This window comes from Adiantum capillus-veneris, chromosome 17, assembly GCF_014529385.1.
Source record: "Adiantum capillus-veneris isolate H3 chromosome 17, ASM1452938v2, whole genome shotgun sequence".
NCBI lineage: Eukaryota > Viridiplantae > Streptophyta > Polypodiopsida > Polypodiales > Pteridaceae > Adiantum > Adiantum capillus-veneris.
The window spans coordinates 73,882,715-74,026,893 of record NC_140947.1 but is presented as its reverse complement, the minus strand read 5'-3'; the positions used below and the strand labels follow the sequence as shown (position 1 = coordinate 74,026,893).

At 43.8% G+C, this 144,179-nt stretch overlaps 2 protein-coding genes, 1 long non-coding RNA gene and 4 pseudogenes across 4 annotated transcripts; 4 read left to right on the top strand and 3 right to left on the bottom strand.

Moving 5' to 3' along the window:
* Positions 1-38,498: 38,498 nt before the first annotated feature.
* LOC147437486 (phosphoglycerate mutase-like protein) lies at positions 38,499-90,864 on the bottom strand. 2 transcript variants are annotated; one of them, XM_086487014.1, is made up of 11 exons: positions 90,658-90,864; positions 90,399-90,463; positions 90,180-90,287; positions 90,036-90,115; positions 89,789-89,951; positions 48,463-48,537; positions 48,288-48,376; positions 48,074-48,193; positions 47,909-47,953; positions 41,005-41,106; positions 38,499-39,096 (listed from the first exon to the last, which is right to left on the bottom strand). In XM_086487014.1, coding segments are annotated over exons 1-11 (870 nt in total). In that variant the 5' UTR covers positions 90,680-90,864; the 3' UTR covers positions 38,499-39,095. The 2 variants fall into 2 exon arrangements, with proteins under 2 accessions (XP_086343140.1, XP_086343139.1); XM_086487013.1 differs by lacking the exon at positions 41,005-41,106.
* LOC147437485 (uncharacterized) lies at positions 90,859-91,616 on the top strand. Its single transcript, XR_015184880.1, has 3 exons — positions 90,859-90,960; positions 91,115-91,199; positions 91,327-91,616. It is a non-coding gene; the product is annotated as an uncharacterized LOC147437485 (long non-coding RNA).
* A 650-nt stretch (positions 91,617-92,266) lies between these two features.
* Positions 92,267-93,740, bottom strand: LOC147437484 (uncharacterized; annotated as a pseudogene).
* Positions 93,741-93,776: 36 nt separating this feature from the next.
* LOC147437483 (uncharacterized) lies at positions 93,777-94,595 on the bottom strand (annotated as a pseudogene).
* A 6,312-nt stretch (positions 94,596-100,907) lies between these two features.
* Positions 100,908-103,297, top strand: LOC147437482 (uncharacterized). Its single transcript, XM_086486568.1, has 2 exons — positions 100,908-102,589; positions 103,288-103,297. The coding sequence occupies exons 1-2, from the start codon at positions 100,908-100,910 to the stop codon at positions 103,295-103,297; spliced, it is 1,692 nt and encodes a 563-aa protein (XP_086342694.1).
* Positions 103,298-107,333: 4,036 nt separating this feature from the next.
* On the top strand, positions 107,334-108,568 carry LOC147437481 (uncharacterized; annotated as a pseudogene).
* Positions 108,569-109,616: 1,048 nt separating this feature from the next.
* LOC147437480 (uncharacterized) lies at positions 109,617-110,822 on the top strand (annotated as a pseudogene).
* Positions 110,823-144,179: the final 33,357 nt, after the last annotated feature.

The following is a 144,179-nucleotide window of genomic DNA, read 5'->3' as shown; positions in this document are numbered from 1 at the left end:
TAATCAAAGTATCTATCTCTTTATATGCTCTAAAACAGTCGGAAGAGGCATACATTATAAGAAAAAGCATTCCTAGACAAGTGTGTAGAGAAATTTTTTACGGTCTATTGCTTTTTTTCTTCGTAAATTCAGAGGACATAAGCTTAAGCTTTTCTCTTTTCCAAGAAAAACGAGTATAAAAGTTTCCCAAAATTGGGGAAATTAAAGTAAACTCAATATTTAGAAAGTGTGTTCTAGAAACGATCCATTTATCCTGCCATAGTACTCTCTCAGAGAATGTAGGTTCAATACTTAAGCAAGGTGGATAAATATCTTTAAGTGTAGTCTCAAATATGGGGTTGTTGATGCTACATAGGTCATCCATAAATCTGAATGAATGTGCAAAGTGTGTGAGTAATGAATTACTTGCTGGTTTAGTTAATATTTTTAGGAGCCATTGATATTCGAACTAACAGAGATAAAGATTACACATAATCGGAGAGCATGCAAAACCCATTGGGATCCCTAGAGTTTGTTTGTAGCAAGTATTACCTAATTGGATACAGCTGTTACTTAGTAGCCAAAAGATATACTTATATAGATCTTCCTCTTTAAAGATGAAAGGTGCAGATTTATTCGATTTTTTTACCCATCCTTTATTCCCTTTTTGTGAGATGCATGTATACCCAAGTTCCTTTTTGTGGGAAAAGGCAATCTTTATAAGACACGATAAGGTATAAAAAAGCCCAAATGGCCCATCTAAAGGGATATTTTCATAGCATTGAGTTATGTCTGCCGTGAAGATAGAGTAAATGCTTTCTGGGAGGTTGATAAATACCTCAGCTGCATTTTTTATGACCCAAAAAGGGCAATAATCTACATTTCTGAATCTCTTTATATCTCTGTGTTTGATGGCACAAATATTTTCGATTTCTAGTAGGACAAAGTTTAAGCAGTGGGTGATATCATTCGTAACACAAGAGAACAAGCTTTTTGAAGCGTCAGAAATCCATCTGAATTTATGCTTATGAATCTTGTATGTTGGGAAGAGTACGGGAATTTTCAGAGATTTAGGACTATAACCGAGTCCTGATAATTCATTGTTTAATGTTGTAGCTACGCAAAGTGGAGAGTAATCAAGTTTAAGAAAGTCATTACTATTAAGTCTTGAACTGGCAGCCTCAAATGCCAATTTTTTACATATAAAGGATGCAGTGTTTGATGCTTTATCTAGGCCAATAATGAGCCATTTATTTTTAATATCATAGATAGAGGTCTTTACTTTTGGCGTAAGCCAAGTAGTATCAGTGCTTAGCCATATTTGTGGCAAAAGACTGATCTTTTTCCAAAAAATTCTTTTGAGTGTTGATGTAAGTTGGAAGTGAACTTCCTCCTCCCGTTGGAGTTTTAAGGCCAAGTCGGCCAGGCATTCAAGTAGTGCAGATAAGGCACATTGAGGATTTAGAGGAAAAGGAGAAATATGATTCAAGCCATTACTCAAGAGACTCCTTACATGAGGATCCGAGATGATTTCTAAGTTAGATGTACAAACGTGTAAACCAAAGTGAAGTTTTTACAGAATTTTTGAAATAGATGACAAGAGCAGATAGGTATCTCATTATTATGGAGAAAGTCATTGGAATAAAATAGATTCTTAATAGGTGGTGAGTATTTCCAACCAATCATCACATCCTTTAGTAATAAATTCGACCCAAAAATATGTCCAAAACATTCTCAAAAGACCGCTTGGGAAGTAAAGAAATCCAAAATTTTGCTTGTAAACAAGCAATGTGAGAAAATCCTATTACACACTTCATCCTTTGGAGGTAGGTAACGTCTTCCGCAAGCAATCCTTCGATCCTGCATTTTACATATCCAAAAGGTTTCTGACAGGTAGGTTTCTTCCCCTACCTCTCACATAACTTCTACCTCTCCCTCTCCCAAACACTGATTCACTCGAGGAGGGAGTTAAGAAAGAGTTGTAAGACGCCGCCGGAGAGACAAGAGTATTAGGACGTTTGGAAACTTGAGATTCATCCTCTTCAATATTTGGTTTAATTTGGCCAACTATACTTTTGATACCTTTAAAGCCACCATAAGTGGTTAGTAGAGTCCCACATCCATCAGATCCAAGCTCTTCAAGTGTGTCACGCATAATTGATCTATACTGAATAAAGGCAATTTAGGCTAAGACCAGATCCTTCGCTTGTCCACCGAGCCACGAGCAAAAGAGGGAAAGGTGAAATTCTTCTGCTTTATCAGGAAAGATACTCGGCAGATTTTTGAGGGCATACCAAATAGCATGGTCAAACCAAATTATGCTTGACTCGCAAGAAGCTTTTGGGTCTAAGAATCTGCAAGCACACTTAAGGTAAGGCCTAAACACATTCCACACTGTCTCGGTGTAGTAATCAGCATTGCTTTTACTAAAGGTCATAACTCCTTTAGTTCTTGCATATAACCCAGTATTCGAACTAAATTTTTTATCATCAAGGAAACACATATTGAAAGGAGCTTTAATTAGATCCCCTTTGTCCAAGAGCTGGATTCCTTTCAACACTTTAAGTTTGCATTCCTCAATAGTAGCAGGGGCCAAGTTGGCAAGGAAGACCCAGGTTTCCATGGATATGGGTGAGGGAAATCCTTTATTTGGAAACATCCACAGCCTTTGCTCAACTCCCAAGGATTCTACCCTATAGAATTTTGGTACCATGTCCAAAAGCGAAGCTTCACTGAGTGAACAAAGGTCTTTCTAAAATTCCTTAACTGCTTCTAAGGCGGCTGCATCTCTACAGAAGAGGCTATTCGGTGGAGGGACAATAGGCGTAGAGGGAGCAGTAACAAAGATCGGACTAAGGCCACAAAATTTTCTAAGAAGATTGGACAGTTCAGAACCTTTGGAAGAAAAAGACGCTAAGTCTTGAATATGTGCTTTGGAAAGTCCGGCTAGATTCGAAGAAAATTCCATCAAAAGGTTGATACCATCAGATTTGTTTTTTACAAGAAGAGCTAGTACTTTAACCCATAGGTCAAATGAAATCAGCTGGACAAGAGATAGACTAGACTCCTTCAAAGCATCATAAATTAGGGCAGAAGCTTCTCTATCTTGTATACATTTTAGCACAAGAAGAGAGGCAAGGGAAAGAGGTTCCACAAGAAGAGCAAGTCCTTGGGAAAGGGAAACAATCTGCAAAAATATCATTAGTTAGAATTCCATAGTCTAGGAAGAGGAGTATAGACCTAAGGATCTAAAACAAAGAGTTACATCTTTTTGAATTTTACAGCCCTATGTAGATAGGGCCTAGCCCTATAAGAGATACAAGGGAAGGTCTTTTCTATTTCTTTAACTAGACGAAGTTTCTCTGAAATCGTAGCTCTTTTTTCTATGTCAGAGCAGACTTTCATTCTTGCAGTGAGCTTTCCCACGACCTGGTAAACAGAAGTAATAGATAATGTAAATGATAGTATCTAAAGTGTGTGAAAAATGAATATAAAGTGGTATGGTAGTGCTAGCAACCTTATCACCAGTCATGTTAAAAAAAACCACAGAGACTGTGTGTTAGCACCCCAGCCTATAAGAGTATAACCATTATACTATCATAGGCGAAAGTTTCTAGAGTCATAGTCTGAGAGAGACCAACAGTCAAGTCAATCTCCCTTTTGCGTTTATTGTGTGTGTAGAAATTTTAAATCTATAATATATATATATATATATATATATATATATAGATACGCAAACGAACACTAACTATTCACAGCCTAACAATTCTAGAAAAGTACAGTGGCTTTGCACAATAATTTATTTGCAGTTGAAAATAAATTTTGTACAAGGTAATGAAGATAACAAAATACAGCTCAAGAATCCATAAACCCAAAGTCCGGGAAAATTTGCTTCACACTAAGAGATCCACCATTTGTTAAGAACTGGACATTTTAATCAAGAAAGGTAGCCCTCACCTGCACCCATAGCCACAGGAAAACAATTCGTTAGCACGTGACTGTACGCAGGTGATGCTGGGCATCCCAGTTGTTATCCATGTCACCATTAAAAAAACATAGTTATTAACTCATAATTTGTTCTTTTTTATAAAGAAGGTTTTTTTTTTTTTTGAATATATAGATCTTTGGCTTTTCTGCCAATCTGATACAGACGGTACATACCCCCATAGAGCAGCCATAAATTCTGATATATATTTTTTCTCAAAAAGCATTTTTTTAAAAAAACAATCTTAAGGTTTTTAACGGAGTTTTTAAAAAAAAACCATTTCAGAACTTCATCCTTAACTAGATAAGAGTGACTTATATCCCATTAGAAGTAGTCTCAAGCTAGATCAAAACTACCCACTTCCTATATATCTACAACCTTTGTAATAGAACCTTTTATTCGGAACTATCTTTTTTAATCGGGCTGGGATATCCCCAAAAAAAACAATTGTATCTACCACTTATTACCTAGCCGAGATACCACTTTCTTAGAGAAAATTCATAATCATTATTCCCAAAAATCCTTACTATTATGTTATGTCATTCCTACTGCTGCCATATGCCAGCAAACAAAAGTATACTACAAAATATTGGACTACTTAGTCTCAGTGAGTCAATTTAGACTCAGTTCGAAACAAATTTCCGATCATGCCTAGATATAGGGAACCATATACCATATAATGCATTCATTCCTATCAAATATCAGAAATTAGGGCAATAACTCCGAAGTAATCTGTAAATTCAGAGTATCATTTTAGTTATATCAGTAAGATAAAAACATCTGTAATTTAACAACCTCAGATTAACCAGTCAGGATCCACTAAAGGTCACTATATGATTTACCCTATAGTATCGAGATCACACCTACTAGCAAGATGGTAGGTAAGGGCAAGTGCCTATAAATTCTAAATAAGAAAGAGAAGCCAGCAGAAGAAGGTGAGCATACAGAATTAAGTCGCCAAGGTTTGACCTAACCTCAGCCATCAGAAATATGTCACCATATTGAACTAGTGATAAGTTAGTCAGAACATATTGCTAATCTTCCTAGCATATGATGATGATGAGAAAAAACCGTAAATTAGAAACTTGTTATTATTCAACCCCAGTCCGGTATGTGCAATCAGCATATAGGGCACCATACCAGAAGCATGTACTTAGTATATATACAAAATAACCTTTTTTGCCGATTCACCCCAATAGGCAACTGCTAAAAAAGATCAGTCTATATAAAAAAATGGTCGAGTTAAGTTGAAAAAACATTATTTTAATCCTACAATCAGGTATGCGAAACTCGTAATCAGTAAATTCAGAGTAACCTTTTGTCGATTCAGTAAGATCAACCAAATCAATCCAGGATTCGTAACCGTACCAAGAGCACTACATCACATCGGTATTCCAACTTACCAAGGTAACAGAACTTTCAGCACACTGTTTTGTGTTTTAATTTATAAGTATACTTTTATGCTCATTTAAAGAAAAAAAACATAAGGTCAAACAGTCTCAGCCAGCAAAAATCTGTAAATAGGCTGAAACTATGACTATCAAAGGGAACATACACTTATCTTCCATCTTGTGCTGTAATAGGGAAAAGACGAGCGAGTAAAAAATACTTAAAATACCTCCACAGTATCATCCAATATGGTCTGCAAACCTGAAACCAGTTTTCCGTTTATTCAAAGTCTCTTTAGACCATTCCAAAAATTCGGTACCAGTACTATGAGTTGAATTAGTCTGAGGTCAGCTCATGTACATAGTGTACTCTGACCCCCTCAGTATTATTGCAGACATAGGTCTCCAACCTTACATGCTCACTGTTTTGTAGATTTATTTTAAATATTTGTGCATTTCTGGATCTATGCAAAGACCAGCTATACATGCATCAAACCATTGAATAATCCCAGCTAACTTTACTAGTTCAAAACAAACGTAATGCAATTTGATCCTCCGTCAGTATCCAACATGGTCAGCAAATCTGAAAACAGTATTTCATTTATTCAAAGTCTCTTTAGACCATGCCAAAAATTTGGTACCAGTACTATGAGTTTAATCAGTCTGAGGTCAGCACATGTACAAAATGTACTCCGACTACTTAGTATTACAGCAGACATAGGTCTCCGACATTACATGCACATTGTTTTTAGCTTATTTTTTTAGATATTTGTGAATTTCTGGCTCTATGAAAAGACCAGCTATACATACATCAAACAATTGAATAATCCCAGCAAACTTTACCATTTCCAAATAAACATAATGCAGTCCGATCCTCAATCACGCCATTAGACATGATCAAGTCATATTATTCCTTAGCCGATAGGGTCAGACTAATCCCCTCCAAAAAAAAATTATTGAACCAGTTTTTAATTTCCCATTCCACTTATTTCACGGACCCTTACAACATAAGTCAGAGAGAACCGTAACTTGCATCAATCCCTAAGCAAACCAATCTTACAGCTCATCTTACACCCTATACACAAGAAAGGTCAGTATCCAATATGGTCAGCAAATCTGAAAACAGTCTTTCATTTATTCAAAGTCTCTTTAGACCATTCCAAAAATTCGGTACCAGTACTATGAGTTTAATCAGTCTGAGGTCAACACATGTACAAAATGTACTCCGACTCCTTAGTATTACAGCAGACATAGGTCTCCGACATTACATGCACACTATGTTTAGCTTATTTTTGTAGATAATTGTGAATTTCTGGCTCTATGCAAAGACCAGCTAGACATACATCAAACAATAGAATAGTCCCAGCTAACTTTACCATTTCCAAATAAACATATTGCAGTCCGATCCTCAATCATGCCATTAGACATGCTCAAGTCATATTATTCCTTAGCCGATAGGGTCAGACTAATCCCCTCCAAAAAGGATATAGCATACAAAACCAGTTATTTATTTCCCCTTCCACTGATTTCACGGACCCATACCACATACGTCAAAGAGAACCATAACTTGCATCAATCCCTAAGCAAGCCAATCTTACATCTCCTCTTACACCCCTTACACAAGAAAGGTCAGTATCCGGAAACGAATTAACTGGTTTTTTTAAACTTTCTCAAAACAGTCTCAGCAAAGCTACACAGTATTTATAGAAATTCTCTAGAGCAAGACAGAAAATTTGTTTAACCTGTAGATTAGGGGACGACAAAGCTTCCACAATCTCCTTCCCATTATTTTTCGGCATGATTGAGCACACAGTAGAAAATATCTTCTAACCCACACAGTATAGAATGCACACAGGTGAATACAGCACGATGCTAAGTTAGGAAGAGTACTCACTTTTTTAAAGGGCATTTATACTTGCTGAAGAAAATCAGAAGCAGATCCGCCACTGACTCGGACCAGCTACAGCATTAGAGGGCGCCCATACGGGCCAGATACTACGGGATTATCCCAACTGAAGATCCGGTTTGATCTTGATCAACTCACCCCAACAATCGTTGCTACACTCACCTGCCAACTCAACCCTAGCGCAGGTAGTGGCGTGTTGCAGGCAGCCCGACACAACAGAGAAGCTTTTAAAAAAAGCTACTGAGTGTATAGAGAGAGAGAGAGAGAGAGATTTTATTTTCCGTAAAGCAAGGTCAAGTCCAATAGTACCAAGTCACACTATGCATACCAACTAAAAAAACCAATGCGGTTGAATCAACTTACGATCTTTTTGAACCTGGCTCAGGTTGATCCCACACATCCCGTTACCAATTCAACTGAACCTTATACTCAGCTCAAGCCATGCAGCCATCCACTAGGGTACAGTATACCACCAATGATCTTACCAGTGTACGATACACTACATAGCAACAACACTTTTTTGTGATTAGTTATTACTTCCAATTCCGACTCAAAGTCAAAATGTGGGTCCATAAAAGCCAGATGACACTTATACATAAACATGTCCAAGGTAACAGTAAGGAGTAACTGTACTCAAGTAATTTACATATCCGTATATTAGCTCCTCAGGTGTGTTAATCAAAAAATGGCCTACAATCGAGAATTGGTTTTTTCCACAGCAACAGCACACCTTTATCAATCAGGTGACTCTACTCGGAGAGCTACTTTACTCCGTTATGAACTACATCTATTCCCGCAATTAGGAACCTCTGTTTCCCAGACTAAATGGTGGTCATATCAGAATCGAGTGACTCGTGTAACCCTTTGGGGTCGCGAGCATTTTAGGAACAATATCAAATTGACGATGGTAATTGAGGCTCTGGGCCTAGGGCCACAGTATTATTACATAGAACATTCATTGAAGCCAGGTTTTTCTGAGCGGTTATACCTGCTAGGCCAATTCCTTCCACCTCATAAGATCTTTTTGTATCGTAGTTATGGTCATCAATTAAGAGGGTATTTTAACAGTACTCCACGCACCCGGGAGTATGGGTTAGTCTTGGCGACTCGTATCTGGCCTTCAGCAGAGCGTCCAAACATCTTCTTTTACTGCGATAGCTATTTGTGTGATCATGTAATGGGCGGTTTAATAGAGATGTAGATGAGGGGCTCCAAAAATACGTATCGGCCCTGCTTCTTTTTGTCCCATGTAATAGAAGAGTCAGATGAAAGAACTCATGCTATTTTGTGTGTGTGTGTGTGTGTGTGTGTGTGTGTGTGTGTGTGTGTGTGTGTGTGTGTGTGTGTGTGTGTGTGTGTGTGTGTGTGTGTGTGTGTGTGTGAGAGAGAGAGAGAGAGAGAGAGAGAGAGAAACAACGTCATTGTAAGGATCTTTTAATTACACTTGACATGCTCTACACATGGATCTACAAGACTACGAAAAAAATTCAACGTCATACTGTGTTGATAGTACTTATTATAATATCTGATGTACTATGAAGACTACTTTACCATTTTTACATAGATATTTCTCAATGTAGCTATTTTCAAAGTTTTTTTGAAGGTCGGATGTGGGCTACCACCATAGAAGACATGGCACAGTGGTCGTGGCTTAGGATTCAAGCCATGAATGTTGTGCTTGGTAGTCGATGTATCTTCTACTTGGGTTATGCACAACATTCAAGCCATGATGTTGTACTTGGTAGTTGATGTATCTTCCTCTTGGATTATGCCCATTTGACGATAGTATTTGTGAAAAAGTAACTTATGTGTCGTGTCCGCCCTATGTGACAAGTAGTGCACCCAAATAGGTATATTTTTGCCTTGTTTTTGGAAATTACTGCCAATGCTTACATTTCCATCTATGGCTCTCACAAGTACTCTAAGATCCGACTCAATACGGTGCAAGCATTCCAAGTCATGGGAACGGTGGTGGCACCCCTCTTGGCCACTAAGGTGTTTCTTTAAGAATGTTGGGAGTGAAAATCCCCAAAGTGTGCAATTTGTTCATATTGCAATTACTATCTTTGTCTTCACCAACATGTCCAACATGGGACATGTACCGCCGAAATACAATTTTCATCATGGTCAACAAAGCACTTCTGAAGATGAAGCAAACGGACTAGTTGGCACTTCATCCTTACTCGTGGAGACGAGGAAAACATCTAAAGCAAAGCGGTGAACATAAATGTCTGTGAAATTCTCCCTCTAAAAATAATGAAGCAATTCATCTCCAAAGCCCACTTAACCAGCTCAAATTTTAGTTTTAATATCTTTAATTGATAGACAGTGAGTCTTCTAATGAAAAGCTACGATTTTTTTTCATCTTTGGAGATATTTAATCTGACAATCAGGGGTATTTTGAGAAATTTTGATTCGGTGGGGATGGGTGGCCATGGCATGAGATCGAGGTTGTATCTCATGCGCCATCTTGCTGAAGAATGACGGGGTACACAAGCTGTTTGGGTCAATCAGAGGGGTCGCCATCTTGCTGAAGAAATGACGGTGCGCACAAGCTAAGACTAGAAGCACTAGCTAGTTGTTTTGATCAGGTGACACATTTTTATCAAAGCAAGGGTGTCTCTCATGTGCAAACACCTATGGTACTATAGAGCGGAATAAGCGGGACATAGGTTCACTTCTTTGACGAATGGGAGGAATGGCGGCTGCAGAGTGAGCACGTATTTATAAGAAATATAAATGATTGGGAGAGTGACAGTGTGTGGGTTTGCATGCGTGTGTGTGTGTGTGTGTGTGTGTGTGTGTGTGTGTGTGTGTGTGTGTGTGTGTGTGTGTGTGTGTGTGTGTGTGTGTGTGTGTGTGTGTGTGTGTGTGTGTTTAAGTATGAAAACTCCCTCCATATTTGAACCATACTTAGACAATTGTTTTAAATAATATATTAAATAACAATATTTTAAAACAAAATGTAATAAAATTCAATTAACATTTCATATATAGCAATACAACATTCTGTATCTAATGGATAATACAGTTAATTAGATCAAAAATTTGATCTCTGATCATTACAAATCGATATCTTAATGTTGTATCTCTGTGTGTCCACCCTTTGGGATGAGCTTCCACTACATCTACATGGAGAAGGATCCAGTTGTTACCTGCATCCATACAAAAACACTCAGTTAGAACTGGCTATGTTTGTGCGTTTTGCAGGTGTCGACACTGGATCCAGTTGTCATCCATGTCACACTTGTAGACCTAGTTTACCGCTTACCCTTAGGATTGACTGTTAAGTTGAGAATATAAGTGATGTAACCTCTGAGTGTAGAGTCATGTGTATCCCAATATTCTCTGAGTAGACTCAAAGTAGTGCTAGTATCTACGACCATGCATGATACAAAAATTGACCTAATTCTTCGTAGGTACCTGTCTATGTGTTTGTATGCCAAAATCATTTAAGAGTGTGTTTATAGCCTACTAGATGTTATGCATCCCATAGCAACAAGTGATATTTTATAATCATGATTATGAAAACAATTCAAAATTTTATGAATTACATAAACCCCGAATCTATCTCCAATCCCTGTCAGTCTCAAAGTTTCAAGAAGCTTACTTGCGGCATTTGTCTTACAAACAATATAAGCAATTCTATTAAAAATCGGATAGCATTTCATTTGTATTCTTAATGATTTTTCAAAAATTTCAGCAATCGCCATCTCCAAGGAGACCCTCACGGGAGGTTTAAGGCATTCAACAACATAGATTTTATTCCTTTGTCTCATACCATGGCAAAAAAAACCTCATGTTTTACCAGTTTCGAGTTGCAACTTCCACTTTAAACGTCAAACATTTTTTTTGTACGATTACAGACCAAAAATCTTCTTTAAAGAGTGCAAATTCAATGAGATCCAAATGTTCAACCAATTTCAGCAAACTATTTATGTTCACTATGCTAATGCTTAATGAGAAATAGAACCATTAGCTGCACAACCCAATGAAAGCAAGGCTACTAGAACAATTTAACCAATGTTTGGACAGAATCTTGATCGTATATCATGCCATTTTTCAAAAAAAACAATATATGCCATCTCACAAAGAGCCCCTCCATAAGAGTTCTGAAGCTTCGACTTAACTCATTCCAACTTTTTAGGAGCAAAAGTACCATTTAGTTCTATACAAAGAACAAAGTATCGAGATTTGCAACAGTACACCAATTTTCGTTGAGTTATCTCTCCCAGCTTTAAAAAATACCAGCATAACATCCTCTATTCCAAATGCATGAGCACATGCTTACCAATTACCACAAGGTTTGAGACATGGTTTATGAAGTCTTATCATCACCCGTACGCTACCAATCTCAAAGTCCATAAGGTGTTTACTGATAGCTAGCAAAAACCTTAATTATTATATAGAATGCATTATATGTATGTTGGCTTCTTATTAGTATGCCGCCTAAACCATTGTTTTTTGTTACAAAATGATCAAAGTACCGAATTATCACAGAAATTCTAAGTAGGTGAAAACACCTACCTGATGTATCTTCCCCTGAGAGCATCTCCCATGGCATCTAGTGTGAGTGTTATGCCGAAGACCGTGATGATACTCCAATACGATCAATGATTCCTTGGTTGAACGAGCTTCAACAAGGATGGAATTCCTTGATGATCATGCCTGCAAGTGTGTTTGTGTGTGTGTGTGTGTGTGTGTGTGTGTGTGTGTGTGTGTGTGTGTGTGTGTGTGTGTGTGTGTGTGTGTGTGTGTGTGTGTGTGTGTGTGTGTGTGTGTGTGTGTGTGTGTGTGTGTGTGTGGTCAGTAACCTTATGTGCAAGGAGCCAGGGTGGGCCTGACATGTACAGCATGTGAAAAAATTCCAGGTTCTGCACTATTCCCAGCCAAATACGCATAGTGTATGCATACGCATAGAGCCAAATATAGAGATAAAGACGGCAATCAAGGAAGCTTGGTAGCAAAAATTGATGAGCATGGGATTACCTCACACCGCTAATCCTCGACAAGGATATACGAGCAAAAAGAGAAGAGAGAGGATCATATCCCGTCCATCAGATGGCCCACCGAGTATGGTCATCCTTCAGCATAGCCAAAGAGCCAGCTTGTCATCCATTGATTCAAAGAGCCAGAAGAGTTGCCGAAGCCCAATATTGCTGATAAAGCTGGTAATGCAGAGAGCTCCAAACTCGCAAGGCAGAGAGCGATTCCCTTGTGTGTGTGTGTGTGTGTGTGTGTGTGTGTGTGTGTGTGTGTGTGTGTGTGTGTGTGTGTGTGTGTGTGTGTGTGTGTGTGTGTGTGTGTGTGTGTGTGTGTGTGTGTGTGTGTGTGTGTGTGTGTGTGTGTGTGTGTGTGTGTGTGTGTGTGTGTGCGCACGCGTGTGCGTGTGTGTGTGTGTGTGTGTGAGAGAGAGAGAGAGAGAGAAAGAACCTAAGAACTTCAATGTTGCATGCTACTGAGCCCTCTCACAAGCTGTACCTATGTGTTCTATGTGCATTCAATAGTGTGTGTGTGTGTGTGTGTGTGTGTGTGTGTGTGTGTGTGTGTGTGTGTGTGTGTGTGTGTGTGTGTGTGTGTGTGTGTGTGTGTGTGTGCACGCGTGTGTGTGTTGAGTGGTTCCTCTTACACAATCTCAACTTTTGTGCACTCTCAGAGCCAGGCTTGGTGAGTGAAACCAAATGCCCGCTTAAAAATCAAAGATACCCTTTCCATGTGTAGTTATGAGGTCAACGAAGTAGCTGAGAGGGAGAGTTATGAGGGCTCATGTGTGAGTTGATTTATATATGCACAACCTCATAAATTTTCCCAAGGATATACCATTATGTAAACTAGCCAGTTGCCAGCACGATCCTTCATGCGGTGGGTCGGTGGACAGAGTGACCCGATCTGTAGAGGAATTTGACGAGAGTGTTGGTTGCCTAAGGGAGGCATTTAAAGCTAGAAATACCAATATGTTACATAAGTATCATTAAAAACCCAATACCGCCACTCCTATGAGAATATTACATCTCAAGGTTTATGCAAATAATACAAAAATGAACTGATCATGTGCCATGATACTGTACGAGGGATAGTGTTAGAGAGAGAGAGAGAGAGAGAGAGAGAGAGATAATTTTAACATTGTCGGAAGCTATCCCAAGAGACCTCAATTATCCATCCAAGAGAGCTAAGTAGTGACTCATTACCAATTGCCTCATTGTTTTAAACCATTATGTAAGCGTGTGTGAGGCATAGGAGATAGCGAGAGTGAGATTACCAAAGAGGGAACCAGTCGGCCAAGGTTTAGTCCAAGAATTGTCAACTAGATAACTGTGTGTGTGTGTGTGTGTGTGTGTGTGTGTGTGTGTGTGTGTGTGTGTGTGTGTGTGTGTGTGTGTGTGTGTGTGTGTGTGTGTGTGAGAGAGAGAGAGAGAGAGGAAGAAGAAGAAGAAGGTAATGGTTATTCAGCTAATGAGCCTGTATCGGACCCAATAGCTACAGCAGCTCCTCTTGAAGAAAATAGCTGAAGATTCAAATAATATGGTGGATGGTCCATTGATGGTACCTCTATTGCTACTAATGATCAGTAGAATATCTTGATGTGCAAGATGTTAGTTACATGCTTGTTTTATTTGAAAAAATGTGCACGCTCCCTTGTAATTGGAGCTGATGAATTGTATTCTTATCAGTATGTTTTTGCGTACATTGCATCAGGTGGAAACTGCATTTTATCTTTAAGATTCTCATGGCTTGGGTCCTGCGAGATGAGAGGTCGGCAGCATTCAGGCCACAACGAAACTTGGGTGGAGAACGACAGGGACAAAACACAAACCCATATCTGTAAGGCAATGAGAAAAATCATAGGGCGGGAGATTTCTAGCCAGGCAAACTCAAGTACAAGTTTAGGTTTGAAAAACGAGGGCAAAAGCCTCTCGATCTTCTGCGTGCGCGCAGACAAGCAGGAGGCTCATACGCCGTGTTTTTGGCCACCCTTTCTGTTGCTCACCTTAAGGGCCGCATCCCACCTATGATAAGCGAAGTGAACATTTCTCGCAGCAAGAGCTCCCTGCACGCGGATGACCAAAGAACTTTTGTGCCCCTTTTTTCTTACTAGAGAGAAGATGTTGTTGACGTTGCCAAGCAACTTGCACGCGGATGATGAGCGGGCTCTTGGCCCCCTCAATCTTTCCAATCATGACCTCTAGCATGGGGAGAATTTCCTTTTAAAGCTCTCAAACATGTGCATGCGGACGATGGACGGTCTCTTCCCTCTTTTCCTTCCAAAAATGAGCTCCAAAATAAGGAAAATTTCCATTCAAGGTTCTCACACATAAATAATATGCTATTGAGACTAGTGGAGCATGCGTAAAAGGCCTTTTTTTTTTCAAATTGATTGCTCCTACTTACATTTATGTTGTAGTTTGAGAAGAAGCACTTAAGTGCTCCATAAAATTCACATACTCCCTTATAGTGCTCCTAAGACTCCTAATCTGGCTCAAAACAGGAGTACTCTGGAGAGACACCTTGTGCTCACTTGGTGTTCACATTGCTAGGGCTCTTGCCCTTGGACACTCAAGTGCATCCTCCTCCTGGGGTGGTTCACTCGAGGAGGACGTTCCTAGCTCCCTACTACAATTTCTCTCCATCATTCCTAGCACATGGTGCATCAATTAGGTGGCCATGGTGATGCCTACATGTGGCTCTGGCCTGATGGTATGCGGCCTTTAACCGATCGTGTTTCGTGGCTAAATTTTGGAAGTGATAAGCACCTCATCTATGAGCCCTCTAGTGAATTAAAAAAAATAGCACCTTCAACCAAATCAATTTTTATTCATCATTGAAGATATACCAAGGCTTGATATATAGTTTCCACACAAAGGGTTGATCTTTATATCAAAGATGGTGTGCCATGCCGAGAGAAAATACGCTTGATATTTGAAATTTTTTCTAAGAGCTTGCACTAGGTCCAATTCCATCAGGTAAGCTAAAATTTGTTTGTGGAAGTTTAGATTGCCCTAAATGTTTCTTTTTTGAGTTATTTTTTTGATGGCATGGTTGTTCCCAAGTGGAACTTATTCTCTAAAAATCTAGTTATTGGTAAGATGGTCTTACCACATGAGTACTTAGTAGATGAGGGGTTTTTTGTCACTATGTGCTTGGAAGAGTACATAGAGGAGCTTATCATGGATGCAACCAGAGTGAGCCTTTTGCTACATCATACTTGGATGTGGTTTTGTGAGTCCAAGATGTACTATGATCCTATGAATAAAAAGGTGGTACAATGACCGTGCAACTATTTCATTCAAGACTTGTCCAACCACACCATATTCTTGTGACATCATGCTAGCCATGTTGTATGCACCTAGAATAAGGAGCTTATTGACCCATTTTTTCCCATCCTATTGTATCTAGGTACTAGATAAATCGGTCTTTTTAATAGATGTTGACAGTGTCATTGTTAGAGGTGTACGAAGAGGTCTTTGCTATAAAAAAAATTGTCATTGCATTTCAATTTGATGGTATTTGAAAGTAATTACATGTTGATACACATTTGGGGCTTTGTTGTGTTATGGCTAGTTGGTTTGTGGCCACGGCCCACATTTACCAAATTTACTAATTGCCATCAATATGTTCAAGATGTGTTTGTTGGGTCTAGTGGTTTGGAACAAGGTAGTGCACAACAAGAGAAATTGCATGTGTTTAGATTATGTGCTTCATAGAGGGTGTTTCTGCACCATCGTATATATACCTATGTAATATAGAGAGAGAGAGCTTATGAATTCACAAACCTATCCAAACATATGCTTTTAGTTCAAGTTTTATGTTTGATGCATTTTTCAACATCATACCTTTGGTACTTACCATGTGACTCTAGCAAGTGACCTTTTTCTTCTCCAATAGTGGTTTCCCATGCTGGCATGGCTTTTGTATACATGGTGGATTCTTGTTTAACTCATTGGAATGAGATTTTTAATTGAATTAATTGCCTTCACACGATGAATCTTGCATTGCTAACAATTGTTTTTAAATTCTATTGTGGAATCCCATGCTAGATTGGTGGGTTTATGGATTGAAAAATAGACCATCAAACAAAGGGATCTAGCAAGAAGAATCTGAGTGTTCTTCACATGGTTGTGGTAAAGTTTTCTAACCAAAGTAGTAATTTGTGGTATAGCTTGTACAATCCCTTTAAATTTTATGTTCTGAGTTATAACTTTATATACATATGGGTTCTTGCTCTGGTCATTACTAAGAAGCTATGTATGTTTTTCTTTACATATATGGTGGATTCTTACTTTTATGCATGCTTTGTTTGATCATTTTGAATGTATCCACTCATGTTCCAATCACTTTGCACTAGCATATATGCACTTTTCACTAGTCTATATGTGTGTATGCATGTATGCTACAATCCCGTTTCACCACCCTTAGATTTGAGTCTCTTAATCCACTCCAATTCTAAAGTATGGTATAATCACTTTTTGATACAATAACTTATGTGCAAAGCTTAACATATGGGATTATGGGCAAAGAAGCTACATCAAAAAGCTCGATAAAAACAAAACGATTGGAAAAGCACGAAAACAAAATCTTGCAAAAATATAATCCCCCATAGAGAGTAGCAGCTCTGGCACCACCTCAGCAGCTTCTGACTGAGCATCTTCTCCAATCTCCTCCATTGATGCCGTTGTGATTGGCACATGGTAGCCCTCATACATCCGTGCACTACAAGTGGATATCTCTATGACGTACCACCAATTTGATGCAGACTTTGTAGGATGAAATATCACCTGCCAGAGCCACATAACTTACATGAGAGCTTCCAAGCACATAACTTACTTGTTCACAATGCTCGGGTAATACGAAAGTGTCTCTTAGGTCAGTCCATTTTTTAGTTGAATCCACCTCAAGGAAACTAGACTCTCCTCTACACACAGTAGCGTTGCGACCCTCCATGTTTATCTTGAACCATTGCACGTCGAAGAAGTTGACAAAAAATCCTCTATAATCGATCCTCAAAATCTCTTGAAGCGTGCTGAAGTAAGTGAGTTCCGCCACCACAGGATCTGCATCAGAGGACCGTCATCGACTATACTGTTCAAATTTTTCCATGATTCCAGAATCTTGAGTAAAATGCTTTTTGTCGATCCGTTCCACCCTAAAATGTCGACCTTTACACCATGCTACTGTGTATGACTTATACTACAATCAACAAAGATTATGAGTGGTCGTTCAAACATCTAGAAAGTCACTAGTCGTAGATTGCAAACTTACCTTGGTCGCGCAAGCCCTCTCGCCCAAGGTAAGTTTGCAATGAGGTAACTTATCTACGAAGGTTATAATCTCGTCTTTATTGTCAATGCCTATATTTGTGGGTACGAGAAATCTACACACCCACGTCTACATGATAGTGCGTGTAGTGGAAAAAACCCCTTTGCCTCTTCTCTAGCTGTAGCAATCACAACATCTTAACATCTCTTCATAGCAGATCTTTGTTCGATGGATTACTTAGCACATTACATATTGGCCTCCAATCTAAGTATCATGCCGTTGAAAGCTTTCCAACTTAAGGTCGCATCCGTCGTAGAGAGGAAGAGAGGGATCATCGTTCGCCTAACTCTAATTTTTTTACCGTAATCCCGAAGGTAGACTCTTATATAAAAACTTAATCCAAAATCTAATCTTAAATCTAACCTAATTGAACATGTGGTGATTCGTGGCTAATTGAATATGGTCAGTGTGTGAGTTAATAGGTGACAAATTCTAATGGGAATATACATATTGTTGTGTAACTAGTGTTTTCTCTTTGGGCAAAGCGCGCCTTCATTGACATGCACTAAAATCTAACATAAATCTAATCTAATCTTAAATCAAACATAAATCTAGATCTAATCTAACCTTAAACTCAAAATAAACCTAAATTTAATTTAATCTTAAATCTAACCTAAATCTAAACGTAATGTAACTTAAATCTAATTTTAATCTAGTAAATCTTAAATCTTGTTTTAATTTTAAATCTAAATTTAATCTAATCTTAAACTCAACATAAACCTAAATCTAATCCAATCTTAAATCCTAAACCTAAATGTAATATAACTTAAATGTAGCATAGCTAACTAATCTTAAATCTTGCCCTAATTTTAAATATAACTTAATCTTAATCTAAAGTAAATATAAATCTAACATAATCTTAAACTCAACATAAACATAAATCTAAATGTAATCTAACCTAATCTTAAATCTAATTTCAATCTTAACCTAATCTCTCTCTCTCTCTTTGTTTTCTCCCCTTACCTCTCTCTTTCGTCCTCTCCCCCTCTCTCTCTCGTTGGTTTTTTATTCTCTCTCTTTCTCCCTCTTTCTCTTTCTCTTTGTTTTCTCCTCTCTCTCTCTCTCTCTCTCTCTCTCTCTCTCTCTCTCTCTCAAAGACACAATGTGTGTGTGTGTATGTGTGTGTGTGTGTGTGTGAGAGAGAGAGGGAGAGAGAGAGAAAGTGGGGAAGGGAACATGAGAGAGAGGAGAGGGAAGGAGCATACCTGGCTCTCCTTCTTCTCCTCGTGTGTGTGTGTGTGTGTGTGTGTGTGTGTGTGTGTGTGTGTGTGTGTGTGTGTGTGTACGCACGGGGGGGGGGGGGGGGGGGGGGGGGGGGAAGAGAGAGAGAGAGAGGGAGAGTGCGGGTTACCTCTTTCGTTTGAGCGTCGAAAAACTCAGATCTGAGATCTGAGTTTCTGGCACTCTCGGTTTATTCTTTATCCCTGCCGGCGTCGCTATGGGTGTCGCTATAGGCTTCGCTATGCAACAAATAAAATAGCGACGCTTATAGCGACGTCGTGGATTTTCACTTTTGAGCGTTGGACTGCGAGCTCACTAATGTGAAGTACCTCTTGTAGTGAATTCCCGATTTATTTCAAGCCATTGTAATATTTCTAATGTGTTACGAGCTCAATGGGAGTTCCAAGCTGTAAAGGATAGGTCAGTTACTGTGCCTAAGTTGCAGATTCAGTAAGTGGTGGAAACCTAAAGGTTTGCTAACTTATGAATTTGCTAAGAAGGATTGGAGCATTCGACCATTCAATTGGTCTTCAATGGAAAGGTAATCAAGGTGGTATTCTCAACCTCCTTAGAATTTAAAGATGTGTAGAATTGTGTAGAGATCCCACCATGATGATGCAATGTAATGTTGATGCAATGTAATGCTATGCTACGTTGATGCAATGCAATGTTGATGTTATGGATTGAAAATTTTGCGATTATTCGTTTTCATGCCATCGTAATGCCGAAATTTTTAAGATTTGGTGGTGTATGAATTTGACAAGTTTCAACTGCTAATTGGTAAATGTGTGCTACTAATTTGGTGCTTAATTAAGTTAATTGCATGTTTGAATGGTCAATTTCAAGTGTGTGTGCATTCTAATTGAGTGTGTGTATGCCTAATTTTAGGTGTGTGCACTATTTTGCCCATGTTTGTGCACCTAAAAATCAATGTGTGCGTTATGATTTTTCAATTGTGATGATTGATTTGTGTTGTGCTCATGTCCAACTAATGATTTGTGAAGTCACATTGCAAATCCGACAAGTTTAACCCTTTTGTGTGCGCACCTAAAGATTGGTAAAAACTGCCAATTTTTTAGTGTGTGTGCGCCTAAAAAAGTGTTTAATTTGCATGATTAATTCAATGTTTTGATTGCATGATTGATGTGTGTAATGATTAATTTTTGCATTTTTGTGCTCAAAACAATGATTAACACACTCTAATTGCGTCAATTTTTTGCCTAATTTCATAGGTAATTTTGCGGTTTAATTGCCTAGTTTTGATTTTATTGATAAAATTGTTTGGCAATTGAATTGATGTGATTTGTGTGATTTTATTTGGCTGCACTATTCCCAATGTGTGGAAAATTTGAAAAAAAAATTGGGTATTTTTCAGATTATTTTTGTAATTTTTGCTAATTTTTGTATTAATTTTTTATTATATTCCATAAAAATTTGATATTTTGCGATCTTTACGAGCTATTTTGTGTGTGCGTATTTCCGGCATCATTTTGTTCGCATTCGTGTCCTCTGTGGTCGAGTTTTGAGCGTTTCGCTATTTTCGGGGACCAGGTTGATATTTGTGTCGTAAATTGCATTTTTGAAAAAAAATCTGCTATTTTGGGTGTGCTTTTGCGTATCAAAAATATTCGATTGTGAATGTCGGTGATTTTCTAAGATTCCTAGAATTTTTCGAGCATTTTTTGGACTTTTCCAACAATTTTTGGGATTTTTTTGAGTTTCAGCTAATTTTCGACCTATTTTTGGCATTTTTTGGAAATTTCACAATAAAAAATAAATAAAAAATAAAAGAAAGCCGGTTCGAGCTCAAGGCTCGTGCCTTGCAGCACATAAAATTTGTTCGTCGGCTAGATCTTGACGGTCCCTTGCAATAGCTTTTGTCGACATCAAAATACTCTTCTTCTTTTTTCTCGGTTTGTGTGAACGCTGCCCACCCCACACCTTCTTCTCTCTCTCTAACTTCCCATCTCTCTCTTTTCCTCTCTGTCCCCTGCTTGAACCCGCTCTCTTCTCCCACTCTCTCTCTTTGTCTTACTCTCTCTCTTCTCCCACTCTCTCTCTTTGTCTTACTCTCTCACTCTCTCTCTTCTCCCACTCTCTCTCTTTGTCTTACTCTCTCACTCTCACTCTTCTCCCACTCTCTCTCCTTCTCTTCTCTTCTCTCTCTCTCTCTCTCTCTCTCTCTCTCTCTCTCTCTCTCTCTCTCTCTCTCTCTCTCTCTCTACCTCTCTCTACTCCCGTTGTCAACACACACACACACTCTACATCGTATTGACCCGGCTTGACTTTTCCGTTGACTATATCCATGCCCTGTTGCCCACGCGCGTGCCATTAAATCTCCTCTTGCACGCGCTCCGTGGCGCTACCCCATTAACGGCCTGCTTCGCGCTGCCTTCGCACGTGCAATGTCAGCACCAGCAGCTGTCTACGCAGTGGAGCCAAGCCCAGGTGCCTTTTAATTAAATCAAAAAAGGTTTTTTTTTACACATAAAAAAAAAAGAAAAAAATCAAAGGCTCACAAAATTCCAATTAAAAAATAAAAAAGGCCTTTTAAAAATCACCAAAAACATTATAAAAACCATAAAAAGAAATTAAAAATCAAAAAAAGCAAAAAAAGGGACAAAAACATCTTTTTTTTTAATCATTAAAAGGGATTAAAAAATTACCAAAAAAATAGAAAAACATAAAATCCTCACAAAATTTTAAAAAAGAATTAAAAAAATCACCAAAAAAATAACTCACAAAAAAATAGAAAACATAGAAAATTAAAAGAAGAAATTAAAAAACCCTTACAAAAAATTCATTAAAAAATAGAAAATTGATCTGATAATTCACAAAAAAACACAATAAATCCTTTAAAAAATCAAAAATTCACAAACAATTCATTACAAATAATAATTAAAATTCCACAAAAATCCATAAAAAAACAAAAAGTGATTGAAAAAATTCGAAATAAATCATTAAAAAATCTTAAAATCTTAAAAAAATTCACAAAATATTTTGAAAAATTCACAGATTCACAAAAAATTATAAATAAATCAAAAATTTTCCAAAAAATCACAGAAATAACAAAAACATTAGAAATTTTAAAATTTCACAAAAAATTAGAAAAAATAAATAGAAAATCGTTGGAAGTGTCTGAAAAAGACAGAAAAAGCCAGAATGAGCCAAAAAAAAGCAAGAAATAGCGAAAGCAAAGCCGGGAAGAGTACCGTACACCGAGCAAACACCACAAACCGAGCACACCGTGCAAAGCAAATCAAATCAGCCAAAAAAAGAGAGCAAAACGACCAATTCGAAGCAGTAGAAGGGCAATTAAAATTCAAAAATTTTGCATGCGAGAAACGAGCAGGTGCAAGTGTAGCAGTGCAAATTAGAGTCCAATCGGACGAACAGGGACACAACTCACATGTGATTGCAATTTAATCAAAACCAAGTACCATGAATTCTGTTAATCAACCACAAAATCTGCTAATTGACAGGTTTTATAGATTGATCCAACATGGACTCAAATCGAGCCGAGAATTCAAGTACAGCAGAGCAAGCTAGTAGCAGTGGCAACACATGGACAACTGCAACGGAGCAGATTTTACAACTATATGGCTATAATGGAGATAAATTTTTGTACACAAATTCAGAAGGTCATAGGTATCTCATGAGCAGCGAAAGCAACACAGGAGCCAAGGATCCTATTGATCAGAGTAAAGCCAGATTCAGAGAACTCCCAGATGTTCACAGATTTCTATGGAGCCAGGTATTGCAAGCTCAAAGATGAAGTGCAGATAGAGGTGTAAAAAATCAACCCAAGTATTTATCTAGAAATTTGCACAAGCCAACATAACATACAGTTGGTGCATATGCAATCAGGGTCATTGTACATGGATTATAGTGGTCAGATCTAATAGAGAGCCAGAATTGCAAGATCCAACAGATCAACCAATAGACGCAAATCTAATTGGAGAACCAAGTCAAAGATGGTACAAAGGTCTAGATGGAGCAATCTACAGCTTGATGCTCAATGTTTTAAAACAAGATGCTGACAAGTTGGCAAGCATAGAAACAGAAACTCCTCAGCTAGAGCTTGACATGACAGAGCCAATTGAAATACCACCATCCATGGTGTATTGCTCAGATTGTGGACGAAAAGGTGGACATTTTGCTGAAGATTGTCCAAGAAATCCAAACAACAAGGACACATCAACCGCCAAGCAAGGTACAGAGCAAATTGGAAATGAGAATCTCGATGTAAGTGCATTTAACTCGTCACTTTTATTGCAATCAGATGATTCTGCATTACCATTAGAAGTACCAGTAAAAGCACTGCAAGTTCAAAATCAGCTTATAGATGTGCCTTCAACTGAAAAGCTTAAAATTGATTCTTTGAACAACAAATTCTTGCATGAATTTAGTAAAGGTGTCGAGATATCACCAAAGGGTGAAAAGACTATTAGGTTTGCAAATGATTCTGCATCCACTGCCACAAGTGTGCAATCATTCACGAGTCTAAGGGACACATCAAACAGAATGATGTTAGCTTTGTATGGTACACATAATTCATATGCACACTATGTAGACCAAAAAGGAAAACTGTACAAAAAGAAAAACTGTACAAAAAAGATCAACCAGTGTTTGAACGGCCCACATACCAACTCATAGAAGTGCGTCCAGTAATAGATCAAAATGTATAGTTCATTTCAGAGGAAAGAATCTATTATAGCCCATCCTCTCTAGAGCTAAGGATATTACACGATTAAACCCAGAAATCTGTTCAGAGCCAAACTCTTTTCCATCGAAAATTAAGGTTCGATGTTGTGACCAAACCAGCATATACTTTGACCAAAACACTCGTAGATATAGACGAGAGTCTAACATCTATGGTGCATTGGGTCCTGAAACCACAAAAGCTCAAATCATAGGAGACCCATGGGCTAAACAATATCAGGGCAAAGATCATGCTATCTACAACTTGACTTGGGGAATAATTTGTCATATCTCACGAAGATACATAGGAAACTATATAGAAGGTTTACAGATGCCAACCATCAACAATGCTACCCAAAGTGTACCTTCACAATCTCAAAAGGTGAAACTAAATTAGAGCCAAACAATTTTGAACTCTTACAATGAAGCAGGCTATAGTGATCACCCTGAAGTCGCGGAGCAGAGCTTAGATCGACTCACACACACACACACACACACACACACACACACACACACACACACACACACACACACACACACACATACACACAGATACACACACACACATACACACACACAGACACACAGATACATAGACAGAGAGTTTACACAGTACGCAGAGAAATCATTGAAGGGTTATCTCCCAAATCTTATTATTCACACAAGTATAAGTGAGTATATACAAAGAGTTAGTGATAAGCGAGTTAGGCGGCCGGCCGGCCATATCCGTATAAGAGGCCACTTGGGCTTCAATCCCAACAACCTCCCACTTAAAGTCCAATGTGGAACTTTAAGTAACTGTAAATCTATGAACATAAATGTGCAAAGATTTACATGGCTGACATCTATCCAATGCCCAATAACTCACGACAATGCACAAAGCCCTCTCCTAGAAGTCCCTTTGTGAGTAGATCAGCAGGATTGTCCTTGGTGTGGATCTTCAGCAGTTGTATCTGCTTGTCTTCAAGTACTTCCCTAATGAAGTGATATTTCACATCAATATGCTTAGTCTTTGAATGGATTCTTTGCCAATTGTATAGCACTTTGACTATCACAATATAACTCTGGCATATCTACTTTGATTCCCAAGTCTGCTACCAATCTACCAAGCCAAATAGCTTCTTTGCATGCTTCATTTGCTGCAACATACTCAGCTTCTGTAGTAGACTGCGTAATACAATCTTGTAATCAAGATCGCCATGATATGGCACCTCCAGCCAATGTAAAGACATAGCCTGATGTAGATCTCCTCTTATCCAAGTCTCCTGCATAATCTGAGTCAGTGTATCCTCTGACACTCAAATCCTGACTACCATAGCATATGCGCATCCTCTTTGTATGTTTTAAGTATCTCGTGATACCTTTCACTGCCTCCCAATGTTTCTTGCCGGGATTTGACATATATCTGCTAACCACTCCCACTGCAAATGCAATATCCGAACGTGTAGCAATCATTGCATACATCAAACTCCCACATGTAGACGCATACGGCACCGTATCCATTTCAACTTTTTCCACCTCAGACTGTTGGCAATCTTGGTTGCTTAGTTTCACATATGACGGCAATGGTGTCATCAATGCCTTTCCCCTGTCCATATGGAAACGTTGCAACACCTTGTCAATATACTCTTCCTGAGATAAGTAAAGCATCTTCTTTGACCTATCTCGCTGGATACGCATACTTAGTATATGACTTGCCTCACCCATGTCTTTCATGTCAAAAACCTTTGCCATTTTTGACTTAAGAGCTGAAATTTCTACCATTTGTCTACCAGCAAGTAACATGTCATCCACATACAAGATGAGGATTATCAAGCTACCATCCTTAGCTTGTCGAGTATACAGGCAATGATCTGGCTCACTTCTCTTGTATCCTTGAGAAAGCATAAATTGGTGAAACTTCTTGTACCATTCTGTTGGGTCCTGTTTCAAGTCATAGAGACTCTTTCTCAAACGACATACCAATTTCTCTTTTCCTTTCTCAACATACCCTTCTGGATGCTGCATATAAACCTCCTCATGCAAATCTCCATGAAGAAATGTTGTTTTCACATCCATCTGATGTAAATGTAGATCATGCTTGGCAACAAAAGCAAGTACACTTCTCAATGTTGTCCTCTTGACAAGTGGTGAAAAGACTTCATCAAAATCTATTCCGTGTTCTTGCTTAAAACCCTTAGCAACCAACCGTGCTTTGTATTTTGGTTGTCCATCATGAGGAGTAAGCTTATACCTGTAAACCCACTTACAAGGTAGATCTTTCTTGCCCTCTGGCAATTGAACCAAATTCCACATTTGATTCTTATGCAAAGCCGTCATCTCTGATTCCATGGCCAACTGCCATTTTTTTGAGTCAACCACTTGTAATGCCTCCTTGTAACAAGATGGTTCTCCGCAATCCATGAGCATGACATAATTTAGAGGTGGCACATAAAGATCAGGTGGTTTGGAGACACGCTCAGAACGTCTCACCACAACTAATTCTGCCTCTCTAGCCATTATAGGCTATTCCTGAGCCTGACCATGCTGTCTTGATGTGCTAGCACTAGGTCCATCTTCCCTGAAGACAACTCTTATGATCTCCTCTGTCTTTACTGGCTTAGCGTGAAACTTGGCTTCATTGAAAAGCACATCATTGCTATGAATAACTTTTCTGGACTCAGGATCCCAAAGCCGGTAACCCATCTCGCCCGATTCTCCGTAGCCAAGAAATACACTTCCTGCTCTTTGGTTCTAACTTATTCCTCAAATCCTTAGAAATATGGCTATAAGCTTCACAACCAAAGACTCTGAGATGCTTATACGAAGGTGCCTTGCCTGTCCATAGCATCTCGTCCACTTCACTCTTATCCAGAACCCTACTAGGAGACCTGTTGATCAAAATGGACTGTTGTAGCCACTGCTTCCACCCAAAATCCATCAGGCAACTCAGCATTTGATAACATGCTTTTGACCTTCTCTTGTATGGTCCTATTCATACGTTCTGCAACTCCATTATGTGAAGGATTGTATGGTGCAGTAAGTTCCCGCTTTATCCCTTTTGCTTCACAAAAGTCTTGAAAAGCCTTGGAAATGTACTCTCCACCATTGTCTGTCCTTAAGCATCTCAGCTTCTAACCACTCTGATTCTTCACAAGTTGCAAGAATGTCTTAAAGACCTTGAGCACCTGATCCTTGTGCTTCAAGAAGTAAACCCATACTTTGCGAGAATAGTCGTCTATAAAGGTACAAAAGTACGTTGTTCCCCCTAGCGACAAACTAGGCATTGGTCCGCATAAGTCACTGTGTACAAGAGCTAACCGTTCATCCTTACGATTTCCCTTTGATCTATGCGGTTCCTGTGTTTGCTTACCATAAACACAATGCTCACAAAACTCAAAATTATGAAATGAGAAACCATGCAAATAACCAGAATGAGACAATATGTCCATTCCCTTCTTTGACATATGTCCCAGCCTACGATGCCAGAGTGATACACTTGGCTGCTCAATCACATTAATTACATGGTTTTTGACCTTTGAAACATGTAAAGTGTACAGAGTTCCTGACTTGCTGCCATCTGCTACAATCATTGAACCTTTGGAGATCTTCCAAGCGCTCTTTCCAAAGACTGTCACATAGCCCGCATCATCCAACTTCCCTGTACTGATCAAGCTCTTTTGAATTGTTGGAACATGTTTGACATTCTTGAGCAATAAAGAAGAACCATTCTGAAATTTTAACTGCACATCTCCCACTCCAAGTATGTCGGGCAAACCTACTCATTGCCAAGTCTAACATAATCTTTAGTAGCCACATATGATGTAAACCACTCTTTGTGCGGAGAAACATGTAAAGATGCCCCTAAGTCGATAATCCAATCACTCACAGCATGTCCATCCTCTACAGTCAAGAAAACAGAATCAAAATTGCTTGTGAGGAAGATGTCACCAGCTGCTATACCAGAATCATTGTCTGAACTGGATCCTATGACATTCACCTCTTCAATCTTCACTGAACTCTTCTTTTCATCTTGCTCAGAACTCTTTGTTTTGCCTTTTTCTTGTTTCCACTTCGTACAGTCTCTCTTTATGTGACTCTTCTTGCGACAATGGTAGCATTCTATGTCATCCTTTGACTTTGAGTCACGAGACTTACTTCAATTTTGCGCCTTCTTACCCTTCTTCTCTTTAGACTGTTGTCTCCCTCGAACGACCAAAGCACTATTGCCTTTGCCTTTGCCTTTGTCAATGTTCTTCCTGTTCACTTCCTCTATAAGCAAGCTGCCTTCTACAAATTGGCACTTGTAAGACCCTCTGGCGCGACAGAATTACTTAATGCCGTGCGAAAAGTATCCCAACTGTCTGGCAAAGTGATTAAGAGAAACATGGCCTTCACTGAATCTAGAAAGACTATCTCATGTGTTGTTAATTGGTTGTGAAATTCAAATGATTTGACATGGCTGTCCCTTCCTTCATCTTCAAATCCACCAATTTCTTGAGCCAGTAAATCTGAGAAGCAGCACTTTTTTTCTGTACATACCACATAGCTTTTGCCATACGCCATACGCTATAGTCTCTTCTGCTACGTTGAAGTAAACATTTTCTGCCATTGTCAACATGATTGTGGAACAAGATAACTCGTCAAGCTCTTCCCACTCACCTTCAGCCATACCTTCTGGTCTCCCCCCTTTGAGCTTCAGTGGCTTCACTTGTTTATTCTGCACCAAAACTTGCCAAATCTGCTTCTTCCAGAATGGAAAGTTTGTGCCATCCACCTTCTTTATGTTGTAAAGAGTCTCACTTTGAGAAGATGCCATGCCTGCCAAACTGTTTACTCCTGGGAAAAATCTGGCAAAGTTTCCCCTGTAAACTGTTTACTCCTGGGAAAAATCTGGCAGAGTTTCCCCTGTAAACTGGCCTCTGTACACAATAAACAAGCTGTAAACAACAAGCTGAACACCTCTCCTCAAGAACTGTCAGTCTTTTGAAAATTTTTGACAGAGTCTCCCCTGTAAACTAAGCTCTGGAAACCAAAAAATAGCTCAAAAACAACCATAAATAGCTAACCATTGACAAATCTAAAAATCTATGTAATATGCTATCATGTAAGCATACACTGTCTCCTGTCTGGGCGATCACAGAACCTGTATCTGTCTCAAGACTGAACCCTGAACAATGCCTCAACGGCCTGACGCATAAGATGCAATCCAGTGTCTACAAAAAGTCATACATCCTATGGGATAAAGTCGCCAAAGAGGATGCGTCTAGAGGGGAGCTCCAGCAACCTAATCCACCTCACATTGGGTAACCCAGCCCCTAGTGCTTGGCTTCAAAAAACCTCACACACGACCCTCTCAGATGGCTCAGCAAACTGCCCAGAACTAGCATACATCCTACAATAGACCAATCACTGTCCTATGACCGCTGCGGCGGTCTATCTGCTAGCGTGACTCACAACTAGCAGACCCACAATCACAGTACATCAATCTGCAATACATGCCAGTGGTGTCAAGCCGTCGTATGGCCACACCTCCCCTGGAACCTGGCAAGCACAAGAAGTAGCAATGCAGACTGCAATATATATATCTGATGATATATATGTGTACCTGGTCTATAGATGATGCTTTAAAGACTAATGAGTGATGTATGTCGATGCTGATATTGATGCCGACCACCTCCTGCTTTCCAATCTACACAAGACGGGTTTCTTTGCGGCTGAAACCTATCTTTTGATGTAGTGCTTAGAACAAAATTCTGAGGGCATAAACAGCTTGGGGGGTAAAACCACAGGTCAACGCCGAGTGTGAATTTCCAAGCTCCGGATCCAAAATCTGCCTGAAAAGTGCACGTGCGCGCGATTATGCAAAAATGCAATGAACCTTGCTCTGATACTAATTGAAGTCGCGGAGCGGAGCTTAGATCGATTCACACACACACACACACACACACACACAGATACATAGACAGAGAGCTTACACAGTACGCAGAGAAATCGTTGAAGGGTTATCTCCCAAATCTTATTAATCACACAAGTATAAGTGAGTATATACAAAGAGTTAGTGTAAGCGAGTTAGGCAGGCGGCCGGCCATATCCGTATAAGAGGCCACTTGGGCTTTAATCCCAACACACCCTAGGAAGGGGGAATCTATATATCCATCAAGCTCAGCTTATGTGCCAGGAAATGCTACACCAGTTAGAAGCCCTAGAGCTTCTAGCCAAGAGACCTCTTCAAAGCAAAAACCATTGAAAGATCATATGGTTGTTGGAGTTTCCAATTGACCCAGATTCCATCAGAATCAGCAGAAAAATGCCTCTATGAAGATCATCAAGGACAGAAGTCCAGAAAGCTACACAAAGGTCACTACCAAAATCTCCTCCAAAGAGACAGATTCTGCCAAGAAAGTACAATGGATCTTTTAAGGTCAAAGGTTACTCAAATGCAGGAGGACAATGCTCAACAATTGCAAAAAGGTGCAATATTACATCCAATGGAGCCGACATCAATGGAAGCAGGTGATCAAAGCAAATAAAATGCAGATAAAGCTCAACCAAAGGACACTATCACAGCAAAAGCAATCGATTCAAACACAAATCCTGAGAAGATCAAGTGCAACATTGTTGGTGAAAACGAAGAGAATCTGTCAAGTGAAGTAAAGCTAGATTTTCAGTTAGACAAGAACCTCATGTCTTTTCGCACTTGGAAAAGATGTGGCCAACCACAGCTGGAAGATGCTCCTGAATTTGTGAGCATATGTGGAGACAAACAAGCGGAATGCTGGGGAATCATCTCCACCACCATTGAAGTAAGTTCACAGATCACCACAGCTCAATTCCATGTGATCACAGTAAAGGATATGACAGATGACATCATAATGGGAATGCCAATGGCCCAGAAGATGCTAGAGATACAGAATGCAAACAAGATGCAGTCTTCAGAGACAACCAAGAATAAAGACCAAGATTGGTCACCCACGAACGACAGCACGAAGTCAGTGCAATTAGAATGGAGACTGATATCAAAGCAAATCTTATTGAAGATGATTTATCTCCATCGGATAGAACTTCAGAAGAGCTTAAAGCAGATCAGGCAATAGCAAGTGCAAATCAAATAAAACAAAGAGCAATCATGAAAGCTATTGAGCAAAGAATGCAATCGAGACCAGAGGTAAAGAAGACAAATCTTGCAGACAAAGGTAAAGCTAAAGTAGAACTTCCACCGACTAGAAAAGAAGATGTGACAGAATATGCCTCTACATCAAAGAACCCTCATGGATCAGCTTCTTCAAGCAAGTCGGGCTTTCAAAATCTCAAGTCAATTGCTGACCCAACGGAAATCTCTAAGGAGACACCCAGAAAAGCAAAGATATATCAGCCAAAGTACTCAAGAAAGAAAAGAAAAGTTAAGCGAATGTTTGTTCCGAGTAGTTTAATCAAAGTCAATGATCCGATTTGGATTAAAGACAAGAAATCAACACAGAAAGACAAACACATGGGATGGATAACATCACAATGCAGCTTAAAGGAACAGGAGTATTATAGAGGTAACAGACAGATATGGGTACCAAAACCACAAGTTAGGGCATATGAAGTAACTTCAAGACCCTCCCAAGAAAGAAGGCCCACAAGGTATCAACCTCGACACTATCTTAGGATACCTAAGAAGCAAGTATACAACAGAACAACATTGAATGATGTTGAAGTCTACCACAACTGTCAAGAGGATACAGAAAAGAGACGGATCTCAAAGGATCTTCCTCTTAGACAAGGATTCTACACACGTTATACAAAGATTTGGCTACCAGTCAACCACAAGCCAACTGCAACCACACTAGACTTGCAGGAAGATCTCAATTGCTCAACAAGACCTAGAGCTCAACAAAGTTAACAAAGGAGATACAAAGGTCATCAAGAGATTTGGATTCCTAAATCTTCCAATGCTCTTAGTCAAAAACCAAAAGTCGACAGTCAACAAAGGCCTACAACAACATCAAAGACTCCTTCCTATCAACATGCCCAATTGGAGAATCAAACAGATAATGGAGTCTTCCCAGTCAAAGAAGGATAACCCAACCAACGCGAATGCAGATTCAAAGATGATAAAACACGTATGGCAAAAGAAACCTTCAATGCCAACTTGGTCCTTCACTAATCCTCTTTTTGAGGATTCAAGCTTACTTTTACCTGAAAAAATGTTTGTAGTAAGCACAAGAATGTAAAAAGTCAAGTCGCCAGGGTGCAAAAAACACTTTGGCATAGTCAAAGTCGGGCTGCTAAGCCAATAAATAAGCAAAGCATTAGACCCAAAGCTTCAAGTCATATTAAACTCTGTGCTAAGAGTCGTAGTTATTAGGCTTACGCTCAAGCTGGAAGAGTTGAGCATATCTAAAGTCATGTTGCTCATGCTGGATGAGATGAGCATAAGAGTTGAAGTCTATTAACTTACAATTGGTGGAGTGTCGTAGAGTTCAACACTCACGCACAGTGCACTGTAAGATGAGAGCACATATCCTCGTCAACGAAAACCATTCTTAAAGGGGTGCCAGCTTGCAAATCCATGTCATATGCTTTTACAGCTACACCATCTTTCTGGAGAACCTCTCAAATCTTTCTTGCAAAGCATATTGTTTTCCATGCATTTTTGTGTATGCATAAATAGAATGTCCCATCATTGGACATATGCATTAGACACTCTTTTTTGCTTCCACCTATGCACCTTGAGTGGACTACAACAAACAAACCAATGTTCCATCATGCTACCCTTTCATATTTGCTGCCTTTTTTAATTCCATATCTATCAGCAAATAATCCCTTGAGTACTTTATTGATGTTTCCCATGCTAATAAGTACTCCAATAATGCGCTTATCCCAAAGGCACTTTTTTCCCACTGGATTTTTTTCCTTTGGTCATTCAGGTATTAGACCCTAATTTAGAACCTCATCATTCTACTTCCCTTGTACATACTTTTCATAAATAAACAACAGCTTCATCATTATGCTATTACATCGAAAAATTGCAACATCATCTCTCACATCAGACATATTCGGACCAATGAAGATGCTGCAACAAATTGAACCTCATCAACAAATTCAACGACAAATGAAGACAATCAGTCCATCGAAACGACAAATGAAGACAACCAATCAAACACCTTCTCTTGCCTCCACGGACACCTTTCAACAGTGCCCGAAGACGGGCACTAAAATCGGAAGGGGGGAATGTTAACTGAGTTAACATCAGTTAACAGGAGCTGCTAAAGATCGAAGACGTAAGGATGCACATGGAAGATCAACAAGAAGAAGCAATAAAAATTGGAGTTACACATTTTTCACGTTTTTCCAAAATAGTCACATATTGTAAATTCCTAATTTATTTCAAGTCATTGTAATATTCCTAATGTGTTACGGACTCAATGGGAGTTCCAAGCTGTAAATAATAGGTCATTTATTGTGCTTAGGTTGCAGATTCAGTAAGTGGTGGAGCCCTAAAGGCCTTGGACACCCGGACATTGCATATTTTTACCCTAGGTACATAAGGCAGTGTGAAAGAAATCAGGGTTCTCAAGCTCATTTGTTGAGAGCACTCTTTGGTGAGAGCTCTTGAGGTGTGTAACTATGGAGTCCTTGAGCTTCTCCTTGCTCATGAGACTTGATTAACACTAATCAATGATTCATTCTCTTTCACTATGCCTCTCTCATGCTTCTTATGATTGCTTATGATGCTTAGATTAACTAGATCTTAACTAATTAGTGATTAATCCCTCTCTAATCTTGTGTGATTGTCCTCTTTTGTTTGTGTGTGCATGTAGGTTTGATTGGAGTGTGGTGCTCGATAGATCTATATGTGTGTGCTTGCGATTAGTGTGTTGTATGATAGGATTAGTGTTGTGTGCGTTTTGCAATCGTAGTGTGTGTGATTGGGTTGATTAGAGGTGAAGAGAAGTGGATATGAAGATTGCCCTTCATTGCAGCTTAGCTCCTCCATAGGCCGAAAAGCTCACCTCGTAGAGTTAACCATTTGTGTTGCCACGATTATCTCACTAACTGTGTGAGTGTTTCCATTCCATAGCCAGGTGGCTCATCCCTCCGTATTGACAGTTTTGTTGGTCATTGGAGATATTGCAACGATGGAACCCCCAACGACCCACTATCAACATCAACATGTATCATATTGCCTTGGTACAAATCCTTCTTCTCCCATGTCTCTCTCTGTGTGTGTGTGTGTGTGTGTGTGTGTGTGTGTGTGTGTGTGTGTGTGTGTGTTTAAAATAGCTTAGAGCTTCGTGACCTTGACCTTGCCTTTCCCTCCCCCCATTATAGAGCCTGAGCTATAGGCATCTTATTGTAGAGCTCCCCCTTCACCTTGCCATGTTTGCCTTCAAGATACAAGCGAATGTGATTGCATCTAGAGAGACACCCTCGCTTCACATCTGTTGAAAATATCACATAGCTTCTTGGCCCTACCCCAGTTGGACATATCCCATTAGTGCATTCTAAGAGACGACATCCCGGTCAGGAGGCTCCCCGTGCACTTTTTGTGCTTTATGAAGTGCACCACATTTATTGATACATGTCGACCAAGGCGGTGCTAATCACGATGTTTTCTTTCAACAACCCGAATATCATCATGAATTCTTTTGCCCATATGAGCATGTTGTGTTGTTGTGTAATGCCACATGCCTTCAATGTGCACGTGTTAATTAGAGGATGTTGTAGTAACATGCTAGCTGCGATCTTTTCCAAATTGGGTTGCTATTATAAGTGTTTCAATGGTTGTGCATCTATGCCTAATAAGAGAAAAGATCCTAATAAGAAAGACCCTCTTTCTTACTTTATGAAGTTCTTTTATACGTGGATTTTTGAGATTTATGAGAAGACCTCGAACGTGGAGGTCTGAATCCGTGGTGCGGATAAGCTAGTTGAGAAGCAGTGCATGCTGCTACCTCTGTGTGTGTGTGTGTGTGTGTGTGTGTGTGTGTGTGTGTGTGTGTGTGTGTGAGAGAGAGAGAGAGAGAGAGAGAGAGTGAGAGAGAGAGAGAGAGACTGCTCTCGCGTGTATCACCTTGCGCATTGTACAATGGTCTAAACTATCGTCGAAGGTGCATTCGACATCCCTCTCTCCCTCTCTCCCTCTCTCTCTCTCTCACACACACACACACGCACTGTGTGATTGCTCTCGCCTTTTGTCACTTTACACAGGATACACTCGTCTGAAATTTGCCATATGAACCTTGTGCGCCGGAATTCCTTCCTCCATTATAATAGTATAGATGAGTGAATTCCATTGTTTGTGTTTGTCTAGTGGGTCACTTTGAATGTTTAAGGATTACCCATGTACAATGACAACATTTTACCTCTCTTTTTTGGCCACTCTAAGAATTGTGAGTGGAGACGTTTTTTTCTCTTTTTTAAAAAAACCATAAACGCTAGGAAATTATACTAAGAAAGATTAGGAATTACGTCAAGTGAAGATCTTAGCAAAAAATGTAAAATGAACCTCAAGCATAACTTTTTTGAATTGAGAGGGCTATACAATTCATACATAGGAATACAACTTAGCGCATGTCTCCATTTTTTGGCTTACGCAACTGAAAATGGACTCAAAATTCTAAACACCATAAGGCAACCTTGAGGGGTGCACCAAGCCAATCCATTAAAAAAAAGGGGGTGCCCACAAGGAAGTGTAACTTTGCAACCGTGGCTCGCTTGTGAGCCCCCCTTTTTTTGCCTAGTTTATGTACCCTTGCTAGTGGCATCTCCCTAACTCATGAATTCAATGTTTTGTCACTAATAGATCCTCCCTCATCAGTTGATTAGAGATGTTAGTGACAATGCATCCTATTCATGAGCCTCAAGAGCTCCCACTTTCAAGAATATGAAATAGGCAAGAAAGGGGGTGCTCACAAGATAGTGCATTTTTTAAAACGAGAGGATTAGCCTCCTAAACCTAATTAGAGTTGTTAGTGAGAAAGCATTGAACTCATAAGCCGCAAGAGTTGCCACTAGCAGGAGTACGAAATAGGAAATAAAAGGGGGTGCCCACAAGGAATGAAATTTGTCAAAACGAGCAAGGGGGGAGGGAAAGAGGGAAGCGCACACGTGCACACAAAGAAAATTGTTTGGAAGGAAAAATGAAATATTTTAGAGGGGAAAAGATAAGTAAATGACTTAAGAGTGACGAGGCGTACAAAATTCTTCAAAGAAATGCATGCTTGATATATATATGGGTTGCGGAGAAGCTTTAAGCTAAAACTGATACTTTTTTTAGCCAGCAACAACAAACCACTTTCAAGGAACATGCCACTACAAAAACACGGCGGTCAGCTCCAAAGAGATTACTCAAGAGAGCAAGTAAGTGATCCAAAACATAAGAACTCTAAAGATTGAAGTCAAGCAATTGTTGCCTCTCAAGATTGGCTCCCACCAAGTGCCAAACTATATCACTCTAGGTACATATTGAATTGTAGGGAGTATGTATCTCCACATCATATATTTGGTCCCGCAAGGCACCCAACGTGCTTGAGGATGCTTGTACATTTCCTTTTGGGTTAATAGAACTCATCCACTCACAATTTTGAGTATGGTAGAAAAAAAAGATTTCGGAGTTTGTATAGCTAGACAGATGTGACCTAATACTTCAAATTAGTGTTTAATCCGCGTTGCCATAACTTTTGGCAATATTGCATATGAGTTTGTCGTATTCACTCCTCAAGGCTATCTCTTGCTCATCTTATTTTTTTGGCTATCTCAACGCAAGTGATGTTTTCCTTTTGTGGAGATCATTCATAGTAGGAGATTGCATCTTAGTTATTGTGAACACACTATTGGTTTGAATATAGCTAAGAGGACGTCCCATTGTAAGCGTGATAGCATGATTCACACACACACACACACACACACACACACACACACACACACACACGTGTGTACGCGCACGCGTGTTGCGACATGCAAGATAGAGAGAAATTGAGACCGGACGAGTCCGCCTTGCATGGCGCACGCTAGCTACTTATTTTAGCACTAAAGAGTACATGCCAAACCAAGCTCATACCAAGAACCCACACAAATACACTACACCTTCCCCCTTGGGGAGAAAAAGAAAGACATTTTTAGGATTTTTGAACTCCAACACCTCATCTACGGGGAGTGAACATTTTACTTTAATTTTTGGACTAGATGATGGGCTTATAATGACTCAATTTTGGGTCTGACAGGGGCAAAAAGGACTGACAACATGGCGAGTAGGATGTAGCATGAGTGGGGCGGCTAATTCCACTTGTGCCAATCACATTAAGGCGTGGAGAACATCCCCACATAAATAGATGCATGAAGACGCTATCTCAAGGCTAACTATTATGGGCGGTACAATGGGGCTGCGTTAGAGCGGCACGGTCGCAATCTTTTTGCAACATACATCCCTCATCAAAAGAGGATTAGTGTGGTGGTTCTAATTTATTTGACGAAGATGGACACTATGATGACGACTCCGCTGAAGGAATTTAACTTGAAGAAACTTTGGCTAGTGCCTCCATGGAAAAACACGTAAAATGTGAGTGCAATTGTACTACAGTGAGTGGAAAAGCGCTTGTCAACCTCTCCATAGAGATTTGCATGCTGTGTAAGGTGTAGGGAATGGTCACCTGGTGACCATTCCTGTAATGCCTGTGACCCCGTGACGACTGGCGGAGGCCGGGAGCCATGGGAGAGCAGGCATTGAGGGAATGGTCACCAAGTGACCATTCCCGGCCGTCAAGAGTCGGGGGGGAGGGGGGCCAATAGGGATGCGAGGCCAGAGGGCAGATGACAGTGGGACAGTGATGCTGCAAATCGGCTACTCTCCTGTACGTGCACACCTTGTGGCCTCTATGCTAGCCTGCGGCAGGCCCCACCACAATTAGCATCACTTCGCCTGCATGCAATAATCAACTGCTGCTAGCCACCAACTCAGTGACTCACCTTATTTCTTGCGCTGACTGGGTGCGCAATCATTGGAGAGCACATGCAATTATTCCGAGAATTGTCTTGCCATGCAATCATTCACTATGATGATTGGCAATGATTGGAGGAGGAAGGCAATCATTCCACATGCTGAGCTGGAAGTACACCTGATATTGGTCGACTGCACCTCTGAAATTCTGCGTGCTGAGGTGGCCTGCATCCGACAGCCCTGCAAGCTCATTCTGCTCAATAATGGGGTAGGGATGGACGGCCAGGATGGGCTGCCCCCGACCCCCGACCTTGATGGAGTGGGGAATAGTCATTTAATGACCATTGCCCATAATAATGACATGGGCAGAAGGGGGCCGAAAACAAGGTAGCTTAGGCAGGTGTGCTCTGATCGTCCTCATCATGCAGCATACTGTTCCTACTGTACGAGCACACAATGTTCCCACTGTACTTGCTGTCAGAACCTGCCAGATTCTGCAAGCTGAGTTGTCCAAAGCTCTGCGACTGTCCGACTGTCCAGTGCAGCGAATTCCGCATGATGGGTTGTGGAGTTCTGCGCTCATTCTGGCTGCTGAGATGTTCTTCTCTGATTCAATGCAGCTCAGCCATATTCTGGCTGCTAAGGTGGCTCTCATCCAACGGCTCTATGCCTTGATATGCTTAGGAATGGCAAGTGAATGGTAGGCCCAAATTGCCAGCCCCGACACCCGACCTTGACGGAGGGTGACTTGAATGCTGCAAAGAAGACTTAACCAACATATATTGTACACTTACAAATTGAAGGTGCACCTCATGAGGCACAAGCTTTATGTGCTTTTGGGTTTGTTACATGCTTGTGCAAAGCTTCCCAACCTTATCCTCTACTTTATGCATCCTTCCCCCACTCTTGATGCAGTGTTGGTTGGTGTCATAGGTTGCAAGGCATAGCATCGGGAATCCCACGCTCTTCCCTCACTTTGGTGGCCACTGGCCATGTCAATACCAACCTTAGTGTGCTAGTAGGGAATCTTTCAACTATTACAAAAGTTAGTAGCTTAAGCACATTACTTAAGAGACTTGACTATGGTAAAACCACCACTCACCAAGAGTACAATGATATTTTGTGCCAAAAGATTAGCATGTCCATACAACATTCATTAGTTAAATCCAAAGGCGAGGCCTAAAAGCTACAAAGACCCACATCATTGTTGTAAGGCAAGTCCCTTATTTTTATTTATCACGAGACATTAGATCCACCGGCAAAAAGGACAAATCCCCTTGCAAAATGAATCACTGCCCTTGCTCTCACCTCACTTAGCAAGCTGTTTTGACAGTATATCCTACATTAAGATTCATCATCAAAGTTCATAGTAGACCCCCAGAGTTGTACATAGGTATAAGAGACTATACCCACCCTTAAAGAGCCTTTATATAGTTACTGTGGGTTGTCTTGCAAAAAAAAGCAGAGTGCATAAAGTAGAGTGCATTGGAGACATCCTTCTGTTATAAATTGAGGGGAATGGATGAGCAGAAAAAAAATCGATGAATTAACATATGTTAATTAGCTCAGAGGAGCAGAACAAAGTGCGTTTTAGACGCCATTAGGAAGCACATCCGCTGGAAGAGAATCACTTGGAACATCTGGACCTGGAGGGCTTCCTCCAGCATAGTCCTCGGGAATGGCTGCACCCAAATCTCTGCAACCAAAGTCAAAATCAATCTCTCTCTCTCTCTCTCTCTCTCTCTCTCTCTCTCTCTCTCTCTCTATATATATATATATATATATATATATATATATATATATATATATATATATATATATATATATATATATATATATATATATATATATATATTAAAGGGAGTGCCCACTGAAGGGAAAGGAGTAGGGAGAGGGTGATAGATAGGCACCATCAAGCTGCTGTGAAGAGGACAACCACCCAGGAAGGTCTGGGGCATCATGCACGACTAAATAAGCCCAAGATAGTATCAAAGACACGCTGAGAAGCAACCATTGCACAAGAGGTTGAAGGATGAGCGGGAAGAGGCTGAAGAGGACACCAAAACTGCTGACACAGAAGGTACCCATCCAAGAGAAAAAGACAACACAAGTGGAGTGCTATGAAGGAAGTCGAGGAGACCTGGAGGAAACCACCAGATAGCCGCTAATAAGCACCACCAAAAGAGGAGACCAGTAAGGTCGGCATCGAAGCCAACAAAGCAACCATGAGCAAGGAAGAAAGAGATACTACCAATGAATGCCATGGAGGAAAGTGACGAGACATCAAATCTATCACCAGCCACTAAAAAGCACCAGCGAAAGAGGGTTTAAGAAGGTCGGTGTCAAAAACCAGGGGCAACCACCAGGGCAAGGATGATTGAAGAAGGGGAGCAGCAACGTGAGAAAACCACCGGTCCAAATGCACGAGTGGAGGCTCTGAGCTCCGTCAAGCAGCCTTCGTATGGAGGTGACAACCACATTGAAGAGCCCACCACCATCACCCCTGAAGAAAAAGAGGAACCAAAAAAAAAAAAAAAAAGAGACTTGCACACAAGCACCAACTCTCACTCACACACCCACACCCCCCCCCCCCCCCCCAAACCTGGATACAAGAAGAAAACCAAGAAACAAGCCACACACACACACACACACACAGCCTGCACATGGGAAACAAAAAGAAAAACATGATGCACACAGGAACACACCCATACCCACCCCGCACACGAAAGACGAACAGACAGGCATCAAACAAACAAAAAAACAAAGAAAACATGAAAGGAAGAAAGAATTGGGGGGGGCGAGGGGGGGGGGGGGGGTCACCACTGGTTGCAGAATCGAGACGAGTTGCCGACAACGAAAGGGTGCAGAGCTACTGCAAACCGTGCAGAGCAAGACCAAACAGCCAAGGCCAACTTCAAGATAACGATGATACAGCAGTGCCACTGCATTAAGTGGCCGCATTCCTTCTGAGTTATTGCGGCGGGCCCAGTTTCTTTTGCCTCTTCACCTCGTTCAGAGAACAGGGGACGGGAGAGATAGAGAGATAAGAGAGGGGCAGGAGGGAAGGGGAAAGAGGAAGGTATTCGACTACGCAATATTGCTGACTGCAGTATGTCATAGAAGAGGGTAAAGAAACGAGAGAGCGAGGTCGCCCAGCCATCCTTCATTGCTCTTTAGTTAGCTACTGATGGTTAGGTGTTTATTAAAGGCACCTCTAAAATTATCCATACTGAATTTTACTCCAATAATTTACCCAAGGCTCTTTAGGTTAAATAGTCCCAAGTCTAAAAATTATCACAAGGATATTAACCCAAGAGCATAATGCCAAAGCCAGACCGCCGCTGTTTCTTCATATCACTTAGCTATTATTACATGGTAAGGTGTCATTTAAGGCACCTCCAAAATATCAATTATTGAATTACCTACTATATTACACCCAAGACTCCCTAGGTCAATTAGCCCCAGTAAATTATGCCCAAGGATTTTTACACACTATCCTTCACTATCCTAGTTGGGCAACACGTCCACCCATTTTTACACCAGTACCAGTATCCCAATACACAAGTAGCACCAGTACCAGTTCAGTACAATACAGTACCCATACCAGTTCCAGTACAGCATTAGTACACCAGTGTCACCAGTACCAGAACACAAGCCGCGCCATTCCAGTCTTTTAACAGTACACAAACACTCATAGTACCAGAACCTGTTCAGAACCAACACATAATTAGCACCAGTACCAGTCTCATAAGCAGCCCCAGTACCCGTTCAATATAATACTTTACACAACCAGTACCGGTCCCAGGACCATTATATCATAGAAGTGGCATCAATATCAATTCAGAGTAATAAAATACGAGTACTAGTACCAGTGCTAGTCCAGTATACTACAGTACTAGCATCAGTACTAGTTCAGCACTAGCACCCCAGTGGCACCCGTACCAGTACACAAGTAGCTTCGGTTCAGTATTTATAGTTCACGGCAGTATCAGTACCAGTACCAGTACACAATAAGCAACACGTCATTAGTGACTAAGCCCAAAAACCGGAGTCGGAGACCATATGTAAGGTGGAAAGTGTTAAACCCAATATTCCATATTTCAATATTTGTTCAGGAATGCGCCACAAATGCCCATATCCTTAATGGAATTCACAACCTCATACTGCTATATGAACAGCTTAACCCAAAATTTCTATAATTCACATCCCATCTTGACCGTAGCAATATTCGGCCACCATCCATCATAACCAACCAGTCATTCATTGCATTTCATCAGTTATGCCCAAGAACAAAAGACGCCACAGTTCAGTAAAAATACAGTGTCAGTACACAGTTAGCACCAATTCTAGTCTCACAAGCAGCCCAAGTACCAGTTCAGTATAATACTGTACACAACCAGTACCAATCCTAGGACCAGTATATCCCACAAGTGGCAACAGTATAAGTTCAGCACAACAACGCACAGTAAAGTACGAGTACTAGTACGATATAGTACCAGTACACAAGTAACCTAGTATCAGTACATAAGTAGTATCAGTTCACAAGTAGTACCAGTTTAGTGCAGTAAAGTACCAGTACACAAGTAGTTCCATTTCGCTTCAATAAAGTACTAGTATCTATTCAATCCAGTACCAGTACCTAGGTAACACCAATCTAAGTACATAAGTAGTACCAATGCCAGTCTAGTATAATAAGTACCCTTACCAGCACCAGTTCATAGGTCGCACCAGTACCAGTACCAGCTCTAGTACCAGCACACCAATAGTACCAGTATCAGTATAGTGATTTTAACTTTATCCTAGCAATGTGTGTGTGTGTGTGTGTGTGTGTGTGTGTGTGTGGAGGCTGATTCTATTGCTTGAAAATCTCTCAGAACGCCCATATGGTGCCTATTCTGAGAGCAAGTACATCACTGTTTACATAGCAGGCCCGCAGGCATTAAACTCAAGACTATAAAACCAGATATCAGGCACATGGCCAAACTGAAAAGACTAACGGCCAGGGTTAAAAAAACCTCTCCTAAAGAGAGTAAAAAGTGCCCTAGCCAGCTAACTGGAGAGAGGATATAAGAAGTCTCTGAAAGATATGCCCTTCGGCCAAAAGCCCATTGAACAAAACTATGTCAAGAACCGCCATCCGCCACTTTTCAAAGACGGTTTTGGCTTTTTGGGACGCTTCAATCTCCGTTGTCTCAATTTGCAATCTTTTTTGCTAGGGTCAGATTTTGGGTTCTGTGGGCCATCTGGTACCATCACAACTTCTTGATGTTTCAAGGCATTGACGTTGCCCTATTTTGAATTGTCGCTTGGCCAAGCGCTGCATTTTGCTTATGAGGCTGGGGATATTACTCTTGATGCACACAGGATTTACTTTGACTGTTTCTAGCCCTCAGAGCATCATGAAGCTCCACTTTTTGTACCTCTTCTTTTCAGTGGGTTTTCCTCGATTTGAGGTTTCCCACTTGTAAATTAATCAAAATCCGATTTACAAAAAAAGTGTGTGTGGAAGCCTGTCTTAAGAGTTTTTGTGTACAAGTGTTGCTTGTTGCCCTTTCAAGGCTTGCTTTCGGGTGTGTGCGCGCGCATGAGTATGTGCATGGAAACTTGCCTTCTATTTTGTCTTTTTTGTTTTTTGTTTTTGTTGTTTTCATTTGTTTTGGTTTCCTTCCTTTTCCTTTGGTGTGCCTGGGTTGTTTTTGGCTTTTGGGTTTTGGTTGTTGCTTGTTGGCGGTTGGTTTGTTCTGGGTCTGCTTGCTGTTCTCATCTCTACTCTCTATACCAAGTTTGTTCGACAGATTTTCACCTGGAGGTTGTGTCAAGGCATCCATTCTCATCTCTACTCTGTGTACCAAGTTTGTTCGACAGATTTTCACCTGGAGGTTGTGTCAAGGCATCCGACACCATCTCCCAGAAATTCCATCTCCAGCCATGCTCTTCAGGAACCACCTTCAGCAAGTGGATTGTTTGATCTTCTAGATGAAAGCTCCTTGACGGCTTTGGTGCAGAGCTTTGTTACCCACCTTGTGTCTTCCTCCTGAAGTTTCTTGGTGATGTCAGTAACCTCTTCACCCTCATCTTCATCACCAACTGCTCTTTCCTTTCTGTTCCTCTATTGCCTCTTGCTGTCAGATTTTACCAGTTGGCGGACATTTGTCCGACACCGAGCTTCTAGTAGCTGCTCACTATCATCTTCACCGCTGGTGTGGCTTTTAGTGACTTGAAACAGAGCTGAAGAGCATCCGACACCTGTCGAATAAAGGATCTAGAGCAACGACAATCCCACAATAAGTGTGGTACAGTCTCCTCCGCTGTACGACATCTGAAACAACAAGAAGGCGCAATATGCCGTGTATGCAATGTGCTACCCACCACAGGTAAAACTCCCAGAGCCACAAGAAAATACGTTCGTTCAAAGGGAGATGACACTGCCCAATGGCCATAGGGATGACTTGGAGAGTGACCACAACTGATTACCACGACGCACAATCCACGCATTAGATTGCAGGAGAGCGTAGACAGTACCGGCTGAAATGCATTCCAAGCTGACATTGGCAAGATTCCAATCCAAACAGCGGGAGTCTTCCTTCATAGGAGGAATAGGTGAGAGATCAGCAAGCATGCCGCGAATTTCTCGCCAAAGGATAGAATAATGAGGTCCCAATCCAAAAAGAGAACTCTCAGCAGAGAACGAAAGAGCATGGCCAGTGTCATCTACCACCTGACGTACCTGGCATATCCCTTGACGAGGAGAGCGTTGGACCAAAGTAAAAGAGAAATCCTTGCTCCAATGCAGGCTCTCCAATCGGATAGAATTGCCAAGAGAAGATTGCCGGCCATTCCATCCAAATGCAACGTGACAGCCTTCCAATCAACAATGAGAGAAGAAGTAAAGGTACATCCAGGAATGTGTCCTTCAAGCTTGCCAAAAATGACCTCCCAATAGGTTGGCTGCCAATGACCAAAGGACGGAAAAGTGACCAAGGTTGTCATCGTGCCACCAAGACCGGCAATAGGGTAGCTTTCTAAACCAGAACATGACTACGCAAATCCAAAATATTCAGCCCGCCAAGGCGCTTGGGAGAACACAATTTGTCCAAAAATAAGAGCCGGAGACCCTTTTTGCGACTGAGGTGGGCAAGAAATGCTCCAAAATAGTAGACATAAGTGAATGCAAGCATGAACGAGACTATGATAACAGAGGCAAGTAAAATTGCACATAAGTCATAAGAATGCACTGGACAATCCTGAGTTGCACATGTAGAGGCCAAGTAGACAATTTCCAATAATTTAACTTGGAGTACAAACGTTGGAGCACCCAATCCGTATTCTGTGAAGCTGACACATTCCAAGCGAGGGCATAACCAAATGACGAACTATGACGTGTGGAGGAACAATCTCCACTAGCCACAACAGCTTATGCCAATCATACTTATTCAAAGGAAGCAGCTTAGATTTACGGAAATTAACTTTAAGGTCTGCCGCCAATCCAAACAAGTGAAGAGCATGCATAATTTGTTCCACATCATCATGGTGGTTACGAGGCATAAACAAAGAGTCATCCGCATAAGCCTGACCAGCAAAGTGTTGCCCAGATGGTAATACCAGGCCGTGCAATCTACAAGTAAAAGTCTAAACATCCAACTACATAAGCAGCGGTTGAGTGGCGATTGCATAAAGCAAAGCACTGAGAGGACATCCTTGCCTGATAGACCGTCCCAGAGGCCAGGAGTCCGTGAGAAATCCATCCAACAAACCTGCCGCAGTACTATGTGCATATAAGAAAAACACCACACCGGAAAGCCTAGGCCCAAATCCCAACTGACGCATGGTGTTCAAAATGTAGTCCCAAAGAACAGTATCAAAGGCCTTTTCAATGTCAACTTGCATGACCAATACATTCTGCCAAGTGTATTTCGCATACTCCATGCCAATGATGACATTCGCCAGGTTATCAGAAATTTGACGGCGAGGAATGAAGCCATATTGAGATTGATGCACGCCATCACACAGAAAGCCCTTGAGACGATTAACAAGCGTTTTAGCCACCAATTTATATACCACAGGCATGAGCGTCCAATGAGAGAACTCTTCACACAACGCATGCTTGGGTATCAACTTGAGCAAGCCTTCTTTCCAAGAGGCGGGCAATGCCTACTGTTCCCAGACTGTATTCATCATGAACAACAAGGGCACCTTTAGGTCATCCCAAAACAACAAGAAAAATTCCATAGTAAGACCATCCCAACCGGGAGCTTTTCAACGACCCAAGTCAAGCAAGCTTGCATACAATTCCGACTCAGTGAGAATGGCTTCCAAGTCTTGAGCCTGCTATAGTGAAAGAATGGGAGTTACATGCGATAGGAACAATTGACACGCCTGGCAAGCTTCTCGTGTGGGAGGCAAGGGAGCCTCAAAGAGCTTGCCAAAATGCGAGTGTAGAGCCTGTGCCAACTCTGGTAAGGAAGAGGTCCACTCCCCGGATGGAAGTTTAACTCTCTTGATAGCTTGCGACTGCAAGAATGATGCAAGTGCTCGAAGAACTGTTTCGAAGCACAACCTTTAAGGCCTTTATCAGTAAAAGCCTTTTGGCAAGTGCGAGTCTACCACTGTGCCAATTTCCTCTCATCATTATGACGTAACATAGTGCGGGCAAAAAGCAACTCAATCAACTCAGTCTCAGCAAGATAGGAAGTGTTGGCCAAGTGCATCAACCTTTGACAGGAGCATGATCTAGGAGGCACAGGGTGGCTTCCCCACACACACACACACGCACACACGCACACACCCATAAGCAAGCCAATAAAGGGACACACAGATCAAAAACAGAAAGCATAAATAACCACAAAAGAAAACAAAACTAGAGCCAAAGAGAAAAGAGCAAACCCGAGACTGAAGAGCACCAACAAACCAGCAGGATCGACATAGGGAGAAACGCACGAACAAGTACCAGAGACATACAGCATTTTATCTGCCAAGTGATACTACACAGCCAGAACACGAAGAGAAAGCACCAATGAGGGACCTAAACTGCAGCACCAAGTGGGACAGCTGGTGTGGGAGAAAAGCTGCTGAGGCAACCTTCTCCAAGCAGAAACATTTGTCCTGATAAGCTCCGTGTCGAGGCAGATGGGCGGTAGCATGGAAATCGGGCTTGCAGATGGAGAAGCTGAGGGAGAGGCTAGGAAGCAAAGACCGAACCCGAGAATGGAGAGCACCGACGAGCCAACAAGATCCACATAGGGAGAGACGCCCGAACAAGTGCCAGAGAGTCTGCAGCACCAGGTGAGGGCAGCTGCTGTGGGAGCAAAGCTGCTGAGGCTACCTGTCCCAAGCAGAAACATTTGTCCTGACAAGCTCCCTGTCGAGGCAGGTGGGGCATTAGCCTGGAAATCGGGGTTAAAGATGGAGAAGCTAAGGGAGAGGCTACGAAGCAAAGTAAAGCAAAGGCCAACGGCTAGGCGGCCATTGCAGGCTTTCTGGGCCGAGTTAATTACACTAACACGATTGCATTCATGGCAGCTCAGATCAGGCTAACAGGTTACAGGTGGCACTAGGCCTTCATTTGCCTTCGGCTGCCCGCAGTTGGAACCTTTTTTCACAATAAAGCACGGTCTTCACTGGCAGTACAGGCCACCTGTTTGGCTCTTTCCCCCTTCCATCTTGTGATGATGTCGTACATTCTATTTCCCTCGGAAAGTCTCCCCTCTTTGTGCATGTCCCTCTCGAGGGATTGATATAGCCTTTTGAGGATTTTCTATTGATAGAAGGATCTATTTGGTGCAGAAAGAAAAAGATGATGGCTGCCACTACGCAAATACCTGCTGATTAATGAAATAGGTGACCAACCCATAACCAAGGGCCTACACTCTATATTCCTCCATCACTAACGTTACTCCCTATGATTTTGCTATAAGAAATTCGCGTTGACAAGCTCAAAATTAACCACCAAACAATACAGAGACTGTGACAAAAATACACAATCCAGAACTGCTGCTTGATACAGCCCTCCTTTAACAATCACATGGTACCAAAAAGTGTGAGAAAATTTGGGACGAGCAACAACCACATTGTGGAATCATGTTTGACCATTTTACAGGAACAACATACTGATCCTAGTCCCGAAAAGTAATGCTCTACTTGTAAATCAGTACTAACTAGAAAGGCTTCTCAAAAAACTAACAAAAACTCCCTGTAACTCAACCTCACCCTCACCCACACCTCTCCCCCCTACCCCCCCCCGCCCAAAAAAAAGCACAAAAACCTACACACGCACACCCTTCCCAACAGTGCACCCGTTCACAGGCAAGCACAAACAATCAAAATAGTTTCTAAACATTTGCAAGTCAACAGGTGAATAGCAAAATCACAAGGACGGATAAGCTCATCCCTTGAAAGGTGCATATAATGCTACCAATCTTTTACTTCTTACAACTATAACGGAAAAATTAGTGGGTTAAGGAAGAGCACAAAATTGGTGGGTTAAGGAAGAGCAAACTTGAGGTGTTTACCTCTGGTTGACTAGAACAATACTCCGCATCTCGCAGTTGTTGAATCTGCAAATGCAAAGATGCAACCATTTATGTGGAATTGTGAGCAGGCTCAGGGTCCAGGGATACATGCATAGAAATTAAACACAATCAATCTTGGGAATCACAGCTGGAGCAGAAGCTTACCCGGCTCTCAGCTTAGATTGAATGGATACAGAACAATTCTGCCCCCAAATCCTCAATAAATGTGTGAGGAAGCCGCTATGAGATACTACTGCAATCTCTCTCTCCTCTCTCCTTGAAAGCCTGCTAAGAGATTAAACAAGTAGAGGTTAAGAGGGTCTCTAATCCCTTCGATCCTTGGTAAGAAGCCTGCTCAAAGGTATCCAAAGTAGACCACCATTCAAGGAAACGTGTCCCCCGATCGATCAATTCAGAGTTTGTCTCTCTTACATCCGGTTTCCACAGAGTGTCATCATCCACTTCTATCTGGCCACATGTGAGCAAAGGATGGTACAGATGCATAACACATGGATTGAGAAGTTAAAAATGACCACAATTGACAGTACACAAACCTCTGAAAAGTCAATAGATGGAAATATGGTGCGATAAGTGCTAACAGACTGTCGTTTGTCGCAGGGATGTACGCCCTGGAACCGAGTCAAAGAATGCAAATGTTATAGAATGAGATTGATCTGATGCAAACGAAATCTTGAACCACCTCAAAAGCAGTGGTAAACTAAAATACTCCGTTTAAGATTAGGAAAGCAGTGCAGTTTCTTACATAAGAGTTTCGCTTCATATACCTTAGAGAAGCATAAATTGTATGAGATAATTAACAGACAAGACTAAAAAAGATACAAGCATTGCTACATCACACATATGAGACTTCTTAAAATCCATATTGATTGTGTTACAAAACCAAGCCAAATAAAAACTTCAACAATTAAAAAATCATGTGGCTTGGCTAAACTGTGCATCCTCACCTTCCCAACTTACATCGGCCTACCATCCACAATACAGCCCCCCGTGGCTTCCATGTCACGTAGCGTTCAAGAGACAGCCACGAAGGAAACAAAAGATTTTCCAACTTCACCACACTCAGTGATACACAGAAATGAAGATTGTGTATCCTCAAAAACCAAAAGCAATATAAATCAATAAGAACATCTGTGTATTAGGTACCTCAAATGAGCAAAATGTACATCTTTGCCCAGGTAGGATAATTCTCAATGAGCAGATATGTGAGCTCAAACTTAGACGCAAACAGTAACAGAGAGGTACAAGAGTACAATTTGCAAAACGCTCATCTCCAGGCTCTCAAAGTACTCTTTTTTCATACTGAACTGGTCCAAACTAAAGCAATGAGTAAGTTAAGAGAGGGCTACTATTCATAGGGTTGAGTGGAAAACAGAGCTCTCAGCCTCTACAAGGTTACTATGGATTCCTAGAGTTTCAAAGCTAATTTCCTCCCTCGTTACTTCTCCATTCTGCAAAAATCTCTACACAATTATTAGCATTTTAGTAAAAAATTTCAGCTTCTCTCTCACTGTAAATATGCTCATTGAAATTCCGACTCTATTGTTATAATGTGCACCTATGGAGACTATTACAGTAGAATTTCGGTCAGTGGACTCTCAAAAAAATGTGAGGCATGATTAAGGCAATCATTATTGCAAATTTGAACATAAGTTTTGACTGTTTTTGTTTGCAATACCTTTGAAACCAATAGAAGAAGCTCCAAGAGAATATTCACATCACCCGTTGGGTGAACAGATAAAATGCTGTAGTCATTTCATCTTTTAGACACATACTCAAACATATGCACGCATGAGAGAGTACATGTAACAAGTTCTTTTTACGAATTCCCATTTTCAATGTACATTTTTCATGAAATCATTCCACTGAATACTGTCAGCCTGTCAATACCCTTAAATGTTGGGTATATGGCCTTTGGCATGTGCACCAACATATGGTGCGTACCTTCCCTAGTCTAGTCACTAGCCTATGTGGCAGCTTGTCATGTGACTTCCATGTATTGTGTATGAGTCTACTAGCATCCAAATGAGGGTCTTCATCCACATGGAAGCGACTTCAAGAAAAGGCTTTTTTTTAGAAGGCTCATCAAAGATTACCACGGATGCAAGCGGCGACCCCTCAAAGATAATTTAAGGGCTAAATCTCTCTCCCTCCATTGTTAAAATATCTAAAATTCTTGCATCCAAGCACAACCTTTCCAATGTATGCTTTGATTCTCATTTATGGAGATAACCTAATCATCCAGCTTTGATTCTCATTTATGGAGATAAAAGTTGGAACACGCCAACTGTTAAGAACCCTCTAATAGCACAATGGGTGAAAAGGTTGTTGAAAAGTTCAATGATGAGGGGTTTCACGCAGCACGAACAAAGTTGTAAGTTTCCATGAAGAAACAATTGTGGCCTGATGTCAAGCCTAGAGCACCAAATGAGCCATCCATAAGTAAAGGCACTCAAACTAGGGCACCAGGTGCACAAGCTCAAGCCAAGGATGAGCAAGCCTTAGGAATAATTATCATTGCACTTCATGGTAATTATGTGCACTTCATCAACACTTGCACCATTGCAAGTCAAGCGTGGGACATTCTAGAAGAAAACTTTGGTGCAAAGACAAAGCAAAGTAGAATAAGTCTCAATAAAATCTTGTACAAGCTAGTCATGCTTCAAGAGGGAGAATGTCTCTACTCTCATCCATAAACTAATGAGCATCACTACCAAACTCACATACATCAACTGTGAGGTTCCTAAAGAAGACAAAACACAGAGAAACTTTGCAGATAAAACCTGTAACGGGAATTGTTACAACTTACTTCAAACACACACAACTTGGAAGCTAGAGCGCTACCAAGCAGACGCCAACACCTATTGGCCCCCAAAGACTGGCGCCCCTTTCAGTATTTCTTTATTGTATTCAAAGAGGGAATAAAACCTGTGATTTCCTACAAGCTGCCCTGCATAATCCGGGCTAAAAATGACCTATTCTGGCCCGATTTCGGCAACATAACCGTACTACTACGCTTCACAGACAGTATCCCCACGTAGAAAGTGACTTTCCCGACGCATACGGACACTCTGCAAAACCTGACGAGAATCTGCAGCACACTGAATTCTCTGTTTTCTTCCCTGAAAATGCACCGTATCACCTACACAGCACTCGCCTCACGTCCCCGGACCTCCTAGGGGTATTAGGGACCGTTTAAGGCAAAAATCCTAAACCTGCAAAAATACACAGCAGGCTGTATTTCCCTGTTTTGGGCTCCGTTTTGCGAGCCGGTCACATCCGTAGCAAGTCCTCGAGCTCCCGCACCTGTAGGGCTATTTGCCCTTTGAATCGAACGAGATTTCTCGCGTGAAATCTCTCTAAATTCACCTGTACTTGCGGGGGATTAGCAACTAGCTAATCCAATACCTGTGCACGAGGCTCTTGCCTCGGCGAACGCGCATGAACCCACACAATTGTACATAGGTCAAATGAAAAGCCTTCTTGTGGGGCATCACATAACTTCACGGAGAGAGAGAGAGAGAGAGAGAGAGAGAGAGAGAGCAGTGAATGTTGTGCAAGGTTTCAATTCTTGCACTTCACTGTACATAGAGGGTAGGCAAGCACACAGTAGCTTTGGTACCTGCAAAATCCACCATACGGCTGAAAATGCAGCCCCACGTTTAATTTCAAGGCTTCTCTCTCTCTCAAGCTAGAAAGTGCCAAAAAATGTGCCAAATGGCACTCATGCATGGTTTTCCCCTTTTGTACCTTCCGGTCTAAAAATATATCAACCGGCTACTCAGTTGGGTTACTCAGTTGTCTTAGCGGCAGAGTAATAAAATGTTCCTCTTGTCATTCCGGAGCTAATGATGCGAATAGATTTCATGGCCCAAAATAACAGCTCCCTAAATTTCAGGATATGCTTCCATGGCACTTCCACTGGTCATCTGACCATCTATCACCATTGGGACCACATCCAAAAATGCGTTGTAGCCCAATTATCGGGTCTTCTCTTCAAACTTAGAGTAGAGCTTAGATATATTTTTACTGCTCGGATTCTAGTGCCGGTCGGTCTGACCAACTCGTGACGACAAGGCCTTGCTGTCTGCGGGTGAAACTCTCGGCCGTCAACCGTTTCACACTGGCCATACAATGTCCGGCCATTTGCAACTTCAAAAAGAGGGTCCCAAAAATTAAACAACAATCAAGGGACAGAAACCAACAACTAAGGTTAGCAATTGCCACGTCCTCGTGACAGCTGCTGGGTCTGTTGTCGCCCGCAGCAACAGCCCATCCCACCCAACCCCACTCCCAACCCCTCTTTTTGCTTGCCCTTCCTATCCTCGCTCAGTTTCGCCTCACCCCGCTCCCTGTGGCTGATTTTCGGATCGCCTGTGGGTCTTCTTCTTCGTCGTCCTCACCCGTCGCCCCCTGTCTTCTTCAGCATCATACACAGAGTGGCATTCACAGAGTGGCATTCCTGCTTCACCTCAGAGGGACTCTACAGAAGTCCCCCTCGTCCAACACCGCGGAGCCAGCCCTTCGATTTGCTCTTTCGCCAAAAGAGCAAGCGAGCTTGATGGCCGAGGTGGAATTGCTTTGAGCCACCTCGGTCATTTGCAAGATTGTTGGCACTCGGCCCAGCAGAGGCGAGGTTAGGGACTTGCTCCAAGCCCGACTCCTCACCAAAGTCGGCAAGATCACTAACGTGTAGATTCTTGAGAGAGGATATTATCAAATAGAGTTTGAGTCTCCAAAGACGGCCGCCAAGGTGATTTTGATGAGCCCGCTCAGCATTTGGGTGGCTCAGTCTTTCTCGAGCAGTGGTGTCACCGTTTCGACCCGACTACCAATGTACTCAAGGAGGAGGCAAATTATGCCTATCTCAATTTGCTTCATCGGACTGAGGCGGGAGTATCTTCCTCTGCTTTCCAAGATTGGCTCCATGTTTGGGACGATCCTGGAAACTCCGTGCACTCCAGCTTCAGTAGCGGCCAAGACCGCAGGACTACCCACTATGAGGGTTCACTATGAGGGTTCTTGTTCGAGACACACATACCATCCTGAAGGAGGTTTTTCTGCCTCGAGTAAGTGGTGGATGGCTCAGCCAGAGAGTGGAGTATTCAGGTCTGCCATGAGTGGGTTCCCACAAGAAACCGCTTCGGATCGCTTCAACAGGAGACCGACACAGACCCATCTTCTTTCCCCCCTCTAAAGCAAGAGGATCCCCCTCACCCTTGCCACCCCCCCTCGTCCCCTACTCCTCCAACACCTTAGCCCCCCTCCAACTCCCCCTCAGCCGCCTCTCCACCCCCCACCACAGCTCCCCCACCGCCTCCTACTGTTGGGTTTGTGCGTTCTCCTGCTACCCGCCGTTCCTTGGGCAGCTCCTTCGCTTCGAGTAAGTTGGCTCGGGAGAGCCAGCCCTTCCTTTAACCTCCTCTTCTGGTCGAGACTTTGGCCTTTGGGGCTGTTCCAGGGGGGCTCTCTAGCTTCGACATCAGCAGACGGTGGGACACCTTCACTATGCTTTCACCCTCTTTTTGGGTGACCCCCATGCTGACCTGGAGGCAGCCTGTTTTCGAGTGCATGTTCTGTTCCTTGCGGCACGTGGTACAGATGCTCTAGACTCGACAATGGGCTACTCCTTTCCACTATGCGAGACCAAGAGAATTGGACATTGGACTCACTTGGCTGGCTCCAGACTCAGACCCTAGAATCCTCCCACCACACAAGGTAGCTCGGAATTACAGATCTGGTGCAAACTTTGTGACCGTTGTCCAAGTTCACAGTAACCTTTCAAGCTGCTACAGGATGTAGACACATTCTATTTCACTTCTTTGCAGATGCACAGCTCTCTCCTTGTAATGTATATACTCATGAGGATTCATGGGAATAGGTTGTGGCTCAGAGGACTATACGGGCCTCTTGGACATGGGTTAAACATATCCAGTACCTTGGAGGTCCACAGTTTGTGCGCCATTGGGGCCGTCTGAGACAGGAGTTGCAGAGATGCTTAGTGGGTGGTCCAATTGATATTCTCATGTTGCATGAGCACCACCTTTGTGAGAGCGTATTCAGCAATGCGGACAGATTTTGTGTGGCCGCTATGAGACATTTTGGTCAGTTGCTTTTGGGCCAGGGAGGTGTATGTATGACCATTGCGGATTTATGGCAATAGGCCATTGTGGGCAGAGGCATTGTGATACCAGGCAACGTCCGGTGGGTCCCCATGCAAGTTCAAGGTAGCCTTGTAGGCTTCTTAAACATCTATGCGCCCAACCGGGCGAGTGCACGGGCTGAATTGTGGTCTTTCCTGTTGGAGGCCTTGCCTCACGCAGAGCAGTGGTGCATTGGGAGGGACTTCACGATTGGGGGCAGTGATGCTACTATTCATGGGACAGAGATGTATGGCAGCATGCAGGCTTTGGACAGCCCTCAAAAGCCTCTCTTTCTCTCGATTGGACCGTAGAGTCAAAAGCGTGATTCTATCTAGGATAGATCGCTTCTATACTAGTGACTACATTTGTGACATGGTGTTAGGTGCAGCAGAATGAATGTTTGCGCTTTGCTCAAGATGAGTGCTCCAAACTGTGCTCAAGGTTCCTTTTGTTCTTATGGAAGGTAGAGCCTTCCGTTATTAATGAGAGAGTGCTATGATCACAAACAAAGTGAATGGATATTGTGCGTGCAAGTGTATGAGACTGAGAGATAGAGAGAGAGAAGAGAGATACGACACCAGAGACGTTGTAAAACCCTCCTCCGAAGGCCCCACTCTCGTCGGCGAGAGCGGTCTACTTATGATTGCACAATCTGGTACAAACGGTATGCGTGAGACTGATGCGAGTCATGTTGACGATGACGACGGGGATGACGACGCCGACAATAAGGACTGAAATCTGCAATCTTTCTACTGTTGTCCAAAAACGCTATGGGCTGAAATCTGCGACTAGTCCAAAACCCTGATTTGGGGGGCTGTTTCTGTGGGTCTTTGTCGCTGAAAATCTGCAGGGTTAGGGCTAAAAACTGAGGTTTCTTTAGGCTGAAAACTGATGATCTTTCCGGGCTGAATCTAGTGCTCTTTAGGGCTGAATCTGCTACTCTTTAGGGGCTGGACTTGCAGGTGCTTCAATGCTGAAAACGCCCTGCTAAAACCGCCAAAAACGCTAGGTGATGAAGCTTCTCAAAAACGCTAGCTGATGGTATGTGTGGCAATGATGCTGATGCAAAACGCTAGGCTTGGGAAAGTCCTCGCGGTGATGCTGAATGTGAAAACGCTAGGGGATGCTGCTTGCTTCTGGCGATAATCTCCTTGATGAGAAAACGCTAGGGAGGGAGGTGGTCTTGCTCGGAGGGAAAGTCCACCACGGTCTTGCTTGAGAAGTTGCCTGCTGAGCTTGGCTCCTGTTGCCTCTTCTACCAAATAGTGCTAGTCTAGGTTTGCTTATATACAAACTTACTCAATTTGCCCTACCTACTTTCCAACAAAAGTCACTTAAAAATAATAAGTGAAAAATGTCAAAAATAGGAAAAATAGGCTAAATGCACTGGAAAATTCCAGGATTCTGATGGATTCTGATGGGAATGCTTATGATCATGTTGTATGCAACCAAAGGATATGCATCTACACTAGGTGACTGGGCATGCACGGTCTACGAATAGACTCACAAAAGTGCCAGATCACTTCTAAATCTAGACTGACTAGACTGACTGAACCCTTGTCATGATGTAGCTTGTCCACGGACACATAGGATTGGATGTGTCACGTGACATCCCCTCCTTTTCAAAGTGAGGTACTGGTACCGAACTGTATGGCGTCGAGGAAGATCGCCAATAGCATCCGGAATCCTGGAAGGGACTCTTCGCCGGCCCACTCTGATATGTGGGTCGTGCGGTACTTGAACTTCATAAAGGTCTGCAACGCTTGCTTCTTTGGGCCGCGTCGAAAGCGGCACAAAGTCTTCTGTGGCTCCTTCAATGCTTCAACTTCGTCGAGAGTCATGCTTCTTTCTTCTTCAAGAATCTCCATGACTGAAAATTCCTGAAACCATTTCCAACACAAAACCATGAACGTACCTATTCCGTGTAAAGTGAGTGGAAAAAATCTTGTCTTCCTCAAAGACTGTGCATGCAATGTAGATAAACAAAGAGACGGCGTGCGAAACCGTTCACCACACACACACAAACAATGAGATCGAATCTTTCTCTTATGATCTAGAGCAATCAACTGTGGCAATTCACAACGGAAATGCCCATGCTTGGTGCTCAAACTGTCATGTGCTCTTTCTACGACTGTGTCATGCCAAGGAAGAGACATAAAATGTGACTTCCTTGAGTGCATACTTTTCAGATTTTCATGAATAATCCGCATACATCCGTGCTCATCCATGAGTGAAACGTGCTCAACGTACACTATGTCATGCCTAGGAAAAGGGATCACATAAAGACGCTGACTAAAATACAGAAAATGATCACGAATGAAACACTTGTACAATGCGTGTGTATCAATCATGCGAACATATAATACTTCCTGTGAGGGTTCTTTGGACCTAAGCTCGAGAGCCAAGATCGGTTCTTCCTGAATGACGAATCGTCCTGTGGGGGTTCTTTGGACCTCGACTCGAAAGCCAAGATCGGTTCTTCGTGATTGATCGAATCTACAACGAGGTTAGCTTCGCTAGAAAAAGCATCCACTAACACATCATCCTTGTGAACAATCACGTCATCTTCATGCAAATCATCATGCTTGTGAGAAATCACATCTTGATCATGCAAAGCATCATGTTGGTGAGAAATCACATCTTGATTATGCAAATCATCATGCTTGTCATTGTCAACCAAATCATCATGCAAATCATTGGCATTCAAATCATCATGCTCATCATTATCATTCAATTCATCATGCTTCTCATAATCACGCAAATTCTGTGTGTCATGCTTGGGAGAAGAAGAGACTGAAAGAGTCTCCTTTTCCCAAATCTCTTGCATCTGTGCCTGAACTTGAGAAAAGAGTCGCAAGAATTCTTTCATATGTTGGTCGCTCTTTTCTTTGATGGCTTTGTTCTCGCGATCAAATTCTACTTGACTTTCTTTGATCTCGCGATCCAATTTGGCTTGTCTTTGTCTTCCAAGTCGTACTTACGCTCTATGGCTGCCATGCTTTCTTCGTATTCACGATCTATGGCTGCCATTTCTTCTTCGTAGGCCTTTCTTTCTGCTTCTCTTTTTTTTTTCCAAGAAAAAGATCCTTCTATTAGTTAATGAAAACTGCCCATAGGGCTACAACCACCTCTCCAAGAGAGGGCTACAACAAGCATGATGGGGAGACTCTCCCAATGAAAAAACAACATATATACAATGAGGCTAAATCAAGAGATGGGAGGAGGGAAGAGCCACACAGGTGGACGGTAGTGCCATCTGAGCACACCCTGGACTATGGTGTAGAAAGGCCCAGGGCGCAAGAGTCGAAGGAAAGCCTCGCCGCGCTCCCGCATGCGGTCGGAGCTGCCCTGTAGTCCCTCAAGCTGTCCTCTGAGAGTATGGATCAACTCTAGCCAAAAGTCACGAACAGTCTCTGCTAGTGGCACAGGGCGAGCCTCAAAGATGCGGAAACAACGGGCCGCCAGATGAACCAAAGTGTCAGGCCACTGATGAGCTCCCAACACTCCTCTCTCTCACTGCACCACTCCTGTGGAGTAAGCTTTGTAGCAAGCTGGGGTGTAGGTCGCCCCCCCTGCATCACTATCATCCTGCTGGTGGAAGATAGCTCAAACTGAAGTGCCAGGCCCATGAGGGTGGACCAAGCCGCTGCCCCCCAAGTGTATTGTCGAGCCGTGGAGAGAGCAAGCATCAGCTGAAGAACTCATAGCCACACCTGCTGGGCCGAGGGACAGTCCCAAAGACAGTGACGCTGACTCTCCACCAAATGGTCACAAGCTGCACATGTGGCCGCGAGACCACTATGCACTAGCCAGCTCCCTACTGCTGTAGCTCTATGAGCGACCAGCCACTGAAACAAGGTGACTCGCCTCGGCTGTCTGGAGTCCCACATCCTCTCCCAAAAGTCTGCCAAGAACTCGACTGTGAGACCCTCCTCCTGCCAATGACGTGCTGCAGCGGGGCGGGCCTCTCTCTGTGCTGCTAGTATATGACGTCCCAGTCGAACAGTGTACTGAAAGAACGGGACTCCTGGGTGGTCTGCAGAAGAGAAGGGGTCCCTCCATAGCCACTCACCAGGATCCCACTGTACTCGTGTCAGCGGACAACACTCCCAAGCCCGTAGCCTCCAGTGTCCTGTCTCAAGAACTGCTGGGTCAGGGTCTATGACGCAGGTCCTCCCATAGATGCCCACTACTCGGATCCTCTGAAAACAACACTCTGCTACTTGCGGGGCCTCTACTGCAACTCGTTGTAGTCGTCCCCCACCCTGAAGCTCGAAGAACAGGGCTGAGACAGACTCTGAGCAGGCCCTGACTGAAATGAGAGCCTCCAATCGTGTGAAGGCTCCCATCCACCGCGGTGCTACCGGCTCCAGAGGCGTGAGCCACTCAGCTGGAACTGACTCTAAGATGTCCTGACACATGCTCTGCACCCCTCTCATGCCCTGTAGCCGGAAACCCTGCACCTCCTCTGACAAACCTGTAACTCTAGCCAATCACCTAGAGAGCGCGCTAGACCTGCTGCCATGGGACCCCAAGAAACATGAGGCCCACTGCCAACCAAGTGGCCTCTCTGAGTGCTAACCATGGGGTTCCATACGAGGGGCTGCCGTAGGCACTCCTCCGTGCACGTCGGCTGTCTCTGCTCCAGGCCACGCCGTAAGAGCTCCCAAGATCGAAGCAAACTCGCAGCGAAGCGGTCCTCCAATCTCCTGCTCAAACCAACTCGGCGCAACTCTGTAAAGATCCATCTGGTCGAAGGTTGCCAAGGGCCTCCTGACTAAGGCACCCTGGCACGAAGCCTCTGCAGCAAGAACTCCTTTCAGGGCTCCTCTCCTTGAAGAAGTTCTCTGACTATAAACTTCCCAAGAAGGGCTCTGTTCTGCTGTGCTGGATCAATGATCCCAAGTCCTCCCTGAGAACAAGGAAGTGTGATGACCAACCAAGCCACCTTGGCTCAGGCAATCTGAGTGTCACGACCTGACCAAAGGAAGTTCCTGATCAGCCTCACTACCTGGCTGATACAAGAACTCGAGAAGATCCAGCAAGAAGTGATGTACCACATAGTCGCCAACAACACCTGGTTGGCAACTACTACTCTACCAGCCAGCGAAAGTCGTGCTAAGCTCCAATGTAACAGCTTTCTCCGGATGGACAGGAGAAGAGGAGCAATCTGTTGCTCGGGGGACAAGTCCAAACCAACCTGACAACCCAAGTACCAAACTACAGTCCCTGAGGGAATCCACCTGAAACCCTCTCCTGGCATCCAATCTGGCACAGGAGCACTGCCAACCGAGAAAGCCACTGTCTTTCTCCAGTTGATCAGTGCGCCCGATGCACAACAGAAGGTCTCCAAAGCCTGCTCATATCTGTGCAGATTGGCCTCCTGGCCCTCTAGGTACAAGGCTCAGTCATCGGCAAACTCAGCGTCCAGTAGCTCATCTCCCCGAATAGGGAGTGCTAAGCCCCGCAGACCAACCTGCTGTGACACCAAAAATCTGCTCATCGCCTCCGCATAGAACAAAAAGAGAAAGGGGGCAAGAGGACAACCCTGTCTGACCGAGCGTGTGAGCATGAAGCGCTCACCTCTACCTCTGCCAAAAGCACCTGACTGTGAGTCTGTCTGTACAAAGCTGACACCCCTCTGATCCAAGCATCTGAGAAGCCCATCCTGCGTAGAGTGCCCTCTAGAAAGTCCCAGTCAACTCTGTCGTATGCCTTCTCAAAATCGAGAAGAAGAATCACAAGGTCCTCCCCACGGAGCCGTGCCAGGGCAGAAGCCTCCCAGAAGTGAAGTTGTTGTCAAGGATACTGCGTTCCTTGACAAAACCTGTATGAGTCCCATGTATAAGGCTCTCCAAAAGTGGCTGAATCCTCAAACTCACAGCCTTGGCAAGAATTTTGTAGGCTGAGTTGAGGATGGTGATGGGGCGCCACTGTCGAATCTCATCCAAGGAGCCACCCTCCTTTGGAATGAGGTAGATCAGGCCCTCATTCATGCTATCAGGCATCATTCCTGTGTGCAAAATGTACTGAAAGGCACTACAAAGATCTAGGCCAAGCAGGTCCCAGTACTCCAAGAAAAAGCTGGGAGTCAACCCATCCTCACCTGGACAGCTACCACGAGGGAGGGCCCTAAGAGCCGTGTGCAGCTCCTCAAGCTGAAGTGGCATCTCTAGCCTCTGGCGCATCTCCTCTGTCACAAGACAAGGCATTTGTGCCCAAACCTGCTCCCTGCATGCATCCTGTCGCTCTGACTGGGGCTCAGCCGACAGTAACTCACAGTAAAAGTCAGTAGCAACTGCACGCATATCCTTGGGCTCACAAGCAACTGACCCATCAGGTCTCCTCAATTGATTGACCTTGGCATGCGAGTGCCGAGGTCCCACTGTCTCAAAAAAAGCACCCGTCACTCTGTCACCCACCTGAGTCCACTGAGATGCCTGTCGGTGAAAGGCAAACTCATGACGCCTCTCCTCTGTGCTAGCAAGCTCCTGTCGAGCCTGCTGTAACTGCTCCTCCAACCATGGACTATCTGGATGCTGCTCATGCATCCTCTGTAGTGAAGCAATGCCTCGTCTGAGATGCTGCTGCTCCTCTCTCGCTGCAGCCCGGCGAGCCAGAGACTCCTGAAGAAAAAAGTGGCTAAGCTGAGCTAGGCCTAAGGCCACTCTGTCTGCAGGTGGAACCTGGCTGTCCATGCCCTCTGTCCAGAGAGCCTCGACCCTCTCTCTGAGTGCCGAGTCCAACAAGACCCACTCTGGGATGCGAAGCATCGTGTTCCCATTCCTCTGCCTGTCTGCCACTGTGAGGATCACCGGTGCATGGTCTGAGAAGGATGTCCCTGCCAGGATGCCCACTGATCCCCCCAAGTCACTGAAGTGGTCACTAGTGTAGAAGCGATCTATCCGGGATAGATTCACTCCTCCCACTCTGCGGTCCGATCTAGAGAAGGCAAGACTGGCTGAAGGCCTCACAAAGCCAGAGTGCTGCCATGTATCCGAGACCCTCAAAGTCATACACAACCTCTCCCAAGCTGCTAACTCGACTCCATGCACAGTAGCATGGCTGCCTCCAATCCTGTCAGAAGGGTCCTCCAACATGTTGAAGTCCCCTCCTACACACCAATGGTCAGCCTGCAGCAAAGACTCAACAATCTGTGACCAGAACTCTGCACGAGCACTCGCCACATTGGACGCATAGATGTTCAGGAAGCCCACAAGGCCACCTGAACCTGCATAGAAATCCACTGAGCCCTGCCTGGCACAATAATCCCTCTGCCCACAATGGCCTGCTGCAATGAATCCGCAATAATCATACATACCCCACCCTGGATGCCTCCAAGTCCAAAAGCAGCTGACCAAAAGGTTGCATATCGTTCACGCAAAATCCGACCACATCGCCGAATGCAGCTCTCACACAGATGGTGCTCCTGAAGCATAAGGAGATCAATCTCTCCTCCCACAAGGCAACGTTGAAGCTCCTGACGCAATCGGTCCCGCTGTCGCTGAAACTGGGGCCCACCTAGTCCCTGCACGTTCTATGAGACGATCCTCATGGGGAGCGAGAGAGAACAGATGCTGCCGCAGCAGCAAGACGGGCTATCTTCGAGGCTGGCTTGGATGGGGAGTAATCCGCATCGGAGCGTCCTCTAGATAGGCGAGACTGCAGTGAGTGCCTAGCCCAAGCCCAAGCAGAGCGAGCCGTGCATAAAGCAACCTCCTCTGTCTAGGAGTCCTCATGAATGTATACATAGCAAGGCAAACATTGCATATCAGCAAAGAAGTACACCACAATGTGCCTACATCCTGCTGAGTCTGGGGGTGTCACCGCAAACTTGGCCAATGGCCACAAAGTCTGCAACAAATCTGTAACTCCAAGTTCTCCCATGTGATGAGAGAACTCGAGAACCTGTGTATGCAACCATCCCAACACTGAGTCGAGGGACCACTCTGTCTCGGCCCTACCACAGAGGGGGAAGGAGAAACCAACTGCTGAGTCCAAGGCCTCTGTCCCCCTAGCAGCGAGGAACAAAGCATGGACCCTGAAGCAGGCTGCCTCGTGGTCTGCTGCAGAATCGCAGAGAAAGCGAGTGAACCCGTAGTCGAAGAAGTCCCAGCGGCGTCGGAGGTCAATGCTCGTCAGACCACGAGGGATAGCTGTAAGGGAAGATATCTGAATCTGCAAAGGGGGCCGCAAGAAGGGCTGACCCTCTCTCGCTAGGCGACCCGTGGCAAAGGCGCTGCCAAGAGATCTCCTAGCCGCCGGAGAGGGACCAGTCTCCTGAGCCGACTGTGGAACTGGAGCAGGAGGGGGGGGGAGAAGGAGCTGGGGGGAGCGGAGGAGAAGAGGGGCGGGATGGGGCGACAGAGGTAGAGGGGCGAGGTGGAGAGGCGACGGGAGCAGAAGGCGGGGGGGAGGATGAGGAGGAGGAGGGGAACTCTGAAGGGGAGCGGCTGTCGAGGGTGAAGCGGAGGTGGAGGCTGGCGTAGGGGACTCCTCCTGCTCAAGAGGACCAAAGCAGTTCCCCGTGGGAACCCACTGCTACTGAGTACGCACCTGAGGCCCACTCTGAGTGCCACGCTGTCGCTGTGGCCCCTGGCGTCGACGGCCACGGGCCTGCTGCCACCCCTCCTCCGCTGGAGCCCCAGGCTCGAAGGGTGGCTCTGAATCTGTGCGCTATGCCGCTGACTATGGCTACGGCCCAGCCCTGGCAAGCTGGGGCTGAGGCTGTGGTGCAGGTCGCGGCCTCCTCCGTGGACACGCCTTCGCTAGGTGGCCCATCTGTCGGCAAATGAAGCACTGGTTCGGGAGGCCCGAGTACTCCACACTCTGTCTAAACCAACCCCCACTCACCCGAGGCAGAAGGATGACCTTCGAGAGCGTGTGGGTATCACTGACCAAAACTCGAACTGAGGGGATGCCAGCCACCTTGGCAGCTACCGATGCTGCCGTACGAGGTGTCTCCAGGACAGTCCCGATAGCGGAGCCAATCCTGGAAAGAAGTGGTAGGTACTCCCTCCGTAAACCCGGAAAGCAGACTGAGATGGGGATGTCTGCCTCCTCTACCAGAACATCCGAAGTCGGGTCAAAACCATGTCGCCACTATCAAAAGTGGGCGCGTGATGCTCGGATGGCCAGTGGACTCATAGCTATGACCTTGGACGCCATCTCAGAGGTCTCGAACTCGATCTGATAGTACCCCTGTCCGAGAATCTGGACATCCAAGATCTTGCCCACCTCTGCGAGAAGGCGGGCCTGAAGAAGGTCTCGCAGCTCTCCTCTGCTAGGTCGGGTGCCAAGAATCTTGCAGATGACCAAAGTCGCCTGCAATCACTCTACCTCTGCGGCAAGGCTCGCTTGCTCTGTTGGCGAGAGAGCAAGTCGAATGATGGGCTCAGCAGGGTCGGGCGAGGGGGCTTCTGGGGAGTCCCTCTGTGGCGAAGCTGGAGCCTCCATCTGTGTCTACTACTGTGTCGTAAGAAGAGGTCGACAGGTGGACGCTGCAATCAGGCGCAGGAGACACTGCCCCAAAAAAATAAAGGAATGCCGAGGAGGCCGAATTGCAGGGGTTGACGGGGAGAAACCGAGGCGGGCGGGAAGACGGGCGGGGGGGGGGGCAGCGGGTTGGGGAAGGTGGAAGCGCTGGCGGCAGCAAGAGGAGGGGGTGACGGGGGCGGTAGTGGCTAAAAGGCAGCGCGGGCAGGTAGCGGGCGGGCTGGCAGGCAACGCGGGGGTGGACAGCGGGGCAAAAGGGCACGGGGGGGAGGCAGCGGACTTAGGTGGGGGGGGGGGGGGGGGGGGAGGGGGGGGGGGGGGGGAGCGATGCCGTGCGCAGGTGAAGCAGCAACAACGAGCCCGTTTTTGTCGATTTTGCAAGGTTCTTTTTGCTTCTCTCTCTTCGCGTTCTAACTTTCTTTCCAGAAACAACTGCTTCAAAGCCTCCATAGGAGTTAGTGCAATCCTTGGCGTAGATGGGGAAGGGGGAGGGTCGAAAAAACCTCTTGGTGGGGAAAATTCTTCTTCGCCTCTCTCATGCTCATCACCTCTAAGCGAAGTATCCATTCCGCTTCGAGTGATGACCATCCACCGAAGTCGTGGGTTCTTGTGGGTTCTTAAGTTCACGAGGAACTTGGGTTCTTGAGGGTCTTGGGTTCTTGAGGTTCTTGAGGGTTTTCTTTCACTTGCAAACCGTGTTTGAGAAGGATCTTCTCTTCACCCGAGTTCTCCTCCTTTCTGCGAGCGCACCCCTTGGCGGCCTTGCGCTCACACCAAGGTTGCTTTTTCCCACCTCATGTCGATTGGCCGGCCGCTAAATGCACGGTCCGCTCTCAATGAGTGAAAAGAGACACAAGGGGAGGCTGGACCAAGCCCTTCTTTCTTGAGATTCCTATCACTCTTCATAAACACGATTAGGAATCGACACGCCCAAGCGAACTTGGGTTCGTGCAACCTCAACAAGCCCAAAAAAAAAAATTATGTGGTTCTTTCCTTGAGTGATACAGAACACTGCCAAAGCTCTGACACCAATGTTAGGTGCAGCGGAATGAATGTCTGCGCTTTGCTCAAGATGAGTGCTCCGAACTGTGCTCAAGGTTCCTTTTGTTCTTATGGAAGGTAGAGCCTTCCGTTCTTAATGAGAGAGTGCTATGATCACAAACAAAGTGAATGGATACTGTGCGTGCAACTGTATGAGACTAAGAGATAGAGAGAGAAGAGAGATACGACACCAGAGACGTTGTAAAACCCTCCTCCGAAGGCCCCACTCTCGTCGACGAAAGCGGTCTACTTATGATTGCACAATCTGGTACAAACGGTATGCATGAGATTGATGCAAGTCTAGGCTATGTTGACGACGACGACGGGGATGACGACACCGACAAGGGCTGAAATCTGCAATCTTTCTACTGTTGTCCAAAAACACTATGGGCTGAAATCTGCAACTAGTCCAAAACGCTGATTTGGGGGGTTGTTTCTGTGGGTCTTTGTCGCTGAAAATTTGCAGGGTTAGGGCTGAAAACTGAGGTTTCTTTAGGCTGAAAACTGATGGTCTTTCCGGGCTGAATCTAGTGCTCTTTAGGGCTGAATCTGCTACTCTTTAGGGGCTGGACTTGCAGGTGCTTCAATGCTGAAAACACCCTGCTGAAACCGCCAAAAACGCTAGGTGATGAAGCTTCTCAAAAACGCTAGCTGATGGTATGTGTGGCGATGATGCTGATGCAAAACGCTAGGCTTGGGAAAGTCCTCGCGGTGATGCTGAATGTGAAAATGCTAGGGGATGCTCTTGCTTCTGGCGATAATCTCCTTGATGAGAAAACGCTAGGGAGGGAGGTGGTCTTGCTTGGAGGGAAAGATTACCACGGTCTTGCTTGAGAAGTTGCCTGCTGAGCTTGGCTCCTGTTGCCTCTTCTACCAAATAGTGCTAGTCTAGGTTTGCTTATATACAAACTTACTCAATTTGCCCTACCTACTTTCCAACAAAAGTCACTTAAAAATAATAAGTGAAAAATGTCAAAAATAGGAAAAATAGGCTAAATGCACTGGAAAATTCCCCTGAAGGATTCTGATGGATTCTGATGGGAATCCTAATGATCATGCTGTATGCAACCAGAGGATATGCATCTACACTAAGTGATTGGGCATGCACGGTCTACGAATAGACTCACAAAAGTGCCAGATCACCTCTAAATCTAGACTGACTGGACTGACTGAACCCTTGTCGTGTTGTAGCTTGTCCACGGACACATAGTGTTGGATGTGTCACGTGACACATGGGTGCTCAGTTGGCATACTGGCAAGGACCACCTCTTCAAATCATCCACCTGTGATTCTCATAGTGGCAGACAGACAGAGAAGTGGTAGTGTCATGCTTTGCATCCAAGAGAGGATTTTGTTAATTACAAAGCTAAGAGAGCACGTTGTGGCACTGTGGACAGAGAGCATGGCCTTGCAAAAGGACCCTACTAATAGAGCGGCCAATGACCTTAGCGAGCGTAGCCGTTTCTTCCTCCAGGAGTCTGCAGCTCGCTTGGCTGCGACCAAGGAGGAGGAGAAGCGGCTCAGACGGGGCATTGCGTCCTTACAGCGGATGCAAGAGCGTCACATAGATAGCCCTTGGATGGAGGGACAAATGCAGCAGGCTCGGCAGGAGTTGATCACCATAGAGGAGCGCTGCCACGAGTTTGCTTTTCATCGGCATGCATCCTAGGGAGTTCTTTGAGATGGTGGATCCTTGTCATGCACACATCACGGTCAGTCAGTTGAGGAGGCCCGATGGGTCAATTGAGTCTGAGCCAGAGGATATGCGTTCCGTTGCTACTGACTTCTATCGTGAGCTACTTCAATCGAGCCACAGTCTAAGCGGTGAGAGGCCTGTAGAGAGCAGGTGTGGGCACAGAGCCTTGTTTAGTCACTGAGGAGTTGCACCAGAGACTTGAGAGCCCGCTTCTACCAGAGGAGATGCGGAAGGCCCTCAGGGCACTTCCTCAGAGTAGCTGTCCAGGGGAAGATCGCTCGACTCCCAGCTTCTTTCTGCTCTCTATAGGCAGGCACACAATGATCCAATGTAACACGGAACGGGGGGAACACAGCCCAAACATTCCGAAACGGCGTTCCGGACGAGTCCCGTTCCCAAAACGGAGATGGGAACGGAACGCCATTCCGGAACGGGGTGTAACCGGAACGGTGTTCTGGCGACGTTCCGGAATGGGGGGAACAAGGTGAAACATGAGGCGGAACGGCGAAACGCGGGGCGGAACGGGCAAAAGTAGGCATTTGGGGGAAAAAAAGTCGGCTTTTGGGGGCAGATTTGGGGCTGTTTGGGGAACATATTTGGTGCACTTTGAGGGCAGGTTAGGGGGCAGATTTGGGGTTCTTTAGGGGTTTATTTGGGACTAAGCTGAATGGAGGTAATTCAAGTCTTACTTTAAGTGGACCGTTCCGGCACCGTTCCCGTTCCGCCCCCCCCCCCCCCCCCCCCCCCCCCCCCCCCCCCCCCCCCCCCCCCCCGTTCCGCGTAACTGACACAATCAAGTGCTCTTGGCGAGGGGAAGAGGGGAGCGTTTCTTGCTCTCACGCTCGGTTCGCCAGGGCTGCCCTGTTGCCCCCTTCCTGTTTCTCTTCTATGCGGAGGCGATGAGCAGGTTTTTGACTTCACAGGAGGTTGATCTGCATGAACTACAATTGTCTATTCACGGCGAGGAGCTTCTGGATGTTGAGTTTGCTGATGATTCAGGTTTGTTTCTGGAGGGCCGAATGGCCAACGTACACAAGTGTGAGCATGTAAGGGCCTCTGTCACAAAGTGATGACGTGGCTACGGACAGCAAAAACCCTAATTTTTGCCAGAAACCCTAAAATTCCTGCAAACCCTAATTTTTGCCAAAAACCCTAATTTCTGAAAATCGCGGAGGGGTAAAAAAAATATTTTATTTTTGTTTTTATTTTTTTGGGAAATTTTGAGGGACGCAAATCTCTGCTTTTTCCTATGATTTGGGAGAAAGAGAGAGAAAAAGAGAACTTGCTTTTTTATTGGCTCTCATTGAGAGAGAGAGAGAATCTGCTTTTGCTTTCAAGCTTTTGGGGCTCTGCTTTTGGGCATCCCTTGTAACCTTTAAATTAGTGGTGAGGGCCTCACTTCTCAGAGCATCTGGACGCAAAGTCTGAGAGTGAAACCCTAGCCACTCTCTTGTACTTTGATTTGATTAATATAAAAAGAAATACCGAAAGGGGCGCCAGTCTTTGGGGCCAAAATCTCTAGGCACAGAACTCCGCCGGGCCAGTGCAAATCTATTGTGATCTGTGAATTGTTTTGAAGTGGTTATTTGGTGTTGTCACGATTGATTCTTGACTTGGAGTGTCCAAGTATGTTACAGTGGTATCAGAGCACGGCCGATTTCTCTTCTACGGGAAATCCGATCCCCGAAAAAAAAATTCCGCGGCACCTATGGCTTCAGGCAATGATCAATCGACTCCCTCTGCATCTGGAGATGCGGTCAGAGATTACAACGAAGATTCCGGCACAGAGTATGGCCTGCCTAGGCCTACTCAGGCGGAGCAGCAAGAGATGGAGCGTCGTCAATTGATTGGCGATGCAACAAAGATGATGCTAAATTTTGCCCAAGGACCCGAAGATGGCGAAATGTATGAACCAGACCTCTTTGGAAGAGGTACAGACGGAGTGGCAGAGAACCACAACACCACTCCCAAAACCCGCACTCAAGAAACCTTCTGCCTCCAAGAAATATACAGAGAAGTAACTGGAGAACGTGGTTGATGCACAGATTGCTCAGCTTTTCAACGCAAAAGAAAGACGAAAAACAAGTAGAAGAAAGGCACTGACTTCCCGGGATATTTGGGTCGTCGGTCGACATTCGACAAAGCAAAGAAATAGAAGAAGCGTATCAAGTTTGAAGGCTTACCCAGTTCTTCTTCTTCTTCTGACAGTTCTTCTAGCTCTTCAGACTCGAGCGAAGAAGACAGAAAAAGCAAAAAGCTTAGCAAGAAACAAAGCTTCGGAAAGGGCAAGAAAAAGGGAAAGAAGGCTACATCTCGCCCAGAGACTGACAGTTCTACTCAGGACTCGTCTATAGACAGCTCAGATTCCGATGACGGAAACTTTTATGCGAACAAGAAGAATTTTTTTACAAAGCTAACCAGTATGACTTTCTCGAACATAAAAGCAAGAAAGTCCGAGAGTTTAAGGAAGGTGGCCACTCGATCAAGTTTGATACATTTTCAGGATACTCGGATGCTTCGAAGGCTTTGTCTATTATACAGCAGTTTGGCATCGCTTTCGCGAGAGGACGCTATTCAGAGCACTCCAAGATTAGGAGAGCTGCCTCTTACTTTAAGAGGAATGCTCCTACTTGGTGGTCCACGCTTCTTTTAAACAAGACTGCGCCAGTTAAATGGTTGAAATTTAAGAAGCTTTTTATAGCTTCTTGGTTGACGCAAGAATATGAACGAGATATACGAGCTGCTTGGAACCATCTTCAAATGACCAAGAAAGATACTTATTGTGAAAGATTCTGGAGCTCTTTTCTACCCACCTCTTCATTCAAGAAGATCTCGTTCAGAGAACAGATTGAGCGGTTTACCTTGGGTCTACCTACAGAGATCCGAGATCACTGCTTGGAACAGAAGTCAGCTTCTATTCAGGAGTTGATGAGTCATGCGAAGCGGGGCTTTGCCATTCACTCTGGCAATCTGACCTACCCCACAGATGAGACCATGACACAACAAGCCGAACAGACTTCTGGGAATGAAAGTAGAAAGAAAAAAGAGCAACCCAGAGAAAAAGGATGCACATCCAAGCTTACTCCTGAGGAGAGAACTCGCTTCATCAGAGAGGGGAAGTGCTTTGGATGCGGGGAACATGGACATATCTCCGCGAAGTGTCCTAAAAAGGCACAGAAAGAACAGAATGATAAAGACGACGACAGGCCTGAGAGTTCGAGAGCAGCTGAGGAACGTGGCAGAAAAGGCAGATAGAAAAGCAGAACTGGTACCACATGGCGTGGGACTTGCACCGAATCAAATGAATGAAAGTACAAACTTTGCCGCTTTTTGGGGCAAAGTGAAGGATCAGGAAGCTCTTTTGAAGGAGCCAAGGCCAACTTCTTTTCACTTGGAATTGGCGGCTCGATTTGGAATTACGCCCGACAGACTGACGCCACAGGCAGAGGTGGTTCGACTGGCACCCGGATGGGATGTTGCCATTACACCGAGCATTGGCAAACTTCGTTTGCAATGACAGGGGTGTTCAGGGCACGCGAGTGACGTTCTACTCAGGATCCCTTGGTACCACAAGAACTACGCCGTGGTTGACTACCGGGCTGAGAAAGCGACTTTGATAAATGAAGGGCTTAGAGATTGTACTTGATGAACTTCAGTTTCTTACTCATTCTTTTGGGAGAGAACTGAACAATGGATAAAGGTTGAATATGTTTTGACCTGATCAAAAGAACGCCAAGATTTTTCTCCACACTCATGCCGATTGCTTTTCAGAGGTCCTGAAGATCAAACCATTGATCTGATACCTAGAAGCACGCCACCAAATCGGCCACCTTACAGTGTGAGCCGAGTACAGAATGAAAAGATTATGAACCCAGTGAAAGACCTCTTGGAAAAGGCTCTTGTCCAGCCTAGTACTTCACCGTATTGCTCTCCAGTGTTGTTGGTTTTGAAGAAAGACGGATCTTGGAGAATGTGCATCTATTATAGCACTCTCAACGAAATCACCATCAAGAACAGATTTCCGATTCCTAGGATCGATGATATACTCGACAAGTTACAGGGATCCTCGTGCTTTAGCAGGATTGACTTGAAGAGTAGATATCATCAGATCAGGATAGCGCCAGGAGATGTCTACAAGACAACTTTTCGGACGACTTTTGGGTTATTTGAGTTTTTGGTGATGCCTTTTGGCTTAACCAATGCTCCTGTGACATTTAACCGGATGATGGACAGGATTTTTCGAGAGTACAAGCTATTTGTTGGCACTTTCTTTGACGACATCATTGTTTTCTCCAAGAATGAGGCAGAACACAGAGATCATCTACTTCAAGTCTTTCAGGCATTACGAGATCACAAGTTAGTGATTAATGCAAAGAAAAGTGAATTTTTTCTACCAGAGATACACTTTTTGGGACACTTTGTGTCAACAGCAGGAGTGCAAATGGACCCGGCCAAGATAGAGATTATCCGTGATTGGCCTGATTTGAGGAATGTCCATGAAGTGAGAAGCTTCTTGGGACTGTGTTCGTACTACAGGCGGTTCATACGAAAGTTTGCAGAGGTTGCTTCCCCTTTGCATATCTTGACACAGAAAGGAGTACCTTTCTCGTGGGGACCCACAGAGGTGACTGCCTTTCAAACATTGAAAGAGAAATTGACTACAAGACCTATTTTTGACTTTGTCGGACTTGCAGAAGTCATTTGAAGTATATTGTGATGCTTGTGGTCGTAGTCTGGGTGCGGTCTTGATGCAAGAAGACCATGTCATAGCTTACGAGAGCCGTTTGTTCTCTAGGCCGGAGATGACAGCACAGATTTATGAGAAAGAGCTATTGGCGGTTATCCATGCTCTTACTCAGTGGTGGCATTACCTACTCGGAGTGGATTTTACTGTCTTTACAGACCATCAGAGTTTGCGCTACTTCTTGTCACAGAAACAGCTTTCGGAAAAGCAGATGCGGTGGGCAAACATATTGTCACAGTTCCACTTCCAGATTGTCCATGTGCAGGGACAGAAGAATGTGGTGGCAGATGCTTTGTCTCGGAAACCATTGGTTCTGGCTATTTCCGCGATACATCATAGGAGCTTCGAGGATATGGTCGATCAATATGCCACAGATACAGATTTTGTAGATATTTTCACACGGATACGAGATGGGGAGACAGTAGCTGGATACTCCCTTCGGGAAGGCTACTTGATGAAAAAGACTATGTTGTACGTTACACAGCCGTTGAGGGAAAAGGTTATGACTGAATGCCATTGTCCACCTTTTACGGGTCACCGCGGCATTGCTACCACCATGATAGGGGTAGAGAGATACTTCTTTTGGCCGTGACTCAAAAAGGACGTGGAAAAGTTGTGCGCAGTATGCTAGAAGGTCAAGTTTGACAGGCATAAGGCACAGGGATTGTTACACCCTTTACCCATACCCCCTCGCCCCTGGGAAAGTATTGAAATGGATTTCATTTTTGATCTCCCGATTACACAGAATGATCACGATGATTTTCCGATTACATGGCACGTCTGAGACGATTGTCTCCAACAGAGACCCCAGATTTATGAGTTTATTTTGGAAGGCAATTTGGGAGAACATTGGCATGCGGTTGCAGTTCTCGTCATCGTTCCACTTGCAGAGTGACGAGCAATTTGAGATTGCCAATTCAGTGATTTTAGATTTATTCAAGTCTTGTATCTCGGATTAGAAGACTCAATGGGAAAAGAACTTACCTTGGTGGAATTTGCCTACAATAACACGATATACTCTTCGAAGGGGAAGACGCCATGTGAGATTGTTGAAAGTGCTACGAAGGTTCCATCCTTCCTGAGCGCGAAAGATTAGATATTGGAAGCGGATGAATATTCGCGAGATTTGGATACGGCTTTTGCCAAGGTTCGCGAGACTTTGCAGGAGTCTCAAGAACGACAGAAAAAGACAGCGGATCGCCATTGTCGCGACTTGAAACTGAAGGAGGATGATTGGGTGCTCTTATGTTTTGAGAAGGCACGCCTAAGAAAGAAAAAGGGAAAGGAGAGGCTTTTTCCAAAGCTTAGTATGCGATACTACGGACCTTTCCAGATCACTGACAAGATAAATGATGTCTCCTTCCGATTGAAACTGCCAGATACTTGGAGGATTCACAATGCATTGCATGTGGATCTCTTGAAACTTGTTAAGGGTGATGTGCCTGATGATGGAGAGCTTGATGAGCAACCCGAAGTGGAAGAAAACGAGGAGATCCTTGTTCCTGAACAGATTTTGGCACATAACGATACGAAAAAAAGGTAAAGTCCGAAGGCGGTTCTTGTTTAAGTTCAAGAACTTTCCTGCATTTGATGCGAAGTGGATAGAGGAGGAGGACCTAGCAGATACTCCTCAGATTGTGAAACTTTACCTCGATGTTTTGGTTTAGCATAGTCTACTCCAAACGTAACCCAGAATTCAGCTTGGCCGGAGATCTGGTGCAGTGGGATGCACAAGAGGGGAGTCACTCCGCTCCTTTGTCAACAGATGCCTCGATTTTGATACTAAAGTCACTGATGTCTCTTTGAGCTTCAGGGATATTGAGAGCAGATAGTATTCTGCTGGATGACTTTATGAAATGGAATTCCTGATAATGATACTGATTTGTTCTTGACTTCTTGTAACTGCAGGAACTGATAGACGAAATGACTGCAGCATTTTGGTCTGATTGATCTCGAATAGACATGGTTGCAATAGGGGTTAGTCAATCAGACATCGATGAGGTCCCGATTGGACCTAGATGTGATTGCTAGCTACATTGCCGATAAATCATGGTCTAAGATCCGAATGAATGTTGAATGTCATGTGATGTCCTGTGATGTCTGGTGATGTGACTGTCGATTTTGTACATGTGCTAGATGTGTGTTCCTAGTACGTAGGTACTAACAGTCAGTGTCTGCTAAGACGGTTTATGGCTTTTGTCGGTTTTGCAGGCGTAATCGCAGTCGATTACAATGCTTTCAAGAGGGGGGTATGTCACAAAGTGATGACGTGGCTACGGACAGCAGAAACCCTAATTTCTGCCAGAAACCCTAAAATTCCTGCAAACCCTAATTTTTGCCAAAAACCCAATCCGAGAATCGCGGAGGTGTTTTTTTTTTTTTTTTTAAATTGAGCGACGCAAATCTCTGCTTTTTCCTATGATTTGGGAGAAAGAGAGAGAAAAAGAGAACTTGCTTTTTTATTGGCTCTCATTGAGAGAGAGAGAATCTGCTTTTGCTTTCAAGCTTTTGGGGCTCTGCTTTTGGGCATCCCTTGTAACCTTTAAATTAGTGGTGAGGGCCTCACTTCTCAGAGCATCTGGACGCAAAGTCTGAGAGTGAAACCCTAGCCACTCTCTTGTACTTTGATTTGATTAATATAATAAGAAATACCGAAAGGGGCGCCAGTCTTTGGGGCCAATATCTCTAGGCACAGAACTTCGTCGGGCCAATGCAAATCTATTGTGATCTGTGAATTGTTTTGAAGTGGTTATTTGGTGTTGTCGCGATTGATTCTTGACTTGGAGTGTCCAAGTCTGTTACAGCCTCCTTCTAGCCCTTACTCTTAACCAATGCATCTAAACCATCGACTCAGAAAAAAAAATGTTTGGGGTAAATTTGGGCTAAATCCAAACTCCAAAGTTTACCCACGAGTCACTTTAAGTTTACACCCAAGGAAAAAGGAAAAGAAAAAGATAAGGAAAAAGCAAAAGAAAAAGAAAAGCAAAATGTAAGGTGCAGCGGAAGTGTGTGTTGATTGCTCAAGATGAGTGCTCCAAACATTGCTCAAGGGTTCCTTTTACTTACGGAAGGGAGAGCCTTCCGTTCCTTAAGTGAGAGTGTGCAATGGACACAAACAAAGTGGTGAACACTGTGAATGAAGGTGCTGAGACTGAGAGATAGAGAGAGAAGAACACGACACCAGAATGTTGTCAAACCCTCCTCCGAAGGCCCCACTCTCGATGGCGAGAGCAATCTACTATTGATTGCACAAATCTCTACAATGCTTTGGACTTGCCGACGATGTCGACGACGATGAGGACGATGACGAGACGGATTGAGATTTGAAAATGCTAAGGGCTGAAATCTGCAAATCTTTATCTGCTGAATTCTGACTTATGTCAGTGACAGTGTCGATGGCGACAATGCGACGACGACGCACTGAAAACGCACATGTTGAAATCTGTGTTTTCCGGGCTGAATCTGCAAACTTCACTGGATCTGACCGTGCGCAGGGATCTGCTGCGAAAAGGTGAGATCTGCGAGGTTCGGGGGTTCTACTACGGAGTCTTGATGCTGAACACTGAAAACGCTGGTGCTAATTGAGGTTCTGTCGCGATGAATCTGCAAAACACTGAGTTGCTCTGCTAATCCAAAACGCTAGGCTGAATTCTGTCTTGCTGATGAAAATTTGCTAACGCTAGGGCTGATCTGTGGTCTTCTATCGCCAGGCTACTGCAATGCAAAACGCTGGGCTTGTTCTGCTGAAAACGCTAATTGTGTTGATGCAGAAACGCTAGGGGTCATCTGCTCCAAAAACGCTAGGTTTCCAGTGGGGGTCCTGCTGAGAAGGTGCCTGTTGAACACACGGTTCCTGCTGCCTCTTCTGCCAAAAAGTGCTAGCGCTAGGTTTTCTTATATACATCCTGACTCAATTTACCCTACCCAGTTTCCCAACAAAAGTCACTTAAAAATAATAAGTGAAAATTGGCTAAAATAGGGAAAATAGGTCTATGCACTTGTAAAAATGCTCCTGATGGGTACTGACTGTAATCTGATGGTCATGCTGTGTGCAACCAGAGGATATGCATCTAATCTAAGTGCCTAGACATACACGATCTGCGAACAGACACAAAAGTGCCAGAACACTTCCTAAGCTAGGCTAACTGAACTGAACTGAACCCATGTCATGAAGTAGCTTGTCCACGTACACATAGGGTTAGATGTGCACGAGACATCCCCTCCTTTTCAAAGTGAGGTATTGGTACCAACTGTATGGCGTCGAGGGAGATCGCCAACAACGTCTGGAATCCTGGAAAGGACTCTTTGTCGGCCCACTTTGATGCGTGGGTCACGCGATACTTGAACTTCATAAAGGTCTGCAACGCTTGCTTCTTTGGGCTGCGCCGAAAGCGACACAAAGTCTTATTGTGGCTCCTTCCATGCTTTAACTTCGTCTATAGTCATGCGTCTATCTTCTTCAAAAATCTCCGAGGATAAAAATTCATGAAACCACTTCCAACACAAAAACACGAGCATACCCATTCTATGTAAAGTGACTGGAAAAATACTATTCCTTTGAAAAAATTGTGCATGCAATGGAGATGAACATAGAGACGGAGTACCAAACCGTTCATCAAACACACGCAAACAATGGGGTCGAATCTTGACTTTCTGATCTAAATCAATCAACTGTGGCAAATTACAATGGAAATGCCCATGCTTGATGTTCAATCCTTCTTGTGCTCTTTCGGACACTGTGTCATGCCAAGGAAGAGACATGGAATGTAAATTCCTTGGGTGCAAACATTTCTTCTTTTCATAAGTAATCCGCATACATCTGTGCTCATTCATGAGTGGATCATGTTCAACGTGCAATATGGCATGCCTGTGGAAAGGGATCACATAAGGACGGTGACTAAATTACAAGAAAGCATCACGAATGAAACGCTCGAACAATGCGTACTGACTAATTATACGCATACACAATACTTCCTGTGGGGGTTCTTTGGAACTCGACTCAAGAGCCAAGATCGGTTCTTCGTGATCGATCGAATCTTCCTGTGGCAAGATCGATTCTTAGTGACTGATCGAATCTGCAATGAGGTTAGCTTCACTAGACAAAGTATCAACTAAACCATCATCCTTGTGAACAATCACATCATTATCCTGCAAATCATCATGCTCGTAAATAATCACATCTTGATCATGCAAATCATCATGCTCGTGAGTAATCACATCGTGATCATGCAAATCATCATGCTCGTGAGTAATCACATCGTGATCATGCAAATCATGTGTGTCTTGCTTTAAAGAAGACAAGACTGAGAGAGTCTCCTTCTCCTGATCCTTTGCAATCTGTGACTGCACATTAGAAAAGAGTCGCAACAACTCTGTCATGTGTCGGTCTCTCAAAGCTTGTCTTTCTTTGTGCGCGCGATACAATTCTGCTTTTCTTTCTTCGTGCTCACGATCGAATGCGGCTTTTCGTACTTGGACTTCCAAGCGTGCTTGCTCGCACTCACGCTTTATGGCTGCCGTTCTTTCTTCGTATTTACGCTCTATAGCTGCCATTCTTTCCGCTGTCCTTTCTTCGCGTTCTAACTTTTTGTCCATCATCATCTTGTCGAAAGCCTCCATAGGAGTTAGTGCAATCCTTGGCGTAGATGGGGAAGGGGAAGGGTCAGAAAAACCTCCTGGTGGGGAAAATTCTTTTTCGCCATTGCCATGCTCACCACCTCCATGCGAACTATCCATTCCGCTTCGGGTAATGACCATACACTGAAGTCGTGGGTTCTTAAGTTCACGAGGAACTTGGGTTCTTGTGATTCCTGGGGTCTTGAGGGTCTTGAGGTTCTTGAGTTCTTGAGGTTCTTGGGGTCTTGAGGTTCTTGAGGTTCGAGAGTCTTGAGGTTCTTCTTTAGCTTGCAATCTATGTTAGAGAAGGATCTTCTCTTTACCCGAGCTCTTCTCTTTCCCGCGGGCGCACCCCTTGGCGGCCTTGCGCTCACACCAAGGTTACTTTTTCCCACCTTACGTCGATTGGCCGGTCGCTAAGTGCACGGTCCGCTCTCAATGAGTGAAAAGAGAAGCAAGGGGAGGCTGGACAAGCCCTTCTTTCTTGGGTTTCCTGTCACTCTTCAAAAACACGATTAGGAATCGACACGCCCAAGAGGACTTGGGTTACGTGCGACCGCAACAAGCAAAAAAAAATTATGTGGTTCTTTCCTTGAGTGATACAGAACACTGTCAAAGCTCTGATACCAATGTAAGGTGCAGCGGAAGTGAGTGTTGAACTTTGCTTAAGATGAGTGCTCCGAACTGTGCTCAAGGGTCCCTTTTACTTACAGAAGGGAGAGCCTTCCGTTCCTTTAGTGACAGAGTGCAATGGACACAAACACACCAGAATGTTGTCAAACCCTCCTTCGAAGGCCCCACTCTCTATGGCGAGAGCGGTCTACTATTGATTGCACAAATCTCTACAATGCTTTGGACTTGCCGACGATATCGACAACGATGAGGACGACGACAAGACGGGCTGAAATCTGAAAATGCTAAGGGCTGAAATCTGCAAATCTTTATCTGCTGAATTCTGACTCTATATCAGTGACGGTGTCGATGGCGACGACGATGGCGTTGATTTTTTTTTTAGAATCTTCTCCATATCTGCTACCTCGTAATGTTAAAAACGGTTCCTTGTGAGCTCCAAACTCACATAAATTTCGACCATATCGATCCTTCAACAACTAAAAAGAAATTTAAAACGTATACACACTCTCATAGCATAATAATTTGATCTCTTACAAAAATAAAACATCTAAAACAAAATAAACATGACGCGCTCCAATATGTAATATAAAAAAACGTATATAAACAAAATAGCAACTTATCATTTGATGGGCAAGAAACAATTACCTCTACAAAGAATATTTCACATGCAATCCTTGGATCCTCGAATTTTTCCTTTATATTCAAATTTGGCTAAAATACTTTTAATACCCTGCAGGATAGACACCAAGTTGATCAAAAACGTTCTACACCCATATTAGAAAGTCGTAGCAGCACATGATCATTCGTACCAAATTACATTAAGCAAAAGACTTTTGAACCTTACGATAGAAAGTGAAAATACGGAAGAATAAACAAATATCTAAGAGGCAATCTAAAATATCATAAAATAAGTGCATTACAGCTCGTTAGGTACTTATGTCCCATGAGAGTAGGTACGAATGACCATATGCCTAAACAACTTTCTAGAATAGAATGTGGAACATTTTCAACCAACTTGGTAACGATCATGCATGTTGTCAAGGTATTTTAGATGTTATTGGTCAAATTAGAAAAGAGAAAAAGAGTTCAAGGATCCAAGGATTACATATGCAACAATTCATGTTAAGGTAATGCTTTCTTACCCTTCAATAATGAAAAGGTATCTTGCTTGTATATGTCTTCTTTATGTCAAACGCTCTTTTGTGATGGCTCTCTGTTTGACAAAATGTAGTTCAAAAGTAACCAAACTCATATGGTTATGGTTATTATCTTACGGTTATTAAGTTATGATCGCTATGTAATCATGTGATCAAGGCTATGTTAAATAAGAGGTTAAAAAAACTTGAGAACAAGTGTGATTCAAATATCATATGCATTGAGAACTTCTTACTTATCACCCTTGAAAGATTTTTACTTTTAAGTTTTAAATCAGTTTGTAGCTCACAAAGAATTGATTGCAACATGACAAACTAGAATACATAAAAGACACTTCATCAATGAATTCATAGTTGATTGAAGGTCAAAAAAAACTACTTGTTATCAATTCATTTACTTGTAATTCAAGTAAATGTTATTGCTATTTTAATACAATTATCAACATTACACAATCCTCGAGTGCACATTTTGGTGGCAATATGATGAGAAATACACTTCGTATAGTCTCTCAAACTATATAAATCTATAAATTCATTACTTACAAATTATAGTCTAGTTTCACAATTAGTTTGTTGTTTATTTTTGTTATTGAGACTCTAAGCACTGACGCACTAGACAAACACATATCCAGCACTTTCACAAAGACGACAGTCACTAAACATTCAAATCACATGCAAATCAAATCACATAAAGTCCATCGAGATATTGGACCATGATCTATTGGCAACGTGTTTAGCAATCGCATCTAGATCTATCCCAGATCTCACTGATGTCAGGATTGACTAATTCTTATTGCTATCATGTCCATCTCATCTAGAATCATAAGACCGAAATGCTGCAGTCATTTCATCTTTCAAACATACGCTGAGACACTACTTGCATGAGAGAGCACACGTAAGTCACATTCATTTTGGGAATCCCATGTCGAAGTACTTTCATAAAGTCATTCAGCTGAATAATGTCAGCCCGTCAATATCCCTGAAATCCATAGAAAAATCAGTGACTTTGGGTAATCTGCAATAAAGGAGCGGAGTAATTCCCCTCTTATGCAGTCCCATCTGCAGCAGATTCAACCCTGCTCATCCACGGGATCTCTCGGCGTAGTCGAGGCTAGACCAAAAGCCTCAAGGTAAAGTTCCAATATCTGAGGAGTATCTGCTAGGTCCTCCTCCATCCACTTCGCATCCAATACCGGAGAGTGCTTGACTAAGTAAGAATTGCCATTCACTTTCTTTTCCTAGTGAGTCAGTATCTGTTCCAGAATGAGAATCTCCTCGCTCTCTTCTACCGCCATTCACTTTCTTTTCCTAGTGAGTCAGTATCTGTTCCAGAACGAGAATCTCCTCGCTCTCTTATAATTTAGGTTGCTCCTCAAGCTCCCTGTCAAATGGCACCTCACCCTTGAAAGGTTTCAACAGACTCACATAAAACACATTGTGAATCCTCCAAGTATCTGGCGACTTCAGCCTGAAGGATACGTCATTGATCTTCTCTTGAATCTAGAAAGGGTCATAATATCACATACTTAGCTTTGGAAAAAGCCACTCTTGTCCCTTTCGTTTCCTCAAAGATGCCTTCTCAAATCGTAAGAGAACCCAATGATCTTCCTTCAGTTGCAAGTCGCATTGATGCTTGTCCGTTGCCTTCTTATGCCTTGCTTGAGACTTCTCAAGAGCCTAGTGCACCTTGGCTAAAGCAATATCCAGATCTAGATCATACTGATTCACTTCAAAAATCTTATCCTGGGTCTAGAGAATTCTTTGATCTACTAGCTGATTCCCTGTATACATTTCTGAGCATTGAGAATCTATAAAGAAATGTGAGCAAGATAAAAATTCTCACGGGAGGAGATTGCACCGCGTGTCTGTGTTCATCTTCTCTTCTCCCACCTCCCCTCTCTCTATGCTTGTGTAGCACTCCATTTTAGGAGGTGCACGTGCACATGTTTCTCTCTCTCTCTCTCTCTCTCTCTCTCTCTCTCTCTCTCTCTCTCTCTCTAACAAACTGCTGACGTGTCGACCTACTGAAGAACGGAGCTACCGGCCGAGGGGCCTAAACCCTAAGAAGAACAAGCAGCAGAAGAAGTGTCACAAAGTGATGACGTGGTTGCCTGAGTGCAGAAAACCCTAACCCTAATTTCTGCCAGAAACCCTAATTTCTGAAACCCTAATTCTAGAAGCCTAATTTCTGAAACCCTAATTCTGGAAACCCTAATTGCTGAAACCCTAATTGCTGAAACCCTAATTCTGGAAACCCTAAAACCTGCAAACCCTAATTCTGAAAAATCCTAACCCTAAAATTGCAAAAACCCTAACCCTAACCCTAAGGGCAGTAGGCTGATTTCCGAAATTTGCGCTGGCTGATGATGTGGCAAGCTGTACAGATTTCCGTGATTTATGCTGGCAGTTTTTTGGCTTTGCTTTTGGACCAGAAGCTTTTAAGTTTGAAGGCTTTTTACTGGCCTAAACCCTAAGAAGAACAAGCAACAGAAGAAGTGTCACAAAGTGATGACGTGGTTGCCTGAGTGCAGAAAACCCTAACCCTAATTTCTGCCAGAAACCCTAATTTCTGAAACCCTAATTCTGGAAACCCTAATTGCTGAAACCCTAATTCTGGAAACCCTAAAACCTGCAAACCCTAATTCTGAAAAATCCTAACCCTAAAATTGCAAAAACCCTAACCCTAACCCTAAGGGCAGTAGGCTGATTTCCGAAATTTGCGCTGGCTGATGACGTGGCAAGCTGTACAGATTTCCGTGATTTATGTTGGCAGTTTTTTGGCTTTGCTTTTGGACCAAAAGCTTTTAAGTTTGAAGGCTTTTTACTGTAAACTGCTTTTTAGGCCAAGGGCCTTTAAATATGAGGTTAGGGCTCATTCTCTTGCATGCTTTAGTACGAAGGTGCAGAGTCTGGAGTACTGGCTTGTACTGTGTTGATGCAATATAAAGAAATACCGAAAGGGGCACCAAGGTTTGGGGCCAATACTCTCTGGGGTGGAATTACGCCACTCCGTGTCGCGTGTCGTCTCTCTCTCTATTTCAGTTCAGTTGTTATTTAAGTGCTAAAAGTCTGTTCAGTCTGCTCTTTTATATTGGCACATGGTGCCCACCTTGTGACTCTCTCTCTCTCTCTCTCTCTATATATATATATATATTTATTTATTTATTTATTTATTTATTTATTTATTTATTTATTTATTTATTTATTTATTTTTACATATATTTTTTGCAGATTGTGTGTGGCTTTGATTATGTGATTGTGAAATTTGCTAAGTATGTAGATCCATTGGTTTTATTAGTTGCAGTATGCTACTTTGTGTAGATCTGGAAACTCGCCTTGCCTCCATTTGTAGTAGTGGTAGTAGAGCTATGGATATGTTCTTGGTAACAAGGTGAAAGCATGTATTGATGGTACCACTATTTCAATTTTTAGTGACCTTGGCTTAGCAAATCTTGCGCCCTGGGACCTGTGGATAGCTAGCCTCCCTTGTCCATCGGTATGTCAGTCTCAATCATCGGAACCTTGAGACGCACTTTTTTCTGATCCCCTTCTTCTTCGGAATCCTCTGATGAACTTGCATCTGGTTCCCTTAGTTCGTCGGAACCCTCGGATGTGCTACCATCGTATTTCCCATAATCTTGTGATGAGTTGTCATCCGGTTCCCCTCATTCATTCTCTTCATCGGTAGACTCTTGCCCTGTTGAGGTGAATACTATTCTATCCATAGGATAAGTCGATGAGCCGACATGCAATCCAAATCATTGCTTAAGATGTCTCATAAGTCTCTAAATAGAGACAGACTTCTGGTTTAGACAATAGTCTCGAATCTCTTTTGGTAATCCACAGTAAAACCGCTCAACCTGGTTTCTCAAAGTAATCTTCTGAAACGAAGACACTGGCAATTAAGTATCTAAAACCTCTGGCAGTAGTCATCCAGTGTATCTTTCTTAGTCATTCTCAAGTGATGCAAGCCATGATGACATCTCTTTCATATTCATCTGATATCCAAGTTGACGTAAAAATTTTCTTGAATTTTAACGACATCGCAGGTACTTCTCTTGCGTAACAACAGCGTAGACTACCATGTCTGTGCAGTTCCTTTCAAGTAAAGTGTCGCCCTTCGCACCTTGGAATGTTCTACAAACCGCCCTCCAGAGAAGGCAACGTCAAAGTGTTGTACAAACTCAAGGGCTTGATGGGTGTCCTGGTAGCCTGAGAACGTCTAAACCTGACAGCCTGACCCCTTCCTTGAACTCCTTGGTCTTCTTGCTCATCTAGTCACTGTCAGAAGAGAACGAGCTCTCCTCTGCATTGCTAGATGGCCTTCCAAGCTCTATACTTTTTCAAAATTCTGCTTTTCTTGCTTTTTCTCCGCTTCTTCCATCTTTTCTCATCCTCTCTGGACTAGAGGATGACGATATCAAAACTCTCTGAAGACAAAGAAAAATCTGAGTCATCCTCGAAACGAGCACGCTTCTTGGATCTGCTTGCCACCTCGAAACTCGACTTCCGGCCCAAATAACCGAGGAAATCCACCGATTTTCTCCTTTCGAGAGTGTTTCAAGCCTTTCATTATCTGGTTCATCTTTCGGTCAACAGCTTTGTCCAGCTCTTCCTGCGAGTACAGCTTCCGCTTTTCTGCACTCGTATGTCCTTTTAGCTTTCCTCTCAACTTGAGAGGAGAACCAATGGCCTCTCGCCATCTCGAGTAAATCTCAATCGGGTGATTCGATAAGTGTTTTACAAATCTCGGGTCTCGAGTACTTGATCAATCTTTTCACACATGTGTCAACCTGAACTTGACGCTTGTACTCCATTCTGGCAAGCTTCTCCGCCTTCTTCAGTTCCCGCGCCGGATTTCAACTTTTCTTCGCCCTCCCCCCAAGAGATGTTATCTTTGTCAAATTCTCCGCGAGAACCGATGTGTAATCTTCAGTTCTCTATGGCTTATGCACTGTAAGACAGAGTGAGCACCATGGACGTAGGGTGGAGTGGCTAGTAAATCCGGGGTCGGGACACGAAGATTCTTTCAAAAAAAAACCGTGTTGCAAAAAGGATCGGATCCTCCACAGAAGAAGAATCTTTTTGAGCTCTGATACCACTGTAACAAGCTTGGACACTCCAAGCGAGAAATCATTAGCAACACATGAACACAAACTTCAAAAATCACTGAACTTTAATATATATATAGAGAGAGAGAGAGTCGACACGATACGACAGAGTTTTGGGCCCAAAAGCATTGGCCTCAAAGACTGGCACCCCTTTCGGTATTTCTTTATTTATTGATCACAACAAGATACAACTCCCGAGGGTCCTTTACTCTCAAACTCTACGTCCAGATGCTCTGCAAAGTGAGGCCCGAAGGGCTCTTTTATTCTTACAAGGGATGCCCTAAAAGCAAAGCCCCAAAAGCAATCAGTTCATAAGCACTTCCCCCCAAAAGCATCTGCTCCCAAAAGCTAGCGCTAGGGACTCCCAAAGCAGACTTCGTAATTTTTGACAATCCGTACAGCCTGCCACAGCAGCGAAAAATTCGAAAAACCTATACAGTCCTGCCACGTCACCATTCGTACGAGCTGCCACGTCAGCATGTCAAAGCATTTTACAAAAAATCTTCTTCAGGGTTCGAGCTTCGATCTTTTAGGGTTTTGGGCCCCACGGCCGGTGCTTCATCCATTCAGTTTCTCTGGGGCTTGTCCAACCACATGCCATGTCATCACTCTGTGACACCCTCAATCGTCAGTGTCAACACCCCTTATTGGGTATTTATGGGTTGAATGTAGTTGTACATCAAAATCTTTTCTCCGAACGAGTCCATTAGATTAGGTTTTCCAGTTTTGGAACTCTCTTGCATAAATGGATTGTACAAGCGTATTGACAGATGTTGTTACAGTACAGTGGGCATCTAGCATAATGTGTGTGTAGTTTTAGGTTAGAGGAATCCAACGAGCCACTCCCTGCATCAATCGGATCTTCGGGTGGCTGATGTGCGATAGTTTCACCCAGAAACTTTGGCGAAGTCAAGTTTATTATTAAATCATTTTAATGATTTATTTTTATAACTGTCTACCAAACTTGCCATACCTAAGTCCTAAAGTTTACAACCAATATCCTACCCTATAAAGGGAGCAGTAGAGCCAACGTTTTGGGGCAGATGAGCGAGAGCCAGAGCTAGCCCCAATGTTTTGCATGCTCTTAGCGTTTTTGCTCCCAGATCTCAGATCAGCTCAGCACTTCCAATTAGCAACAGATCAGCCCAGAGTTTTCAGTTTTCACGCCTTTCCCTCGCCAGAACCGACCCAGGTCTGTTAATGTTAGCCTCTCCGTTACAACTTGGTACTTCGGCATCCCATTGAGCCTCTTCTCGGCCATTCCCTCGCCACGTCGAGTTCTCCCATGGCTGTCCATCATCCGCATCATCATCATCTGCGAGTTCAGCCTTGCATCCCGCGACAGAATGTGTTTTTTTAGCCAGATCTGTGTTTTTGCAACCAGCTTTCAACGAGACTGATCCAAAGGTGCATCAAATCAACCCCAAAGGTGCTTCATTTTGAAAAGTTATCACAACGACATTCCCAATTCGAGCCAGTAGAGTCTGCATTTGAGGTATTGCATGTGTGTACATTCCATTTACGCAATCAAAAGCAAATACCACATTGGCAATAGTGTGGGGGGCCCTTGAGAGGGTTGGTTGGGACCCCATCGGGTCTCTCTCTCTCTCTCTCTCTCTCTCTCTCTCTCTCTCTCAAAGAACAGTTGCTATACAGAGAGACTTCTAGAGATGCTCAAGAGAGCCTCTCTTCTAGAAGAAGTACAAACTGTGGATGATCAGTGGCAAGGCTGTATGTACATCAAGGTGGAAACTGGGAAGAATGATAAATAAACCGGCATAATGCCACGTGATCGTGCCTCTATTCATACTGAAAAGAACTATATTACGCACCCATAGTCGAAGAAACTAATGTCGTCTCCTCTCTGCTGCCTTAGAGAGGCCTGATGAAGAATCCCATTGGTTGTGCAAGGTATGCAAAAGCGCAGACCAAACTGCAGCCAAAGTAGTGGTCACATGGGAAGGACGACCACCCAGAACCTAGCACAACGAGCCTTCCATATAATCCACAATACTATGCCGCATATCGTAGCAAATAGAATATCACAAGGCTGTATGTCAAACTCGTGTACTAAAGCAAGCACCATGTCCATTGTGCCTCGTCTGTATCCGAGCCCGGATGTCACAAAAGCCAGGTGACGGCCCCCCATGTCACAAAACCTCCTGAATCCCAAGTCTACAAAAAAGGCAGCAAACAGCACGCCATACATAATGTGCATGGGGGGAGATCCAAAACCAATGGTGGAGCGTCTCCTCCACCTGTGTCGAACAACATTGACAAGCAGGATCGTGTCCTACCTGAGCAGCCCACGTCCCAACCGGGAGACCTGCATGCGCTAGCATCTAGAGGAAATACGAATTATGAGGCTGACATGAAGACTCCAAATGCATGACTTGACCAGTACTGATACATGAATGCATGAGAGAGCTTCTACTCCAACCAATGTTGTAGCTGGCGTGGCTGATGACGAACAGTCTGGTGGCAAAAAATGATATCTGCTAATGCGCTGTTGTACTCAAAAAACGACACCGTCTCCTCTGCAATATGTCCCGGCCACATCCACTCTCCTGGATCCCAGACAAGCTGAGCCGGTGGTAAACCTTCCCAAACCCACAACCTCCATAACGCTGCCTCCTCTGAAGAAAACACAGGGTCTACACATAAGCGCTTGCCAAACGCACCTACCATTCGAGCTGGCTCATAATGCAAATCAAGCTGCTCATCCAAAGGAAAAGAGCCTTGAAATGTCGGGCGCATGTGCCCTCTACTGTCCTTGATCTGCAAGCGAGAAGACAAGAGTGCCTTTGCACACCAAGCGTGGATGTCTGTCATCATCAAAAAAAACCCACCAGCCCTCATGCATGGGCCGACCCGAGTCACTGAGGATAGCATGCCACCAATCTAGAGGAAGAGCATCCTCAAACTCTAGCATTCGGGTGGCAACTCCCCTGCGTATACCGCATCCGCATCAGGCAAACCTGCCTCTAACCAGATCCATACAAAAGCTGTTGGCCCATCATCCCATCTGGCCAGTCAATATGAGTCCGCTCCCCTAACTGACGTCCCTCATGATCACGAACATATGCATTGCAAATCAAGGGTTGTCTCTCAATCTCCTCAATGCATCGCGGTCTTCGGTAAATCATACTCTAACGTACAATCAACCAAATCCGTAAAAGTGATCTCATAAAAGGAGATAACTGAAAGGAGCATCAATGAAGATGAAACGGAGAGTCGTTTGCCAAGGCCCCTCTGCATCTAATGATCCAAAATGTGGCACTGCACAACACAAAGCATGATACAAAAATTGTTTCCAAGGCTCGGCCCCAAGAAATAAGTCTCTTAACTATAAGTTTGGACAGCAGAGCACCACTCTGCATCTCTGGATCAATGATGCCCAACCCTCCCTCTTTGCGAGGCAATATAACGGTAGGCCAGCTAACTCTGGGACGCGTGTCGTGCATGCCATCTGAACCTCCCCACAAATAGTTGCGCACCAAACGCCGAAGCCGAATGAATACCCCAGAATGCATAGTCCAGCAAGAAGCGGTGTACCGAACAGTTGGCAGGAGAACCTAGTTCACAATCAAGGCTCTGTCCACAAGAGAGAGATGCATAGACCACCAATGACAAAGCTTCCTCCTAACTGACTATGGAACTGGCTCAAATTGCTATTCCGGTGATACATCAATGCCAACCTGAAAGCCCAAGTAACGACATGACTGTCCAGGAGCCAACCAAGTAAAACCCATCCTACACACCCCATTGCGGAGCTTCATCAACACCAATTAGAAAACCAAACGATTTATTCCAATTGATAAAAGCCCGCTCGCAATGCAAAAAACAGTAAGAGCATCCCACAATCTATCCAACAAATAAGGTGCATATTAAGAGCAAACCAAGGTGTCGTCTGCGTACTCCTGATCCAATAAATCTGGTTCCCCTTGCACTGGCATGTGAAGACCGTGCACGAAGGAGTCCTGCCACGCAAGTATAAAGACATAGCCTCCGCAAAGAACAAGAAAAAGTAAGGAGCCAAAGAACATCCCTGTCGCACAGATCTCGAGAGGTGAAATCAGCGACCAATACGACCATTGATACCAACTACACTATAAGAAAATTTGTATAACGAAGAAACCCCCGTAATCCACCGTGTAGGAAAACCCTCTCTCTCTCTCTCTCTCTCTCTCTCTCTCTCTCTCTCTCTCTCTCTCTCTCTCTCTCTCTCTCTCTCTCATATAAGAACCATCATTTGTGCTAAGTGGCACACATTCAAGCAAGGAAAGAAGTAAAGATTTGTGGAAGTGTAAAGTCTAGATCCTGTCACCATTTTAGTTATGCTGAACCTGACATGGATATCAGAGCTTTGTGAGTTTTCACTAATCCGCTAATCTTTGAATTGATTTTTTCTCTGATTGCTTGAGTGTGTGTTTTGGCGGTTCGCCCAAGGACGCTTCTCTCACTCAGGGAACTGCAGGACCTTCCATTGCGCGTACCTTGAGCATAGGAAATGCAAACACTGTATACCGGGCGTTACAATTGTGGTGCACCTGCGAGAGGGTGGTTGACTAGAGTCTTGGCATTGTTTGCACAACCATCTCTCCCACTTGCTTGCCACCTCTGCAACCACGACCTCCCTAATATTCCCTGTTTTTGGGAGGGAATTCGTCTTATTACCAGGTTGCATCACTTGCTCCACCAATGCTTAAAACGTTCAAAGTTGTGGATCAAAGTTGTGGATCCACTGTAACATTCTTTACTTTTTTTAAGGTGTTCAAGGCTCTATAAATGCTCTATAATTTTTCAAGAGTTTTAGACCAGGAGGCAATGAGGGTAACAATGGAGGTTGAACCTCATGAAAGGGAGGTGGTCACTTGACACTCACCCAAAGCCATGTGTTTAAACAAAGCTTCCAAGAATTGAGAGGTAGCGTAACCCAAAGAGATATTAAAGGTATTATGAGAAGAAAAGGAATCGTCAGTTTTTCAAGACTTAGAGAGTAGAGACATCTTTTGCTTAGGTCATTGAGGCTCTTCAAAAATCCCAAATCAGCATTCAAGAGCCACGAATGAACACAGTCAATTACTTGAGCTAAAAGTGACGGTTAGATGGCGAACGATATAGCGTAAAGAGAATTTTTTTCAACGTTTTAATCTGCCCTCTAATGTCAATCACCTTCAGAAGACTTACAATAGATCTTATGTCTCTTCTAAGACCTTTTGATTTCTTGGATGATCAAGTGGATGTTGAACAATTGGAGGCTGGTAAGACAAAGGAGATTCTTCAAATGGAGTGGACTGACACGTGAAAAACAAGTATATCAACACCATAATACTTGTACACACTTGGTTAACTTTAGGAGCTTTCTTATTCAGATGTACAGCGAATAGAGGAGCGTGAATTAGCATATAGCCCTCATCCCAAGTTCGCACCTTTACCGCAAGACTAGTACACTCCAATACTCATGCCACTGAGGGAAGCAGCCTATAAGCTCTTTCACCGCAGCATTGTACTCTCCAATTATATCAATCATTTGCCGACAACTAGCTGATAATGTTAATGTGGTCAATGTGTTAAACGACGCACATTTGTCAATTTAACCTTTTTAATCTTAGATTGCCAAGAGACGAACTTGTTAGGAGGTTAGCATTAGTGCTCACTCAAAGCATAAAATCAACCCCAACAAAAACCTAACTAGGAATATGTATTGTGCTATTCCAATGGAAAGCAATTTTGTCGGAAGTTTAGAATCTCTTCCAAAAGGGAAAGCAATGTCACAAGAGCTGCGGCATGCACCTTTGACGATAGCACGTGTAGAGCATTCTTCCTACAACATGGTACCATTCAGCTTAAGGTAGAGGATTTGAACGTAGCTCACCCTAAACAAATCCAGATAAAAGACAATGAGCATTGTCCAGTGTCCACAAAACATTATCTCAAATCCTATTCTTGTGTGAATCGGCTAAGCTAGGAGTTCTCAACCTCTAGGACATGGGACATTGAGTTCCATAGGAGCTTAATGCACAGGCAAGCTCCTAGCACAATGGCACACTAGAAAACTTGTGGCCTTCTCAACTACACAAGTGGCTAGCCTGCCTATCTTCCCCAAATTTGACTGCAAACAATAACCTTGTTCAGATTGAAAATTTACGTGAAGTCAGAATTGAAATAAGAAGCTTGAGGTATGCAAGGCTTCTGACAGAGAATTGACCAACTCAGGCAACCTCACCATATGCTCTCTGCATAACTCCACAGCAATGAAAGGTGGGCATCCTGAAGAAGAGACAGCAGGACAATTGCTTCCGCCACCATTTTGCACCATCAAGGGAGGTGACGAGTCACTTTCATCAAACTTGGGCCCACCAAAAGCTCCTACAGCAGTCTGCATAGTCCTGGGGGTTACATTGCAACCAAAAAGAATTTTACAATTGGACTTACAAGAATAAAGACTTCGGCCATGCACTCCACTACAATACCTCATCAGCGGGGACGTGACTACTAGCTCAACTTTTTGGGTTAAGTTGATTTTTTCCAAGTGTCTACGAAGCCTATCCACCTGCACCAACGTTTGGCCTAGCTTATTACCACTCTAATAATGCAACAACAATCGATCGCAATACCTGGTCCCATCCCAAGGGCGTTACGCTTGCATCCACATAGTCATATGACATATAAGCCTCGTAGTCCTGCTCCCCAACCACATTATGATAGCCTTGTGCATGCCTAACCTGATCATAAGGCATAAAGGCTTGAAGTACATTCCATAAAATGTACGATATAGACTCCATTTAAAAGCACGCGATTATGGGCAGCAAAGTAGACAGCCTGATTGCACTTACAAGATGTATAATCTTACAGTTCCGCAACGAATGCACAGAGAGATTGCTTGGAGCTCCAATCGTACCTGGAGTTTAAAAGTAACAGGATTCAGAACCACTTCCTAGTTTAATCAAAACCATTTTCCTCGTACACCAAGATGCTTCAGGAGATATACTTTGGCATCGCCAAAAAATACAAAGAGGAAACTCGGCTATGGAAATTGGTCTGCTTTGACATCAACAAACACCTGCAAACAGGAAAATTCGTTGGCATGTGTACCTGCAACTGTCACGTGGCTCATCTTCTCTACGCCTGCTCGAATTGCAGCCCAAATGAGACGAGCGCTCTCTCTCTCTCTCTCTCTAGAGTTCAACTTGGTCGGATAGATCTTTGAGCTCTCTTGAGATAGTTCCCTACGACGTTAAAATTCTCTTCTTCTTTTCTCTCTCTCTCTCTCTCTGTGCGTGCCGCTGCTGCTGAATGCGCACTTCGTGTCAAGCGGACGAGCAGACCGGGCACCCTAGAATTTCAATGGACCAATGCCAATGTGGACAGGCAAATTTCCTCGTAGCCTTTCCAAAGGTCCGTTTTGGCTTGCGGAAGGCCATAGGGTTTTAGATGCAAAGTTGTTGCAAACTCCGGGCCGTTCGATATGATGAATGGCTGCCACGTGTTATTAGGTTTTTTAAGGTTCATTTGACCCATCTGCAACCCCTTTTTGTGCTACTCCTGGCAGGTCTCGGTCCTTTTTGCCCTGCTCCTACCAGAGAATGTGGCGCGCGCGACGGGTGCTGTCCTTCCGAGAAGACGGCGCACAGCAGGTATGTTCTTTTCGTGCTGCCCCTACCAGAGCACCAAGAGGTGTTCGATATGCAACTTTGCTTGTTTAATGCCACGGGGTTTTCAAGATTATTGAAGGCGACTGCATTCAATGGGGTTGCTATGTAGGCTCAGGTGGCGAGGACGTGGCAGCAAGAGGTGTTTGATGCGTTGTCCTGCTCGTTTAATGCCGAAGGCGGGCTTCTCAAGATTTTTGAAGGCGATTGTGTCGTTGTGGAGGCTGAGGTGACGAGCACTGCTCGTGTTGTTCTTTATGCTTTAGTGCACGTGTTGAAAGGCACGGGAGATGTAATTCTTAGAAGAATCCATGTGCTTATTGTAGCTTACGTAAGAGGCTAGAAAGGGCAGAAAAATGCACTGTAACAAGTCCTTGTCTCCGGTGGTTATCATTATATTGTGTCATGCTTTTATAGATATGGCAGCAAGTCTGAAGATTTGTTTTAATGTTTGAGCTTTTGAGCTACATTATCTAGTGGAAGATTCTCTCTCTGTCCTGCTTTTGTACATGTGCCAGCAAGTCTCAATCTTTGTTCTAACGTTTGAGCTTTGACCTATCTCTTGCTATTCAATTTGTCTGTGCTGATATGCTGCAATTCCAAATTTAAATCAGTCGAGGAGTTAAAATTTGTTGAGCGTCTGCTGTAGATTAGTTTGAGGGTTTGAGTCTTGTGCCTTCAAGTAGTTGCATCAACATTTCTTTGGAGATCCTCTTTTATCATGGCATCTGATGGTGGCATTGCCGGTGGTGGTGAAGGGAGTGCAAGCAATGCCTCACCCAACGACGGTGAGAGCATGGACTTCTCTGGAGGTTTGTTTCTCTGCCTCCTGTGCTGGTGTTGTTTTCCATTGTCGGTCCTGGTTTCTTCTTGCTTGCGAGCGACGCACTCGAAAACGTTTGTTGCGTTGGTGTTGTTCTCCCGGTCCTGCTGCTTACTTTTTGTTATGCTTGCAAGTGATGTAGTCGTGACGGTTGCAGCGACATCATTTCATTCACTGCTTTTTTTGAGTTGGTCTTGCCTACAGTGGCCTAGTGTTGCTCCATTTGCTTCTATTGCATTAGGAGCACTACTGGTTGAGCTCGTTGTATTCTCCCTTGGCGACTAGGTTTGGCATTTGTTGACCCTATTTTTGAGCTTAACTGCGTGTTCGATCTTTTTGATTGTTGGTTCTGGCTTATTTCTGCTTGTGTGCGACACACTCGAGAACTTGTCTTTTCGGGGATGTCCATAGATGTTTCCTGGATATTTAATGAAGAAAAAAGTGCTTGTTTTGTGGAGGTTGTTGCTCCTTGCCTATGTGAATTCCCCATTTGTGAACTTGTATTGAAAGAAGTGACTGTGCTATGGTTCGATCGAAGAATAGGGGCTGTTGTCACACTTTGAGGCTTTGATGAGAATGCTTGCTGCCAATCATGAGAGGCTCCTCTGGGCGAGTTGCCTCTTGAGGAAGGCGCACTTGTGGAAGGCTGAGGCCTTGCTTTACTAAAAGAGGAGGATCTTGAAACACCAGCAGAAACGGGTTGGCTTTGTGCATGCAAAGGTGATAGCCTCTTAGCTGATGTGCTGCAGGGGAGAAAGGAGATGTTTTTTTGGTTGTCGTCGAAGATGAGAGAACAAAGTTGCCTCCACCTTTTGATGCTACAACTGCTGTGTGTCTGCTTGTGGGTGTTGTGGGTGAGAACCAGGTGCTGATAAAGGTTTATCTTTGCTCTTTGGTGTTGTTGGGTTGATTATGTGTGCTGAGGATACTGGGGTTCTTCTAGAAGGGCTTGCAAGCCTTAATGCAAATCTAGACCGCAGAGTAAGAGGTGTCTTTTTGGGTGCCAATGTGGTCACATTGGTGGTTGAATACATTGAGTTTCTTGGCAGCCCATTGGATCTAGCCGCACCATTGTGCCCCTTTCTATAAGCCAATTCTGGATCTTTCAATAAAATAGCACCTTGGTTTCTTGAGTTCGCCTCTGCTTGGTTGCTTGAAAACTACAAGTATGAACATAAAGTGAGGGATGAGTGTTAATACAGCAAGAAACCTAAAGCTTTCTTCCACTTTCTTTCAAATAAATGTCGAGACACACAGATTTATTTATCAAAATTATGCACAGAAACTTACTCGTGATGTTTTAATACTAGCTACAGATTGAACCAAGCTAAAAGACTCCAATTGAGATAGGGAGTCGTCTTCTAGCGTTGAGTTGAGTTTTGAATGGTTTCTTAGAGGGGTACCAGGAGGAGTAAGCAAACTTATGACAGAGACCAAATTTTAGACAAAGAGTGATCGAAGACTGTTATTAAAATTAACACAAGAGGCTAAAGTAGAATTACCAGTCATAGTCATTCTTGCCTAACTCTACTGTAAGAAGGTCATCGTTTTTCACATTCAAATCTATAGTTTGGGAGTTATCAACAGCTAACTTGGGATTCTCCGCCTAGCATCCCGGCGTGCCGGCGCAAGCTTCTCCAGATCCTCTCAAGAGCTTCGTTTCTGCGGCTCGTTCTTCCTTGTCTTTTCCGAGTGTCTTGCATGTTGGACGTTTTTTACGTCCTCTTTGCTATGCTCAACTAGTCAATGCTACGCTTATTGGATGCTTCCTTTTCTTGTCCTCTTGCAGAGTTGCGCAGGTTCGTTGAGTCTGCTCCATGTCCTGCAAACAAACGTTCATCGCAGTTGGTGTTGTCGAGCTCTGCTAGGTCGCCCCCAAGTCCGAGCTTCAAGGAAACCGCAACTGGGAAGAGGTGTAGGCGTGCCTTGCTTCAAGGAAGCCCTGCAAGCCATCCGGTTGGTAGTGCAGGTATGGCCAGCGTGCACATTCATTTTTTGTGGAACAGGCTTGGCGTGTCTACGATGTTCTGTGTTGCAATGCACTGTTGAGTGTTGAGCTACATTAAGATGGTGCTCTGCTTTCTTTTGTAGGCAAAGGATACTCTCCACTAGGGGAGGAGTGCGCACAAGCACCGTCTTCGTCTCAACAACAACTTCCTTGCCCAACTCGCGAATTAAGCAAAGTTGTAGCCTCATTTTCTGAAATTGGCCAATCTTCAACTGCTCACAATATCTTGGACAGTGGCAAGCTACTGGACAAAGGGAAAAGCCTAATAGTCAAGGAAACCTTGCCGCTATTTGTGATTAGTGATATAGATGAGAGTAGTAAATCTTTCTCTATAGAGGGAAAAATCTTGAATTGGTACGGCACATACTGTTCCATCTCCCCTGGGCAAAAGAAAAATGCACGTTACTTCAAGTTCCACATCGTCGATGCCAATTGCACCAACACGATCACGATCGTCATTGTGGATCCCTTCATTGAGAGCTACACCAAGGAGCTCAAGATCGGCTTGTTCGTCAGGATTGACTGTCCTCTTGTGAGGGCTAAAAACCATAATGATGCTGGCTCAGCTTCGTTCTCCTTGCATGTCGATGCGTCGACAACCATTCGACCTTGTGACCCATTCCCTGTTTCTTTAGCTTTCTATCCTGAGACAAAGATAAGCACATTTCTTGCTGACGCTGCAATTTTTGAGACTACTAGCCGATGTCCGCCCTTGACGACACTGGCGTTTTTTGTCTTGCAAAGTCATAATTTCCATGAGAGAATTGGCACTACATTCGGGGATTTGGTTGTTGCCAATGGCCCGACCCCAAACGAAAAAGAAGTTGTACGTATCAGAAGCATTGGCTTCAATGCTTCTCCCTTTCATTGTTGACAAACCTTTTGTTATATGTAGGTGAGCTTTGTCAACTCTAGAAAGCATGACTATGATCAAGTCATGGCCCATATGGCTAGGGAGGACATTTTTATGTTTGTGGCTAGGAATATTGGCCTCTTTGTTGCACACATTGTCTGTTCTAGACATCACAACTTTGGTCCCCGTGCAAGGATCACGCTTAAAACAAGAATTGACCACATCATTTCATAGACAGTGTGAGATTCTCGGCTACAATAGAGAGGTGACTTTGCATGCTTTGTAGTCAACTAGATAAATATATCTTTAGTGGTCTTTATACGTTTGTTTTTTTTGTACGTTGTGGGGACTTTGCGCTTTGTGAACTTCAATAGAGCTCTCTTGCATTCCCAGTGCTCAGTTTGTGACTCACCGAAGGTGAAGAAGGTTGAAGACCGACTGCGTTGTTCTCTTTGCGATAAAGATCACGTCATCAACACGACTCTCACACTGGAGGCACAAATCCGAAGCAGCATTGACAGACGTGTTGTGGCGGTTCAAGTGTCAAGGTCTACGGTGGATCGCCTTCTGGCCTTGCCAAGGAGCTTTAAGGAGGTGTCCATGGAGAGCATTCTAGAGGCGAGGGATATTTTATCGACATCTGTTGTCGAGGGTGTGTTCAAAATTGGCACAAATGGGTCTATGATATCTTTCACTCCTCTGTGGGAAACCTAGATGCTGTGAGAGCATGGATTTCGATAGCTTTTGGATTTCACCACGAATAACTATGCTTCCTTACCTAGATCCCTCTACAATCGATGAACTAAATTTTGGCTTGTCCATTGTATATCGAGTTTCATAAGAAAGTGGTATCCTGTTTTTGAGTCTTGTTGCCGTGGTGTCTCTCCATAACTCACTTTCTACTCTTCCTTCCTCTCCATATTTTCAACCTTCCAAAGCACAAACTCTCTCTTTCTCTCTCTCTCTCTCTCTCTCTCTCTCTCTCTCTCTCTCTCTCTCTCTCTCTCTCTCTCTCTCTCTCTCTCTCTAACACACACACACACACAAACAAACACACAAGACGGCTGAATAGTTACAATCTTCACGTGCCTTTGCAATGACTCACTTGCCCGAACGCGATGTTGATACCGTTTTTGCGGCACTGTTTCCGAACAATTCAGACATCTTTCTCGTGCTACACCATCTCCAAAACTCAACAAGTGCACCGCATGACCTTAGATCAAATTTTCTCAATGATTTGTTTGAGAGCTTCTTGCTTGAAAGACATGCTGTCCCGGATGCATGCCTCTTCTTCCCTACTGACAGGGCCACTAGCGCAATGATGGCCACATAATTCTCATCTTTGTATTCAACATGTGCCAATTCACTTGCTCTTAGCCTCGACGTGTTAACGGCCTTTGCTTGCTTTGCGAGCTGTAGGTTAAAAGTGTATTTGAAAAGAAATGGAAGCATGAGAACAATCATCTTGGGGATGCCATCGAAACCATTTCTTGCAAAGGGCATTTTGCTCTCCGAAACAAGCAATGGCATCGCATACCTTCCCACCTTCACAATGTGCTCAAGCCGTGCACGTGCTGGATGGAAAGAAGATGAGGTGGCCACTTTGCATCGGCTATCCTTGTTGCATGAGGCTTTTCCTTATGTTGAGGTGGTCCGCATGTTCTAGGCCAAGCACCCACACACGTTGCACACAACCCAGGCCGTGAAATGCAAGCTTTCACGCCTAAAGAAAGAGAAGGGCTTGGTCACTGGTGCTCAGATACGATGCACCCATGCCAAGTTGAGCAAGCCCATTAAGAGATACAACAAAAGCATCAAGGACAAGCCCATTACACCCTGCGAAAAATGTGGACACTACTACAACCGGATGCGTGGCCGCCCTACCAAATATCGGAAATAACACAATAAACAACATAAAACCGACTAATCGGCATACCTGGCACAATCACGTGATCGCATGATCGCAAGATACACGAACAAAGAGAGATAGAGAGAGGGAGAGAGTAAGCGAGCACGTGCAGGCGCACCTCCTAGAGCGGAGTGCTACGCCGGCACGGCGAGAGAGAAGAGAAGAGAGGAGAGAAGAATACACAGACACTGGGTGCAATCTCCCCCCGTGCAAGAGTGACCATTTCCCTCTTGCACGTATTTGTTTTATAGATTTCTTGAATGGTCAAATTGGTTACAAACTAGCCGGCCGGTCATAAATGGCCAAAGCTCATAAAAGAGCACTTGAATAATAAAATGTACATGATATACAAATACATTTGCATAGGCCAAGCTGGGTCTAGTCTTTTCCACCTGTCAGCTGCAATAAATAGTAAAATGTCAATTTTATAACATACCTCTCCGTTGGAAAGCAATTGTCCTCAGTTGCGAAGATAAAAATCTGCAAACAATAATTGTCAAAAACAGTGATTAGTATGTTGTGTCAAAAACATCACATAATAAAAGAAAAATTTATGAAACTAAACAACATTAGCTTATGCCTTCCGTCATCCACATACTACCTATTCTAGTGTCCCATACCACTAGAATAAGCAGTATATGTCATACCCTGGTGAATCAGGATATCATTAGTCACACTCATCATTAATCTCATAATGTCAAGTCTCATCATATAAACACTGCCATAATAATCACCAGATACCAAATCCCAATCCAATTCCAAGTCTCGGTGTGTGTGTGTGTTGGCGAACAAGAGGTGCTTGGATCACATAACAGGGAGAAAACGGGACTGGTGGGTTGTAACTCCTACTGCATGGTTGTCCAAAAAAACAGACAGCAGGGTGGGTGTATGGGCGCCGTTAGTCATCGACGTCGAGAGAGAGAGAGAGAAAGAGAGAGAGAGAGAGAGAGAGAGAGAGATAGAGACGAGATTGAGACAGATAGTCGCTGTGATGCGGGCCGCTAAAACGGGTGGCTGGGATAGGTTGGCGGCACCTCCGCATGCTAAACTGGCGGATGATCATGCTGCTATTGTGTTGCCAGTAGGAACCACTGCGGTGTTGATGACGACAGGCTGCATTGGTGTGCTATCGTAGAGGCCTGTATTGTGGTATTGGCGTCCAGTGGTGGCCGCCAATGACGACCGGGGGGGGGTTTGAAGACGAGGCAATCGACCTGTAGAGTACGATGGTTGTGTGTGTGGGTGGGTGTGAGAGAGAGATAGAGACGAGAGAAAAACAAAAAAATGTTTTACTTTACTCAGTGGGGCCGTGATTTGAGAAATAGAGAGTGATTGGGTGGGATGCGCATGTCATAAGTGAACGAGGAGAAAGAGAGGGAAGAGAGTAAGCGAGCACGTGCAGGCGCACCTCCTAGAGCGGAGTGCTACGCCGGCGCGGCAAGAGAGGAGAGAAGAATACACAGACACTGGGTGCAATCTCCCCCCGTGCAAGAGTGACCATTTCCCTCTTGCACGTATTTGTTTTATAGATTTCTTGAATGGTCAAATTGGTTACAAACTGGTCGGCCGGTCATAAATGGCCAAAGCTCATAAAAGAGCACTTGAATAATAAAATGTACATGATATACAAATACATTTGCATAGGCCAAGCTGGGTCTAGTCTTTTCCACCTGTCAGCTGCAATAAATAGTAAAATGTCAATTCTATAACAGACACTTGCTATTCCGACGCCAGCTAACACATCAGCTTCTGCCTTTAGTTGCAGAATCCACTTCGAGGAAGCGAAGACGCTATGGGGATGTGTATGTTTGCAGCCAGTGCAAGAAACACTTAACAAGCGATAACAATCACCTATGGAGCTTGCAAGAGACAGGGTTTAATCCAGCACTTCCCTTTGTGTCAGATCTAAACCCCGTAGAGGCACGCTTGGTCTCCATTCGTATCCCCTTCGCCAAGATACGCGAACTAACATATGATGGTCAGTATGGGCTTAGAGGTAGCGTTGTCAATGTCCTTGCCAACTTGGAGAAGAGCTAGGATGTGCTACCTCGCTTCATTGAGGATGAGGCCTCTGTGCTTGTGGGAACCAAACGGAAACTAGAATACGGTAGATGTTACCTAAGTGGCGTTGTGCGACCCCTGCTCACAATGCGTGCAACCACTACGCTACTATCAACACGACTCTACACGAGAGAAGGTGTCACCATCAACAATAAGTGACTTGCACACCTTTCTAGTCTAAGTATGGCTCCTGTGAATACCCTTAACGACGATGCGCACGATGTTGAGCTTAAGGATGAACAGACTGATGTCATGCTCCATGGGGTCACAAGTGCTGCAAAGGTTGTTGATTACAGTGGCAAGATTCTTCATGTTGCACCTTGCGAGGGCAACTCACCGTTGAGCATCTTCATGGACGAGTATTGCGAGGAGTTGAGCTTCCCAAATCTTTTCTTCGGGTCCCCTAGAAGATATAGAGAAGCCGCAACCAAAGATTATCAAACGGTTGCAAAGTGGGAGCTCCTGAACATCGACAGAAGATTCACCCTGGACATTGAGAATTTATTTTTCAAGTCTATCAAAATCATGTCGGGACAAGTTGCATCCTCTATTTGGGTGCGAATGCGCAAGGGAAAGCTAGGAGGTGCAGCAAGGCAAGTTGTAGAAGACACAAACATAGAGAGTCTTCTCAACTCAAGGTTAGGCTTTAGAGACTTCGAGGCACTGCGCACATCCCCCGACTACAAGGAAAAGATGAAAAAAAAATGTCTTCGCAATGATCCGACAACTTGGACCGCCCACATTTTTTGTCACGTTCTCCTCTGTAGAGAGAAGATGGAAAGAGCTTCTTGCTGCACTAGAGAAGTTAGTCCCGCTGAGCCAAGAGCCCGAGGAGAGCCTAAGCTCGTACCAACGTCGCCTCATTTGCGTCGATCCCATTACAACTGCTCGTTTCTACGTCAACAGGTTCAACGCAATGAAATGGTTGTTGCGGACTGATTCCTCCATATGTGGCAAAATACGAGACTTCTTTTTCATCATGGAGTTCCAAAGTCACGGTAGCCAACATGATCACGGTTTGTTGTGGCTAGAAAATGCTCCATCACTCACAACGTACTCGGATCAAGATATTGTAATGTTTGTAGATACCCACATTAGCACAGATGGATCCATCTTGCCCAATGACCTTTCTGAAGTTTACAAGCACAAGCACCATATGACTTGTCGAAAGAAGAGCAAAAGTTGCCGTTTTGGATTTCCCCATGCCATTCACAACTATTATCCGGCAAGGAATACTTGAGTCGAACATAGCTAGACAAGGTAAGCTTTACTTGCAACAAGTTGAAAGACAACTCAGCCAAATTGATTTACAAAATGCCCCTACATTTGAAGAATGGCTAGAACAAGTACAACTCTCCATGGAACAGTACTTGTTTGCATTGCAAGCAACTATCTCAGGACCCACTATTTTTCTCGAGTGCAAACCAAGCGATATATTCACAAAAAACTTCAACAAGTCAATAGTTTCACTTTGGAATGCAAACACAAATATACAGTTCGTGCTAAATGCACATGGAGCTGCGAGCTACTGCACCTTATACATGACAAAAATGGACAATACATTAATAGGAGCAATCAAGGCACAGGTTGATCACTGTGTTGCAAACAATGCAACAACGTTAGAGAGACTACGAAAATTTGGTAGTACAATCCTTAACACACATCAGATTAGTTCACAGCAAGCTGCTTACATATGCCTCTCACTTCCATTACATAGCTCGTCTAGAGAATTCATATACATAAATACTAATCCACCTGAAGAGTGAGCTCTGGTCCTCAAAAAAGAGAATGCCTTGCAAAAAATGCACCTTGACACGACATAAATCTTCTCTGCCTCCATCATTGACAAATATGCCTCCAGACCACACTCGTTCTTTGCCATGTGCTTGGCCCAATTCGCTTCCACAACAAAAATCCCTCTAGGCCTGACACATTTCTGCGGAGGGCACGCATCATACGGTACGTTAGATACAGTAAAGCCAAAGACCCTGACAACCATTACAGAGAACAATGCCTTCTCTTCTTGCCGTGGTCAAGCCATGAGAATGAGCACCTTTCCCGAAGGTTCGTCTTGGATCGATGTCTACACTTCGAACATTGAGACAGTGAAAAACAATGAATCACAATTCGTTGTCGAACCAACTCCACTCGACAGATTCGCAACAGCCGTCACAACCTCACGCAACACGAGAAGTGTGAGTTCCTTGAACGATTTCAACAATGCCAACGTGATGATCAACACCCCATCAAAGCAACCGACGAAGAAACCATTTGCTTTGCATTTTTCCAAACATATTGCCATGACCAATGAGGATTTCCACGCATCAATAAAGAAGCTAAACCCACAACAGCGACTCATCCTCGATGATGTCATGCTCAAAAAACGCATAGTGCCGTCAGAAAAGATACATCTCTTCCTCACAGGTGGAGAGGGCACTGGAAAAACATTCACGCTACTCTTGCTAGTCGAAGCCCTCATTCGCTTCTACACACATAAGTCGGGCCACAATCCTGACTTTCCTAAGGCACTCCTGATGGCATATACAAGCAAGGCAACATTCAACATTGGTGGTACAACTATACACTCAGCTTTACATTTGCCTTTGATAACTACGGCACACACAAGCCTCGGAGCAGAAAAGCTAGATGCACTGTCCTTACTTTATCAAGATTTGGAGCTTGTGGTGTTTGATGAAGTCTCCTTGATAGGATCGAGTGTCTTCTCATTGGCTGATTCACATCTTCGTGCCATCAAGAGAAAACACGACCAACCTTTTGGTGGACTTGATGTCATACTCTGTGGTGACCTTTGCCAAGCTAGCCCAGTCAAAGACTCTGGGATATTCACAAGCAAGCAGGCTCTTCTCGAGGCGGTCGCACCTTCGTACTGGCATGAATTCCCTAAGTGCTATGAACTAACGATCACAATGAGACAAACAGATGCACAGTTTATAGAGGTGCTCAACCGAATGAGAATTGGCTCGCACACCAGTAGCGACCTTGCATACATTAACAACTCCTTCCACAGAGAGTTGCCTGTTGACATAACCATATCACACCTATTCTACTCTAACAAGGCAAAGGATGAACACAATGAAAAGGTCTTCACACAATTGCCTGGTGAGCCACACATGTTCAAAGCGATTGACAAGCGTGCCGCTTCTTGCAGCAAAACAATAGCAATTCCATTGGATGCCAGGCAAACTACGGGTCTCCAAGCAACATTGTGTCTGAAACCAGGGCTAGTGGTCGAGCTATGCGCTGGAAACCTAGACATTCTCGACGGCCTCATCAATGGCACAGAAGGCGTCTACAAGCTCTGCACTACATTCTTCGACACGACATGCCTCTGGATTCATTTCACCAACCCTAGCATAGGGAAAAAACAAAGGTATGACCACCGTCATCTTCGCAACCCACTCACATTGCCTGGTTTGACGCCAATTCTTCGCATCGCATGCGAATTCCAAATTGGAAAAAACTACTTCAACACCCTCACACGCAAGCAATTCCCAGTTCAGCCTGCTGCAGCCCGCACAATTCATCGATCACAAGGGCTTACACTCAACACACTGGCTTTCAACCCCAAAGGAATTAGGTCTCACGGCCTCACATACACTGCTCTAACACGGATTCGTGACACTGCAAATCTATATTTGATAGAGAGGTTGCTACCCTGCAACATTCACACCGACGCATCTGTCCTCAAAGAGCTCCACAGGTTGAGAACGGAAGTAGCTTATTCCCCCATCCAGAAGCATCTCCATCTCCACCAAGATACACATTACATTGTCCAATCACTGAACGTCGTCTCCCTTGGAAAGCATGCAAACGATATCATCCACGACAAAAGCCTGATGGCCTTCGACGTCCTTTGCCTGCAAGAGACTCGACAACATGCGACAACCATTCCAGGCTTCCACAACATATCCTCAACAGAACTACACGACATCTCCATTCTCCATAAAAACAACCTAATACCTACACAAATACACATCTGCATAAATCAAACGCTTGAAACGATCCATGCAACTTTCCACTGCGCCAACAATTGCATGTGGCAACAGTCATTTCACTCTACAGGGCACCGGCATCATCACTCCCACGGTTCCTACAGAGCATCTCCAATCTTCTTGATTCAACCCGCACCATACGACCACTAATCATAATGGGAGATTTCAACATTGACGCACTTGAGGAAAGTAGCACATATAGAACCCTCTCCACCCTCATTCTCCAGCACGGGCTCCACCAATTGATACACCATCCAACCACAGTACACAACTCTACGCTAGACCACATATGGGTTAGCAATGACCTGCCGCAAACCATGTCTAGCACCAGCTACAACTATTGGTCCGACCACTCCACTACATACCTCCTCATTGCCAAAAGCTAACCTTCTCTTGCTTTCTGCAGGCCATTGTGAGTTCTCACCTTGTTTTTTTCTTTTTTGGCTGATTCCAAAGGTCTTTGTCTACTTTTCTGCAATAAGAAGTTCACATCTACTGCACTCCAGTAGTGCCTATATGGCTCCCACCGCCACCGGCCTATTGTGTGATGTCACATGCCTTCAAGGTGCAAGTGTACATGATTGCAGTTGGAGAGATTCCCTTTCTCTTCATCGGCTAAAAACAAGCCAAATCTTTCAAGTTTGACCCTTGCCTTCAAGATGCAAGCGTATGTGATTGCATCTAGAGAGACACCCTCACTTCGCATTTGTTGAAAACAGCCCAGAGCTGGCCCTACCCAAGTTGGGCATATTCCGCAATGAGTGCATTCCAAGAGACAACATCCCTCCCTCTCTCTCTCTCTCTCTCTCTCTCTCTCTCTCTCTCTCTCTCTCTCTCTCTCTCTCTCTCTCTCTCTCTCTCTCTCTCTCTCTCTCTCCCCTCTTTCAACTTCAAAAATTAAAGCTTAAATTGGTGCGATTTAGATAATAACAACATGAACCGTGCGCGTGTCTGATAGGTCATATCTAATTTCCATCAATTTAAGCTTTATTTTTTGAACCTGAAAGGGGGGGGGGGAGAGAGAGGGAGAGATGCTTGCATGACAAGCTCAAATGTTCAAAGGCTGAGATAGTGAGAGAAAGAGAGAGCCACTCACAAGAAAAGCTTGAATGTTCAAAGGCCTCCTCGTGTCATCCAAAAATTTGTTCTCTCTCTCTCTCTCAGGTCTTTGTGTGTGTGTGTGTGTGTGTGTGTGTGTGTGTGTGAGAGAGAGAGAGAGAGAGAGAGTGAGAGAGAGAGAGAGAGAGCTACTCGCAAGAAAAGCTTGATGTTCAAAGACCGCTTATTCACTACTTTTCCAATGGGCACACAGTCCGACAATGATGGTTGTGATCAGACTTGTTCATGCTACACCTTGCATGTGGATAAGACTATTATCCATTGCCTTTGAGGTTTGCCCATATGTGCACATGGTCATCATGCAGTTCATGCCCTACTATGTTACGTAGGTGTTTACACATATTATGTCTCTCAAGGTTTGGTTTGCTGGCTATTACGGTTTTTGGGTTCTCACCTTGGGAAGGAGAGGACCTTGTTTTCTTTGACAATTTTTGAAAATTGGGATTTTAATATTGGTGAGATGCATCTCGTAACTTAAATCTCCCTCTCTCTCTCTCTCTCTCTCTCTCTCTCTCTCTCTCTCTCTTTGCGTCCTAACCCTAGCCCGTCCACCATCGAAAGCCACATAGGTCCTCCTCTTGGGCGAGGGGCTGCCCATGGGGGAGGGCGTTAAGCCTTTAGCTCTTGCCCCTACCCTAGCAAGGCAATAACGGCACCCCTACAGCGATGCAACAACGACAGGATAACGGGCACGCTCGAGTTTGACAAGCTCAACACCGACCTTAACCTTCCATCTGCAACGTAACAACCACAAGCCCAACAACGACCTCGACCTTCCCTGTGCAGCGATCTCGACCCTCTGCGCAGTGACGACCCGAAGCGACCTCGTTGCCATTTCTTTGCACATTAGTTGAGTATTTGGGCCTTTGGATTAGAGAAAATGTTCTCACCAAATCCACCTCCAACAGGACGAAGCAAGACGATGGTGACCAAAGGTTGCAAGGCCAACATCCCGAAAACACCCGGGAGAACATGGGATAGCTTTGCCACTGTCCTAGTAGCCCCAAGCAAGACAGATTGCATTGGACAATTGCAAGCCACCCTTGACATGGTCATGGAAGAAAATCGCGTCGACCTCATTGCACGCCTCAGCACGTTCGAGGCACGATTTGATGCCATGGTCAGCCTCACAACAGACAGGGTAAAGGAAGTCGAAGCAAAGGTCACTCACTCTCACACAATCGCACTCGCCAAAGTGGAAACTTGTGTGAAGTCAGAACTACAGGAACGCTAGCTCCAAGAAGAGAATGCCCTCAAGGTTCGCATTGGAGGGCTGCCCCAAGCATGGAAGGAGTGCAAACAAGACTTCTCTGAATGCATTAACCTCCTCAACGAGACTCTTAAACCAGTCCAAGTCGACTATGATGTGGTAGAATGTATTATCAACAATCACAACACCAAGCACACACCAAGTGGACATGCCATTCTTGAGTTCAAAGACGAGGAGGAATGGTTCCAATTACTCCAACAATCGCATCTTCTCAAAGACACCAGGTTTTGGATTGCTGAAGAACTCACCCCGACACAAGTCAAGCACAAAGGTAAAGAGCTGAAAAAAGTACGTGCAACACAAGCCAAAGGCAAGAGGCAATATACCGCGTAGGGAAGGCCATCATCCAGGAGTTTCGTAGTCCCAAAACAGCTCTCGCCTCACAGGACCCCCTTTAGTTTTGTTCTTTTCTTTTGATGGACTCTCAATCCCTAACTGATATGTACCGATTGCCCTCACCTACAGGAAGTGGTTGTAATGTTTTGTTTGGGTCCCATGAGTTATATCTGACCTCCATGGAAAATAATTCAATCTCTCTCTCTCTCTCTCTCTCTCTCTAATATGACACGTAAGACATGCAAGCTTCATGTTGTTCTAAATCGTGCAATTTCAAGCTTTATCTTTTGAACCTAATAGAACACACACACACACACACACACACACACACACACACACACACACACACACACACACACACACACACACACACACACACACACACACACACACATAGAGCTTCTCGCAAGAAAAGCTCGAATGTCCAAAAGCCTCCTCATGTCATCTAAAATTTGTTCTCTCTCTCTCTCTCTCTCTCTCACACACACACACACACACACACATTTTCACCTCCTTTCTCTCTTTATTTTCTAGATGCTCTATTTACTTATCTGTAGAGAATATACGCGCTCTTTCTTTGTGTCTCTCTCTACCTTTGATTTTATATATCTTTCTCTCTACACTCTTTCTTTTTCTCTCCTTTTGGCAATCTCTCTCTCTCTCTCTCTCTCTCTAAGCAGTGCGTGACTTTTTGGATTAGATGGGTGTCCACAATGTGGGATCTAGATTGATAGTTGACCAATCGAACTACCTCGGCCACATTGTAGGGGGCTAAGAGCGCTCCCCCATAGGGGCCTTGGAGGCGGTTGTGGAGGGACCTCTCCGCATGGTGTGGGAGTCCCATATAGCGTTTGTGGAGGGCCTGCCACCGAGATTGGAGGAGATACTTGGAGTTTCGCTTTGGGGGGGGGGGGGGGGGGGGGGGGGGGGGTACCTCACCCACCCTCCACACCACTCTATCACCCTCTAGACTGCCAAGTGGTAGAGGTGATTGCATTGTCACCGGAAACAAATTTGGAAACCATGCACGAAGGAAATAAATTGATGAGTGCGATCTTCCCACTGCACGCTTACCTTCATCCACCTCGCGGCTTTGTGCTGTTGAAAGTGCACCATAGCGTCTACAACAATTGCACGATTGCAAGCCAACAAAGGTATTTCTCTCTCTCTCTCTCTCTCTCTCTCTCTCTCTCTCTCTCTCTCTCTCTCTCTCTCTGCTATGTGCAACCTGCAGCGCTCTGCATCTCCCAACACGGTTGTCTGCAGCTCCCTAGCTCTGCCAGAACGACACAAACTGCCATGTCTACAGCTCCCTAGCTCAGCCCATCAACTAACTGCTGTGTGTGTGTGTGTGTGTGTGTGTGTGTGTTGTGTGTGTGTGTGTAGCATGCATCGACTTCATCTCCTCCAAAGTGGCGTAAATTTTAAGGCGCTGCCTCCTCTGTAGGCAGTTTCAAAAGCGTTTGTGGTTTAATTTTTATAAATGAATGCCATTATTTGGCTTTGCTGAGTAACTAATCATTTGTGTGATTTCGTAAATGTAACCAAAATGAGCTTCTGCTTTGCTGCAATTATTTTGCTATGCTAAGTGGTTAATTATTTCCATGATTTTGATAAAGAAATCAACCTTAAGTTACTTGTGCCACTCTTTTCGGTTTGGTGCATGGGAGATACTTATAAGATCCACTCCATTTTTATGTAATGTTTCTCTAGGTTTTTCTGTAGCCATGTCTTCTCGAGAGAATTTGCCGATGGATCTCAACAACGAATGGAGCGACGATGGCGAGGAGGTGCCTTCTTCTATCCTGCCCACGGAGTCCCTACTCGATGAAGCGATGCGGACGATCGAAGAGCTGGCTGCGACAATCCATCCAATGGCGCCACAAAAGGGATCACCTCAACAAAACTCCTTGGTAATGGGGTCTAGCTTACATCCACGACAAGTTGGATCGTCAATTGGAGGCCTGGGCGGCTCATGTGCTTGGGGGTCTTCAATAACACCGCCCCGATCGGCCTTCATAGACATTGGACTACGCCCTGATCCACCCATCCTCTTACCTCGGGTGCGGCCAGTTCCGGTAAGGCCATCCTTGCTTTCCGCGTCCACTGCCGACCACAATGTCACTGCCATTGTCTGCACGTCCAACATTGCCTCTACCAACACCAATCAAGCATGCCTCCCATCAGGGCCTACCGCCAGGCAGCAGGTTAGCTCCGATTGCTATCCCTAGTGATAGCAACACCTCAGTTGAGGAGCACCGGTGCCTTCATTGACCCATACGCCACAAACGACTGCACGAACTAATTGGAGGCTCCATGAGATCATCACTTTGGTCGAGACCAAGAAAGAAGTACAGGTACGTCACAGTGAAGGAGGGGTTTATGAGCGTACTCGTCGCGACCGCTGGCAAATGGTTGCTGAGACCTATCAGGCACGAGGCGTCATGCGTAATAAGGCACAATGCAAAATGAAGTGGGATAAAGTACACTCCCTATTCAATAGGCTCAATGACTATGAGAGGAAGATTCCCTCAGGGTGGTCTAGCTATTGGCAAATGACTCAAACCGAGCGGTGCACAAAAGGACTACCTGTAGAAGACTTTCCATTCGAACTGTACAACAAAATGCAGATGCTTTTTGGCGGGGACCGCAATGCCGACATCGGGGGATAGTTGGTTGACTCTATGGAGGATGACACGACGCCACTAGGTATACAAGTCCCATTGGAATTCGGTCCATAAATTTATTTTTGCTACTGTTTTTATTTGTTGCTCTAACCCTAATTTCTTTATTTCTTCGCATGTAGGCGACGAAGAAGACAACCATACCATGCCACGTGATGGTGACATCACAGGCGAGCAACAAACACCACCTCTTGCCATGAACGATGGTGGTGGACCCAGTGACGCATCAGCAGAAGGAAGCTCAGGAGGGATCAAGCAAAAGCGGCGCTTGTGGGTGAATGGCAACAACATCGAGGAGCTCGTGGACTCGACGAAGAACGTGGCGATGGTGTTGCAAAGGTCAAAGGACAGGAAGGACGCACGTGAAGACGCTAGGGGAAAGAGATTGCTAGAAATCGAGGAGGCGAGAAACGAAGCCACTCGTGACAGTGCAAATGCAATTTGTGGCTCCTCGAACCGAGTGGCCGACTCCATTGCCTCCCTGGCGATACGAAGAGAGTAATACTTGTGGGTTGCATTCCTAGGTGTTTGTTTATTTATCATTGTCTGCATTGAGTAGTTGTTACTGGTGTAAACATCTTTGGCATTGCATGACTGTGGATGTGATATTCATTGTTGAGATACTATTTGAATTGGACAGTAAAGCTTTTAGTTTGTTATTTGGTTCATCAACCATACTGTATCGGATTTTTTGTGGGACTGCCAAATGCCAAATATTGTTTGTGTCTAACTTGATTCCTACACACTGTGCACCCTGCATTGTCTCTCTCTCTCTCTCTCTCTCTCTCTCTCTCTCTCTCTCTCTCTCGCCCCCCCCCCCCCCCTTTACAGAAGGATAGGGAGCACTACTTAATATGTAGATGCATTGATTTAAAACTTGCAAACACTTTATTGGCAGTAAGAAATTGAAATTGCTTGCTCTCATTAACCCTCACTATTTCTGTCCACCTGCCCCCGCCCCCCCCCCCCCCCCCCCCCCCCCCCCAAAAAAAAAAAAACAAAAAAACTTAATGAAGCATTGGGAGCTTTTACTTTGTTATTTGGTTAAGTTATTTAAATGCTTCATAGTGTCTTTTTGAATTATCAAGCCTACTAAGCCTACTGATATTTTGTGTGGCTGCCAAAGGCCTTGCTTGCTCTCATTATTGCTCACTATCTGTGTCCAAACCCCCCCCCTCCCCCCACCCCCCAAAACTTAATGAAGCATTGGGAGCTTTTAGTTTGTTATTTGGTTAAGTTATGTAAATGCTTCATAGTGTGTTTTTGAATTATCAAGCCTGCTGACTGCCATTTTTCTGTAATGTTTCGCTAGGGTTTTTTGTAGCCATGTTGTTTGGAGAGAATTTGCCGATGGATCTCAACAATGAATGGAGCGACGATGGCGAGGAGGTGCCTTCTTCTATCCCGCCCACGTAGTCTCTACTCGATGAAGCGATGCCAACGATCAAAGAGCTAGCTGCGGCAATCCATCCAATGGCGCCACAAAAGGGATCACCTCAACAAAACTCCTTGGTAATGGAGTCTAGCTTACATCCACGACAAGCTCGATCATCAATCGAAGGCTGGGCGGCTCACGTGCTTGGGGGCCTTCAATAACACCGCCCCGATCGGCCTTCGTAGACATTGGACTATGCCCTGATCCACCCATCCTCTTACCTCGGGTGCGGCCAATTCCGGTAAGGCCATCCTTGCTTTCCGCGTCCACTGCCAACCACAATGTCACTGCCATTGTCTGCACGTCCAGCATTGCCTCTACCAACACCAATCAAGGATGCCTCCCATCAGGGCCTACCGCCAGGCAGCAGGTTAGCTCCGATTGCTATCCCTAGTGATAGCAACACCTTAGTTGAGGGAGCACCGGTGCCTTCATTGACCCAAATGCCACAAACGACTGCACGAACTAATTGGAGGCTCCACGAGATCATCACTTTGGTCGAGGCCAAGAAAGAAGTACGAGTGTACTCGTTGCGACCGCTGGCAAATGGTTGCTGAGACCTGTCAGGCACGAGGCCTCATGCGTAATAAGGCACAATGCAAAACGAAGTGGGAGGAAGTACACTCCCTATTCAATAGGCTCAATGACTATGAGAGGAAGATTCCCTCAGGGTGGTCTAGCTACTGGCAAATGACTCAAACCGAGTGGCGCACAAAAGGACTACCTATAGAAGACTTTCCATTTGAACTGTACAACAAAATGCAGATGCTTTTTGGCGGGGATCGCAATGCCGACATTGGGGGATAGTTGGTTGACTCTATGGAGGATGACAGGACGCCACTAGGTATACAAGTCCCATTGGAATTCGGTCCATAAATTTATTTTCGCTACTGTTTTTATTTGTTGCTCTCACTCTAATTTCTTTACTTCTTCGCATGTAGGCGACGAAGAAGACAACCATACCATGCCTGGTGATGGTGACAGCACAGGCGAGCAACAAACACCGCCTCTTGCCACGAACGATGGTGGTGGACCCAGTGATGTATCAGCAGAAGGAAGCTCATGAGGAATCAAGTGAAAGCGGTGCTTGCGGGTGAATGGCAACAACATCAAGGAGCTCGTGGACTCGACGAAGAACGCGGCGATGGTGTTGCAAAGATCAAAAGACCGGAAGGACGCACGTGAAGACGCTAGGGGAAAGAGATTGCTAGAAATCGAGGAGGCGAGAAAAGAAGCCACTCGTGACAGTGCAAATGCAATTTGTGGCTCCTTGAACCGAGTGGCCGACTCCATTGCCTCCCTGGCGATATGGAGAGAGTAATACTTGTGGGTTGAATTCCTAGGTGTTTGTTTATTTATCATTGTCTGCATTGAGTAGTTGTTACTGGGTAAACATCTTTGGTATTACATGAGTGTGGATGTGATATTCACTATTGAGATACTATTTGAATTGGATAATAAAGCTTTTAGTTTGTTATTTGGTTCATCAACCATACTCTATTGGATTTTTTGTGTTACTGCCAAATGCCAAATATTGTTTGTGTCTAACTTGAGTCCCACACACTGTGCACCACCTGCATTCTCTCTCTCTCTCCCCCCCCCCCCCCCCCCCCTCTCCCTCTTTTTAGAAGGATAGGGAGCACTACTTAATATGCAGATGCATTGATTTAAAACTTGGAAACACTTTATTGGTAGTAAGACATTGAAATTGCTTGCTCTCATTAACCCTCACTATTTTCGTCCACACACCCCCCCCCCCCCCCCCCCCCCCAAACACCACCACCACCACCACCAAAAAAAAACTTAATGAAGCATTGGAAGCTTTACTTTGTTATTTGGTTAAGTTATTTACATGCTTCATAGTGACTGCCAAAGGCATTGCTTGCTCTCATTAACCCTCACTATCCCCCCCCCCCCTCTCTCGTGTCTAAACTTAACGAAGCATTGGGAGCTTTTAGTTTGTTATTTGATTAAGTTATTTAAATGCTTCATAGTGTCCACGTGTCCCCCTCCCCCCCCTTCCTTTCTCTAAACTTAATGAAGCATTGGGAGCTTTTAGTTTGTTATTCGATTAAGTTATTTAAATGCTTCATAGTGTGCTTTTGAATTATCAAGCCTACTGATATTTTGTGTGACTACCAAAGGCCAAACTTTTTGTGTGTCCACCATTTTGCCACACATTGTGCATTGTGTCAATATCTCTCCACCCCCGCCCTTCCCTCCTCCAACACACAACTTAATGAAGCTTTTTTTTTTATACTATGGGCCATCTTCCCCCCCCCACCCCCCCTCCCCCCCTTCCCAACACACAACTTAATGAAGCATTTTTTCCTATGGGCTCTCTCTCTCTCTCTCTCTCTCTCTCTCTCTCTCTCTCCCTCTCCCTCCCTCCTCCAACACACAACTTAATGAAGCATTTTTGTACTATGGGCCCTCTCTCTCTCTCCCCCCCTCCTCTTCTCTCCCAGCACACAACTTAATGAAGCATTTTTTACTATGGGCCCTCTCTCTCTCTCTCTCTCTCTCTCTCTCTCTCTCTCTCTCTCTCTGGATGCAATCAAAGACAAGGAAGTTTACTTGGAATGTTCACACACATACAAAGCACTTGTTCAAAAGAAGAGGAGAAGGTGGGAAGTCGAAAAACAACTTCTTTTAGCATAAAAGAAAGCACATGCATGTGGCAAGTTTTGGCAAAATCTAAAAGGCAAGCGCGTTGAGAGCTTTGGTGACTTGACTCTTGAGGATATGTATATGCATTGTAAGAACCTCTATGAGCAACCCAATGTTGATAAGATGGAGGGTTGTAGCTCCCTTCCATTTATGTCTCCCTTCTTTACCATTGAAGATGTATGCCGCGCGCTTGAGAAACTTGCTACTCGCAAGGCAGGTGACCTTCAAGGTGTCAAGGCTGAAATGATTAAATGGACAAGCAAGAAAACACGATATTGGATATGCGATATGTTTAACCTTGCACTTCAGTATGGCATGCCTCATGATTGGAGTGCAAATTGGATCAAACCTTTGCACAAAGGAAGAGATGTAAACAATGTGAACAACTATCGCACTATAATGGTTGGTTCTTTGATGGCAAAGTTATTTGGATGTATCATGGAGATGAAGATAAGTGAATGGGCTGAAAAGAATGGCAAACGTGCGCTTGGCCAAGCAGATTTTCGAAAGCATCATAGCACTATTGATCACCTTGTCACTCTTCGAGTTCTTATGGAAGCGTCTCGATTGAAAGGAAAAAAGTTGTATTGTTGCTTTGTGGATTTCAAGAAAGCTTTTGACATGGTACCGCGAGGAAATCTTTGGAGACATATGCAAAGCCTTCAAGTGCCGAGAGAATTTATGCATGCAGTCTTTCGCATCTACCAAAAAGTGATATGTCGATTACGTATGGGAGATGGAATTTCAGAATTTTTTGCAAGCACTATTGGTGTCAAACAAGGATGCCCACTTTCCCCAACCCTCTTTGGGCTACTCATTGATGAATTGGAATACATGGTTCTTGATTTTATGCAGCAAGAAGGCATAGAAGAGGTTAAGATTGGAAATGCGGTGATCATGCTTTTGCTTTATGCCGATGATGTAGTGCTCTTGGCACATACCTTAGAAGATGCACAAAAGCTTATGAGTGTCTTGGAACGCTTTTGCCTACATAGCGAGCTGATTGTGAATGGATCCAAAACCAAGGTTATGCTTGTAAAGACCCTCAATGACGAAAATCCATGCATTGTATACAACAATGAGAAACTTGAAGTGGTAGATCACTTCAAGTACCTTGGCCTTGAGGTTCCATCCAATCATAAATGGAAGGATTGTGCAATGCGTCGCTTGGAAGCCGGAAAGAGGGCTTATTATGCATTTGAGAACATGTGCAATGCAGGAGAGATCAAGTGTTGGGCTCTCAAAAAGTACCTCTTTGACACATTGGTGACACCGGTGCTTCTTTATGGAGTGGAGGTGTGGGGTGGAAGCATCGGGAAGTCTACTTGGAAAGAGTTTGAGAATGTCCAAAAGCGTTTTCTCACCCACTTTCTCCAAGTCAAGACACAAACACCCTACATGCTCTTACTTCTTGAGTCCGGATCGCTTCCCATTGAGGTCTTGGGCATGGAAAGGATTGTGGAGTACATGCGTAAGACACAACGTAGCCCTTTGCATCGACTTCCTAAAATCGCATATGAAGCAAGTCAAAAGGTTCAAAAGACATGCAAGAGCAAAATACTAAGTTCGGGGTGGATGCTTGATATCAAGAAATGGTTTGGAAGATGGGATGCATGTCACTTGGTCAAGGATGCGTCGATCGACTCCCAAGTTAATGAGGCCTTCTTACAACGCCAATGTATCATGGCTTGGGAGAAATCCGGAGGTTCTCGCTTCAGCCATTACACCACACACGTTGCCCCAAACTACAAATCTCTCTTCTTCTCGGAACGAGGTAACCGAACCCATTCCTACATCCTTGAGCCCATCCCGTTGAGTGCGATCCGCACCATTGCCTCCATTCGTCTTAGCTCCCATTCTCTACGCTGTGAGACAGGACGTTGGGGCACTGGCGAAGAGTGTCATCGACTTTGCACCTTATGCCCTTGTCAAGTGCGAGAGAGTGAGTACCACACACTACTTGAGTGCTCAGCTTTTGACCACATTAGGTCCTCTTTTCCCCATATATTCAGCCATGAGCTCTCCCTACATACCTTCCTCTCCCAACCACGATGTGGACTCTCTATTGCGACGCTCATTTCAGCCATTTTTGAGCATCGAGAGTCACTTATGAACTCCACTCACACCACGTGACATGTTCATTTGGTCCCATAGGTCATATTTGACCTCCCAGGACGATAATAGAACTATCTATCTATCTATCTATCTATCTCTCTCTCCCCCTTTCCCAAGATGAAGGTGCAACGTTTACAAATATGGATACACATTATGAACCTGGCATTGTCTCCCTCTCTCTCTCTCTCTAACAATTTGACTCAATGACGCATTCAGATTATGAATTATCAACAATAAAGTATAGATCAAATTATAGACAGCAAAGCAATGTATCGAGTGCAAAACAATGTCCATATCAAATTATAGGTTACTGAGTGCTACAAACTAGTCCATGTGACCATCTACATGTAAGCGAGCAGGACGTCTCTGGTAGTCAATCCCCTGACTGCAACTCCTAAAGGTTGTGGAACTTGCTCCACGTCGACAATGATATCATCATCGAAAGGTACACCAAAGTCCACCCATATGTTGTGTAGAATGCAGCAGGTGGCAATGACTTTTGGCAAGAGCTCCACGTCAGGTTGTCTCACCCGTTGTTGTAGATAACCCCACATTTGTTTCAACCTACCAAATGCTCGCTCCACAACAATTTGTGTACTTGATAGTTTGTAGTTGAATTGTTGCAAGATATGATCGCGCTCCGTAGCAGGAAATGGTATGACAAGCCATGGCAGGTTCAGGTAACCACCATCTCCTAGAATGTATTCTCGAATTCGATGCCGCTCCACCGTAATTGCTGGTCCATCGAGAATCACATTGGTTTGTGCTTTCCTGTACAATGATGAATTCCGTAGCACACGGATGTCATTGCAGACACCGGGCATACCACACATGACATCGAGGAAATGCAAGTTGCTGTCAACCACGGCCTGCAATATCATAGAGTAATTATGGCTCCTATCGAACCAATGTGTGTGTAGCTCACCAACTGACAATTCCTCTGCACAGTAAGCACCCTTGTGGGCACCGCAGCTACTATCTATCGAGGAATCGGTTTTTGTCGAAGGTCGCCTTGCACCAAAGCGCAAACGAAGTCGAAGCAGTGTCGTGGAATTCGCAAGTTTTCTTCGAAGCAAATGTCGTCACCCTCTGTGTAGTCGAAGAAAGTATGCCAAAAATGCTGGCTTCGAGGTTTTACGTACCATACACTGACAACAGAACTCTTTCGTTGCCGGTAAGATACCGCAAAGGCGAGGATGCAATTGATTGTGGAAATTGTAGCTTCAATGACCAGGTCGTCGTCATTGCAAAGAGCGGATGAGCTGTCGATTGGGGGAAGACCATGTCTACCGATGCTTGACACCCAAAAGTGCAGAGCTAAAGAAATTGCCATTATCGCGTCGCCAAGAACTTCATGCAAGGTGTCCATACTTCAGAATGGACCACCGCAAACGGAGTGGGGGGGGCTTCTGTGTGTGCACAATCGCTATGGTGAAGGCGAGCATGAAAGAGAGGATTTATTGTGACAAATAGGAAGCATGCCCCTGGGGACGAGCGAGAGTGATCTAAGAGAGAGGGAGAGATAGAGAGAGTGACTTCAGTTTCTGCAACTAACGTATCCGAGATGCGTATTGAGTGCCGAAGAGATAGAGAGGAGCTTCAACGTGCGCATGTGTGTGTGTGTGTGTGAGAGAGAGAGAGAGAGAGAGAGAGAGAGAGAGAGAGAGAGAGAGAGAGAGAGGGGCAGAATGGAGCATGGCTGGCTGCAGAGCAGGCACACGAGCCGGAGCAATGGAATCTGTGTAGTAGGGTCGCCATAGTGTCGATGAAGTTGGAACTCGGTTGTCATGCCTTAGGTTGGCGGGCTAAAATTTGACTGACTGCCTGGAGTTAGCTCGCTTTATGGGGCGTCGTTTACCATTGGAGCAGAGGTAGAAAAAAATCGGGGTCCTATGTATTTTAACCGATTGAAATCCTAACATCCCGGTTACATTTTGAGCTTATCTTTAAAAGAACCGAGAAATTTTCACAAGTTTTAGTGTAATTACCGACAAAAGCTTCAAATTTTGACCTAAAATCCGAGAAAGTTTCAAGTTTGCCCTTATTTTCTACGGTTAGGAAAAATGTTTTTTTCTAGCCCTGCATTGGAGGGCCCTCCAAGGAAAAACAGGACGTCTGCTGGACGCGCCTCCACATTGGAGCTATGGGGGAGCGCTCTATCTGGATTGTTGTAGCCCACCACCATCGCTGGTCGTCACTGCCATGTGCCGCCTCCTGAGATTGCCATCCTTCCACTCCGGTACCTTGGCCTTGCCATGCGCTGCCTCCTGATGGTGCCACCCCTTCACTCCAGTACCTTGGCCCTGCAATTTTTCGTGTCCCGCTCAGCACAAAGCCCTGCGATCATCCCTAACATATACATTCACCATTTGTCCGGCAACCTGCTCCACCAAGCACTCCAGCTCGGCTTCCGCGTCCTCGCTCTGAACTTCCTCCCTACGTTCGGCCTTACTCCACAGATTGCTCATCAATTAGTTATGTCGTTTGGAGTGTAGCGAAGGATGCAGCTGGGCACAGGTGCCTGCAGGGCCCAGGCTGCCCGAAGTTTCAGACCCAAGCATGAGTAATTTTGTGTATTGTGGTATCGTCTATTCTCCCAAATGTGTTGTCCTCCAATACCGTCTTGCAATATATGTTGCGTACCTGTGGACATGTTGCCTTGAAGTTTCCACCTTGGGTGTTTTTCTGAAGCACTTGGAGCCCTTCCCCCAATCTTGCTAACCCCGATTGCCATGTATTGTTTGTTATGGTCGAGCCCCACTCCAAGTGCGTCTTTAGGCCCAATTGATTGCGCCACCCTCGCTTTGCGACAAAGATTTCTCTCTCTCGCTGATTGCACGTCCCACACCCCGTTGGCAGTTATGTGTCTGTCTCATGAACATTCCTTCTTGCTTGGCAAGCTCTCTATGACTAAATGAGAAGGCCGATTAGCTTCTTGCCTTTGTTTCCTCCAAATCCGCCCTGTCTTTTGGACATGTAGCTCGATGTATTTTGAGAGAGAGAGAGAGAGAGAGAGAGAGAGAGAGAGAGATGCTTGTAAGATAAGCTCAAATGTTCAAATGCTGAAATATACAGAGATGGTGAGAGAAAGAGAGAGCCACTCGCAAGAAAAGCTCGAATGTTCAAAGGCCTCCTCGTGTCATCAAAAAATTTGTTCTCTCTCTCTCTCTCTCTCACACACACACACACACACAAAGAGTTTGAGAGAGAGAGAGAGAGAGAGAGAGAGAGAGAGAGAGAGCTGCTCCCAAGGAAAGCTTGATGTTCAAAGGCTTCTCTTTCCCTTAGAACATTAAGCTTTCCTTGCGAGCAACTCTCTCTCTCTCTCTCTCTCCCCCTCTCTCTCTAGCGTTGCTCGCAAGGAAAGCTTGATGTTCAAAGGCCTCTCTCTCTCCCCCTTAGGTTTGAGAGAGAGAGAGAGAGAGAGAGAGAGAGAGAGAGAGAGAGAGAGCGCTACTCACAAGAAAAACTTGATGTTCAACGACCGCTTATTTGCTACTTTCCAATGGGCACACGGACTGACAATGTTGGCTAGACTTGTTCATGCTACACCTTACATGTGATAAGACTACTAGCCATTGCCTTTGAGTTTGCCCATATGTGCATATGGTCATCATGCAGTTCATGCCCTACTATGTTACGTAGGCGTTTGCACATGTTATGTCTCTTGAGGCTTGGTTTGCTGGCAATTACGGTTTTTGGGTTCTCACTTTGGGAAGGAGAGGACCTTGTTTTCTTTGACAATTTCTATGGATTGGGATTTTACTATTGGTGAGATGCATCTCGTAAGTGAAGTCTCTCTCTCTCTCTCTCTCTTAAATATGACATGCAAGACATGCAAGTTGCATGTTGTTCTAAATAGTACAATTTTAAGCTTTATCTTTTGAACCTAAAAGAACACACACACACACACACACACACACACACACACACACACACACACACACACAGCTGCTCCGCAAGAAAAGCTCGAATGTCCAAAAGCCTCCTAAAGTCATCGAAAATTTGATTCAAAAGAAGAGAAGAAGATGGGAAGTAAAGCAACAAGAATTTCAAGTCCAAGAAAAGGCACATGCATGTGGAAGATTTTGGAGAAACTTGAGAGGCAAGCGGGTTGAGAATTTTGGTAACTTGAGTTTAGTGGATATGTACACACATTGTAGGCAATTATATGAGCAAGAAAATACTGAAAAAATGCCATTTTATGGTTCACTCCCATGTATGCCGTCTTTTTTTACTATTGAGGATGTATGCGGTGGGCTTGAAAAGTTGGCCACTCGCAAAGCGGGAGATCTTCAAGGTATCAAGCCGGAGATGATCAAATGGACGGGAGATTTTACCCATGAGTGGATGTGTGATATGTTCAACCTTGCACTTCAACATGGTATGCCTTATGATTGGAGTACTAATTGGGTTAAGCCTTTGCATAAAGGAGGGGATGTAAAGAATGTAAGCAACTACCGGACTATATTAATGATTGGGTCTCTTATGGCAAAGTTGTTTGGGTGCATAATGGAGATGAAATTGAGTGATTGGGCTGAAGATAATGACAAGCGTGCAAAGGGACAAGCGGGTTTTCGTCGATGCCATAGCACCATTGATCATCTTGTCACTCTTCGTGTTCTCATGGAGGAAAGTCGGTTGAAAGGCAAGCGATTGTATTGTTGTTTTGTGGACTTTAAGAAAGCCTTTGATATGATTCAACGTAACAATTTGTGGAGAAGGATGGAAGAACTCCAAGTGCCAAGTGAGTTTATGCTTGCGGTTTCTTGAATCTATGAGAAGGTGATTTGTCAATTGCGCATGGGAAGAGAAATTTCAGAAATTTTTGTAAGCACTATTGGGGTTAAACAAGGATGTCCATTGTCACCAACTCTCTTTGGTCTATGCATCGATCAATTGGAACAAATGGTACTTGACTTTATGCAAGAAGAAGGCATTGAAGAGGTCACTATTTGCAATGCGGTAATCATGCTTTTGTTGTATGCGGATGATGTAGTGCTTCTAGCACACACTTTAGAAGATGCACAAAAGCTTATGGTTGTCCTTGAGAACTTTTGCTTGCATAGTGGGCTGATTGTAAATGAATCCAAAACAAAGGTTATGCTTGTGAAAACCAACCATAAGGAGAAGCCATGCATTGTGTACAACAACGAGACACTTGAAGTTGTTGAGAGCTTTAAGTACCTTGGCCTTGAGGTTCCATCCAATCACAAGTGGCATGAATGTGCTATGCATCGTTTGGAAGCGGGAAAGAGAGCATATTATGCATTTGAGAACATGTGTAATGCGGGAAACATCAAGTGTTGGGTTCTCAAGAAGTATCTTTTTGATGCATTGGTGACACCGGTTCTTCTTTATGGAGTTGAAGTGTGGGGCGGGAGCATCTCAAAGTCTACTTGGAAAGAGTTTGAGAATGTCCAAAAGCGTTTTCTTACAAACTTTCTCCAAGTTAAGACACAAACACCATATATGCTCCTACTTCTTGAGTCGGGATCTCTTCCAATTGAGGTTATGGGCATGGAAAGGGTTGTGGAGTACATGATAAAGATGCGTCAAAACCCCTCACATCGACTTCCTACAATTGCATGGGAAGCAAGCAAAAAAGTTCAAAAGACGCATAAAAGCAAGATCTTGAGCACGGGATGGATGCAAGACATAAAGAAGTGGTTTGGGAGATGGGATGCATTACACTTGCTACATGATGCTTCAATTGACTCTCAAGTGAATGAAGCTTTTCTACAACGCCAATGTATTACGGCTTGGGAGAAATCCAGTGGGTCACGCTTCATACATTACACCACCTATATTGCCCCCAACTACAAAACCATGTTCTTCGCCGAGAGAGGAAACCGTACTCACACTTACATGCTTGAGCCTATTCCCTTGTCCGCGATACGCACTATCGCAGCAATTCGGCTTAGCTCCCATTTCCTTCGATGCGAGATAGGGCGTTGGGGCAATGGAGAAGAGTCAAATCGATTGTGCACATTATGCTCACCGCAAGTTCGAGAGTCTCAGTACCACACACTACTAGAGTGCTCAGCTTTTGATCACATCCGAACTTGCTTCTCTCACATTTTCAGCCATAACTTAGACCTACACACTTTCCTCTCCCAGCCAAAGTGTGGGCTCTCCATTGCGACTCTCATCACTACAATTTTGGAGCATTGAGAGTCACTCATCAGCCATACACATACTACATCACATGTAACTTTGGTCCCATAGGTCATATTTGACCTCCGAGGACGATAATAAAATCTATCTATCTATCTCTCTCTTTCTCTCTCTCTCATTCCCATTTTCACCTCCTTTCTCTCTTTATTTTCTAGGTGCTCTATTTACCTATCTATCTCTCTCTCTAGAGAATATACGCTCTCTCTCTCTCTCTATCTTTGTTTATTTATATCTTTCTCTCTACACTCTTTCTTTTCCTCTCTCTCTCTCTCTCTCTCTCTCTCTCTCTCTCTCTCTCTATCTCTCTCTCTCTCTCTGTGTGTGTCTCAGCAGTGCGTGACTTTTTGGATTAGATGAGATGGTTTGAAACATCCCCTCCTCACACAATGTGGGATTGAGATCGATAGTTGAGCAACCGCACTACCGTCGGATATTCACATTGCACGGGCCTAAACTTATCTCGTTGGAAATTATTTGCGATCGAGTGGGCCAGCTCAACCGCATTGGTTGTAGCCCACCGCCATCACTGGCCGTCACTGCCATGCGCCGCCCCTTGAGATTGCAATTTGCCATCCCTTCACTCCGGTACCTTGGCCCTGCCATGTGCTGCCTCCTGATAGTGCCACCCCTTCACTCTAGTACCTTGGCCCTACAATTCGTAGTGTCCCTCAATGCGAATCGTGCGCCATAACCTCTTCTGCTCAGCACCCAACTTTGCGATTAGCCCTAACATATACATTCACCATTGCTCCGGCAACCTGCTCCACCAAGCACCCCAGTGGAGACCAGCTAGCTCTGCACCAGTGCTAACATATACATTGACCATCGCTCCAAAGACCTGCTCCACCAAGCACTCCAGCTCGGCTTTCGTGTCCTCGTTCTGAACTCCCTCCCTACGTTCGGCCTTACTCCAAAGATTGCTTGTTGATTACTTATGTCAGGTTTGGAGTGTAGCGATGGATGAGTTGGGCACAGGTGCCTGTAGGCTACCCTAATTAGTTTTAGACCCAAGCTTAAATAATTTTGTGTATTGTGTTATCGTCTATTCTCCCAAATGTGTTGTCCTCCAATACTATCCTGCAATATCTGCATTAGGAAGGGAATGGGGTATAGGAGGGCCTCTTTATTTGGCATTTAAGGAAATGCTTAAAGCTTAAGTCAAGTTTGACCAAGCCTAAAAGAGAGGGCAAAAAGACCTATGCTGAGATTTTTAAAAATACCATTTGTATATTTTGTATTTTGAAAATAGGTTACTTTAACACAAAAGAGAGGTGGGTAACTGAATTTTAAAATGTCTTTCCCTATCTCTCTCTCCTCTCTCTCTAACATATAAACACTCTCTCTCACTTAGTTCTCATTAAAATAAGCACTTTTCAGCCTCCCCTGCCCAAAAAGCAGATTTTGCATATTCTCTCTCTGCATTCTCTCTCTAAAACGTGAGCCAACTCTTTCTCTTTCCCCCCCTTTTCTCTCTTGTCACTTCCACCTCCCAATCATGAAGAGGACATTCTATGCTGCCTACATCTGATAGAAAGTGCAGATCCTCCAAGGCTGCAGATCTACTCTCTCTCTCACTCTCTTCCTTTATGTCTTTCTCTCTCTCTCTCTCTCTCTCTCTCTCTCTCTCTCTCTCTCTCTCTCTCTCTCTCTGGCTCTCTCTCCTCCCATTCTAGCTTCAGGTGAGAGCAATGGAGAACTCCATTACCTCTGTGTGCAGCTGTATTTCTCTCTCTAAATCCCTCATGATCAATATTTTGAATTCAAAAGAGATTGAGCTACACTCCCTCTCTTTCTTCCCTCCACAACATAATCCTTCTCTACTATCTCTGAGTACCTTCCACTTTTTCCCTCCATAACCAGATTGTCTTGCTTGTAGCAGTCACCATTACACATTCTCTCACTATTTTTCTTGATTAGCTAACAAACATGTCATTCAATCTCCCTCCACTGCAAGACATTACTAACAAGCCAAAACGATATCAATTAAACACTGATTTGGAGCAGGAGTATGCTACTGTGCGACTTGGCACATCGAATCCCAATGCTGCAGATCAGCTACGAAGCATTGGGTGCAAGGCAATTAACTTATGGGTTGATGGCCACATTTATCCAGGTGATCCAACGACTAATGCACCACTACCCTTTCGTAATGTCACTGAGCTTCTGCGTTTTATTGGAGATGGAAGAGGCGGACTGTTTGGCTACTGCTGGAGATTGTATTCAGCTTTTGTCAATGAAAGGGAAGCAAGTAAACATCTCTTGGCTGCCTATTCATCACTACAAGAGAAGTCTGCGAAAGATCTACAGCAAGTTAGAGAGGAAGCCAACAAGAAGATGAAGCAACTGAACGATGAGATGGCGAATCTCAATGAAAAAGTACAGCAACAAAAAAAAGAGCAGGAGCATCGACTAGACAATTATGTTCAACTACAACACACTTCACGCAATATGCGTCGGCAAATCAATCATCTCACACACATTCCTCTCGGCTACCACATTCGTAAGCGCAAAAGACAAGCGATGTCCTTGCTATCCTCAAGTGGTGGAGCTCGAAAGAAACGTGTCCGTCAAACTCGGTAAGAATACTGATGTGATTTCCTATATGTTCTACAGGTTTGTGTAATGGTAATTCAATATGTAGAAACTTGGCTCGAATGATGATGGGAATTGATCCCAATGCTCAAACAACCGGACGTGCTCTGCAGCAGCATATCAACAAGCCAAAGGAGTTGATTGAGCTACTGGATGATCCATCCAATGCTGCCACTCCTAATGTTTTGTGGCAGAAGTATTTCAGTGAGCTAAAGGACATTGTGTCGCCTCAAGAGATGACGGGGTGTGTGATAGCGCAGGAATAAGTTTCAAGGCCTATGAAGCTTTGTATAAAAGTGTCACACTCGGTCATCGGACAAAAGGTTTGTTTCGGCTTTTGCCAATGCCTTACAGTGTCAGTGTTGCAAAAAAGTGCACCAATAATGATGTTGCAAGCTTGTTGGGCGGATTTCAGTATGTGAAGGACATGCCATTAGATGACAACAAAGTATTCCGCTACAACGAGCTCAACAATGTGTATGTTGACGTGTTGAAGCTCCAAGAGTCAATGATAAGATTTTATGGGTTGACACAAGAAGAGTGTGATGGGAAAGTGATATTTGTTATGAAACTTGATGAGTGCCAAGTTGTTAAAGGTCAATGGCTCAAAAGGGTAAGTGTTACGTTGATGAGCAAGGCCTTGGTGGGTGTTGATGTGGAGCTAAATGCCAATGAGAAGGGAAACACTTGTTTAGGTGTTCAGTCATAGAAAAATATTTGGTGGCTGGCAGCTTTTCATCTCCCACATGAGACACATGAGACTCTCAAATGGTATTTCAATCACACAGCAATCATTGATGTCATTCGACAACAGCAAGAAGGATAGAGATTGCATGTTTCAGGTCTGGGAACGTTTCAAGTTGAGTGGCATTTGGCAGGAGACTTGAAAACACTCAAGTGTATGTTAGGGTGCAAGCAAGGTGCAATGACCCTCTTTCCATGCATTTATTGCTGCCACAATAAAGTCTCAATGGGAACTGATGGCAAGGGTGCAAAGGCTAGCAAGTTGAAAGGTGGTAAGGGTAAGGGAGGCAAAGTTATAGTCAACTCTGCAAAAGGTGTACCCACTACACAAGCAGTGGGTAAAGCACTACAACAATGGTTTCAAGGTATCCTCAGTTGTGACCAGTAAGTACCTCCTAATCGAAACATGGATGATCCAAATTGGGATCCTATTCTTTCAATACCACTGATAAATGTGCATGTGTGCACCCTTCATGCCCGTCTACGAATTCTTGACAAGTTGCTTATGCTCCATATTAATTACGCTTGGAATATGGAGCCTGCAGAAAGAAGAGAAGAGTGTATACGAGAACTAGAATCTATTCTATCGAGTGTTGGTCTACATGGGGGTGCAGTTGAGCTATCAAAAGACAAGAAGGCGTCTGGAAGTACACAAGATTGCCCTAATAAAGTTTGTATGGGTGGTAGTAAAGTTAGACATTTGCTTTCAAATATGACCCTCCTCAATGGGTCAAACAAGCGGCTCCTCCACCACCGCCAATAGCGCAGAAGAAAAGGCGATGGAAGCCTGGAACAGATGCTCTATGTGAGATCCACAAATATCAAAAGAGCACGGAGCCAATAATACCAAAGGCAGCTTTTTCTCGGGTGGTAAGAGAAATAATGGACGAATATTCAGATTCAGTTACACGTATCCAGCATGCGGTTCTTTTGGCTTTATAGGATGCCACCGAGGACATTCTGGTGCAGTTGTTCCAAGATGGTGTATCTTGTATGGTGTATTCAAAGCGAGTTACATTAAAAAATACAGATCTAGCTCTAGCGCGCAATCTGAGGAATGAAGGGTGCCTCCATAAGAATTAGTTTTCCCATGTAATCTCCGTTTATTAGATTTGTAATCTTTCGATATAATATAAACACCTCGATTTTCTCTCATTCGGTGTAACTCTAATAGTTAATTGTGTACTTTCTATTGTTGAAGTATTTGAATTAATCAAGTAGTTAGATTTCACCTCCTCGACCATCCAAGCACCCATCTGACGTGGGACGTCCATCGGTGAATAATTTGTGAAACGGAGCCGTTTCGGGTGCGTACGGAGGCCGTGGGATGACCAAAAGCCACGTCAGACAGGTGCTTGGATGGTTGAGGAGGTGTGAATGCGTTGAAGAAAAAGATTTATTGGCCAATATGTGCAATAGAAAAAAAAAGTACATGAAGTGACAAACAAAAGATAGAAGACAAAATTAATGTATATTGCTCTGGATATTACATCATGGTTGGTTGGTTTTCTTGTAAATTAGATCTTTTGGTATAGGGCGAATGGCCGACTTGACACCAAAAGTTTTGACAATCTCCTCTAGGTTTGTCACCCCTTGACCTAGGCTTAAGGCATAGTGGGAGAGGACTGACCCAGGGTGCCTTCCTGTAAAAGCATACAATGCGGCCTCTCGATCCACCAAGATACACTTGTGAGCATTAAGGGTAAGGGAATCTTCAACAAGGATGGCACTTAATGCCTTGCACTTGAGCAACTCCACAGAACCATGCTTGGAGAACTCTGTGTGTGCAACTCAAAGAACGGATGGCCCCAGATGGCCAAGGTAGTGCCACAGGGAGCTATCTCTACCCATAGGATTGCTGCGTGAACCTCTAGTACGCATTGCAAACTTATCAACATGGTATGCTGTTTGCAAAACATTTTAAACAACTCAACACTTGCTATAGGAAACAATTTACTATCGATAAAGTTAAAAAGTGGATACCTCAGTTTCCTCATCCATCTCTTCAAGAGTTTTCCTTGTAAGGTCGATGCTAGAGCGATCTTCTCCACCCATAATGGTCAGCGGTTTGTATGGAAGAAAAGCGCTTTCTGGGATGCTTTCATAAAATGAGGCACATGATTTGATTTCCATACGTGTATTTGCCACGGTTTGTACCAAATTCTGTTCGTTTTCACTAGGGAGGAATGACAGGCTTGGTGGGAGACCTTGGTCTTCAAAGTCAATTTGAAAGTTGACCTTCTCTTGCCTTATACTAGGATCTTTCATGTCTGCATAGATAGCGAGCACTGAGAGCGACTCATCTTCTCTGAGTCCTAGTGTCTTTCCAATGTCATCAACGAACAAAAAGTGATGACCATCCACCACCACTGCATGCAAAGTGAGAATTTGGAGGCCAGGAGCTTCTTCCAGCACCTCGTCTCCCTCTATCATCCCATCTTCCTCCTTAGTGGAGTTGGGATCTTGCAAGAGGACAAGTGCCATATATGCTTCAGCTTCCTCATCAACCTCTTCAACAAATTCATTTGATTCCTCCACAATGGTTACAGGAGGTTCCTTGTAGGCCTTTTCCTTTGATTTTCCCTTCTCCATGCCCTCAAGCACAAGCAATACCAGAACCATGTCCCAAGAGATGAATTGGGTGCCTATGCGCCCCATGCCCAAGTCTATGAGGTCATCCTCATCCTCTGTCCTGTAGTCCCACTCAGTAAGCCCTTTTATAAACCTCAACAAGCGATAGCGAAAGTTTTTCTCAGCCGCATAGAGGTGTTTGAGAAAATCCACTGGCAACCACGCCATGTTAGATCCCTCGAAGACTATTGCATATTCTTCCATGTGCTCCATCATGTAGTCAAGAAAGCTCTGGAATCCCTCTACATGAAGGTTAGCAGTGGCATGCATGTCGATCGTCCCCTCAAATACACTGACTAGTTCATGTGCGCGATCTGCAAGTCCTATCTTCTGTAATTGTGTGAGAAGTGCATCAGAAGATGTTGCCATGGGTCTGTTCGCGAAGAAGATGGGAAGAGAGCTGAAAGCTTGTGTTTGGTGAATGTGAGAAATGAAGTTTAAAACCTACAAAGTGACTTCTATACTCAGTGTCACTTTTTTAAAGCACTTAAAATTAACATCATATTAAATTAAAACTATAATTATAAACAAAACCACGCGATAAGCATTGAAAGACACCAACATTGAAAGTCTTCATGCTCGAAACTAAAAAACTTGCATATTTCAAACTTAATCTTGAACAAATTAAAAAATGAGACAGAGATTCAAAACGCCATATGTATTAATGGGAGGGAAATTTTTTTAGTTACAAGCTTTTACATTAATACATCACGGAAAACCAATGTTTGCACACAGAAAGCTCTTCTCTTTTCTGGAACAAAAAACCTTTTCATTGATTACAAAAACATATTGATTGGGCAAGGTATATCTAAGATTAAGATACTCGCGAAGGTGACTGAGATTCCAGTCGTTATTCACCGAGATGTTATACACTGCATTATTATGGAGGCATATTTGCAGATCAATTGATTCTCTAGGAGCAACATCAGAGTCTAGTGCCTCCCATTCTCCCTTCATCAGCTTCCATCTTCTGTAGGGAAAGACAATTGACAAGCTCTGCTTCGCAATATGGTATCTGCACACCACATTCTCAGCAACTACAGAGCACTTGATTGTATCTCACTGGTGGTTGACCACCTTAGTTTTCCATCCAACTGCAAGGAAACTGTTGATGGCACTTTCCCCTTTGCAAGTCCACATTGTTGGTGTCCTGTGAACACTCTGTAGTCGAAAGATAAACATGAACACATGAAGGGACATAAACCAAGTTAGGGAAGCTTTATGCGAACCATAGGTGCACTTCATTGCTGAATACACATCCGCCTCGATTCTCCTTTTGGTTGCTGTGATCAAGGCACTATCAGGCTTAGGCCATTCCATGCTCTACAAGGCTGGTGGATGAACTAGAGAAAGATTACCATACCCAGTTTGCCTAGGCGTTACATAAGTATGGTTATGAAAAAAATAATCCCGTGAGACAAGCTCCACGGATGGACAACCAGCATAGAGCAGCTTGCCAAGGTCAACGTGGATGGCCTCAAAAGTTCTTGTGAAGGACTCTAATGGCTCCTACTCTACAAAATTAGATGGGAATACATTTGCAAACATGAACAAGCAATGAAAGCCTTATAGACATCAAAGCAATATATACAACACAAATACAAAATATACAATCTAAAAAATTGACAGAGCAGTGAAATTACAGTTTGTAGGAAAGCTCGATGGAGCCATTGTTGTCTCTAGCTTCAGTTGTGAAGCAACATACACATGTTGCACCTTTGGAAGACGCTTGCCATCATGGGTTTTCTTGAACTCCATGATCCTTCCCTTCCAATGGTGTGCTCGAGAAGCCATGTGTCTCCTTGAGACCTTGTGTGCACCTCTTGAGCTGGGTTGCATTGTCACCCACATCAATCGTTTGAACTCCATCGTCACCCAACATCCACTGTCGTCTTGTACATTGCTACATGAAATGGAGTCAATGACACTCTTAGGTCATCGAGTACCCGATGGTGCCATGGAGAATAGTGGCACAACCTGCAGACAAACACTTATGATTAGAGATTGCACATCCATGTTCTCAGTTGTATAGAGCAAGATTCTTGATGGTACATCAGATGAAGGATGCCACTTACTGCTATACTGCTCCACCTACTTGTTGGCTTAATTGGAAAGATAATGTTGCAAAGCTTGAGAGGAAAGTAGATCCTCTCTAGAGAGCACAATGGACAAGGAGTAGGAAACCTGTTGAGGAAAGAAAGAGGGATGGTCTAGCAGAAGAATATGCAGCAAATCTTCAGCTTTAGGTAGAGGTGTTTAGTGAGACTGATGGAGAAATGGAGAACTTCAGCTTGAGGAGAATGTAGTAAGCTTGAGGAGGAAAAGAAGGTTCAAACTTCTGCTGCAGAGCTTTTGGGAGGGAAAACTGAAAAAAAGGAAAGAGAAGCAGAGCTTTTGGGAGGGAAAAATGAAAGTGAAGTGAAGAGAAGTGAGAGATGGTATAGTAGAGAGAGAGGGAGGGAATGATCAACACGTTTTTGGAGGGACCCCTTTTTAGGAGAGAGGGGGGGAGAAACTGACAGCCACTAGAGAGAGAAAGTATTGGTTCTTACTCAACTATTTAGAGAAAAGTTCATTTTTTAGAAATTATAAGAGATTTTCTCTTTGTATTTTGTAAAAGAGCACAAGTTTGACCACTTACTTTTAGGACTTGCCATACCCACCATTTCAGTCCACATGGCATCCACTCATTTGCCCCTTCCATAATCTCCTTTTTAATCCCATGGCAAATAAAGAGGCCCCCTTAGACCCCATTCCCTTCCTAATGGCTGCCTACTTGTGGGCATGTTGCCTTGAAGTTTCCACCCCACCTTGTTTTTCTGAAGCACTGGGAGCCCTTCCCCGGTTCTTGCTGACCCCGATTGCCATGTATTGTTTGTTATGGTCGACTGTCTAATTGCATGTCCCACACCCCGTTGGCACTTCTATGCCTATCTCATTAGCATTCCTTCTTGCTTGGCATGTGTTGTCCTCCCATATTGTCCTGCAATATCTGTTGCGTACTTGTGGGCATGCTTCCTTGAAGTTTCCAGCATGGCTTGTTTTTCTGAAGCACTTGGAATCCTTCCCCGGTTCTTGCTGATCCCGATTTCCCTGTATTGCTTGTTATGGTTGAGCCCTACTCCAAGTGCCTATGCAGGCCCGATTGATTGTGCCACCCTCGCTTTGCAACAAAGATTTCTCTCTCGCTGATTGCACGTCCCACACCCCGCTGTCAGTTATATGCCTGTCTCATAAACATTCCTTCTTGCTTGGAAAGCTCTCTATGACTAAGCGAGAAGGCCGATTAGCTTCTTGCCTGTGTTTCCTCCAAATCCGCCCTGTCTTCTGGACATGTAGCTCGACGTGTTCCGAGAGAGAGAGAGAGAGAGAGAGAGAGAGAGAGAGAGAGAGAGAGAGAGAGAGAGAGAGAGAGAGAGAGAGAGAGAGAGAGAGAGAGAGAGAGAGAGAGAGAGAGAGAGAGAGAGAGAGAGAGAGAGAGAGAGAGAGAGAGAGAGAGAGAGGAGCAAAAGAGCCTTAGCTTGAAGAGAGGATCTACGATGTTCTATTTTATGCCTACACCACGAGAGAGAGAATCTATTCACGCATCTCAATTTTCCTTTTTTTTGTTGTGGTGCAGACATACTTACTTGGCTATGTATTAATACTTTTATGCACATATCTTAGGGCCGGTTCATATTGCATCGGAACAGTCTCACAACATCCATGTTCTTGTTCGGTTCACATTAGAAATGAATGGGCTCAAACTTTATTTTTTACCCTACACCAACATCAAATGAGATTGGGCCTCATGTTTAGAGGTAGCGTGTTCTTTTGGGTGGGGTCTATGGTTTGAACTCTACTCGCGACTTAAGCTAAAAGTTAAGTTGATGGACTTTGTGTTTGTCCGGGGGGGAATGTCTGCCCGTTGCATAGCACGTTCAAAACCCAAGATTTTGTTTGATCCTCCAACCATTATCTGCCACGACGGATGTGCGTGCATACCTCTTTTCCTTGGCCTGACAATTTGAACCCAAGCTTATTGAATTCACATCTAGTGTAAATATTTACTTTTATTAATTTTATGCACATATCTTACGAAGTTCACATCCAGTGCACATGCCTGGTTGATAGCAAGCCCTAGTGTAGACTCGATGGAGCTTTACTTGCATTGAGAGCATGAGCACCATAGGAGGAGCCTCTTGATATGGGGCCAGTGGACTTTGTTTTCACGTCAAAAGGCAGAAAGCAAGGCTCCAAACATTGCTCTTACACAGAGGTTCATGAGAAAGATTTCTAGCCAACCCCATTCAGCGAGTGCATTCTAATAAAAAAGCTTCTACACAGGGTGAATGTATTCAGTCAAGGAAAAGGTATTGATGGCATGACATTGCAAGTTAACTTCAATTTGGACGTTTCTCTCTAGAGCTTGATGGCTAAAAGTTGTAGTATTGTCATTCATGGGCAAGCGGATGACAACCCAAGGACTCTAGGATTTGTTGGAATTAGGGTTGCAAGGAAACGCACACGGCTTGGAAAAGATGAAGGAAGCCCAAGGCACACATTAGAGAGTGTATTACTGAAAGGGCATAGGGAGATAGACATGCCAATAACCATCCAACCATACCTTTATATAGGCCCTTGGCCCTCTGGCTCATAGCTATATAGAGCCCCTGTATCGCATGTGTATCCGTCTGCCCTTGGCCGTGCCCTCCTATAGTCCTACCCTTGGCATGACATTACTCCCCCCTTGGAGAAGCGTTTTCATCCGCGAAAATAGAAGTGATAGGATCTTCATAAGATCACTAATGTTTTTCCACAATGGCATCCCTCATGGATCCAGCTGTTTGTTTGACCGAAACATGGTGCAGTAGGAGGTTCAATGTAATCAAGAATAACATCTTGATTTTGCACATTGTTGTCCATTTGCAACCATCTTGTGTTTACCGGTTCCAACCAATCATAGTGTGTAGACTCCATTTAGAGTGCACATGAGCATTCTAAACGAGTTATCACAACAAAGATGTACCTGAAAGAGTACCGCTTTTCACTTTTCATGAAGGTAACTTGCTGACATAACTCATTAGCCAAGTGGAAGTCCTTGACTTGTTCTCAAATTTCATCAGTAAACAACCCCACCATAACTAGTGTTCAAGGTTGAGAACCTGACTTATACATGAAGAGACTAAACCTAGTTGCAAACATGCGTTAACTGATAGTGAGTAAACTCCAAGTAGAGCAATAAATGCTTTATTGATTGGAGTGCTTGGTGCTAATGTATGCACTTTGCATATCCTTTAGCCCAAGATTACACTTTGTAATCTACCTATCCACTTGGATAACTGACAATACTGAGGTGTGTTTCCCCCATGGTTTACAGACAGTCTTCCCAGATGACTCGTAAATGGGAATCACAATATTGTATAACATTGTTGAGGAATCACAATGTCCGGAATAACCATTAACTTGAAAAATCCACAAACACCCAAACCGAGCCATGACCTCTATTGGTGATTAGTAGACCCAAAAGTAATCTCATAGAGATACTGCACATAGAGTGCAAAATGTTTCATAAGCAACAACTTGATGAATACGCATACCGTTCCAAATCAGCCTTTGCTAAACACTAGGGCCCATAACACCTAGTGTGCATGCATTTATCAAAAAACATATCCGAACCTGTATATCCATGATCATCCTTGCCAATACTTATGGCAAATGTGATGTGCCTAGCACACATTAAAGAGGAATGTAAATAGTTTTGAAAAGAAACTAAATACTTTCAGTTGCAATCATTTGCAAGCCTTGCTGAAACGTGTGAACCATAATAGAAGGTGAAACTGTGATCACTTCTTGGTACAAACAATGAAACTTTTTCATTAACAACTCATAGCCTTTCTATATGTAAAACAATGATCTGTAATGTTGTTTAACAACACTTGTACCTTAAGAAGTCATTCTAAGTATCCAACAATTTTTGGCCACCGAAATTGCTCCCGATACGTCTGCTGAAAATGGTCTAGAAAACAGATTTGACCAGCACCTAGGGACCTTGTCGTGACACATACTTGAAATAGTGGGCGCCAGTGTCAATCCCAGAGACTCATATTTGCCACATGTGGAATGTGTCTCAACTAAGGATGTCTGAAAAAGGAACATCCTACAAGTACAAGATGTACTTGCGTGTGGAGGTAACTGCAAACACTCTACGACGGGAGTGAGAGGGACCCTCATTAGCCTTGCTCCACACTGGCTAAACCGAACTCCTTGAGTTCCTAGACCATGTTGCATCCCATGTGACAACATGTGCCAAGTAAAACCTTACAAATAGGTTCAAAACTGCGTAATGCAAAAAATGTATTTTGGACACAACGGTCCAAAAGTCTTGGCTTTTACATGACCTTGTCATCTTGCTGAAGAGCAAAAATGGATGAAAACATAGAAGTTTATGCATCCTACTTGGAAAAGCAAACAAAGGAACATAAAACCAAATCAAATGCATACCTCGAGGGTGAACATGGTGTTCACGTATTCGTAGTGAAAGGAAGCTAGCCAAACTTCTTGCCTGCAAAGGCCTAGGAACACTAATTGAAAATTAGTGAAATGCAACTAGTATTGCACATGTAACCTTGGGTGTTGCCTTTGCAATCCAGACCCCTTGGTTAAAACAACATTGTCAAACCCCTTGGTTAAATGTTGCATGAAAATGGCTCAACGAGCAGCAGTCCTTGGCCTTGTACGTGACCCCCGTTGGGTTTGCCCCTGGCATTTTATTACTTTTGAAGTTGAAATATGTCAACTATCCCTTGGCAGTTTATGGACTTCTTTCTTTGAAACTGCAAGTGTGAAGGTTCCAAGAATGGACCATCAACGCTTACTAAGTGATTTAGTAATCACGTGCTGGGTCTTACCCCAAATTATACTCATATAAGCACACTTAGTGCTAATAGGAGCTCTATTGAAATTGGAGTCGTATGCACAACTAGATCTTTGTCACACCAAAAAATCCATAATGTGGGGTTTTCGTGTGCAAACGTACGGTCTAAAAATGCTGGCGTCATCCTTCCACCATGGTAGAGATAAGCCTGTACGAGTTTAAGACGTTCAAAAACTCGACGTGACGTGTACGCTTAAAGTGTGGAATAATGTCCAGAAAATCACTAATGACAACAGATGGCTCTTAGCCATTCCAAAATAGGTGGCAATAGATGGCTCGTAGCCCTTCCTGTTGGCTGTAGCCCTTCTTGTTGGCTCGCAGCCCTTCCTGTTACTGTATTGTCTTAGAAATATTCCAAGAAAGTCATGAAATATTTCCATAAAATATGCCTAGTTAACCTTTCCCTCATAGAAGTTTGAGAGAGAGAGAGAGAGAGAGAGAGAGAGAGAGAGAGAGAGAGAGAGAGAGAGAGAGAGAGAGAGAGAGAGAGAGAGAGAGAATGCTGGGATGAGGAAAATCCCTTATGCAAATGTTGTGAATGTCCCGTGCATGCACTAGTCAAAGCTAGATCCCAGACCATACAAAGCAGAGCATGCCATCCCTATATAGGATATCCAAAAGTCAAAATCTAATAGCATATGTGAAAAAATTCCAAAACAATCCCTTTTGAAGCTAAAGATACATCCGCCCTAGTAACCAAAAAGTAACCAGCCAAAAGACCTTGGAAAAAATCCAAGTATCAAGTCGAGACTATTAGTCAAAAGACCAGCAATAGCCAGAGTCTGACCTTGGGAAAATTTCCAAATATCAAGTCAAGACTATCATATTGAATTCACTATACACCAGTAACCACCATGTTAGTAGGTCAAAGCTAATCAAATCAACAAAACCACGCCCAATGGCCAAAGCAGAAGCATAGTAGACCTAATGTGTGTGCTTCAAAAAAATGTCGAGCAGTAAACCATTAGAGTCAATGTCCATAGCAAAATCCTAAGCAATTGCTCATGTCAAAATTTACTATCTCCAAAAAACCTAACAGGTATAAGCTAGAATCATTGAAGCCTGATGAGGATTAAACTACCTCAGCTAAACAATCGAGGATGAGTAACAACCAAACCTAAGAACTAAGGGACATCAAGTAGATAACCAGCACATTAGTAAATTTCACATGGAACAATTTTCCACATCAGAACAAGGGATTAGTTGCTAGAATTCCATTCAAAACCTATTACCAACAGAGTAATGCCTATAACCTAGGAGCCAGGTAAAACATTTAGCAATAACCAACGATAGGAATGGTAGCCCATGCCAAAATCCATATGGTATATCTTCTGATGCAACCAATATACCAACTTAAAAAGTACTAGTATCGTTAGGACCAAAAACCAATACCAAGAAAAACTACGCATGATCATGCCACTAGAACCAATCTAAATCATTTGAGCAATGTTTAAGGACAAAATCACACCAATTAACCAGGAGTCAAAATCTCATAGTATTCCACGTCATTAGCATAACCTAAGACAAGAATCATGGAGTAGGAAGAAAAATTAACCCTTTAGGAGTAGAAAAACCACAGTCCAGCAGAATTAAACAAAAAAATTCATACCAACATTCTTAAGTCAAGATCCATCTCCAAAGCAACCCCATGTTCAAATCCACAAACTTCAAAATGGGTCAGGCCATGTTCCAAAGAATGACACCTTAATGTCCAACCCTAGTCTCACCCTCTGCAGCTTTGGCATGAAGAGTAGTTGGCCTAACTTGGCGGCAATAGTCTGACCATGATCATGCAGCCAAAGCAGAAGACTTTTGAGCGTATAATCTCTTCATCTGGGCACAACTCAGGGATCCATGGCATGATGTAGTGAACGATGAAGTTCCCCATACTCCTCCTTTAATGATATAATCTTGGATCGCCTGCTCAGAGACACATACACAGCTACATAAAACCCTTTACCCACTGTTGTAAAATGTTGCTCCTCATTTCTATTGTTGAGAGATGCAATTGCCCAATCCTGTTACCATATACATGTGGTAGTGATGTGTGTGAACACACTAGGACCGCCGGGGTATTTTTTTCCTCTTTACGAGGTTTTTTCCCCCATGCATTGTATATACGCCCATCACTCTAGGGCAATCTATCTTTCCATTGCACACTAAGTAATACACTCTCTAATGTGTGCCTTGAGCTTCCTTCATCTTCTCCAAGCTATGTACGTTTCCCTGTAACCGTAATTCCAACAATTGGTATCAGAGCAGGTCACTTCCTCCCGAGCTTAGTCGCCAGAACACCCCTGCTTGTTTTCATAGATTTCAATGAGCTTTGGTGAGCGTCAGTAGGTCGACAAAAAATTTGGGATAGCTTGTAGAGCTGAATCTACTCAGAATTTCATTTCGGGCTCATTTCGACCTCCGTTTCCACTACAGCCAGGTCTGCATAGGTAATTTCTTCATTTTGTGCAAAATTTTTGTCAGTGCCAATCACTGCATAATAGGTCCATACGGTCTACTACGGGTTGTGCTATATAGCACATGCTAGTCTCACTCAGTTTCTCCTCATTTTGGGCAGTTTTCACATCAGGTGCATGCATTTTCCATAGCTGACAACAACTCAGATGTTCAGGATGTTTGTTGCTGACAACACGTTGGATGGGGACAACTACCCTATGTGGCCTTACATGATGCAACATGTATTTGTATCAAAGGGAGTTTGGAACATTGTGCAGGGAATTGATGTACGTCCTGGTACTGTGGATGCAGACGATGTTGAAGATGCTCCAGGTTTTGCTGCCAGGGTTGCTGCTGTCATAGTTGTTTTGCCTACGGTTGATCAGGCTTGTTGGGATGTAAGAGATGCGCAGGCTCATGCATTAATTGCATTGTCTGTGAAGCGCACTATCACTCCTCACATCCGTTCAGCAAAATCTGCAAAACAGGCTTGGGATATTCTAGCAGGTCTTTATGCAAGCCACAATGAGGCTGAAATTGCTTTGCTGCCCACGTAAAGAGCTGGAATCGAAGACTATGCATGAGGAAGATGAAATGCACACTTTCCTTATTGGTGTCAAGGATGTTAATGAGCAACTAATTTTTGCAAGAGAAGTCATTTCTTACAGTTCACTTGTGCAGAGTGTTTCTTGATGCTTTGCTAGATTCTTACCAGACTTTTGCTAGTACTTGGAGACTTATGACCCAAGGAAATCCTAAAGTTGTCAAGTTTGATGCATTATGCACATTGTTGTTGCAAGAGTCACTTTCCAGAAAAAACAGGACTAGGAAGCATGCAGTTGAACAGGCTTTTATTGCAACTCAAAGAAAAGATGGGAACAGCAATGTAACCACTTCTTATGATTCTGCTACGAGTGGAAAAACTTATGTTCCTAATGCTTCTACTAGCAGCACTTCGTCTCGCAATTCTGGTGAAAAGGGAAAAAAGAAGATGCATTGCCATTATTGTAAAGCTAATGATCACTTGATCAAGCAGTGTCTGAAATTGAAGGCAAAAAAGGCTAAGAAGAAAGAGGCTGGATCCATTACAGGGTCCAATACAAGTGCATCAATTCTAGAGTCTTCTGTCAAAGGAGATTGTGATGCTGATGTTGATGCAGAATGGGCATTTAGTGCAGAGTGCACTTATGATCCTATTGTCCATGATGCATGTATGTCAGTTGCTACAGATTCACATGTGTGGTATTTTGACAGTGGTGCTACAAAGTACATTACCTCACATCTTGATTTGTTTACCTGTATTGAGTCTGTCCCTCATGGGAATACGGTGACTAGTGCCAACAATGCCTCTTATCCTGTTCAAGGAGTTGGAAAGATTGTGCTTACTGATGCAAATGGCAGTTCTTTCACACTTGTTGATGCATTGTATGTATGTGGGATCAAAAAGAACCTTTTCTCTGTATCTGCACTTGCTAGACTTGGTCTCGTAGTCGAATTTGTGGATGACAAAAGTATACTTCATGATCTCAGTTTTGGTGATGAAATTGTTGCATCTGGCCTTTTGTGTCGTGGACTGTTAAACTCACTTTGTACGACAAGTGTGGACAAAATTTTGCAAATGCAGCTGCAGATTCAAAGGTATTTTCTAATGCAAAACTATGGCATGCACGTTTTGGGCACCTTAATTTTGCCAGTTTGCTGCATTTGCAAAAATCTGATATGGTTGCTTTTTTGCCGCCTCTTGAAGCACATGTCCAACATGTTTGTGAAGGCTGTACTTTGGGTAAAATGCACCGTGCTAAGTTTCCAAAGGATGGGTGCTACATGTAGATTCTTGTGCATAGTGATGTTTGTGGGCCTATGCAAACTCCGTCCTTCGGAAATTACTTGTACTTCATGACTTTCATTGATGAGTACTCGAGGCATGCATGGGTATATCTGTTGAAAGCTAAGTCCGAAGTGTTTATGTACTTCAAGCAATATCTTGCTATGGCTAAAAATGTCTCGAAATATACTATGGGCACCCTCCGTTCCAATTGAAGGGGGGGGGGGTATATATCTCATGAATTTAATGCATTTTTGGCTAGTCATGGGATAAAACAACAATGTAAAGTGCCGTATACACCTCAACAAAATGGTGTTGCTGATAGGAAAAACGGGTCTCTTACAAAAATGGCACGATGTATGGTCAAGAGTCAAGCTTTACCACATTGGTTTTGGCTTGAGGTTGTCATGCATGTGTGCCACTTATGTACTCAACAGGTGTCCTACGAAAGCGTTGCAGTCTATGACTCCATATGAAGCATGGCATGATAGAAAGCCATCTATTGAGCACATGCATGTTTTTGGCTGTGTGGCTTATGGTTTAGTACCACAAGTGCAACGCAGAAAATTGGATGATAAGGCTATCAAGTGTATTTTTGTTGGTTATAGTGCTGAAAGCACAGGTTACAAGTTGTACCATCCACAAACAAAGCGTATTTTGGTCTCTTGTGATGTTGTGTTTGTGGAAGATTCTATTCAGCCTTTGTTGTCATATACTAGAGATAGTAATGTAAGCTCATAGGACATTTATGACAATTTATTGCCTCTTTCAACGGTGAAAGTTTGAATGTGAATTCAAATGAAGCAAATGTACAGTCTATGGGGGTTTTGGAAAATGTTACAGATCAGCCTATTACTGATGTAGATGTACATGATGTACTTGATGAGGAAAGGGCTGCAAATGAGCAGGCTAGAGGTATGCCAAAATGGCTGGTGCACACTTCGTATGGCAGTAAATTGGATGCCCCTTTGTCTAGTCGTACTCATTCAGGTTCTCGCCATGCCTCTTATGCATCAGATTGTTATGCTTTGGTTTTGTCTAGCTTATGTGATATAGAGGAATCCCTATCTTTTGATGAAGCACAGAATCCGGCAAATTGGATGGCTGCCATGCAATCAGAATATGATGCACTTATAGAAAATGAGACATGGACTTTATGTGATTTGCCTCCTGGAAAAAAGGCCATTGGTACAAAGTGGGTTTACAAGTTGAAATGCAAGCCGGATGGTGAGGTTGATTGCCATAAGACTCGACTTGTTGCAAAAGGGTATGCCAAGCAGAAAGGCATAGATTATGAAGAAACTTCTGCTCCCACTTGTCGTATGACTACTGTTTGTTTTCAGATGTACATCAATCCGATATTGTTACTCCTTTCTTAAATGGTGACATTTTTTAGGAAGTCTAATGCAGCCTCGCGGTTTTGTCAAGAAAGGACAAGTGGACAAAGTGTGCAGATGTAAGAAGTCTTTGTATGGGTTGAAGCAATCTCCTCGTGCTTGGTATGAGAAAGCTGAAACTCATTTGTTCAAATGAGGCTTTCGTAACAGTCCAACAGAAAGCACATTGTATGTCAAGTGTGAGGGCGATGTATATCTCATTGTTGTTCTTTATGTGGATGATTTGCTGATCACTGGTCCCAATGAGGCACATATTGCTGAATTTAAGGTTGATTTGAATTCTACTTTCAAGATGAAAGATTTGGGGCTGTTGCATCATTACTTGGGCATACAGTTTAAGCAGTGTGATGGTGGTATTGCCTTGTGTCAGAAAAGTTACATAGAGACATTGCTATGTAAGTTTGGACTTGAGGATTGCAAACCTATCGCCACTCCCATGGAAACATGTTTGAAGTTGAGTCTACGTGATGTTGTTGATCCTGTTGATGTCACTCTTTACCAAACTGTTGTTGGCTGCCTCATATATGTATGCAACACGGCCGGATATTCAATTTGTAGTCTCACAGGTCAGCAAATTTATGCATAGCCCAGGGTCTAAGCATTGGCAGGCAGTCAAGAGGGATTTTTGCTACTTGAGTGGCACTCTGCATCTTGGCTTGTTTTATCCCAAGGTGGGATCAATTCTGCCAGATTTACATGATTTTTCAGACTCAAATTGGGCTGGTTGTTATGACACGCGTGCACAAGTGGTTTTTGTTTCATGCTTGGTAGTTCATGTATTTCATGGTTGAGCAAGAAGAAACCTACTATGGCCACTTCCAGTTGTGAAGCTAAGTACACGGCAGTCTTCATAGCTACGGTTGAGTGTGTATGGCTCAGACGCCTTATGGCTGATTTGGGTGTTGGACAAGACATTGCCAACATCATCTACACTGACAGTCAGAGCGCATTGGCAGTTGCAAGGAACCCAGTTTTTCATGCTTGCACAAAGCACATTGAGGTGCATTACCACCATGTCAAGGAGAGGCTCAAAGGAGAGATCAGCTTGGCTTATGTGCCAACACAGGACAACCTTGCATATCTTTTCACAAAGGCATTGTCTCGTGAGAAGTTCGAAGCTCTCTGCAAAGCTTTTGGCTTGCTCCCCTTTGTGGATTAATCTTGTCCTTAGGGCATGGCACTTCCGTATACTCTTCGTGCCAGCTCTTGTTCACCGCATCACTCCCAGGGGCATTTGTTACCATAATGTGGTAGTGATGTGTGTGAACACACTAGGACCACCGTGACATTTTCTCCCTCTTTAGGAGGTTTTTTTCCTCGTACATTGTATATACACCCATCACTTTAGGGCAATCTATCTTTCCATTATTGCACACTATGTAATTGTGATGCCAAGGGTAGGACTATAGGAGGGCACGGCGGTACAAGGGCTATATATAGCTATGAGCCAGAGGGCCGAGGGCCTATATATAGGTATGGTTGGGTGGTTATTGGCATGTCTATCTCCCTATGCCCTTTCACCGGTATCAGAGCCAGGGGAGAGGGGAACCAGGGAGGAGGGGAAGAAGCAAGGTCTCGATTCTCTCTCTCTCTCTCTCTCTCTCTCTCCCGCGATTTTCCTTGGCATGGATCATTGTTCTTGCTTGGGCTTGATTGTCAAGGTTCCATGGAAGCAAAGAGGCTTGGTATCTCATCTTGCATGAAGGCATGCAAAGCCATGCAAAAGTCGGGAAGAAGAACCGTGGGCAATAGCGCTTGACAGGCGGGGAAAGAGGAGTCCCCTATGTAAGGTCGCTTGCGGTGGGGAGGGAGCAAAGCTCAAACAGAGCCAAACCGCTCGTCTCGCAGGTGGACTCAATGGGAGCGCAAGGGGGAGACCATCAACTCCTGACATAGGGCCGCGGCTGGGCGAGCACCGTAGTGGGCGCGATTTCCTCCACGACATACGGCACATTTGGCCGCCATCGCTCACAATAAGCTGCTATTTTTTTATTAAAAAAAATCGTTATGCTTTTTTACTAGGGCATCCAATTTTCCCCCTGCTAAGAGGCACACTCCATGCGGAGTGCCGGGAGCAACCGTTTGTGAGCATTTGCAGCATCATTATTGCCCCGATTCATCCAGGGACTTCATCTTCATCATCTGCAGATGAGCATTACCTTTTGCATGCAGTTCTTACGCAGGATGTGCATACAATTTTAATTTACGTCTTGACTCATGCACGAAGTCAAACACGGATTGTGACGGCCTTTAGGCCCGCACGCACTCGTGGTGCAAAAGGAACATCTTGACAATGGTACGGTAGGCAATTGAGCATCAACCACATGTTAACTCTATGCATGGCATGGTGATCATCCAGCATCATGGCCATGCATGGAGGATGCTTTTGTGACCCTTATACCTGCAGCAATGACCTGGACCATATAAGCGAGCTTACCTTCAGCTCAACTATGACCATGGTAATACATCATGTTCACTTCAGTTGGGCATTATCGTACTTTGGCCGAGGGAGCAAGGCTCAAACAGATACAAGACAGAGGTAATCGACAAGGCCGATTATTGGTTTAATTCTAAGAAGTCGGCCGCCAAAACTGGTTAATATGGTATATTCGAGCTATATGGTACCTGCCAGTAATATTGGGCAACACATGACATTCCACAATGCCAACTATGTTGCTTTAATCAAGTGGAGTTTGGCAATAGGTGACACTTGATAGCTCAGTTGTAGATGCTATCTCTAACAATACTGGGCAATATCATGATGCTCAATACAATGCATGATTCGGCAAGGCCTATTCTCCATGAACTTTTGACACGGTTGATGTTCTCTACTTGGACACGTGTGTGCCACAAAGAGTATATGTTTGCTATGAGCATTTAGTATCAGTTTTGTCTCATCTTATTAATAGACTTCTCGGGAGCAAGGCTTTCCCTTACGACATATGGCATATCAGTTTTTGACATTTGGAATATGCTATTAGCATATACACTTGGGAGTCTTTGCATGTTCTCTCAATAGACATCGGATTAAACCAAGCCAAGAAGGCATGTACGGGACATCCACCAGCTCTCAAGCTATTCGCATATATGGCTATGAGCCAGATTCGAGCGCACTACCAGACACCTGCCCGCACGTGGACGACAAGGTTAGTCAACTTCAAGTTATGATTGTTTATGTTTTACTTTTCATTTTGAAAAAAATCTCTCTGTTGTGCAAAGCAAAGTGCTTGGGCAGACTCCATAAGAAGCCATTGTACAAAAAACAGTGCCTTGTTGGTCTTCATGAGAAGCAGGGCTTCTCGAATGTGCCCGATTGACTACTATCATCACACATCTCTGGCCCTATATGGACATAAGCTCATAGTCTATGCAACGGCACACTGTGATGTATCCAAGCTAGTGTAATCGTGCACGACAGTATACCAGAGGCTCACATGGTTGAGACTGTCATTGCAGCCAAGGGCTTATTATTCTATTTTCAGTTTGGTATGCATGGCATACTAGTACGATGGCCGTACAAAACCCATCATCGTATACGCTTTCGCTATAGCACTAGCTACTCTGGCACGGACGAGCTCAGCTATTGATGTTTGAAAATATTTTGTTTTTAAGTTTATTCACAGGCAACATGCCATACATATGCACCCCACGATCACATATACTATAAGAGCGTCAAGATGAGATTTATAGCACTTCTCTCTACGAGGGCGTGGTACAAGTACACAGTTGGCCGCTTATAGGATAAGCTAAGCCTTTCTCTACAAGGACGTGTACTTGTCTGCTTATAGACTAAGCTACGCCACAAAATTAAACTAGCGATAACTTAGTGACCAGATCTCCGATTTTCTGATCTGAAATGACCAATGTGCTCCACAAAGTGAGCACTTTAGGCCCATGCATTCACTTCATTTATGTCTCCTCAGCTGCAGTTGCCCAATCTGGTACGGATTTGCAATTGACTCAAACTTCAAACTGCCATAACGTTTCCACCGTAGCTCCAATCGACGAGCACTGTAGTTCTAGATCATAAACTCCCATCTATGCTCACTTTAAGCATATTATTTCTTAGCATCATCAAGGCATCAGTTGGCCCTTTGAAGCCGCATCTAGCATATATTTAGCATTAAAGTTGGCATGCTAACAAGCCCTAAACACTGTTCATTAATCAAGTAAGCTTCAAATAATCTCGACGTGTATTTTTATGGTATCTTTCTGAGCATGGAAGCGGAGTTGCACGACATCCACCCCCTCTGAACCTGCACAGTCTCCGGTTTGTGCCAACTGCACTTAAGAAGCATCATCAACCTCATCGTCTGATGAATACATAGCATTATCTTTAGGAGATTGATCTGTGTTGAAGTCTTTATATTAATCTCACCTTCTCGTTGCTTAAACAACTTAAATCTTTTTCCTGCGGTAGGCACCTTGAGCTCAGTGCCATCAAGCTCACATAACTTATAGGTCGCATTATTATAAACATGAAGTACTACATATGGTCCAAACCATCGTTTAACCATCTTCTACATTGCAGTGTACTGGTTCTCCAGGCTACTATCATATACAAGGACCCAATCCCCATCTTTGATAGCATGAGGTTGTAGTCTGTGTTTATTATCAAATGCTACTTTATTCTTTAACCTTGCTTTCTAAGCTTTACTTTAGCCTGTCCAATATCTTCCCGTAGCCTGTCAAGTTGGCGAATGCACAAAGCAAGAAAATCTTCTATATACATTCCTTCCTCCCATGGCATTATGATCCAAGAATAACCGCTTCCTTTGTAGGCATAATTATCTCAAATGGAATAAAACTTGTAACAGAACTATGCGTAGTTCGGTAATCCCATAAAGCAAATGGTAGGAGTTTAGGCCAATCACCAATATGTCCCTGGCATGCCTTTGCTAAAGCTTTAACAATAGGCAGATGCCCTCTTTCACTT

Bases quoted from the DNA above. Each gene is read 5' to 3' on its own strand.
- LOC147437486 (XM_086487013.1), bottom strand. From the start codon at position 90,679: ATGAGCCACGTGACAGTTGCAG. The intron at 90,464-90,657 runs GTACACATGCCA...TTTAAACTCCAG, and splicing joins GAGCCACGTGACAGTTGCAG to GTACGATTGGAGCTCCAAGC. The intron at 90,116-90,179 runs GTATTGCGATCG...ACGTTGGTGCAG, and splicing joins CGCCCTTGGGATGGGACCAG to GTGGATAGGCTTCGTAGACA.
- LOC147437482 (XM_086486568.1), top strand. From the start codon at position 100,908: ATGAGAATGAGCACCTTTCCCGAAGGTTCGTCTTGGATCGATGTCTAC.